A 143286-nucleotide genomic window follows, 5' to 3' on the forward strand; every position below is an offset into this window, starting at 1 on the left:
TTTCTCTCTTCTTCACCCATTTTCTGACCTCTACCCTGAGAGGATAATTAAAAGGAAAGAAAAATCTCTGTTTTATTGTAAACATCTTCCACCATTTTTGTGCCTGAAGCTGACTTTATTTATTTATTTTTTTAGGCTATGAAGAGACTTTGATGAACCGACTCTGAAATTTGCCTTACACCATAAAAAAGGAGCTTCCAAATGTTCATATAGAGCCAGTGTCTTAAAATTAAAAAAAAAAAATCAGACTCTATGAAGACAACATTGGGGAAACTCCAAAATCTTTTCTGAATGGTTATGACCCCAAAGTGAATTCCATATTCTCCCTTCACTGGACATTTGTTGATCATTTTACTTTGCAGGCACCAGCACCGATCATACAGCTCTCTCCTTCCCCTCCACCTCACGTCCCTGTCCTCAAACCTGATTGTTGAATCAGACACATTAAAGCGATTAAAGCGACACACAGAATTGTGGGGTTGGGATGTCGGCACAGCAAGAAAAACATGTAATGTTGGGGGCCTTGGAGCGGGGCACAGAGTTGGTTAACATGTTCCACTCCTAGTGGAATGATCTCAGGTGTGATCTGGGGATGGGGGTGGGGGGTGTTGGGATCGAGCCCCTGGTCAGCTCAGCGCTCAGCCTGCTTTAAGACTCTCCCTCTCCCCCTCCCCTCTGTGCTCTCGCTCTCTCTCTGAAAATGAATTTATTTTTTAAAGTTATTTATTTATTTATTTATTTATCCATAAGAGACACCGAGAGAGGCAGAGAGAGAAGCAGGTCCATGCAGGGAGCCTGATGCGGGACTGGATCCCAGGACTCTAGGGTCACGCCCTGGGCCTAAAGGCAGACGCTTAACTGCTGAGCCACCCCCGGGCGCCCCTCTAAAAATAAATCTTAAAAATCTTTTTAAAAGAATGTAATATTGGAAAACAGAGTGTCCGGAACCCACAAGCTCAGTCCTAACGAGGCTGCTGCCTCCTAACTTGCGAGTAGTTCATTAGAGAGCACATGTGACGTCAGATCTATTTAGAAGAGGCGTTTCTTGGGGTCGCTTTTCAGATGGGCCACAAGGCCCCCAACTGGATTCATGACAGCTCGGCCCACCCCGGGTAAACCCCCCCTCCCCTCCCCATCTCCGAGCACTGACGGGGTCCGGCCACCCGGAGCAGTCAATAAAGCAAGGAACTTGGGTTAGGACCGCATCCTTTTCAACTCTGATGCAATTGCCAGGGCCTGGAAGCGTGCAGGCAGCGCGGGCGCCTTTCCGCGGCTCAACAGGTAGTATTTTGTAAGCGCTTCCCCCTTACCTCTCCCCCCTCGCCCCCACCCCAAGCTCCGGCCTCACGAGAGTCCCCGTTTCAGGGAAGACGTTGCTGGCTGGGGGTGGGCTGGGGGTGGGGTGGGATCCTGGAGAAAACCCGAGCCAGCCGGGCAGCCGCGCCTGCGGGCGAGGGGATGCGCACGGTCGCGGCGCGCACAGAACAAAAGCCAGGAGGGGCTGCGAGCGCCGGGCCCCAGCCCCCGCCCCCGCCCCCGCCCGCCCGCCGCGCCTCCGGGGGAGCAGAGGTGTGAACGGCGAGCGGCGGCCGCAGGCGCCCCGGCCCTACCCCGCCCCCCCCGCCGCCGCCGCCACTATTGTTGCAGCGGAGACCCGGCTGCGCGCGAGCCCGACGGACGCCCCGCCGCCTCCCCATCCTGCCTTCCCGCCCGGGCCGCGGGGCCCTACTGTGTGCCAGGCCCCGGGCTGCGCACCCAGCCCCTGAGCCCAGCGCCGGCTCCGGGAGCCCTCCCCCGCCCTCCCCGCCCTCCCCTCCCCCTGCCCCCGGCGGGCGCGGCTGCGGGCGCATCGCCTCGCCGAAAGGTCCAGAAAGCCCGAGCCCGGGATCCGGGCGGGAGGCGCCGCGGGAGGCAGCCCGACCCGGGCGGCCCGGGCGCGCGCATCCCCGAGGCCGCGCGGGGCCCCCCGTCTGGCGCTCAGGTGACTCCGCCGCGCGCCCCGCCGCCCCCTCCCCGGGGCCCTCCCCTCGCCGGCGGGGGTCGAGCGCGGCCGCGGCGCGCGGCGAAGGAGGGGCTACGAGGGATTTGAAAGTGCTCGGGCCGCCGAGTGCAGCTCGCATCTGTTCCCGCCGCCCGCGCCCGGATTGAATTTCTGCAAATTCAAACTGAATGGGGCTTTCTTCTGCTGCCTTCCAGAGGGCGCCTGCAGCCCGCCGCGCGCTGCCCCCGGAGCGCCGCTAGGACGCGCGAGCCGGCCCCGAGCTCCGGGACCCGGCGACCCCGGGGATCCCCGGCGACCCCGGCGACCCCGGCGACCCCGGCGACCCGCGCCCGCGAGCCGGCCGACTGTCAGCAGCCGCCGGACGGGACCCGTTGGGGCCCCCGGGCGACCCTCCGAAGAAGAACTTCTTGGGGGCGGGTCCCCGGAGCCCGGCCGCCCGCTATTGTCTGCGCGGCGCTCGGCGGCGGCGGGGGGCGCGGGCCCAGGGCGGCGGCTGCGGGGCTGCGGGGCTGCGGGGCTGCGGGGCTGCGGGGCTGCGGGCGAGCGCGATGCCGGCGGCGGCGGGGGACGGGCTGCTGGGCGAGCCGGCGGCGCCGGGGGGCGGCGGCGGCGGCGGCGGCGGCGGCGGCGGCGGCGGCGGCGGCGCGGAGGACGCGGCCAGGCCGGCGGCGGCCTGCGAGGGAAGTTTCCTGCCGGCCTGGGTGAGCGGCGTGTCCCGCGAGCGGCTCCGCGACTTCCAGCACCACAAGCGGGTGGGCAACTACCTCATCGGCAGCAGGAAGCTGGGCGAGGGCTCCTTCGCCAAGGTGCGCGAGGGGCTGCACGTGCTGACCGGAGAGAAGGTGAGCCGCCCGGGCCGCGGGGAGCACTGCGCGGGGAGTCCGGCCGCGCCTGCCCGAGCTCGCGGCTGCAGACAGGGGCCGAGCCCCCCTTCCCCGGGGGGCGGCGGGGGACCCGCGGAGCCGCCCGCAGCCTTCCTGCTCCCCCGAGGGCGCCGCCTGGTGGACACCAGCGCGGGGGGAGGGGGATGATGGATGATGGGGAGGCTCGGTTCCTGCGCCCCCCCCCCAGGGGCCCCCTAGATCCGTGGAGGAGCTGGAGCCAGGCCCTTGCGTGGAGGGTGCCAGCCCTTGGGGAGCCTTAGGTTCCCCTCCTGGGCTCCGAGACCCCGGGGACCTCTTCCACCTGTAGGCTGGGGCAGCTAGGGCAGCTTTTGGTGCTCAGATGAGGTCCCCTCCCGCCCCTGCTTTCTGATCTGACCCACCCCTCTTTCCCCAACCACTTCCATCTCCGTCCCTCCATCCCTCCATCCCTCCTCCATTCTCTTCAAGCCACTGAGTAGGAGCTGCTGTAAGGACCCTCTTCGTGGAGGGGGGGGGGCGCTACAGAACTACACACTGATATCCCCAGGCTTAGGGGGGTCTGGAGGTGCCTTCCGATCTTTCCGGGAGAGCCCCCAGAGCCCCCAGAGGGGCACCCTCCCGCAACTTGTGAGAAGTTGGATGGTTGTGACCCTTGCCAGGGTTTGCTAAGGTAGATCTAAGTTGTAGCTTGGATCTGTGAGAAGAAAGCCAGGAGGTGATGACTGATTTTGGAGCTGAGTGGCCCAGATGCTGGGTCACCCCAAGTAGTGAGGCTGCCCAAGCTTGCCACAAGCTCATGGTCATCTGAGACTCAAGGCTCTCCCTCCTCCCCAGCGCCCTCCTCTCCCCTGCTCCCCCTGCAAGGCTTGGAGTCTCTCAGCCCATGGCCAGAGAGTATCCCCTTCTGCTGGCTCACTGATCAGGGAAGCATCCACATATGGGGGCAGGAGGCTGTAGGTTCCTACTTCCCCTTCTGCCCACTGACCTGGGATCCTCTGCCCAGCCTGGGATGCCTGGCGATGCCATACTGTGGACCTTCGAAGCCAGGGTGAACTGCCCTGCACCCGTGTCCCCAGCCTCACCTACCTTTGGTTACCCCCTCCTGTGTCCTGAAGCTCCTTGCATTTCACCCTTCTCATTTGTTCTCTGTTCCTACCGCTGCTCTGGGCAGGGGAAGGGGGGGGGTACCTTGGTGGGGTAGCTGCGGTTACAGTGAGTAGTTTAAAAAGTGCCTTTTTCTTGAATTTCCACGTAAAAAGGGAGTGTGCAGAATGCACTCCTCGAAATCGGGTACCTCTTCAAGGAAAAACACTCCTAACCTCCTCCTAGTCCAAAGGGATCACAGCAGACTTTCCTCCTTTGGTTTGCAGTCGGGCTGGCCCACGGACAGGCGGCCAGGGTGCGCGGTTGCCCAGGCCCCCCTGGCTAACCACAGCGCACTCACGTCCCCATCCCCGGGGACATTCCTCTTGGCACGGGTGGGAGAACTTTGTTTTCCTTTGAAACATATAGGACTTAGTCTGGTTGTGTGTGTTCCTGCTTGAAACTTAGCAAAAAGAGACGAGACTTTAAACTGACAGCATGTGGCCAACATTAGGAGCACGTCCATCTCGCCTGGCCCTGCCGCTCTGCCTCCCCTGGCTTCTCTCCACTTTCCCATGCTGTGTTCTGCCTCCGGCTCCTCACCGGTGCATTTTTGCTCCATAACATAAGGCTGTTGGCCTTGGCTGAACTGGGCGAGGATGCACTGAGAGCTCCTGACTTATCTTTTTTTTTTTTAATATTTTATTTATTTTAGAGGGAGAGAGAGTGCATGTGAGCTGGGAGGGGAGGAGGAGAAGGAGAAGGAGGGTGAGAATCTCAGGCAGACTCCCCGCTGAGTGGAGCTGACCTGGGACTCGAACCCCGGACCCTGAGATCATGACCTGAGCCGAAAGCAAGAGTTGGACACTCAACCAGCTGAGCCACCCAGGCGCCCCTTGTCTTATCTGTCTTTCCTTTTTATGTTTTTAAACAGCTGTGGTATCAGTATTCAACTCGAAAGACACATTAGTGGAACAGAATATTCATTTATTATTTGAGAGAAAGAGAGAGAGAGAGAGAAAACGTGTGCACTCGAGAGAGCACAAGCCAGGGGAGCTGCAGAGGGAGAGGGAGAAGCAGACTCCCTGCCGGCAGGGAACTGACTTGGGGCTCCATCCCAGGACCCTGAGATCATGACCTGTGCCAAAATCAAGAGTCCGACGCTCAACCAACCGAGCCGCCCAGGCACCCCCGTCTTATCTTTCTTAAATGATGAGTCTCACCATCAAAGATAAGTCAGGAGCTCTCAGTGCATCTTCAGCAAGTGGGGAAGAGACCATTAATTGGAAGTGAAATAGTCATTCTAGACTAATTGATTGGCTCTAGTTATTGAGGGCGGTTCCTGGGGTTGGGGAGAAGGTGGGGAGATTTTTCTGACTGTTCTCCAGCTATGAGAATCAGTGCTTCAGGGAGTACAAGCATCACCAGAAATCTGGATTTTAGTTCCCTTAATTGCCAGCTTTAAGGAAACAATGGGTGTCATTCGTGGCTTTTATCTCCCAAATCCGACACCTTTAAAGCTTAACTAATAGATTAGGGTTTTGGCAGATCGTGGAGACTAAAATGTGCGTGTGCGCGCCTGCATGTGCATGCACACGCATGCATGACTTGGGGAAGGATTACTGAGTTCCTGAGTCCCCATCCACACTGGAGTTCTGGATATTGTCTTACTAAAGCCAAACAAAGGTGAAGTGAACCTCCTGCTATGTTCAGACTTGCCCTCTTTTTACAAGGGGACCTAGTAAGAGGGTTTTCAGGCTGGCGAAGGGGTAGGGGTACTTATGTGAACCTAGCAAGGGGAAACCTCGAGGTGACAGTACCCTAGGGGGAGGGAAATGAGTTGACCCTCCCAGTGGGTGATGAAAATGGCCCTGTTAAGCCTCTCACCCCAATACTGCCCTCGTTTTGGGGGCGCATACTTTGGTTAGAGCACTTCACTTTTATCCTTCCCTTTATTTTTAAAAGGAGATAGATCATAGTGGGAGAGACATTAAGTCATGAACACTGTAGTAAATGGATGCATGGCCCCATGCCATCCCCCGCGGCAGGACCGGGGCAGCTTGTGATGGTGAATCAGTTCTTGAAAAAGCTCAAAGGTGGGATGGAGAAAGGGAAGGAAGAAGGGGTACCTACGTTTGGCCAGCTTCACAGTTACAGTTTCAAACTATACACTGTGTTTTGGGTGTTTTGTGCCAAACTCTATAGAGTACTGTTGGTTTAGGACACTTAGGGTGTGTATGTGTGTGTGTGTGTGTGTGTGTGTGTGTGTGTGTGGCGTTTCGACTCGGTGCACATTTCCAAAAAGATTTGGGCAATATCCTCCGTGGTTTGCTGGGAATTACTGTCTGAGATGATAGAAAACCACTTTCTCCTGACTTTCATTTCAGGCTTCAATCCTATCTCATCAAGTAGCTTCCTTTGGCCACCGCTGTCTGCTGGGCAGGGCAGTATTTCGCCTGCCTTTCCTGTGAAGTTGTTTGTTTGAAAGTTATTTGCATCTAGATGGCCCTGTTACTGCTTGAAAAGAAAGAATGGGTTTGGGTGACACCTACTTTTGCCCTCCTTTAGCTTTGAGTGAACGTCATCTCTGTTAATATGGCTTTGAAAATAAAGACTCCTAACTCTGGGAAACGAACTAGGGGTGGTGGAAGGGGAGGAGGGCGGAGTGGGGGTGAATGGGTGTCGGGCACTGAGGGGGGCACTTGACGGGATGAGCACTGGGTGTTATTCTGTATGTTGGTAAATTGAACACCAATAAAAAATAAATTTATTTAAAAAAAAGAAAAAGAAAATAAATAATTCTCTTGGTCATGTGAGACTCTTAACCGGTACGTTCTTAGGGCAGAGTGTCTGTGACTACTGGAGGCTGATAATTGGAGGAGGAAAAGTGACCACAAAATCAGATTTTGCGTAGTATTCTCTGTGGCTTTGAAACCAAGTCCCCCCCCCCCATGGGGGGGTGCGGGGTGGGAGTGGTAATTGAGTGATGACTTTGGTTTTTTTTTTTTTTTTAAGATTTTCTTTATTTGTTCATTTTCTTTTTTTTTTTTTTTAAGATTTTTCTTTATTTTATTTATTTGTCACAGAGAGAGAGGGAGAGGGAGAAGCAGGCTCTCTGCAGGGAGCCCGATATGGGACTTGATCCCAGGACCCTGGGGTCACGACCTGAGCCGAAGGCAGCTGCTCAACCACTGAGCCACCCAGGCGTCCCCAAGTGATGACTTTGAAAGACCTAAGAGGTTGTGTCTGCTGCCCCTGAAATTCATCCTGATACCTATGAAACGCCTCATTTTGACATACAATAGGTTATTATTGTATGTTTTTAAATAAACTTGATAAAGTTGGAAAAGCTTATGGAGAAAAGCAGGGTATATATCTATCTCAGGTAGGGAGCTGGTTTCATAGGCAAAGCTGCAAAAAGGGGACCCTGGCTGATGCCACAAAGTACCTCCTTTTGTGATTAAACCTTTCTAAGATACAAAGTTGGATACATGAATGATTGGTTAAGATGTTTAAGTATCTTGTTCTAACCCTTGCTTAAAAAAAATAATAAGCCTGTTTATCACTTTTGTTGGAGCTATTCTGCAGCTAAAAATAAGGGTTGCCTGCTTAGTAAGTTGCCAATAATTATGCTGGGAGCATGACGGTGCCAGATACCTGGAGTAAAGGAGTTACTAAAAATACAGTTTACTATGTTTTGCAGAACAGGAAATATGACTAATTTTAGAGATGGCCTTTTGGCAGATCTGTTTTTAGCAAGTATTTCTGAAACAAACAGGTGCTAAATCCTGTATTTTTTATTATTATTTTTTATTTTCTGAAGTGCTAGAAATGTAGGGGTAATAGCTCCGAGGAACAAGCAATGCTTAGAGAACTGGAAACTCCTATTAATCCGCAGCAGGGATTTCTTGGCAAGGAGGAGGCGTTCGGCAAAGGCACCTGCTCAGCGTGGCGCGTGTGGCGAGGCAGTGCCTATAATTTCCGAGATTGCATGCCGCCGTTGCGGGCACATTTCTTTTTGAACTTGCTGCCCCATCTCATCTTTTTGAAGTCCGTGTGAATGATGGAAATTGGCACTTAGGGCTTAGTTCTTAGGGTTCATTGATGCGCGGGGCCGTGGACTTCAAAGGGAGCTTGGAATGGGCCTAACAGCGCTGGAGCCCTACAGCCCTACATTTTCTCTGTAGGGGTGGAGTCCCCATATGGGGGGGTGGATGATGACGGCGGTCTGGAGTGAAGCCTGGCAGTCAGCCCTCCCCACCGTTACCTTCCAGAAGGTGGGGGCCAGTGGCAGCTGCATCTGCCCAGAATGACCAGCAGCCCCGGTGTCGTCCTCTGTGACAAGGTGGCTTGGCCACGGTCTCATTTGCCCTGGGACGCACACCCTCTCTGAGCATCCGTGGTAACCCAGTGACCGGCTCTCTTGGCTCATTGAAACCCATAGATAAATCCATGAGCCCGATTTTTAGCAAACTGACCAGAGCTCTTCCTCTGCTCACCGGGGGACCCCCGGCCACTTCTGAGTGCCCACCTGAATTGAATTCCAGGCGCTCGCTTCGGATGGGGTGCGGCCGGCTGGTGAGATGACCAGGGGGAGGGAGGTGAACCCCCGGGGGGCTGAATGGGACCAGAGGAAGCTGATCACCTGTACAAAGGCAGGGAGGGCTGCTACCTCTCCTTTATCACAAGTGCCAGCTCTTGCAGGTGTAGTGTGTTTTGTGGGTTTTTTTTGGGGGGGGCCCTCTGTGCATTTTCTCACTTCGTGCTAGCAATGCCCCTGGGCAGGTGAGAACCAACTGGCGGGGGTCCTTACCTGTATTGATGAAGTAGAGGGAGCGCCCTGAGTAGGTTTTCCCTGCAACCTTCACTTCTCTACTGTTAGGGCAGCGTAACAAATAATCCCGAAGCTGGTGGCTTACATTTATTCTTTCACAGTTCTGAAGGCCAGGAGTCCCAAATCCAGGTGTCAGCAGGGCCGTGCTCCCTCTGGAGGCTCTAGGGGAGGACCCGTCCTTGCTGCTTCTAGTTTCTGCCACTTACTAGCAATCCTTGCCATTCCTTGGCTGGTGGCTCTGCCACTCTGGTCTCTGCCTCCGTCTTCACGTGGCCTTCCTCCTCCTGGGTGCCACCTGTGTCTCCGAATCTGCCTCTCCGTATAAGAACACTGATAACTGGATTTAGAGGGTTGACCCTAATCCAGTAGGACCTCGTCTTGATTACATATGCAAAGATGCCGTTTCCAAGAGGGTGCCATTCACAAGTACCAGGGGGTAGGACTCAAACGTGTCTTTTGGTGGGACGCAGCTCAGCTCACAGCGCCCCCAAAGACTGTTAGGATTGTGTTGCAGGCGATTCCCTGGGAAGCAGGCGTTGAGCAGGAGAAGGATATGGTCTCAGGGCTATCCTCATAGCAGTACTTGGGAGGGGAGGGGTGAGGAGGGGCACGGCAGGAAGGGCAGGGGGAGATGTTGGGCTCCAGTGCAGTCTCAGCGACGCCCCTGCCCATGCCGTGGAGCCAAGATGGTCCTACATGGGGGTCCCAAGTTGGAATGAGGGGACTGGGCCTCTGCATGGACCCATCATTGGATGGGGGCTGCCCTGGGAAGGGGGCATGACCTTGGGCACTTGCTGAGGGCAGTTCCTGGGGGGGCTCACAGCTGAGAGCCAGCAACAGCAGGGAGGAAGCTCCTTAGCCCTAAATGGGAAGCTGGGCAGCAGCCCAGTGTCCGCAGCTTACTGGCTTACTGGGTGGGGGGTGGGGGGGCATGGGGCCAGGGCCCGACTGGGAGGGAGTCTTAGTCTGAGTCCATAAAGGAAGTGGGTAGCTTCCCGCCCCACCTTGCTGACCCAGCTGTCATCATCCCTCTCAGCCTGGCACGAGGGAGCATCGGCGAGGTCTACACTCCAAACACTCCGTGTCCTGGGAAATATTCTTGCCTCGTGTTTCTCTTCGGTTGGAATCCCTGGGCGCTCTTGTTGACCAGCGTGCCCAGTTCAGAGACAGTGGGAGGGACCCTCCCTCCCCGATCCCCTCCTGGGTTGTGGGAAGAGTTGTCGAAGCAGCTGTGGGAAACCGGATTATAGCCGATGAGAGTTCATGATTCCGGCCATACCAGCGGACAGAAGACTACCTGGGTCAGAGCCGTTTCTTAACACCTTCTTACCGCCTCACCGTGCTGGCTCTGCCCTCCTTACCTCTCTGCCCTTCCTAATTACTGGGTTCTTTTTGGTTTTTAATCATATTTGTGTGTTTTAAGATTCATCTGGTTCAGTTTTGGCGTAGTTCATACAGACACATGTTCTTCAGTTCGAAAGTTTCAAGAGGGTAGGTAGTGAGAGGTCATTCTGCCTCTTACCTGTGTGCCTTTCTGTCCCCAGAGGCAACCCTGATTCCAGATTCCTGTGTGTCCTTCCAGGGATGCTCTCTGTGCATTCAGGTGTTCATATACATTTGTAAATGTAGAGGTGTGGCAAAGTATGCTTCTACACCTATGTGCTGTTGGTGTCTTGATTTTTCTCACTTAGTAATAATATGTGTTGCACATCCTTCCTGCAAACTACTATAGGATTGCCTCATTATTTTTTTTAAGATTTTATTTATTTATTTGAGAAAGAGAGAAAAGGGGAGAAAGAAAATACACGAAGTGGGGGGGGGGGTGGGAATGGCAGAGAGAAAGGGAGAAGCAGACTCCTTGCTGTGCAGGGAGCCTGACAAGGGTGAGGTGGGGGGCGGGAGAGGGCTTGATCCCAGGACCCCGACATCATGACCTGAGCCGAAGGCAGATGCTTAACTAACTGAGCCACCCAGGCGCCCCAGCTCATTATTTTTAATTACTGCATTTTATTCATCGGATAGAGCTAACATATTTGCTGTATCATTCCTTGTTGGTTAAGTCAAAGGACATTAGTTAAAGAATTAAGGACGATTAAAGAGGGGACATTTAGGTTGTATGGAATTTTTTGTCCTTCTCAAAGGCTGCGGCAGTAAACATCTGTGCCCGTTGGTTATTTTGTAAATGTTTCGAGTATATCGGAGGGATTGGTTGCTAGTCTTAGGTGAAAGGATATGACCGTTTCAACCATCGAAAAATATTGCCAAATTGCCTTCCATAGAGGTTATCCCCATTTCTGCACACAGTAACCTGCTGTGGGAGTATCTTTCTGTATCTTTGTTCAATACAAACCCTCTTTAAATGTTTTGATCTTTACCAGTCTTGTAGATTAAACATGGTATCTGGTTTTATTCATAGTTCCTCCAATTAACAAGTGAGGATATTTTCACGTTTAACAACAATTTGCATGCCATTTCTGTTCATTGTTCCTGTCTGTTCACCATTCTCCCTTGGGTTTGGGGTCTTTTTCTTATTGATTTCTAGGTGCATTTTATATATTAAGGAAATCAGTCCTCTTTCAGTGATATGTTTGGCAGCCTTGCCCACCTTCTCTTGCTCCATGTTTATTCTTTGTCTTTGTTTCTTGGTGATTCGTGCCATTGCAGAGATTATTTCCCTGGATCCCACTAACTAGAGAGGGACTATAGATGAACTCCGTATGTCCACAAACCCCTGTAAATTGTATGTGGATAATTAAATATTTCTGAGGAGAGTGTCCATTCCATGACTTTCTTTCTAAAAAGAGTTCTTTCCCTCTAGAAAGTTAAGAGCTACTGCTTTGTTGCCCAGCCCTGTCTGCTCTGTGTTGTTGGGATAAGGGTTTGGGTCACCTTGGTGTGCTAGCGCCTGTGCTGATTGAGCAAAAATTGCAGATTACACTTGGATTGGGCAGGCTGACTCTACAACCATCACCTCAGACTGAGCACGGTATTCTGACCTCCTGCTCTTGTTGTGCTTGGATCACGGGCATGGGGCATGATGGTGTATGGATGGATCTTTGGAAAACCTTGATTCTTGCTGGGACAACTCCGAATCCATATCCTGTAATCTCTTCATGGGAAAGGCAATAGATAAAATTTGTCTTCCCCTCCTCACCATCTCTGTTAGTTAGCCGGGGGCATTGTAACGAAGCATCACCAACTGGGTGGCTTAAACAGAAACATATTGCCACACTGTTCTGAGGCTAGAAGTCCAAAATCAAGGTGTCGGTGGGGTTGATTCTTTCTGAGGGCTGTGAGGGAGAATCTGCTCCAGGCCTCTCTCCTTGGCTTACAGATGGCTGTCTTCTCCCTGTGACTCTTACGTCACCTTCCTTGTATGTATATCTGTCTCTGTGTCCACATTTCCTCTTTCTATAAGGACACCAGCCATATTAGAGTAGGGCCCATCCTCATGACCTTACATGAACTTGATTACTTCTGTAAAGACTGTATGTCCAAATAAAGTCACATTTTGAGGTAGTGGGGGTTAGCACTTGCTGTAGTGAGAATGCTTGTACCCGCCCCTTGAATTCATATGTAGATGCCTAAGCCCCAGTGTGATAGTATTTGGGGGTGAGGCCTTTAGGAGGTGATAGGACATGAGGACAGGGCCCCTATGAAGAAGACTAGCAGTCTTATAAAAGAGACCCCAGAAAGCTCCCTTGACTCTTGCAAGAACACAGCAAGAAAATACAGCCCTAGACCCCAAATCTTCCAGTGCCTTGATCTTAGACTTCCAACTTCCAATCTGTGAGAAATAAATTTTTGCTATTTATAAGCCACTCAGTCTATGATATTTTGTTATAGCAGCTTGGATGGATTCGGAGAAGACTTAAACATAAGAATTTTGGGGGAGATGAAATTCAACCTATAATGTCACCTGACCCTATAGTGTATATTTGTGTGTTGATACATTTATTGTCGCCTCATTGGACTATAAGCCCCATGAGGAAGGGATCACCACTCTCTTACTGGTGTCTAGACTAGTACCTGGAACAGAGAGGGTGCTCAGTAAATATTTTTTGAGTGCATCAAAAAATGCTTTGAGGTTTCTAGGACATGAGGGCAGCCTCTGGATGACAGTGTCCAAGTTGGCAGGGACTGGTTCTGCACACACTGTGACTCCACTCCTCATGGCTCATAGGTATGCCTGCGTGTGGGGTGTGTTAGATGGACTTGGTTGTCGAGGTGGCGTTCCTTGGGAAAAATCCTAGCCCCGGAACAGCTGTGCCTTCTGCAGGGATTTGTTACGGATGGCACCTAGGTATCAGAGTGACAGGTGACCAGCTAGAAGCAGAAGACTATTTTGCAATGTCATGGGACTTGCTAATGGACCCTCAGCTCTTTCCTGAGAAAATGTACTAACACTGCAACAGATGGCAAATTTGCTATTTGCAAACATACATTTTTTTGGATGTTTCCCATGGAGATATATGGAGGTTTGGATCTGTCTCTTTGACTATAATTTTTTAATAAGTTTATCAGTCTCCTAAGCCAAATTGCTGCCAAAACATTTGGCAATCCTGCTTGCTTCTCTTGCCTGTTCTCTGAGCCATTTGATTCTTTTTCATCTCCCTGCCACTTTTATCGCGTACTGAGTCCTTGTAGTCTTGCATCCCATCCCATGGCTTTTTGCTAAGGTGTCTGGCTTCCTTTCTGCCTCTGCTTAGGTCCTCTTGTTCGATGAAGCTCCACTCTCGGTCACTTCTGCCCTTTGCCTGGGGATCTGTGAATAGAACACGGGAGAGTGGACAGCAGTGATGGGTACCCACTGGGCACAGAGCGGGCTGGTGAGGGACAAAGGAGGCAGGCGCTGTAGCATCTGCCCTCAGGGAGTCTTGCTATTTCTGTGTAGGGGTGGTAGGATGAAATTAGACTCCCGGCGAACCCTTTGTCTACTAGAGCAACACAGGGATTTCATGAGGTCCCGAATCACCAAAAACCTGCAGGAAAGAAATGAATGCTTGCTCTTTGCTTCCGCCACCAGAGGTAACACTGAAAACAATAATCATCATGCACATTTATAGACCTCATACCACCTGCTAGGCTATGTCCTAGGTCCCAGGTCCTAGCTTGCTGCATAAAATAATTTCTTCCTTACAGTGGCCTTTTGTGGTAGGCACTGTTGTGCTCATTTTGCCGAGTCACCAGCCATGCTGTTGTGCCCAGGACTCTCTCAAGTTAAGCAGTGAAAATCCCACATTTTGGGAAACCCCTCAGAGAATGGCAAAACCAGATTCACCCTAGAAAACATTTCGTCAGAGTGTCTGGAATCCTTCTGAGGGCTTTCAAATAAAAGTTCTAGTGAGCAGCTAATCAGGTCATGAGTCAGCAATGCATAAACCAAAGCCCAAAGTCCTAGGCATACCTGGGGAGCTTGTTGTGGGTGACAACCTCCACATGTGATCGCGGGTAGTGAAGGGTGCTTTCCCCACCCTTTGGCTCCACTGTGCCAGGTTCGCAGTGCACTCTGAGTCTTGAAAGTGTGGACAGCAGATGTGGTCAGCCACGTCTTACGAGTTCACTATGAGATGAGGAGCTTGAGATTTGCGCGTGCGCTCGTGTGCACATACCACACACATATAAATGTATACATGTATATACATATACACAAATGTGTGTATCTCTATCAAATAGAAATCTTATAATAGGTAAATAATAATATATGTTTAATATATAATTAATATATATTTAATTATATATACACGTAAACACAAATATGTGTATCTTTATCAAATAGAAATCTTATAATAAATAATAATATATATTTTATTATATATATATACACAAATGTATATCTATCAAATAGAAATCTTATAATAGATAAATAATAATATATATTTATATATAATATATATTTAATTATACATATAAACACAAATGTGTGTATGTCTATCAAATAGAAATCTTATAATAGATAAATAATATATATTTAATATGTAATTAATATATATTTAATTATATATCTACGCACAAATGTGTGTATCTATCAAATAGAAATCTTAGAATACTATGATAAATGTAAATATCAATGCATAACTTTTTGGCAGCAGATTTTCTTAATGAAGGAGCGGTGAGTACTGGTAGGCACGTTGAGTAGCTCTGGTTAGCAATTGTCTTACTTTTGGTACCTTCTTTTGCGCTGGAGGGAGACACATCTCTAAGGGAGGAGAGATGTATTTGACTCAAATGTTGGAGCTGCAGGTAAGGCCATGTGTTGAGGGAGCCGCCCGCACAGTCCCTTAGAGTCCTGTTCAACCATCCTCCTACGAGAACGAACACAGATTATTTATTAAAAACTCAACAAAACACTCAGTGCTTTCACCTTACTTATGATGCAGACTGTCTGGAGCTCGGCCAGCTCTTCCAAGCTCCCCTTGGGCCGGCTGAGAAGGGGCATTAGAGACAAAGGGAATGAGAAAGTGCCCAGGTGAAGAAGAGGCATCAGGGAAGAAAGCTGGCTGTGGAGTGTGGGCTCAGAATATTCTAGCATTTTATCTGAACCTTACTTTGGTGAAACCAAGTGGATAAAGATAAGTGTTTATCACTTATGTAATCTGGTTTTCAGTTGGAATTACTGCTGCTCTGATTAGAAGTCTAGCTTTCTAAGTGCATTCTTTATTCCAGGGTAAAAATTTAATTAGAGAAAGTAGTCTCTGACTCAGTTCTCGGTTGAACATTTATATTTAGTAATACTAATAAAAAAACTTGTTTTGAAAACACTTCTCCAGGTTTGTAAAGTGTCATTCCCACAGGATGACATTTTATTCTATTAAAAACTAACATTTGTGAGCAGTAGTTGCAATTTCAAGCCCAATTTGAGGTAATGAAACTTGCATTTCCCTCTGGAGGGAATGGCTATATGACTGTTGTACTCTCACCTAATTCATTACTCTGAGATGCTCTTTTCCTAGATCAAGAATGAGCTTGCTTTTTTTTTTTTTTTTTTTTTTTAAATCATAGAAGGCCATTAAATGAAAGCGCCTGAGAGTGTGTGGAGTAACAAATCGTTTCTTTCCAATAATCAGACTTAGAATAATGTCTTCCAGATTTCAAAGGGGCATATTTATTTAAAAACAAATACAAATCATTTAATATAAATGAGTTTTTCATATGACCAACTATAAATATTTTAAAAATAATTTTTAAAAGGATTTTCAGAGGTGCCTGGATGGCACAGTTGGTTAGGCATCTGACTCTCAGTTTCTGCTCAGGTTATGATATCAGGGTTGTGAGATCGAGTCTCGAGCTGAGCTTTTGCACTCAGTGCGGAGTCTGCTTGGGATTCTTTCTCTCTCCCTCTGTCCCTCCCCAGCTCACACACACACATTCATACGTGCTATCTCTCTCTCTCTCTCAATACATAAATAAATAAAATCTTTAAAAATAAGTAAATAAAAGCATTTTTGACCAGGCATTTAAGTGTTTTAAAATTCTTTGAACCAGGCCAGTTACAGGTGTGTTCCAGAATATTTGAGGTTATTATTCAATTGGGAATAATTGTTCCCGGCTAATAATTGTTCATTGTCATGCCTTTTTTCTTGCATAGCTACTTACGTACACTCTCTTCATCATTAACTTTGCCACTTGCCACCACACTTCATACTTCATAATCACACTTCATTGTCTACTCCCCTTTTGTTTTAGGTACCTTAAAATAGTTGTCCTTTTTTTTCTTTTTGAATAATTAAACATGAATTTTTTTTCTGTGGTTCCTTGTGAAAAATAAACAGAAGCACGAAGAGGAGAAATCACCTGCTGTCGCACAAACTGGCAATAATCACTATGAACATTTTTAGGTGTTTGAGCTCGGTACATGTGATACAAAGACATATACACATATACAAATACAGATACATATACACACAGTTGGTTTTTTCCCCTTTGAATTCATATGTTATGAAGTTGAGATTCCAATGTTCTTACTAGTTTTTTCCCCACTTCAATATATAGAGAGCATTTTCCCATAATGTTAAATATTCTTTTAAAATTTGATTTGTGAAAAAAATAAAATAAAATTTGATTTGTGATAAATAGCATTCATTATTTAGAATTACTGTAATTTTACAAACTAGTTCCCAACTCTTGGCCATTGAGCTTATTTTTAACATGCCCTTACATAAATAATATTGCTCTTACTATCCTTATATGTATACACATTGGGGAAGCCATTCTTTATGATAAATGCTTAGAAGGCTTTTGACATATTGCCAAATTGCACTTTGAAAAGATTATGCCAAGAGATACAACGTATGGAAGTGACTTTTTTTTTAAGATTTTTATTTATTCATGAGACACACAGAGAGAGAGAGAGAGAGAGAGAGAGAGAGAGGCAGAGACACAGGCAGAGGGACAAGCAGGCTCCATGGAGGGAGCCTGACCTAGGACTCGATCCTGGGTCTCCAGGATCAGGCCCTGGGCTGAAGGCAGTGCTAAACCGCTGAGCCACCCGGGCTGCCTGGAAGTGACTTTTAAAAAGTGCATTTTGGTAGTTACTAGCGGTAAGGATAATTTGTGTCCTTGATTGAAAAAATGTTTCTTCTATTAACTATTGTTAATGATATTTCTCCTGTTTGCCTTATTGATTTGTACAAACTTTTTACATGTTAAGGATATTAGCACAGGCATTAGGGGCTGACAGTCATGGGTTCCTATCACCTTTGTGCTTCTTAGTAGCTATGTTATCTTGGATAAAGTATTCAAGTCCTCCAAACTTTAGTTTCTGTGTCTGTAAAATGATGATACCTCATGGGTATTCAATGGGGATTTGATATTTTATATACACACACACACACACACACATAGATGATGGACATACATACACATGTATGTGATGTACAGGTAGATTATGTATATATAATTTACATATATACAATGTAGGTATATATTTTATATATGTATATCTGCGTAAAGCACATATTTATCCTGAAAATATATTCAATACTGTGTCAGTGTACAAATGGCAGGTGGTTATTCTCTTCTGTTAGACTTTCACGTTTATACTTAACCATTAAAGGTATGTGTGAATGAGGATTTTTCAGATTGAGAAATAGATACTGAGTTTATCATGGGTCTTGGAGTTTTATTTTAGGCATAAAGGAAAGTGAGGAAGAAGATTAGGGCTGCACCTCTCAGCCCCACAGTCAACACCTCCCTGAGGACCTGCATTCCCAGAATCCCTACTTTCCTTCTCTCTGCCTCTGCCTGGAGCTTCCAGCAGCTTCCGTGGCTCACAGGGAATATTCCTCTGTCCACTCTCTTCTCTGCCTCATGGCTTCATACTGTTGGTGGCTTCTTTGCTGACTGGTTTTTACTTTGAGCTCTTTCTAAGTACTAATGGTTCCCTTACATTTCTTGGATTGGTGACAAAGTGCTAGGAAGGTATGATCATTGAATCCTTATTGGCCTTACCTTCTGGTCACCTTCTTGGCACAGAGCATCCTTAAACAGTAGAAAGTTATTGTAATGGTGAAGAAAGAGGATATCTAGAGATAATTCCCCACCGAGTTACCAGATCGGTATAGTGGGAAAAAATTTATTGGACAACTTAATTCCCCATGTTTTGGTTTGGTAGCCAACTTTTTATTCAACACTCAGCAAAACATTTTACTATCTATAGGGGTTATGAGGTCCTCTACATTTGTGGTTTTGGAGGTATGATGCTGTTTTTGTTGACTGGCCCTCTGCTAGAAGTCCCCATTGCCACTGTGATCTAAGACCTCTTTAGATTCCAGGATTGGGTTGAGAATTTTGTCTTGGACTATTATCGTCAAAATTTCTGTGTTTCCGGCTCCTACAGTGTCCCCCAAGACCCCCTTCCACCCAAAGGTTACTTTATTCATGTACCTTTTCAGCTACATTTGGCTGCTAGTTTTGTTCAGGACGTGAGAATACACTACTGATTGTTTTTTGCTGCCTTTGGGACAGGAATACTTCTTGAATTAGGGCTAATTTTGGAGTTTATGTATTAAATGTCGAATTTTGAAGAAAGCATGTCTAAGATCTCTTTGTTATGGAAGAGAAGGTCATGTAAGGCTTAGGGGAAGGGAAGAGGGAAAGCACAAAAAAAATGATGACTTCTTGCCTTTCAAAATCATTCCCTCTACACCCATGGAAAACCTTTCTCATTTTCTGAACATCTTTTTTTTTTTTTTTTTTAATATTTATTTCCTAATCTAAAGCCATTTGCTAGGCGTACTGTGAGGTCAGAATGGTTACTGCTAGTGAAATTTCCCAGTTGTAAATGGTTTTTTAAAAAAGTTGTCTTGGGGTGTCTGGGAGGCTGTTAGTTAAGTGTTCAATTCATGGTATTGACTCAGGTTATGATCTCAAGGTCCTAGGATGAAGCCCCCCATCAGGCTCCATGCTCAGAGTGGAGTCTGCTTGAGATGCTCTCTCTCTCTCTATCCCTCCCCCATGCCCTCTTTCTCTCTCTCTTACAAATAAATAAATCTTTAACAAAATAAATAAGTAAATCGTTATCTTGGGGCACCTGGGTAGCTCAGTCAGGTGTCTGTTTCTTGATTTTGACTCAGGTCATGATCTCAGATCATGAGATCGAGCCCTGCATGGACCTCTGTGCTGGGCATGGAGGCTGTTTCAGATTCTCTCTCTCCTTCCCCTTCTGCACCCACCCCCCACTCTTGCTGTCTCTAAAATAAATAAGTAAATAAATAAAATCTTTTTAAAAAGCGTTACCTTTAGTTGGCCATTGGAAATTATCATGTCTTTTCAAACATTTATCGATCACCTTTATGCAGAGCTGCTGGTAACCTGTATGGGCTTTTGTACAAATCAGAAAAAGGTATCACTAGGCAGACCATTTAGAAAAAGGCATCCCCTCTGGGTAGACAGTTGGAAAAAAGGGGCTCCTCTGAGTGGCTGCAGCTCTGTGGTGTGATTTGGTGAGTATTTGGGGGGAAAATATACCCTTTCCTGCAGAGCACCTAGGATGGCAAGCCAAGTGAGGCCTGGGTTTCTGTCCCAAAGGGCCCCCTGCAATGGATGATTTTGTGTAAGGCACCGAAGGCACAAGAATCCGATCTGCCCTCAAAGAAAGTGGGTCTCAGAGTCAGAATTAAGCTGTGAACCACAAACAGAACTTATGGCATTACGGTGGAAATTTCTCCTTAAAGAGTGACAGAGCGGATGCCTGGGTGGCTCAGCAGTTCAGCACCTGCCTTTGGCCTAGGGCGTGATGCTGGAGTCCTGGGATCGAGTCCCATGTCGGGCACCTGGCATGGAGCCTGCTTCTCCCTCTGCCTGCTCTCTCTTTCTCTCTCTCTCTATGTCTATCATGAATAATAAATAAAAATCTTTTTTTTTTTTTTTTTTAAAGAGCGACAGATTCTGTGTTCTAGGGTTTTAGGGGATCTCAAGTAAGACTCTGCAGACTTAGTCCTGGTTCTTGTCTGGAAAAGCCCCTTTGTTGCTTTGCTGTCGAAGAGAAAGATATGCAAGATGAGAAATAAATTCAGGTCTGTTTGTGTCACTCACTGCCCAGGAGACACAAGACATTCTCCAGCATATGTAACAGTTAGGATCTTGGGGGAAATGCCCTTTTCTGGAGCCTCAAGACCTGTGATCCCTCTGTCTCCTGAGTCATCATTCACCCTGATGGAGGGGCCCAAGGCTGAGACTTCCTGTGCATTGAGAGCTGCAACAGCTGTTCGACTCTGTAAGCTCAAAGAGAGAAATCCCCCCAATATGCGGATCACACATCAATCCCCTCTTCCCAGTTCCTTCCTTGGATGGGTAAATAGTGTGACAGTTTAATAAGGGGTCAGTGACCATTACTTGCAAGTGGAGAGAATCAAAAGCAAGGGTTAGAAAAGAGGTGTGTCTTTTCTTTTTTCTTTTTTTATTCCCTGGGAAAGGACTGTGATGGTTTTGGGTTTCTCTGTGTGTAATCTGAGAGACTCATCCATCTTGACGTGACAGAGGAAAATTTCGGCATTAGGAAAGTAACTTCTGATTTATCACCAACAGCTGGGTGGGCCATGCCTCATTGGTGCACAGGCATAAGCAACCTTTTAAATATTGTTGCTCAGTGTGGCTCCTGCCTCCGAAAGGGCTCGTGAGCTGGTGCCTGGTGTTTTGCAGTGCTTGTCAAGCCACTGTTGTCCTGAGCTTCTTCACGTGGTGGTAGCTCATGTCTTGCGTCTGTATAGGTGTTGGATTAGGTTGAATCGAGTCCCCCCACATGCCTATGTTGGAGTCCTAACCCCCAGGTGCTCAGAATGTGACTGTATTTGGCGATGAGGCCTTTGAAGAGGTGATTATGGTAAAATGAGGTCAGGTGGGTGGGCCTAATCCCATCTGAATAATAATAATAATAATAATAATAATAATAATAATAATAATCCCATCTGGTGTCTGAATAAGAAGAGATTAGGACACAGACCCAGAGGGAAGACTCTGTGAGGACATGGAGAAGCCAAGATGGCTTGGCCATCCATGAGCCGAGGATAGAGGTCTCCGAAGAAACCAACCCTGCCGACACCTCGATCTTAGACTTCCAGCCTCTACAACTTTCAGAACCTAAATTCTGTTGTTTAAGATCCTGGTCTGTGGCATTTTGTCATGGTGGCTCCAGCAAACACACACAGTGTTTATATAATCCATATTTGCTAGGTGTCCTGAGAGCTAGGGCCAACCTCCGGAATCATGCTAGTAGGCAACCTCGCCGTAGTGAATTGCATTGTATCCAGGTAGTATGATACCTGGAAACGACCCCCTCTCTCAGTAAGGAAATTAATATTGCTGATTGAATTCCTGATCTGTTTTTGGTGAGTGATGCTGCCTGCCGTTTCCTGTAGGAATAGTTCAATCCATGCATCCATCAATCAACCAACCAGCCAACCAACCCTCTGAAAATACTCAATGCCAATAGTAGTTCTATATTTCTGGTATAGTTATTTCTATAGCATTCAGAAGAATAAAGTGTTTTAAATTTCTGCTAGAATTTTTTTTTTTGAGAGAGAGAGAGTGTGTGTGTGTGTGTGCTCACACGTGTGTGTGAGTGCAGCAAAGAGGGCAGAGGAGAAGGCAAGAGAGAGAATCCCAAGTAGGCTCCATGCTTAGCTCGGAGCCTCACACGGGGCTTGATCTCACAACCCCAAGATCATGACCTGAGCTGAAATCAGGAGTCAGGTGCTTAGCTGACTGAGTCACCCAGGTGCCCCTCTACTAGAATATCTTAAGGGATACACTTAGGTATATGAAATTATGAAGACATCCCACAGAGATACTTAAACTTTGTTTGTGAGATATTGACACATGGGCTTATAGATAATTTGCATATGATTTGTGTGAACCCAAAAGACAGTTCTGTATATCTCTTAAAATGTTTACATTGAAAAAAAAAAATGTTTACATTGAAAATATTGTTATTGCTGATAGCATTTGGTCATGTGTATTAGTTTTCCAAGGGCTGCCATAACAAAATACCACAGCCTGGGTGGATTAGACAACAGAAATTATCTCAAACCAACCAAACTTACTTGGTTCTGGAGACTGGAAGTCTAAAATGAAGATGCAATAGGTTTGATTACCTCTGAGGGCTGCGAGGGAGCGTCTGTTCTAGGTCTTTCTCGTAGCCTCTGGTAGTCTCAGGTATCCTTTGGCTTGCAAATGGTATTTTCCCAGCATCTTCTGTGTGTGTGTGTGTGTGTGTGTGTGTGTGTGTGTGTGTGTGTACACCCGTCTCTGTGGCCAAATATCCCCTTTTTATAAGAACACAGTCCTACTGGATCAGGGCCCACCCTAATGACCTCTTAAATTTATCATCTGCAAAGACCCTATTTCCAAATAAGGCCACATCCATAGGTCCTCAGGAGTTAGAACTTCAGCATCTTTTGGGGAGATACAATTCAATCCATTACATCATGCTAGGATTTTTTTTTTCTCCTTAACCTGTCTCATTCATTCACTAACCCCTAATTGCCTTTGGACCCTCAAAGCAAAAAGCAAGAGACAGGCACAGTCAAGGGGACAGTGAAGGAGGTGGAGCGGTCAGGACCAAAAGATACATTACCCGGACAATGGGAGTCCTTGGGGTTTGGGTGGAGAGCACTGTTTGCTTCCGTGGTGCTCCATCACCCCTGCTCCCTGTGTTCTAACTTCCTGGGACACTGATCTGGCTCCATTTCCTCCTGGGATGCTGGCCACTGTTGGGAGTGCTTGGGGCTCATCCTGGAGTGACAGTTAACTTGGAGAGAGAAACATGGGGGACAGCGTGGAACAGAGAGGTGATGTAGAAATGCAGGTGGTTATGCTAATGTGCTGTCGAGGAGACACCAGACCCTGGATGAAGCCTTGAGAGCCCTGAGCCCTCCAGGTGGGCTGGCTTCCATGGGAAGGCAAAGGGGTGAGCAACACAGAGCTGTATTTCTCAGCCTCATTGTCTGCCTGCCTGGCCTGGTGACTCCCCACCTGGCACATTCACTTTATGGTTTGTGGTTATCAGGACAAGCTTTACATCTCATGGTGTTATTAGGGCAAAGATAGGTGTGTTGAATATAGGTTTTGTGAGCTCGCTCTCCTTCTGGACTCTGGAGGCCTGTCTTGGTCACCCCCACGGAGAAGTCCAGCATTGAACTCCTGGGGGGTGAGACAGAGGCTTCCAGAAGTGTGAAAGGAGGCTGATTGTCAGAAGAGCTTTGTGTGAAGCAATGAATTTGGGAGGTCTGAGAGCAAGGGGAGCGTCTGCCCATCCTGAAAGAGACCGGTCGGAAAGCGAAGCCCTTAATGTCCACGAAGCATCCAGTTGGCATGCCTCGTTAGTTTGTCAGGAGCCTCGTGGGGAATACCATTAGTGAACTTACTCTCTTTGATGGCTTAATGCTACGCACATTTATAATGTATGTTATAGCAGAGACGGTTTTAATGATTGGAAATTGCTCTAAAGTTATCACCGCCTTCCACTGCTCTCTGTAGGTTGGTGAGTAGAAGGGGAGACACTTTCCCCGCACTCGATGCTGCGGGGAAGTGATTTTAAGGCTGGCAGCAATTTCCCTGGTGAACTAACCTTACTGAGATCTTCTGTTTTCACACCCTGTGTTACTTTCTTGGGCTTCCTGCAACAAAATGCCCCACCCCAGGTGGCTCAGAGCAATAGAAGCTCGTGGTCTCACAGCTCAGGAGGCTAGGAGTCCGAACAGGCCCCGCTTCCACCGAAACCGGTGGGGGGATCTCCCAGGCCCTGGTGGTGTGCCAGCAATCTTGGGTGTTCCTTGGCTTGAAATGGCCTCACTCAGCCTCCCTCCCATCTTCCCAAAGCCTTCTCCTTCTCTCTCTCTCTCTCTCTCTCCTTTTTTTTTTTTTTAAGATTTTATTTGAGAGAGAGAGCGTACAAGCAAGGGGAGGGGCAGAGGGAGAGGGAGAAACAGGCACCTGCTCAGTGTGGAGCCCACTTGTCTCTTCTAATTAGGATCCTGGCCTTATTGGACTAGGGACCCCCGTTCCTACTCCTGTCTCACCTCACCTTGCTGTAACTAGTTACACTCAAAATGAGCCTGTTTCCAAGTAAGGTCCGGTTGGGAGGTACGGAGAGTTAGGATCTTTTTGAAGGGACATAATTCATCCCCTAATACATTGCAAACGCAATCCATTGTCTGCTGGCCCTGACCACAGTGCTTCCTTTTTTTTTTTCTAATGTTTTAAAGATTTAATTTATTTATTCATGAGAGACAGAGAGAGGCAGAGACACAGGCAGAGGGAGAAGCTGGCTCCCTGCGAGGAGCCCAATGTGGGACTCGATCCCAGGACCCCGGGATCATCACCTGAGCCGAAGGCAGACGCTCAACCACTGAGCCACCCAGGCTCCCCTCCACGTTGCTTTCTGATTTTACCTCCTACTGACCCATCCCTTGGCCACATGCGGGTTTAGGCTTCTTAATCCTCTGCATCTCCAGTTGCTCATGGCTATAATCCATCCTAACCATGTAGAAATGAACTCTAATCATGCAACGGCCCTGCTTAAAAAAAAAAAAAAAAGTAAAAAAAGCTCTAGACTGGTTGGTTCCCTCTTTCCCTGCAGAGTGAATTCCGGCTTCCAGCCCCTGTGTTCAGGGCTCTCTGCTCAGTCCCCGGGCTCCGTTCTCGTTTCTGTCCCATCACCCCTCGTGTTGATCCAGGCAAGGTGGGTTCTCTGTCCTCTGAGTGTCCTTCTTGGCCACCCCCCCCCAGCTGGGGTGCCTCTGCTCCCTGCCTGCCACCCCCTGCACTGAGAGGTCCACCGAAATGCCCCCTATTCTTCCGTGGGGTCTTCCCTGCTCCGCCCAGCCTGAATGAAGCATTTTCTTCCACCCTCTGTCTCACCTGCTGCATGTCCTTCCCTCGCATGATGTTCCCAGTGACATTTTGGACATTTGTGAGTGTATGTTTGTATGGTTCTTTAGATAGAACCAGGTTTTAAGCATGGAAAAAGAAAAATTCTCATCTGTTTCCATCCTGATGTTTCACAAACAGTGGTCCTTGGGCAGCTCAGTAGAAAAGGGGTCTTCTGGGGCACCTGGGTGGCTCAGTGGTTGAGCATCTGCCTTCGGCTCAGGTCGTGATCCTGGGGTCCCGGGATTGAGTCCCTCATTGGGTTCCCCGCAGGGAGCCTGCTTCTCCCTCTGCCTGTGTCTCTGCCTCTCTCTCTGTGCCTTTCATAAATAAGTAAAAAATAAAATCTTAAAAAAAAAGAAAAGGAACAGAGGTCTTCCTGTGGAAGCTCTGGCTGCCCTGTTAAGGCTTTGTCACGGTCCAAAGGTTCTCTCTGGACAACATCCCTCTGTAGAGCCCTGTGTGAAACCTAAGTTAATCAGTACTCTGGAAATAAGCCTTTATCCCAAGTCAGCTGCCGAGTTTACTATGGTTTATATTTAACTTCCTGATGGATTGGACGCAGAATGGCTGCAAAGAATTTCCCAGGTGTCAGAACGGATGGGATCCAGGTAACCTCAGAGGACTGCGTGTGTTTCCTGGGGCTGGTGTGACAAAGGACCACAGCCCGGGTGGCTTAGAACAACAGAAATGTATTCTGGTGCAGTCCTGGAGGCCAGAAGTCTGAGAGCAAGGTGTTGATTGGGGGGGCTCTCTCTCCGAAAGCTCTAGAACAGATCTGTCCCAGGCTTCTCTCCTAGCTTTCAGTAGCTCCTTGGCTTGTGGCAGCATCACTGTGACCGTCGTCTTCTCCCTACTTGTGTGTCTTTGTGTCTAAATTTGCCCCCTTTAAGGACACCAGTCATATTAGATTGGGCCCTCCCCTCCACTGACCTCATCTTACCTGATTACATTTGCGACAACTCTATTTCCTTTTTAAAAAATGATTTAATTTATTTATTCATGAGGGACACACAGAGAGAGGCAGAGAGGTAGGCAGAGGGAGAAGCAGGCTCCCTGCAAGGGGCCTGATACAGAACTCTATCCCAGAACCCCAGGATCATGCCCTGGGCCAAAGGCAGCTGCCCAACCACTGAGCCACCCAGGTGCCCAGCAACTCTTGTTCCAAAGAAGGTCACATTTTGAGGTACTGGGGGGTTAGGACTTCAACGTGAAATTTTACACAGTTGAACCCATACCAAGTAGTGAGTGCCAGCGTGTCCAACTTGGGTAAGTCACTGAAGCTTGCCAGGTCAGGGGGATAGATCTTCAGAGAAGATGGAGGTGGAAAGAAGGGGATGACTGTTCTGTCCACACTGTTTCCCTCCCGTCCCTGGGGACACAATCCTGGGTCTGCTGTTGATGCTGTGCCAGCTGCTCCTCTCCGTGGAGGCTTCAGGCTGCTGGCAAGAGTGACCCTCTGGCCCTGGGGGATGGGCAGTGGTCAATCCTGCTCTTCTGGTCGGGAGGGATTGTTAGGCCCTCTTGGTAGGAGCTTTTGAGATCTCAGAGATAAGGACCTAACATCAGTCACATCTGCATTTAACTAATGTTTAAACTTGTAGCTCACTTTTCTGTTTACACTCCACTTGCGCTATTGCTTCCTCTGTTAACCGAGTTCTAATCATCGACGTGATTGAACTACTTCCGTGACGCCAAGCACGTCTCATGAGGCAGTGAAATGATGTAGAGATTTGGGAATTATGCTTTTCTAGTGATCAATGTGGAGAGTAAGATAAGTTTTTGTTTCTCTTGGTTACATAGAATTTCCTGATTGAGCTGTTTACTTTAATCAACCGCCCCCTGGGTGGCCCAGCTCGGGCCCCAAACCAGATCACATGGCCCCTCTACAGGGCAAAAGCAGCTTTGCTGTGGGTTGGGAGTCAAATCCAGGCTGTACGATGACCCAGCTGGGCAACTTATGTGCAGATTTCTTAATCTGTGCAAACCAAGAGTTTTCCCTCCTGTATGAAGGAAAAACAATAGGATCCTCTTCATAGGGTTGTGGGAGTTTCAAGGGACAGTGTACGTAATATGTCTTGCAGAGTCTTGCTTGTCAAGTGCTTACTAAATGGGACTAGTCCCAAACTGAGATTTATATGGCTTGGGGACTGCGATCCATACGCGTGCCTTCTTACTTGTTTTCACACTATGCATTTGACAGAGAAACGGCAATTGTCCAAATAGCTCATTAATTTTATGCTTATAGATAACTGAACTATGTAGTTTAGATCACTAAATGGATCTCCAGTGGGTTTGATTATTTATTTAGCTTAAGTTATTCAGACAGTTGTCTATCTTGATTGATTGATTGATCTGGACCTTGGAGACCCAGACCTAATTACAACATGGATTTTTAATATTATTCCTACTATTAGCTAATCTTTTCTTTATATAATGAGAAAAATGTGTTCAGTATAATGAGATTATCACTATTGATCTATTTTAGAAAGCTATGGTAATAATCAAAGTGTCTAGCTTTTTGTTTGTTTTGTTTTTGTTGGAGGAGGAGAGGTGAGCTTTGCAACCAGTATATCTTGTCTCCTATAAAAGGCACTATTAAAACCTTTCCAGCCTGATTTTGACATAACAAAGCTTGATTAATTTTGATGGAAGAAGTAGATAACTGGCACTTGACCCAAATTTGCAGTGGGGACCCAGAAGCACAGGAAATCACAAACAGAATAATATCCCCAATCACAGGAACCCGACTGTGAAAAATAAGAAAAGATATCTCAGAATTTAAAATGTATTTTCAGAGTTAGCGATCACATACTTCTAAGTGGGAAACATCCTTTTGAAGTCGGTATAGTCTGCTCTCTTGAAATGATTCTTTTATTGGATTTGACTGTATAAATATTCATGTTGCTGTGTGTATATATTTTATATTGTTTCATTAGTTACTTTTTTTTTTTGCCATCGGAATAGAAAAAATGTTTGGGAGGTACTAAAAATAATGTTAAATTGAAAATAATTTTAATTCTTCTCCAAATAGATTTATTCTTCCCCCCCTCCCTAAATAACATTTATAGCAGGCAGTTGACTTAATGATGAATAACGTGTGTATATTTTACAAGAATTCTGAGCATTGGGGCACCTGGGTGGCTCAGTGGTTGAGCATCTGCCTTCAGCTCAGGTCATGATCCCAGGGTCCTGGGATCAAGTCCCAATTAGGCTCTCTGTGGGGAGCCTGCTTCTCCCTCTGCCTATGTCTCTGCCTCTCTGTGTGTGTCTTTCATGAATAAATAAATAAAATCTTAAAAAGAAAAGAAAAGGAATTCTGAGCATTGGTGTCCTGGATAAAATCAGAATGATTGTCCCAGTCCGGGAATTGCTAACACTGTGTCACCCTGGGCAAGTCCCAACACCTCTATTAAATACAGTTAACCCCGTCTTATTAATGGAAACAAAACATAACCCCCAATCTTTTCTTAAATGGTGACATTTTCAGTGGGATTGACTAAGAAAAATGGCGATTCACAAATGAAAGGGGTTTTAGAGAAAATAAGAGAAAGGTTTTAAGTAAACTCTTTCTAAAACACACTTGAATTGTATCTAATGGGATGAATGCAATTAAGTCATGACACCATTTAAGGAAACTCAATAGCAGCAGAAAGTACAGCCCCTTTGGGGCTGGGTGTGACTCTCTCAGTTGATACTTGGAGTTACTACAAGAGGCTTGAAGCCCTCTTTAAGGAGGATGGAGCCAAAAACCAGTTCTGTTTTTGCCTAGCACCATCTCGGGTCCCCTCATTCCTATAAGCTAAGCAATTAATCACAGTCCTCTAGTCAAGTATTCAAGTCATGACTATTCAGTACAAAGGATTTTTTTTTTATTTTATTTTATTTTTTTTTATGGTCGAAGATTGAAATTCTGGCAGATTTTTGACATGGATCTGCTTCAGGAAATCTTTTTGGTTCTACTTTTGCTGTTCCTTTCTGTCTCTGATTGCTTTTGCTTTGTTTTTGGCTAAACCTTAAATGGACAAATGCTAAAGAGTAGAAAGCATATATATCTGATGTTTCCCAAACTTCACATTATCACTAAAAGCAGCCAAAAAAGAAAAGCAAAGAAAAGGAGGAAAAAAAAAACAAAAACAAAAAACCCACCATTGCAAATGCAAATAAAAAGATGGTGGCCTCCTTTTCTAGAGATAAGCAGCAAGGGGATGTTCAAAGTTAAGATGTAAAATATACACTTATTTAGAAAAGTTAATGACTTAGAGTAGTATGTATATTGAAACTCATCAGGAGAGAAGACAGGTGACAGATAAAAGGAAATTGAAGCACTGTGATTATTGGAACTGAGTTGACTCAAATCACATTGCCTCTCACTTGGGAGCATTGGTGAGTATCTTCTAGATTAATTGTTTCCTTTCCTTCTTTTTTTTTTTAATTTTATTTATTTATTCATGATAGACACAGAGAGAGAGAGAGAAAGGCAGAGACACGGGCAGAAGGAGAAGCAGGCTCCATGCAGGGAGCCTGACGTGGGACTCGATCCCTAACTCGTTAGGCAGTTTAGGCAGGCGCTAAATGGCTGCGCCACCCAGGGATCCCATTGTTTTCTTTCTTTCTTTTCTTTCTTTCTTTCTTTCTTTCTTTCTTTCTTTCTTTCTTTCTTTCTTTCTTTCTTTCTTTCTTTCTATTTTTTAGGTCTTATTTTTTATTTTATTTTTTTAAAGATTTATTTACCTATTTTAGAGAAAGAGCAAACAAGCATGAGCAGGAGGGGCAGAGGGAGAGGGAGAATCTCAAGCAGTTTCTGTGCCGAGCATGGAACCTGACTGGGGCTCAGTCCCACAACCCTGAGATCATGACCTGAGCTTAAACCAAAAAATACTAAAATTTGTGAGAAGTTTTGGTGGATGTTCCGGGCTCAGTCATCTCCTCCCCAAATTTCATCTGTTGAAGTCCTCACCCCCCAGGAGCTCAGAATGTGGCTCTATTTGGTGTAGGGTCTTTAAAGAGGTAATTACTTTTAAATGAGGTCATTAGGATGGGCCCTCCCCCCAGTCTGCCTGGTGTCCTCCTAAGGGGAAACTAGGACACACACGGGGGCAGAGGGAAGACCATGTCATGCGCAGGTACAAGACAGCCATGTAGAAGCCGAGGAGCAAGGCCTCAGAGGAGACCGACCCTGGTGACCCTTGAATCTCAGACTTCCAGCCTCCAGCACTGTGAGAAAATAAATTCCTGTAGTTTAAGTGGTTGTTTCGACAGCCTTTTTGCAAATGAACACACGGGGAGATACTTATTAAAAATGATGGAAAGAACAGTCTGTATTTAAAGAAAGAAAGAAAAAAAAAGAATCAGGACCTCGAGAGCTCTGCTGGCAGGCCTTCTCCCTGCAGGCCCCCAGCCTGTGCACACGTGTGTGCAAACACGCACACACCTCCCACCGAGTCCCCTTGTTATCTGCTTGTGAATTCCTTGCCCTTCCTAAGGGCCGTTATCTGCTGTCAGTGGAAGCAGAGCATTCAGTATTCCCAGTGAGCGGAAGGGAGGCCGGGAGGATTTATGGTGTCGTTGCAGGAACACAAATTCTGCTTTCATACAGACTTGACATCATCAATGTACACGTATAAATCAGAGCAGGGCCGAAAAAAAGACCTAGCTTTCTCTTTCTGATGAGCACCGGCTCTGGGGCCGGCCCTGACATTTAGTGGGTGATTTAGGCGGAGGGGTGGGCAGCCTGGCGCGCTGGTGGCCCGGGGAGGCCATCTGCGGACGTTTATTGAGGACCTCATGTGAGAAAGGGTCACCAGCAGTCCCGGGGGCAGGAGAGGGAGGCCCGATAAGGATTTCTGTGCTCAGCTAATGCACAGCTAGTATTTCCACTCCCCCTTCCTGGAGCCGCCTCTCCCCCCCCAGCCCCACCCCGGGTCTTTGCCCTCCCCCCGCTCTTCCACCTGGAACAGCCCACCCCTCCAGGGTTCCGGGCCATAGCCCCCTCTCCCCCCTCCGCACTGCCTTTCCTTTTTGCCCCCATTAGCACTATCTGCAGAGATCAATCATACCCTCTCCCGCTGTGTTGTCACTGTGTTTGTTCAGTTGTAACTACAGCTAATGAATGGTTACTGTGTACCGAGCACTTTACGTAATGTCCCCTGGCCTCGTGATTACCCCCCTCAAGATGAACAATCTGAGGGTTCCTGGGTTTGGCTTTTTTCTGGTCCAGGATTTCTCAGTTCTGGGACTCCTACCTTGCGTTTATTCTAGAAGGTGTGAAGTAATAGGGAGACAAACCATGAGAGACTCTTAACTCTGGGAACCAAAGTGAGGGTCGCTGGAGGGGAGCTGGGTGAGGGGATGGGGTAACTGGGTGACGGGCACTGAAGGAGGGTATGTGATGGGACGAGCACTGGGTGTTCTACGCGACTGATGAATTATTGAACTCTACATCTGAAACTAATGATACACTCTGTTGGCTAATTGAATTGAAACTAAACAAATTTAAAAAGGTGTGATTTCATCCTCACTACAAATTTGTGTGATGGGTAATCTCCTATGCAGTTTGTAGATGAGACAATGGGGCATTTCTTCATTCATTCATTCATTCATTCATTCAGACTTTTTCGTGTCCGGGACTCAGAGGGTAAGTGACTTGGTCAGACCCATGGAGCCAGGACAGTGCTGTCCAACACACCGGCCCCTCGCCCCGTGTGGCTATTGAACCCTGCAAACGTACCTGGTCCAAACTGAGATGTGCTCTAAGTGTGAAATACATGTCAGACTTCAGAAAGTATGAAAAAAAATGTAAAATATCTCATTAACAATCACAATAATTCCCAAGATCACTTTGTTCTCTACAGTGAAGAGTCTGTTTTTTGGTTTGTCTCTTTTTTTCTCTTTGTTCGTTTGTTTGGTTTCTTAAATTCCATATGAGTAAGATCATATGGTATTTGTCTTTCTCTGACTGACTTATTCCACTTAACATTACACTCCCTACATTCATCCAGGTCTTTGCAAATGGCAAGATTTCATTTTTTTTTTATGGCTGAATAACATTCACATATGTAATAACATCACATCTTCTTTATCCATTCATCTATCAAGAGACATTTGGGCTGCTTCCCATAATTTGGCTACTGTAAATAACACTGCAATAAACAGGGTGCATACATCCTTTTGAATTAGTGTTTTCGTGGAATTGCTGGATCATGTGGCAGCTCTGTTTTTAACTTTTTGAGGACCCTCCATACTGTTTTCCATAGTGGCTGCTACCAGTTTGCATTTCCACCAACACTGTACATAGGTTCCTTTTTCTCCACATCCTCACCAACACTTGTTGTTTCTTGTTTTTTTGATTTTAGCCATTCTGACAGGTGTGTGGTGCTATCTCATTGTGGTTTTGATTTGCGTTGCCCTGATGATGAGTAATGTTGAGCATCTTCTCATGTATCTGCTGGCCATCCAGATGTCTTCTTTGGAGAAATGTCTGTTCATGTCTTCTGCCCATATTCTAATTGGATTATTTGTCTTTATTTGTTTTTTTTTGTTGTTGTTGTTGTTGTTTTTCCTGGCATTGAGTTGCATCGGTTCTTTCTGTACTTGGGATACTAACCCTTTATCGGGTATGTCGTTTGCAAATATCTTCTCCCATTCAGTATGGAGAAGTCTTTCAGTTTTGCTGGTTATTTCCTTGCTGTGCGGAAGATTGTATTTTGATATAGTCCTAATAGTTTATTTTTGCTTTGGTTTCCTTTGCCGCAGGAGACCTATCTAGAAAAATGTTGCTATGGCTGAGGTCAGAGAAATTACTGCCTGTGCTCTCTTCTAGGACTCTTACGGTTTTTAGGTCTCACATTTAGGTCCTTAGTCCATTTTGAGTTTATTTTTGTGTACAGTGTAGTTAAGTGGTCTAGTTTCATTCTTTGGCATGTAGCTGTCCAGTCTTCTCAGCACCATTTGTTGAAGAGACTGACAGACACTTCAGTTTTGCAAGATGAAAAGTGTTCTAGGGACACCTGGGTGGCTCAGTGGTTAAATGTCTGTCTTTGGCTCAGGTCATGATTCTGGGGTCCTGGGATCGAGTTCCACATCAGACTCCCCATAGGGAGCCCGCTTCTCCCACTGCCTGTGTCTCTAACTCTCTCTCTGTGTCTCTCATGAATAAATAAATAAAATCTTAAAAAAAAGAGTGTTCTGGAAATGGAGGGTGGTGATGGCCACACAACAAATGTGAACATACTTAATAGTGGTTTATTTGATGGTAAGTGTCTTATCAAAAGACATCATAAAAAAGAACAACTAAGACCCTAAGGACCATATGTTTCACTGTGACTATTATGTGAAAATATCTGACCAAAAGCATCTGGGAGCTGGGTCACTGAAAGTTGGTAAGCTGGAAGCTATTCAGAATAAAATATCCCCCACCAAAAAAAAAAAAAAAAAAAGCAGAGGAGGAGGTAAGGGGGGCTGGTTGCCAGATCAAGGAGGATTTTTAAATTTCTCATTAAAGAATCAAGTTTATTTTATTAATTTTTTAAAAGATTTATTTATTCATTCATGAGAGACACAGAGAGAGAGGCAGAGACATAGGCAGAAGGAGAAGCAGGATCCTGGCATGGACCCTGATGCAGGACTCAATCCCAGATCCCAGGATCATGCCCTGAGCCAAAGGCAGCTGCCCAACCGCTGATCCACCCAGGTGTCCCAGAATCGAGTTTATTTTAAAGGATGATCATAACCATCCTTAGAAGGAAAATGTCTAATGCCTCAATGTGAAGACAGGAGAAGTGGGGGAAGACCTGAAGGAGTGCAGGGAATCCCTAAGAAGGCTGGCCAGGACAATAGACACGGCAAGGAAGGAACCTTCTGGTGACTGGTTGCCAGGAGGGGAGGGGGGGAAAAGAGTCAGCTGCCCAGGCACCAGGTGGGGATGATGGTGGCCTCCATGGCAAGAGCACAGAGAATGGTGACAATTATGATTCTGTGAGGCTGGCCAGGGAGGGTTGGGGTTTCGGCTGTCCACGTGGCCAGCGGGGAAGCTGCTCTTCTCAGCAGTTTGACAGTCATGGATGGCCAGGGGAAGTCATGCCTAACCAATGCATTTTGTTTTGGATTCATCAATTTTTTTGCTTTCAGGTGATGTAATTCGAGGCTTCCTGTCCCTTGTCACCAAGTGATATTCTGGGTAATGAAAAACGGGGCCAAAGTGAAAGAGAAATGGAGCAAGAAGGGGCTGCTGAGGGATCAGAGTTGAGGGGTATATGAGACAACTGGACACTGAGTTTTTTAACCTACGTATTTATGGATTCAATATATTTGGCGCTTCAGGAGCCAAGCATGGTGGGGAATAACATGCCTAATTCTACGCAGTGTAAAAACAACAACAAAAACTTGTCATCTGTGGCCAAGCTGGGCCTTTGGCTCTTTTCCAGAACCAAAGAGAAATGATTTTGGCACTCCCTGTTTTAATTCATACTTCACCTCCCCTTAAGATTCCCGAATTGTGGAGAAGTCTGCGCACTGGAATTTGGGATTACTTTTATCCTGCAGATAATAAATAGCATTTTGATGACAACGAGGTGTGCATATTCTAAGGAGACAGGCCTCAATAAAGGATTCCAGTTGCATTGCTATTGCCTTTATGTGCAGCCCCACCGGTGCACCTTGCCATCTGCAAATTCTCCAGTTTGCATTTTTCCTTCTTGCCAGAACCACTTTCTGGTTTCCCACCAGCAGGACGTTTCTAGGGTGTCAGGACGTTGATTTGCTTTCTGAACCGGAGCCGGAGTCTGGGCACAGAGAATCCCAGTGACAGTGGTTCCAGATCTCCAGGGGAGAGGCGTGCCTCTCGAGCCGACTTTTTTTTCCTTCAACCAGAGTTGAGCTCTTTGCCTTTCCCCAGCACTGGGTTCTGCTATCGTTGCCAAATCAGCCCTAATGAGCTCTGTTGTTTAAATTGGGGAAAGAAACTTTTTTCCCCTCATTTACAAGAACACAGATTTTAGCGTGCAGCAGCGGGAGGGTGGCCGGCAGGGAGCCAGGGGTCAGAAGCTGTCGCGCTCCGCTGCAGAAATAGCAGCAATTAATGGACCCCTATAAAAGACAGCGATGTGTGCTTGCTGTCTAGCATCGTCTCTCTGTGAGTTGGAGCAACCTTGAAATTAATTATAAAGCCAGCACAGGATATTTTCTGCTTTCTGTTAAATAAGTATCCGGCACACAGGCGCACGTTCCACTCGGATGCATCTACACATATCGTTTCTTGGGAAGAAGGCGTGAAACCAGTTTATTTTCAGAATTCCCCACTGGGTCATGCTAATCACCACCGTTTCCAGCCCTTTTGCATCATCTCAGGCTCAGGCTGGAGCCTGGAGCCTCAGAGCCCCTGGGCTCTTGTCATTTTCTTCACGGCTGTAGGGACAGTCCCTCCAGCTCACCCCTGCCCCATGCATTTCGTCCCGCATGGTCACCCAGACCTTATTGTTAGAATGAGATTTAGTATTCTAGGCTACTATTACTAAACACTTTTGAAAAGGTTCTGCATTAGTCTGCTAGAGCCACCACGACAAAGTGCCACAGCCAGTTGCCTTAAGCCACAGACATTTATCTTCTTATAGCTTTGGAGGCTGGAGTTCCAAGATCAAGGTGTCAGCAGGTGTGGGTTCTCCAGAGGCCTCTCTGCTTGGCTTGCAGATGGCTGCTGCTTTTTCTCTGTGCTCGTGAACCCCTGGTGTCTCTTCCTCTCCTTGTAAGGATACCTGTCCTATTGGATGAGGGGACACCCCTGTTTTCTGGTTTATGTGTAATTACCTCTTTAAAGGCCTGGTCTCCATATAGTCACATGAAGGGTTAGGTCTCCAACATGTGAATTGGACAGGGAGACACAATTGAGCCTATAACAGATTCTGATACAGTTAATAGAATCTTTTTCTTCCAACTATACTGCTATTCATTCATTCATTCATTCATTCATTCATTCATTCATTCATCATTCATTCATCATTCGAGAAATCCTAGAGTGCTGTATATGTGCCAGAGACTGTTCTGGATGCTGAGAGCACATCAGTGAAGGAGACAGAGGACTGTGCCTTCCCTTCCAGAGCATCCGAGGGTCAGGCAGGTTGTACCCTCACTCAGTGAGCTGTGTAGGCTTTAAGAAGTGACTGGCACTAAGTGGGGAGAACAGGTTGGAGTAAGGGGGTTGTATTAAGTGCCAGGCGGCTGTGGCTGTAAACAGGTGGATCCGGGAAGCCCCTCTGAGAAGTGACATTTCAGCAAAGTCTCGGAGGTGAGGGAGTAAGTCTGTGGCTCCCGCCCCCAGGTGGGAATATACCTGTCACATCTGAGGAACAGTAAGGAGGCACTGGGTGGTGACCTGAGGGAATGAGAGGGAGACCAGAGCGAGATGGAGTCAGGGGGCGAGCTGGCTGCATGATGGGGACCTGTGGGCACCGTGAGCACTTTGACTCTTCCTCTGGGAGAAATGGGGGTTGGTTCTTGTTTTTGGAGAGCTTTTGTGACCCCCCAACCCCCATCAGTTCTCAAGAAGATGACAGTTGGGATCAGACAAGTTTGGGAGGAAGAAAGGCTACCCAGCAGATGGACAGTCCAGAGTCAGGTGTCATGGTGACAGGGACTTAGGGTGGCACAAGGGAGTGGCTGCGGAAGAGTGACAGTTCTTCTGTGCTGGAATGTCAGGGTCTCAGACACATGCTTTAGCACCAGTCATGGCGCTTCTCCAGGGCTCTTCACCCTGGTGACTTCTCCCATACTCAGCCAGATGCTTAGGAAGCAAGAGATGGCTTTATGCAGGAGGATGGCGGATGGTTCCAGTTCACGTGTGATGAGCAGGGGACATCAGCCCACTGCCTTTAGCTTGGCAGCGATTCCAAATTTCTTTCTCTCTCTGACTCACCCAGAGAGGGCCACCAGAGGTACACTTTGTTCAGGGTCCTCTGATCTGCTTTTGTCAGCATTTAGCCTAGGTTGTATGGCTTCTGTCCAGGCTGAAGTGGCATTCCCAGGACATATAGGTGATGGCGGTAGCCATCCGTCCTACCCCCTTCCCTCCTCCTTTCCTTAACTGGCACATGCATCGGCTGTGTCATGGCTCTGGTACATGTTTATTGAGCATCTCTGTCTCTGAGGCTGTGCCAGGCACTGGGCACGCAAGGGCAAGCCACCATTTGAAGTGACAGTGGGGCTAGGGCCATGAAGGGGCTTCTAGAAGAGGGTTCTGGAGAAAGGTGAGAGGGGCCCAGCCGGCCGATCCTGGAGTCTGCAAAGGGGGTCTGGAGGTGGGAGAATGTTGTGCTGGGAGGGAAGGACAGCAAAACACAGGGCGGAGGGACACCTGGGTGGCTCAGTGGTTGAGCATCTGCCTTTGGCTTAGGGCATGATCCCAGGGTCTTGGGATCAAGTCCCACATCAGGCTTCCCACAGGGAGCCTGCTTTTCCCTCTGCCTATGTCTCTGCCTCTCTCTGTGTGTCTCTCATAAAAAAAAAAAAAATCTTAAAAAAAAAACACAGGATGGCATAAGGGATTGGGAGTGGCATGGTGGGGGCAGAGGACATGGGAGCAGCTGGAATTAGGCGGGTCTGGGAAGCCTCTCACAGAAGGTGACATTTCTCCAAGAGGGAGAGTCTGTGTCTCTGCATCATAATCACACACGAGCTGAAACACGTCAAGGCATGTGTGAACCACAACTTAGTGGGAAACTAAAAAGTGGGAAGCATCCCATTTTGCAACTAATGGTCCAAGGGAAGGATTTTGGTCTGCCTGTCTTGTAGCTGAGGATGGGGAGGGCTTGAGTGGTTAGACCTACCCAAGGCAGGAGCAGAGGTGACCAAGAAACCACCATACTGCTGCCTTCTCAGAGGTTTTAAGTGAAGGTGTCCGAGACTGATAAGTGTATGTGGCGGGTGTGACAGCTGGGGAAGTGTGGGTGACCTGAGGCAGCCTGGGGTGGAGAAGTAAGCTGTCCTCTGAGGTCAGAAGGAGTGGGACCTGGCCAGGGAAGAGAGCTCTGTGGGAGGGAATTCCAGGCAGAGGTGGGGTGGGGGGAGCGGGCAGTGCAGAGGGGATGGTGGAGACATCCACAGGCAGTCAGAGCTCAGAAAAGAGGCATGAGCAGACGGGTCGCAGAAGTGAAGGAGCTGGAAGGAGAGGTCAGTGGGTGGCATGGTGGCCCATCGTCTTGTAAGGAGGGAAGAGGCCTGGGGCAGAAGCTTGAGGAGGCTGAGCTGTGGGGAGAAGCACAGTCTGCTCTGACCCCTTGGCTGGGTGGTCCGAGGGCCCCAGACCTGCCCGTGAGGACAACAGGGAGCAGTGGGCATGGAAGCCTGGGAGCCAGGCTTCCTGGCTCCGTGTCTACTCATTCTTCTCGCACAAAACATGCAGCTCCTGACAGCGAACACTTCCTGAGGGCTTCCAGGAATGCTCCTGGTGCTGAACACCCTCCTGGGTGGCCTCGTGTATTTCTCCCAACGTCCCTAGGAGGTAGGCGCTATTATCCCTCCTTGCTTTTTTTTTTTTTTTTTTTTTTTTGAAAGTAAGGAAACTAAGGCTAAGAGAGGCCACCAAGTGGCAGGGACAGGCTCTGGAGTCAAGGCTCCAGGGCTTGGAGCCTGCAGGCCCAAGTGCCAGAGTGTGGAAAACAGGTGAGATCAGGAAAGAAACTGAGGTCTGGCTCCAGCCCTGGGTGAAGGGACACGAGCCCTTGGCTCTTATATTTTCATTCTTCTGCAGGATGAGGGAGTCCATAGAATTGTATGATGCTTAGATGATCTAGTGGTCTGCTTGGGTGACCATAACCACAGACCACAGACTGGGGGCTTCAGCAACAGACACTTATTTTCTAACAGCTCTGGAGGCTGGATGTCCTAAGATCAGGGGCCAGGAGAGATGGTTTCCAGTGAGGCCTCTTTTCTTGTTTGTAGGTGGCCATTCTCTTGCTGTGTCCTCATGTGGTCTTTCCTCTATGCATGCACAGAGGCAGAGGGGGCCAAGCGGGGGAGGAGGGAGGAACAGAGAGAGAGAGAAAGAGAGAAATCTATGTATCTCTCTCTCTCTCTCTCTTTTAATATGAATTACCTCTGGAGATAGCCACTTTGGCTCTTTTTTCTTTTATTTTTAAAAAATATTTATTTATTCACGAGAGACAGAGACAGAGGCAGAGGGAGAAGCAGGCTCCATGCCAGAAGCCTGATGTGGGACTCGATCCCAGGACTCCGAGATCATGCCCTGAGCCAAAGGCAGATGCTCAACCGCTGAGCCACCCAGGCGTCCCTCTTTTTTCTTTTTTAGAGATTTTATTTATTTATTTATGAGAGACCCAGAGAGAGTCAGAGACATAGGCAGAGGGAGAGCCAGGCTCCCTGTGGGGAACCTGATGCAGAACTTGATTCCAGGACCCCGGATCAGGACCTGAGCCAAAGGCAGATGCTCAATCACTGAGCCACCCAGGTGCCCCTCTTCCTCCTCATATGTGGACACCAGTCCTATCAGATTAGGACCCCACCCTTATCTCATTTAATCTTAATCACCTCCTAAAGGCCCTTTTCTCCAAATACAGTCACTTGGGGGGTTGGCTTCAATATACAAATTTTGCAGCAGGAGGACACAGGTCAGTCCATAACAGATGGTAATCTGGAACCACTACAGAGCACCTGGGTTATCCCCCTGAGAGAGCCTGAAGATCCATTTCTCTTTCCTTGTGTGGACTTGGGACATGTGGAAGAGTGTCAGGTGTATTTTAGGTGCTTAATAAATGTTTGCTGAAGAAGATAAGAGTCACTTGAGTTTAGTATACATTATTCATTAAGAAACCAAAGCATTCTGGGGGCACCTGGGGTGCTCAGTCTGTTAAGAGGTCCAACTCTTGATTTCGGCTCAGGTCATGATCTCAAGATCCTGGGATCGATCCCCATGTCAGGCTCTGTGCGTGCTCAGCAAGGAGTCTACTTGAGGGTTCTCTCCCTCTCTTCTCTCTATCCCTGCCCCACTCCTGTGTGCACACACTTTCTTTCTCAAATAAATAAATAAATCTTAAAAAAAAAAAAAAAAGAAACCAAAGCATTCTGGAAGAAAGCTCCTTTTTTGGCTAATTTCCACATAATAAGAAAATTCAGTTGGTCATGGCCTCTTGGACCATGTTTTCTGATTTTAAAGTATGGTATAAAAACGCTATAAAGAAAGCCTGAGGGCAGCCCAGGTGGCTCAGTGGTTTAGTGCCCTCTTCGGCCCAGGGTGTGATCCTGGAGACCCGGGATCGAGTCCCACATCCGGCTCCCTGCATGGAGGCTGCTTCTCCCTCTGCCTCTCTGCCTCTCTCTGTGTCTCTCATGAATAAATAAATAAAATCTTAAAAAAAAAAAAAGAAAGCCTGAACTTTCGAAAACACAGCCCACATTGTAGAATGGGCAAACATGCATGTATGTTTTTGTGATATTAAGAGTAGGTCTTTGGGCAGCATTCTTTTTTTTAGTCACGTGGAAGATCCATTTTACATCTGTCTTTTCATTTTAGAGATTGGACACATCTACAATTCTTGATGTGTTGGAGAGTAATGAATTTTAAAGGCAGTGGAGGGTGATCGAGGATGAAGGGATGCATTTTTAGATCCTGTTAACTCTGATCTTATGTAGACAGTCTCAACTAAGTCAATATTTAAAGATGAGAGACTAGACTGATATTAAACCACTGCCTTGGGATTTATTTTTTTTTTAATTTTTATTTATTTATGATAGTCACAGAGAGAGAGAGAGAGGCAGAGACACAGGCAGAGGGAGAAGCAGGCTCCATGCACCGGGAGCCTGACGTGGGATTCGATCCTGGGTCTCCAGGATCACGCCCTGGGCCAAAGGCAGGCGCTAAACCACTGCGCCACCCAGGGATCCCTGCCTTGGGATTTAAAAGCAACTCCATCCCAGAGAGTTTGGGACGCCGAAATGTGGTCCTGGCTTCTTTTTTCATCTGCAAGGGAAGGAAATGCACATTTTTTTTCCTTGGCTGAACTAAGCTGGAGTGCTTTTTCACCCTCTCCATAGGTTGCTTCAGTGAAAGTAACATGGTAATGATACTAAGAGCATCAATTTGAGGAGCACTTACTATCTGCCAGACGTTGTACTAAGTGCCTTACGCACATTATCTTAGGTACCAGTACGTGCCACTACGGGGTCAGATGCTTTTGTGCATCTCTCCTTCTGAGTATGATTCAGTGTTGGAATTTTTTTTCTCCTAATGCAGGGCATTAAGCATGAATTCCTTTCTGCAACTCATCTTTCTCCTGATGAACTGGGATCCACATGCTTGAGTTCCTCCCCCTTTCCTATGTTGGAGGGAGTGGTGCTCCCCTTTCATGCAGAGCGGACTCCTCCACCTGTTCGTCTTCTTCCTCAGGGTCTTCTTGCCTGCAATCGCCCCTTCTCTCTTGCATTTTTTTTCCTAAAAAAATATTTATTTAATTTAGAGAGAAAGTGCAAGAGCAGAGGGAGAGAGAGAGAGAATCTCAAGCATTGGACTCCATGCTGAGCTTGGAGCTGGACGTGGGGCTCAGTCTTGCGACCCTGAGATCATGACCTGAGCCGAAACCAAGAGTCAGACACTTGCTTGACTGGCTGCACCACCCAGGTGCCCCTCTGTTGTCTCTTTTATTTCCCCACCCCATAGGGGCCACCCAGTCATCTTAGATATGTTCATTATTTTGGCTTTGGAGGATTTCCTTTCCTTTCTTAGGAGTTTAGCTATTTGCATTTGCTGGTCTTCCCCATCACTGGTAGGCATTTTTTTTCTTTTTTTTCTTTTGGTGGTGTAGGGTGAGGTGGGGAGGATGGCAGGACTTGCCAGGTTGTGAGAAATGCAATTTTTTTTTTAAGAAATGCAATTTTTTAATTAATGAGAGAAGTTGGTGAATAATGTGTTTCAACTGTGGTATCCTGGAGCCAGGTTGTTCTCTCTCTCTCATCTAATTTTCCACCACCACCCTGAGACCCGGCGACTCCTCTTGGAAACCTAAGGGCAGTTTTTGAAAACGGATTCCTTTGTAAGATTTCGGGAGATTTTGCAACTTGAATCTGTTGAAGAGCTGGAGTTGTCTGATTCACCTTTCACGAAAAATTGCTCCTCTCGATGTGCTCAGGATGACATGCAGGCTTCCTTACTCCCTTGACACCCCCGTCCTCGCCCTCCCCAAACACACTCATCCAGTTGGGTCCTTAGATTTGGTCTTCAGCGCGTCTGCACACGTTTAATTTTTACCTTTTAAAACTCTCCTGACTCGAGCACTTTCTCTTTTCTGCTAGAGACCCATCATCATGCCGAGCCTCAACTGGATAGAATCAGCGTTAGATCTTACTCTGCCTGCAAATCTCTGATTACTGTCAAATTAAATTAGGTGCCTCCCTTTGCTGATCATTGACTGCTTTTTCCTTAATTTCCCTGCTCAGTGTTTCCCATTTCGGTTGTTACAGATGAAGCTGCTGTAATCAAGAACGGCATTCCATTTTCAGTATTATCAAGGCAGAGTTGATAAGGGGTAGGGGGTGAATTAAAAAGCCTGGGAACGGGGTGGCGCGTGGAAACGGGAGAGGGGGGATGGTGAGGTGACTTGGGGGCTCCGGGTCTTCACCGGGGGGCTCTCAGAACCAGGAGGACTTGGGAACCAAGATCCCCAGTGACCGGGGGGCACATCTGGTGGGCTAGTTTCCCGGGGCTGCTGTAACAGCACCACATGCTCAGTGGCTTATGGCAACAGAAATGGATTCTTTTGCAGTTCCTAAAAATTTTTTGATCTCCGGAGGCCCGGAGTCCAAAATCAATGTCATTGGACCAACATCAGGGCGTAGATAGGGCCGTGCTGCCTCCGATGGCTCTGGTGGCTGCAGTGCGCCCTGGCTCGTGGGCCGTCGCTGTCATCTCCTTTCCACACCCTGCTCCTCTGAATATTTGCGCAAGATCTTCCCCCCCTGTCGGCCTCTATTTTATAAAGACACTTGTGCTGACATTTGGAGCCCACTCAGATGGTCCCGGTTCATCTCATCTCAAAATCCTTCACTTTAAAAAAAAAAAAAAAAAAATCCTTCACTTTTTTTTTTCCCCCCGAATAAGGCCACATTCACATGTTCCAGGGAGTAGGATTATTGAAAGTCTTTGGGTGGCCGTTATTATATAACCTACTACAGGCAGTTGAAGAGCTAAATAAATGATCCTAGTAATTGTTGTGTGCTCTGTTGCAAAAGGCAGATTGTATTACTGCCGGGCTTTCAAACTATTGTTTGTTCATAGACTTTTAAGAATTTAGTTGCCAAAGGGTGTAATTTTTAAAACATTGCAACATAGACTCAAAGACAGAATCTAATTGTACTTTTCAGCATCTCTCCTCCCCACCCCCGCAAGACAATGGATATATCCATATACGTGTGTGCACACACATGCCTGCCTATATGTGTGTATATGTGGGCGTGGATGTCTGTATGTCTATGGGTGTGTATGTGTGTGCATGTGTGTACGTGTGTGTATGTATATATATATTTATGTATATATATTTTTTCTTTTTTTTGGGTCATGAATGAGTACAGTTTTTAAACCTTGTTGAGGCCAAACTATAGCCAGAGTCTCACTTTAACTTTTGTAGGGAGACAGCATTAGCCTCAGGTTGACTGGGGCTACATACCAGCCCCCAGCTTGTCTGGTCTATTGGCTGATTATCTCCTCCTAGTCATGTCTGTGGATTAATGATCTGAAAATCCCCCACTATAATGGGTGAAGGAGGGGCGCCTGGGGCTCAGTAGTTGAGCATCTGCATTGGGCTCAGGGCATGATCCCAGGGTCCTGGGATTGAGTTCCGTATCAGGCTCCCCGCAGTGGGACTGCTTCTCCCTCTGCTTATGTCTCTGCCTCTCTCTGTGTCTCTCATTAATAAATAAATAAAATCGTAAAAAAAAAAAAAAAGAAGGAATTGACATGATGTTGGTGGCTGGTCATTTAGTAAAAGGAGAGAAGCCGTAGACGGGCAATAACAGTGGTGTGTTTTAGGGCCTGGTGAGCAGAGAAGTGAATGCCACTGAAGGGAAGGGGTGCAGTTTTGGCTGGAAAGGACAATCTTCACCCCCCCCCTTCCCTATCTTTATACAAAGCTGGAGGGTCTGTGCATGTGACATGTTGATTGTAGGGGCAGTGACCCAGGAGGGGTGTCCTGTGGATAGTTAAATTATAACCTAGAGCAGCAACCTTCTGGATCCTGATTTAGGGCCAAGAGCTAACCTATACCATAACTCAGCAAGAGAAGGGAAGGAGAACACTGGGGGCCACAGAGCCTGGTGCAGGGCAGAGAAAGGGTGGAAGGAGAGGGCATTGCATCCCCCAGGTCCCCAACCATGCCCTTGAACTGAAGATGGGAACAGATTTAGCTCTTTCAGAAGTGGAGGCCCCCAGGGAACCCAGCCCCTGGATGGATAATGGCTTGGCCTGAGAGGGAGCCCTTGGCTGGAGTGGAACTTGGCATTTCAGGCTGTGGAAAACCAAGTTGGACACGGACTCTTCACTGAGCCTTCCTGATGACCATTCAAGTCTGCTTGATTTCACTCTCTGGCTTAATAATTGGATCTGGAAAAAAAAATTAATTGGATCTGGTTCCTGATGTTACATTTTTTCCCTCTTTTACCCCCTTGCTGCTATTTTAGGTAAGGTTTTTTTTTTTTTTTTTTCCTCCTGGGACAGAGAAGTAGCTACGCATTTTCCTAGAGTTCTTGGGATTCGTTAGGGAATACCCTCTGCTTGCAGTGCTTGACAACAGCCGTGTTCTTGGTGTCTTCTCAGGTGGCCATAAAAGTCATTGACAAGAAGAGAGCCAAAAAGGACACCTATGTCACCAAGAACCTTCGGCGAGAGGGGCAGATTCAGCAAATGATCCGCCACCCCAACATCACCCAGCTCCTTGATATCTTGGAGACGGAAAATAGCTATTACCTGGTCATGGAGCTGTGTCCTGGGGGCAACCTGATGCACAAGATCTATGAGAAGAAGCGGCTGGAGGAATCTGAAGCCCGCAGATACATCAGGCAGCTCATCTCTGCGGTGGAGCACCTGCACCGGGCTGGGGTGGTCCACAGGTAAGGGCCATGCCGTGCCGATGACCCTGTGCTGACTATCCCGACGGCACAGCGCTTCAGTGTGCTCTGAGCAAGGCTCAGGTGTTGCAGCGTGCTTTATGATTCCTCTGCGTGCTTATTTTTGTGAACTGACAGCACCATTGTGGGTGACGGAAGCCAGAGTGCCTAGGTTTGCCTCCTGGCTCTCCCCTTTCCTAGTTGTGTGACCCTGGGCAAGTTAGTTAACCACTCTGAACCTCAGTCTCTTCTTCTATAAAACGGGAATGATGATGATACTTCCCTCATGGTTGGTGTAAGGGTTAATTTGGAGAATGCTATCAGTTAATATATGAAAAGTGCTTGGAACATTGCTTGGTATACATAATAAGGGTCATGTTACTGGTTGGCTGCTGTTCTTATTTGCAAAGCGTAATGAGACCAGGGGCTCAGGAGCCTGAAAGAAGACTCAATGTTAAGATGGCATGAGATGGTTTTTCAGCGAGTGCTAAGGGATGGTGCTTCCGCTGTATTTGCTTTATATGCAGTAGTTGCTCAGTAGCTGTTTTATTCAACTGAATTGAATCCCCATTTAAATTGTGAACTTGTTCCTGCAAGGCAGGGGTGTTTCCCCCAAGCCAGATGCCAATCCTTATGAAAATCAAACTTTTTCTTGAACAGGCTGTTCCTTCCTGAGGAGGAGCTCCACAAGAAAAGGGAGTGGAAATAGCATCCTTAGAGATGGTTGCCATTGGTGGTGATACCTATTTTTAGTATTAAAATAAAATGAAATGAAATGTATTAAAATGAAAAGGAAAAGAAAAAATATTTTAAAAGTGGCCCCCTTTTCCTCCCAAGGAAATGTGGATTTCACCAATAAATGCATAGTCCTTCTTTCTTGAAATTATGATCAATAATTACTCTGGGTTGTTGAGAAAAGTTAGGGGTCATGGTTTATAGATTGTCCTTTTTAAAAAGCAAGATCAAGGGCACCGGAGTGGCTCAGTAGTTGAGCATCTGCCTTCGGCTCAGGTCATGATCTTTGGGTCCTGGGATCAAGTCTTGCATTGGGCTCCCTGCAGGGAGCCTGCTTCTCCCTCCACCTGTGTCTATGCCTCTCTCTCTCTCTCTCTCCCTCTCTCTCTCTCTCTGTGGTCATTCATGAATAAATAAGTAAAATCTTAAAAAAAAGCAAGATCAAGTCATGAAATGTGTTGTGTGCATGTGTGTGTGTATACACCTATATATACACACACATGCATGCGTACGTTTAATATTTTTTGTGTTGAGGTGCAATTCACATACCTTGAAAGTCACCACCATAAAGCGCACAGTTCAGACCCTTTTAACTTGTTGACAAAGCTGTGCAACCGCAGCCACTATCTGATTTTAGAATATTTTCATCCCTCCAAAGAAGAAGCCCTGTACCCATCAGCAGTCACTCTCTCTTCTCCCTTCCTCCCAGCCCCTGGCAACCACTAACTCTATCCTCTGTCCATGGATTTGCCTGTTCTGGACATTTTCCATCAAAGGAAAAGAACAGTGTGTGGTCTTTTATGATAGGCTTCTTTTACTTAGCATCATGTTTTCAAGACCCTTCCCTGGCGTGCCATCTATCAGTACTTCTCCTTTTTATGGCTGAAGCCTAGTCCATGGTAGGGAGACCACATTTTGTCTTTCCATTCATCAGTTGATAGACATTCAGGCCGTTTGCATGTTTTTTGGCCACTACGAACAATGCGGCTGTGAACCTTCACATACAAGTTACGGTGTGAACGTGTGTCCTCTCTTTGTTTGCAGCATTCTACTTTCAGGAGTGGAACTGCCAGGTCATATGGCAGCTCGATGTTCGACCTTTAGAGTAGACGTAATATCAGCTTCTTGTGTTTGAAAGCCATTCGTATTCTGGCCGATGAAGAAAGCATCTCTAGGCCTTTCATTAACAGGATTTATGGGCTTTCGAGGTGAAGAGGGTCTTTCCCTGCTGATGGGATTGGATGCTCTTCCCCTTGGTGCTTGAGCCTAGGGGACCCCATGGCGGGGGGAGGCCTCCTGGCTTGGGGCTGCTCCGGGGTCAGCCTTGGTGGGGCACTTTGCAGGTGGATCATTTCCTCACCAAGGTGAGAGAGTCTCTTCGTGGACATATTTTTAGTTACACACGTCATCATGAAATCACGGTTCATTGGAACTCTTTGAGTTTAGATCAGCAAAGAAGGGAACATTCAGAAATTTTAAGTGAATAACACTATTTTTGGCTCTTTCCAACAATACCCTTCTGAAGCCTGCCGTGTCACGGTTCTGCCATTATTAGGAAAACGACGGTCGTGAGTGAGCCTGGTTCTATCTTGGTTTATTACGATGACAAAGGCAGAAACCTCACGAATGAATCAGCCAGGATAACGGACTCCGCTGGTCACAGCAGAGGCTAGAAGCGGGGGCAGGGCTTTCTGTGGGGCTCGCTGGGGGGGGCGGTGTCACACGGGGTGTTATGTGACAAGGGTTTCGTGCTGTCAGAAACCAGATGAGTGCCCAGCGTCGCAGGCCTCCGAGGACAAGAAAGGGAAAACCAGTGAGGGCTGTGCATGGCTCGCTGGTCTCTCCCGCAGGAAACTCTCAGCAACCCTTTTAAAGTAATTTTAACAAATTCCAATCCCTCTCAGTGCAATTACTGTCAGAATGTCAAAGGAAGGAATTTAATAATGTTTTGATAGCAAAGACGGTGTGCTTTTCTCCCTCTGATCCCCGGCTTTCTACTTCCCCCTCTGTCCTTGGAAAGATATTCATAAGCCCCAAATGGCAGAGGCTCAGATCTTTTAAAGTTAGGGGAGACTGGAGACATAGGTGCTGTTTAGGAGGAGTTCTTCGTTTTTCTCTCTAGAACTCGTGTTAACGGGCGCCAGTGCACACAGACAGGAGGTGCTTTAGGTGGTGGAGACATCACATGAAAGTGTTTGTGCAGAAGAGACTCGTGGGTGACTTGAGCTGGATGTCTTGACTCTCCCAGAAGCTATTAACACCAATTTTTAGCATATGTGACGCAGCTCATAGCTGGTATACTCTACTGTAGACCCTCTCCATGATGGAGATTTCTCTTCTATGCTGTGAAGATGGAATGAATTTCATGATTATCTTGCTGTTAGATTTTTCAAATGAGTAAGAGAGTACAGTATCTCGGAGGTGGCCCGGAGTCGCTGGTGGGAAGATTTCTGAGCAAATAGATTGGATCATCCAAAAGGACTTAGGATGAATTCGGGTGGCTGTGCATAGACAATGACTTAAAGCGCTTTTGGTTATGTGTGTCAGAGGATGCTCTAAATGCGCAGTTGCTGATTAGGCCGATACTATATCCTCATGTTCTCATCAACTTAATGTTGGCAAAGCCCTCATTTCCCGTGACACGAAATCTAAATATTTAATTATCTACTCAGAACTACTGAAATATCATTGAAAGGCAGCAAATCTCGAAAAATCATGTAAATACTGTGAGTGGAAAAAGAATAAAGGAACCCAAAGCTCTATATAGTAGACTCCCTTAACTGGCAGAGAAGCTCATTTTAAACTGGACCTGCCAGGGCCTTCGTCGTGTCTTTTGCTGTAACCGGGCTGGGGCTAACTTTTACAAAAGGAGAGTACGGTCTCGTGTCTTCATTACCCCATGTTAGGATTGCCTGAGATGCTCCACATTTAAGATATAGCAAGTCCTTTTTTTTGTTTTTTTTTTCTCTCTCAAACATGCTCACCCAGCACGATACCAAAACCTGATGATTTGCCCATTGTATATGGAGCGTTGACTCTTGACATCAATCAACGAAAAGTGTGATTATACCAAGAGGCTAATTTGAGATTCATCTTGTTCATTCAAAATAACAAAGTCCAATCAAACTGTACAGACAAAACATAACAGGGTAACACAATACCGCTGTCCCTAAGCAGGAAGAGACAAGCCGTGGGGCCTGCGGGACCAGGACAGAGAGACACATGATCAAAGGGAGTGCGAGCCTGTGTTTGGATGTACGTCAGCGTTGCCGCTCCCAAGGCCATGACCTTACTCATTCATCAATATTGGGAAAGGGCCCTCTCTGCTCAAGAGGAATGCAGTTGGAAGAGAAGGGATGTTTCTTTGTTCTCTTGGGCCTGACAAGAAGCACTTGTAGGTTATTAAGTTCTTTTAACTTTTAGGTTTTCTTGGAGTGGGGCGGGGGGAGGCAGATGAGAAGAGGGTAACCTCTGCTCACAGTCGGGAACTAGTTGGGATCCCAGGGCCTTCTGCTAAGAGAGAGTACGTATCGAAGGTGCTGGTTATATCTATCAAAGGTGTTGTGTTTAAGTTGGGTTTAACAAATATGATTGGAAATAAGGAGATTTCACCAAGCTCGAACGCAGCAGCTTTGTGGAGCGCGATGTCCAGTGGTCAGCGGTGTTGATTGTGCAGCCAGACCACCTGCACCCAGACGCTGGCTCTACCACTTAAAAGCTGCACTGGGCAAATCCCTCCGGCTCTTGTGCCTCCCTACACAATAAGGATAATGGATTATCCACTTCACGTGCTTGTGAGGATTGAAGGAGCCAATTCACGTAAAGTGTCAAAACTGAGAGAGTACCGAGTACGTGTTTGCTATCATTAGTACTGATCCCACCTCATTCATTCTGTACGTGGGAAACAGGCTCAGCGTTCTGTGTGCTCGAGGCCTCACAGATGTCCTGGGCTTGTATTCATCTTGCTCATCCTTCAGGTCCTCGCTCTAAACTAGGCTTTGCTTTCCAAACCCTTTTCGAACGATGACTTACTTTGCTTGTTATCTATTTTCTGCACGGGCCATCAGCTAGCTCAGCCTCGAGCCCAGGAGGCACACAGCAAGACTTTGTTGAATGAAAGAAAGGAAGTTGAATGAATACAGCTAGTGTCAGAGTTAGCACTGGGATGGAAGCTTCCTGGTGGCCAGTTCCCTGTTCATTCTGGAATATTCCACGTTGTCCCTGGAATTTCAAGGGAGTTCCTGCATTGACTTAGTACCAATTTGTTTACTTTCAGGTCACAATCGGTAGAGTGGCATCTTTCTAGTGACTGAGCAGCTCTCTCATTTTACAAATGGTTCGTTTCTGGAGTGCTGGAGGATCTCAATAAAAGGTTTCGTTTTGAATAAATAAATCAGGTGCATGCTTAACGAATTGTTCTTGTGTTTTATCAAAATGCCCATATCGCAAGTAAATCAGCGATTAAAAAATATCATTTGCTTTTAATACAGTGCTTTTGAAGATAAACTTAACCCAAAAAACCCCTCTCATTTTCCTGCAAAATGCTGATGACCTTGGGGAGTTATGTGCTTTTCTTGGATGCTTTATTCTTAGCTTATTGCTAAAATCCATCTCCACCGGCACAAACTTCTCCAGACCTAATCCTGTATGAGTTTGCTCTGGCCACCCCCTGGGCTCCTTCTCTCTGACCTCTCATTTAAGGGCTAATGGCCCCCGATGCTGTTTGCTTATCACCCAATTAATCACCCTTTCAAGTCTTCCCTGGGCTCTCCAGTGCACTTGGTCTTAGCACCTCTATTATCCCCAGCTCCAGCCTCTCACCCCTTCTCTGCTAGCGGTGAGGTAGCCTCCTGGATAGCCTCCCAGTGGCCACCAAACACTTGAGCACATTTTCCTACTTCCTCCTGCTTAGGGCCCTAGCCAGGTGGCCACTCTTTGGAATGCAGTTTTTCAGACCAGAATCAGGCACTCGATGTTTAAGTGAGTTGTTCTAGGCCACGAGCTTGTCATTCAGTGAGCTTGTCTGTCTTTGTCACTGGTCTCCAGGTCTTGCCCTGAACTGTGCTCAGCACCTCTGCCCCAGGTCCTCCCCCCTCTTTCATGGGTCACACCATCCGCTCTCCGCTGCCGTCAACCCTGGCGGCACCTTGCGCTCAGTTCCTCCTTCCATCTTCCGTCACCACCCAAGTGGCACCCACTCCAGGGGCCCTTTGTCTAGGCCTGAGGTTTGTTAGGGATCTGACCTTTTGACCTTCCCTACGGGACTGGGCCAGGCCTGGGGAGGCCAAGGAGAACCTCTTCCTTTACTCCCATCCTAGTGTTTTGGGTGTGTGTGCACGTGCGTTCATGTGTGCACATGCTTGCCTATATGCACACATACATGGCGCACCCCCCCCACACATGCACACACATACACATGCTTGCACGCAAACATGCCCCCTTATATACACACATGCACACATGTACACATGTACCCACACATGCTCACCCCCCACATATACACATACATGCCACGCCTGCCCACATACACACATGCATCCATGCATACACACACTCAGAAACACATGCACATACACATGCACTCAGGAACACATGCCCACTCACTCATACACACACACGCCCGCCTATATACACACATGTACCTATGCACACAGTCATCCATACGTGTCCCCCCACATATATACACACATGCCACGCCCTCCCACATTCACACATGCATGCACACACTTTTGTACCCATGCATGCACCTGTGCATACACACACACATGCACAAACATACGGCCACACACACACTTCAGCTCCGCACTTCCCCACTACTACTCCTGGCTGCCTGTGCTCGGAAGAGGCCCAGCTGCTGCTTCTCCTCCCCTCCCCCACTGAGCACCAGGGCCCAGTATGTTTGTTATGGCAACGGGGTCCTCCCTGACACACACCCCTCTGTCTGGGAGGGCTGTGACTGGAGTTCTTGGTGGCTAGCCTCCAAACCTTAGAGATTATCATCATTCAAGAAATACAAGGAGAGTTTGGGTGAGTGGGTGGGTGCAGGGGGAGTGTGAGGGGTGTGCTTGAGAGCCTGTGGGTGAACCTTTAATGGTTAAGTCCTGTTGGAGCTTGTTCTTTTGAAATAAACTAGAACAAAGGGCTGGTAATTAGGGCTTTCCCCGTGGGCCCTCTCAGTCGCTGGAGAAACATCCACCAACCTCTCCCAGTCTCCTTCTTCCCGAAGCACAGTGCACCTGGAGACCCAAGGTCAGATCTGCAGTGCGCTGTGATGAGAGACCCTTGGGCGTTTCTCCCAGAACTGCCCAGTTTCCAGAGAAAGGTCTGTGCCTGCACCTCGGGAGGCCTCTTCTGGGCTTGGCTCCCTCTTTTGTTCCCAAGACACATGGTAATTTCCTTTAGTAAGTTCCCAAGACACATGCACCCCACCCCAGGGCTGTCTAGGTAACCCCATCCTCTGATGCCCCCTTATATTAGGGCATGCCAGTTCCCTCTCTTGCTTGTCCTGTCTCCTCTTTGAAGCTCCTTTGGCCAAGGGAAAAAAGCTGTTTCTCCACATCTAGGGGCCTTTTTCTTTCCTTTTTTTTCCCCTCTGAGTTATAAGTTTACTCTGAACTTCCAGTTTGCCTGCCACAAGGAGAAGCTCCTCACACTGCAGGACTGTGGGAAGAGCCTCCTACTTCTCTCTCCCCTCCACAAAGTGATTAATCCGATCAGAGAACATTACTGTGAAATTGAGCATTGCCTCCATCATCAAGTGCGAACCAGTCAGCTGTCCAGAACCTTCCTTCCTAGGTGGCCAATCTGACACTTAACAGAACCAAATATTTTGTTCTCTGGGATGGAGCTAGTACAGTGCTTTTCACATGGACCGCAGGGAGGTGTTCTGGATAACAGAGTATTTTCTTTTAAAGATAAGCCGTAATACGCTAATGCTAAAACCTTATGAATAGATTCATCCCTCTTTTATTATCCAGAAAGATGTCTCCCAATTTTGTGGCCTCTTGGGAATATTCGTGGCCTCTTTGACCATTGTCGAACAGCTGGGCTGGGTCTGAGTGGCCCATGGTGCTGAATGGGACTCATCCTTAATTTCAGGTGGTAAGGATGCTCCCTCCGGGGGGAACATCCGGGATGAGGCACTTGATTGTAGCTGTAACATTCCTAGGACCCACCTTCCAGGAATGGGAAAATATCCAAAAGCTACTTTTAAAGAATTAATAGGCTTTATTTTTTAGTGCAGTTTTAGGGTTACAGAAAAATGTGCTGAAACTGTAAGCGTCCCCACATGGGATGCCTTCCCATCCCCCTTCCATACTGTTTTTCCCTATTAATACCTTGTGATCGTGCAGTACATTTGTTATAATTGATGGGCCAATACTGATACACTATTATTAACTAAGGTCCATAGTTTACATGAGGGTTCGCTCTGTGGTGTACAGTTCTGTGGATTTGGACAAATGCATGATGTCAGTATCATAAAAAATAATTTCACCACCCATAAAAAATATGCCCCACCTATTCATCCTCCTCCTCCTTGAGGCAACTAGGGATCTTTTTATTGTCTCCATAGTTTAGTCTTTTCCAGAGGATATATGGTTGTTGCAATCACACAGTATGTGGCCTCTTCAGACTGGCTTCTTTCACTCAGAAACACACATATGGGTTCCTTCTTGGCTTTTCACAACTTGATAGGTCATTTCTTCTTGTTGCTGAATAACATTCCGTTGTCTGGGTGGACCACAGTTTATCTGTTCACCTACTGATGGATGGGTGGGTCGCTTCCAAGTTCTGGAAATTATGAATAAAGCTGCTGTGAACATTTATGTCTACAAGTTCTTGACTCTTTTGAGTAAATACCTAGGTGAAATGTACTTTTAAAAATAGGATCTTAAAGGCCCTTTTCCTGAAGAGTCAGAAGGAAAAACCTCTCCCCCTCATTCTAGAACTATTTCAAAAGACAAGGCAAGAGATAGAAATAGATGAAGCCAAAAGCAGTTGAATGTTCCTTTGTTTTGGGTGCATTAGGTGGTCTCATCTCCTGGACAGAGACAAATGGAGCTCACCTTTAACGAGTCATGGAATCTCTAGGTAGTGACATGGGTTATTGCTGAAATCTTTTAGAAACATTGGCGAAAGGGTCATACATGGCCAGACAACGGGTTAACAGGTTTGTTCTGAGTATTCACCCTGGGGGCTGGAGTAGGGTTACTATGGGATGCGGTGGGTGAAAATGAAAACCCATTTTATTTTTCTCATTTCGCCTAATTATTACCTTTTATTCATTCCACCCCTGGTTTTATGACATTTTCCCGCTTTCAAAAGTGGGCATTTTTTTTTTTTGTCTTTTGCATTTTTTTCTTATTTTTAGTCTTTCATTTATATCATTCTTCTAATCATTATGGTTGTTCTCTTAGGCTTTTGTCATCCCAGAAATATCCAGCTTGGCTTTATAATTCTTGGCAATTGCTTTCTGATCCTTCACCTCTTTAAAGTGTTTTTCTCCGTAGTGTATGTTCTGAACCAAATTTCACCTTCAATACCTTAGTGTGGCTTCCATTCTTTCCAGGGGAGGAGGTTTAATTTTGCAAGAAACAAACTGTGGCCTTCCTTTAGATTTAAATAGCACTGCTGCTTTATAATCAGTTTTCACAGGATCACAGTTTGGGCTAATGCTGGCCCACTGTTTTGTGTGTGCTTTGCAGTATTTTTTTTTTTTTTTTGGAATTACCGTATATGTTCGAATATAAGGTCAGATCAGATCATGTCCTAGCTCTCCTCCAAAGAGAGAATGTGTCTCATTTCCAACAACAGAGTACTAGCTGGAAAAGACACATTCACCTGGACTCACTTATGACTTTGGAAGCTCTAGAAATCTGAAGAAATGGACAGAAAGGGGAGGCCAGGACATTTTACATAGCTTTTTTTTTTTTTTTTAAGATTTTATTTGTTTTCTCATGAGAGACACAGAAAGAGAGGCAGAGACATAGGCAGGGGGAGAAGCAGGCTCCCTACAGGGAGCCCGATGTGGGACTCGATCCCGGGACCCGAGATCACAACCTGAGCCAAAGCAGATGCTCAACCACTGAGCCACCCAGGTGTCCCTTTACGCAGCTTTAATAATAACTTCTAGCTGTGAAGGTTTGGGAGACAACTCTTAAAAACAATCCACTGAGTGGTTAATCTACAGAGATTTTAAATGGGTGCTTGTTATTTCATTAGCGTGTGGTAAGATTACCAGCAAGTGATTCAAAAAGTGCTTTTTGACAAACATCTGGTCAACTTTAAGATTGTGCTGCCCTGGTGACGCCACACGTAGACGTCATCCCGCTCACATCCTGGCTGTGACGGATTTCAATGAAATTGTTTCACGAAATGTGAAGGTGTGGGGTTAATATTTCTAAAGTTGACATTATATGGCATATGCTCTTAAAGGTGATGGTGCAGCTTCCTAGATAGACATTTGATAATTCCATTGCATTTTTGAAAATTATGTATTTGTGTTTTCCAAAAACCCTTTGCTGAGGGGGAAATGAGAATCCTCCCATTGGAAAAATGAGGGGGAGATTACCTTATTTTTGGGATTACCCTGCATTTGGACATAGATGATACCTTTTAAAGGCTGACATAGTTTTTATATCATCTGTGTGTTGTTTCAACTGGATCCAGGTGAAAGGATCCAGTTCTTCCCCCCATTGGTGGGGGCATGTGCGTTGGGGAATATTCATATTCTCTAGCTGCAAGTTTCAGTTCAGACCTCCCTTCTCATCCAAGTGCCCATCCCTAAGGCTCCCAGCCACCTTCCAATTTTGAAAGACATTGGACACTTCCGAGAGCTCACTTTTTTCTACACTTGACTTCTTTCCATCCTGAAATGCTTCCTTTTCATGTTCCCGTGACAACAGTGTCCCTGACTCCCGTCTCCCCTCCCATCTTCTCCCTGAGCAATATCCTGTCTTTTTTTTTTTTTTTATAGGTGATGTCTATTTTTTTGGTATTTTTTTTGGTATTTTTTTAATTGGAGTTCAATTTGCCAGCATATAGTAGTATAACACCCAGTGCTCATCTCCTGTCCTTTTAAGACTCAGCAACCGCACCCCCCTCCCAGTACTGAGGTTGAAAATTGGTGGTTTGCAGGCCACGTCTTGCCTGCGAGGTTGGCCCATGCGGTGTGGTTGTTACTGTTTTAAATGTGAATGTGTTGCTAGCATTTAAAACTTGGATAAAATCCAGATTTCTAGCTTCTCTTGGAGAAGAGGAGGAGCTGGTGGTGCCGTGACCGAGCTGGGAGCAACTGTCCCCGTTAAATGGGACACTGCTCTCCCGTTTACCAAAAGTCCTAGCAACTGCTCCCTTTTGTCTCACGACTTGGAAGTACTGCTGTCCATTGCCATTTTTGCTTATGATCACACTATTCTGTTCCTTTCAGTAGGGCTAGGAGGAAAAAAGATTTCTTGTGACTGTGCCTCTCTGTTCAAAATGGGAAAAATGAAAAACTGGACCAAGAATGCTGTGTGTTTCAGAACCATGGAATAAAACTTGGTGTGTTTGTAAGAGAAGCATGTTCTTAACATCCAATCCTCAAGGTGTATCTGAGTTGACAGGCTACAGCTTAAAGATGCTTATACTGTATTCATCGACTTTGATGGTTTTGATGACCAAATGTATACTTCTTTTTTATTTTTTAAGATTTTATTTATTTATTCATGAGGGACACAGAGAGAGGCAGAGACATAGGCAGAGGGAGAAGCAGGCTCCCTGCAGGGACCCCGATGCGGGACTTGATCCCAGGACTCCGGGATCACCACCTGAACCAAAGGCAGATGCTCCACCACTGAGCCACCCAAGCATCCCCCCAAATGTGTATTTCTGCCCATGTGGCTTTTTTTTCTTCTGAAATCCCAAACTATCTCTCTGGTAATGTAGATTCATGTGTGTTTACTGAGTACCTGGGATGTGCAAAGGTCCTGAGGGTACAGTGGTAAGCAAGGCCAACATATTTCCTGCCCGCTTACAGTCCGCGAGCACAGATGCCAAAGTCACCTCCCATCCAGCATGAGCCTGTGCATTTTTTCCTTCTGCTCTTCAAGTCACCTCTGTGTCAATGATCAGAGTCCCCCACAGACTAACGATCTTCATTCCATCCACACACTGAATTCCTTTTGGGGATGTAACATTAATATTTACTCGGGTGTAATACCAGGCATTAGGACCTGACCTCTTTGGAGGTGGTTTTCTGCCCACCGTGGTACCTGCTTGCTTAAGTAGATTTTCACTTGCCAACTTGTGGATGACACTTGGGCTCCATGCATGGAGTTTGAAAGACTGGCAAATTATGTCACCTCTCACTTTTTTTTTTAGCTGTTTCCTCGAAACTGTTCCTCACGCTGGTTGGTGGCTCACCAGCTCACAAACGTGTGGCCACATTTGTATTTCCCCACCTGTTCAGGCAGCGCCTGTTTCGAATAATTCTTTCACCCTCTCCCAACCCCGTTTATTTAAACTCCAGGTCTCAGCTTTGATCCCACGCCTTCCGGAAACTTCTCACGATGTGTTTTGCCCTCAGTGCTCTCTGCTTTTCTGAAATGCTTTGGCTTTTTCAGTCTGCAGCAATTAATGATATCATCTTTATAAATATTTACTTATCGATTGTGTGAGTTTTGGCAGAAAGCTTTTTGGGTTGGTTCAAAGTGGCTCTCAAACAGTTTGATTGCCTTCAGAAGCAAAATGTTGATTCCACGATTTCAAATGCCTCTCTGTAATGTTCTGTGGTTTTGTTTATTTCAGGGACTTGAAGATAGAAAATTTGCTACTAGATGAAGACAATAATATCAAGCTGATTGGTATGACTTTTTTTTTTAAAGCAAGATTATCCTTTAAGTGTTGTGTTATCAATTCTGTTATTTATTGCTGGATTATTGACTTTGAAAATTATTCATGGTCTATTTCTAATCCCAGACAATACTCTAGATCACCTCCTTTTACAACACTCCAATACTTAATAATGGTTTTGAAAATAAGAATTAATTTTAATAGTAAACATAATCAGGAAGGTAGAAAAACTGTAAAGTGACCATAAAATGAATTCCACAGCTATAAATAAGTATTTGTTGGTTATTGGTTCTTTGGATTATTCAAAATTCAGCTTTGCAAAAATTGCAAAAAAAGATGGACCTAAATTTTTATAGAGGCTATTTTTATTTGGATTAACCATAAAACTTCTTTTTTAAAAAAGATTTTATTTATTTACCCGTGAGAGACACAGAGAGAGAGCAGAGACATAGGCAGAGGGAGAAGCAGGCTCCCTGTAGGGAGCCCGATGTGAGACTTGATCCCAGGACCCCAGGATCACGACCTGAGCCAAAGGCAGACATTCAACCACTGAGCCACCGAGGTGCCCCTAACCATAAAATTTCATAAAAATAGTGGAAAATAGTTCAGTTCAGAAGTAATACTTTAAGCTTAGCCATGGCTTAATTCACTTTTCAATGACTATGGGGTACCCATGTAAAAGGGAACCCAACTAACCTTCCAGGTTTTTTTTATTTTTGTTTTTTTAAGATTTTATTTATTTATTCATGAGACACACACACACACACACACACAGAGAGAGAGAGAGAGAGAGAGGCAGAGACACAGGCAGAGGGAGATGCAGGCCCCCATGCAGGGAGCCTGTTGTGGGACTTGATCCCAGGTCTCCAGGATCACGCCCCAGGCTGAGGGCAGCGCTAAACCACTGAGCCACCAGGGCTGCCCCTAACCTTCCGTTTTTATTATAATCTTTATTGAAGCCCCATCGTACAATGGTGGTTGTGCAGAGGGAAGTCCCCACAGAGAGATAATTTAGAAGGAAGGTAATCAGAAGGAGGTTCCAGGATAAAGTGAGTCATAATTGGTTCATAATTCAAAGGCCATAAGCGAGTTCACTCCATGACTCACTTTCTAGAAGAATTCCATTTTTGTTTGCCTATACGATTGCTCTTGGCTAAAGTCTCATGGCATCATTTTTACACCTAGATGTTAGCACCATCGTTGCTTCCTCTCTTTTTTTTCTTTTTTTCCCACCTCAGGTGCAAGCAATTTCTTCCCTCTCAATGGCTTGAAAAAGGCTTTATATTAGGAGAAAAGGGAACGATCAATAGAACGTCGTGAATTTAACTCTTGTACCCAAGCAGGAAATTTTGTTTGGCAAATACTAAAAGCCATCTCTAGGTTCTGAAACATATCATTCAAATAACGAATTAGATTCTTTGGCTCCCCAAACCAGACGCCTTGGCTGGCTGATTAAGCACCGTGGACAGGTGTTAATGACTGAACATAACGATCCTTAGAAAACTAATAAGAGGAAACATGTTTTTATCCACCCCCCAAAGATTTTAAGGATTATATTTCTTAAAATGGACAAGTCAAAGAATTTTCTTCCTTCCTCCCTTCCTCCCTTCCTCCCTTCCTCCCTTTTCCTTCCTTCCTTCCTTTCTTTCTTTCTTTCTTCCTTTCTTTCTTTCTTTCTTTCTTTCTTTCTTTCTTTCTTTCTTTCTTTCTTTCTTTCTAAAAATATTTTACTTATTTTTTTCATGAGAGACACAGAGAGAGAAACAGAGACACAGACAGAGGGAGAAGCAGCTTCCCAAGGGGAGCCTGATGTGGGACTCAGTCCCAGGACCCCGGGATCATGACCCCAGCTGATGGCAGATACTCAACCACTGAGCCATCCAGGCGTCCCAAGAATTTTCTTTTTTATCATCGCTATTGCATCTCAGTTATCCTGAGAACCAAACACAGAAGCATTTAAGACAAGATAGATGTTGAAATGCCTGCAGGATGTCTTTCTGGTCCTGGTTTCCGGGATCCGTGTCATTAAACAAAGGCCCATCATGGTGGGAGGGGGGGCGAGGAAAGGAGATTTATTTAGGTTCTCTGGCAGCGCTGACCTGGAACTTGTCTTCAGAAAATGTGGAGGGGTCAGAGACAGAGTTGCCCTAATGGCAGCGGATGATAAGAAAACAGGCCACGTGAAGGCCAAATGTCTGTTATAGTAAAAGTTAAAATAATTCACTTCCATCTTGCACCGTTCAGAGGCTGAAGCAGGTCACCAGAGGGAAGTTTCCGTGTCCTAACTGGGCACTGCTCCTATAGCCTCTCTCCTTTCCTCTTCCCTCCCCTCCCCTCTGGGCTTGCTCTCTCTTTCTCCCCCCAGTGATAGCCCTAGACGATCATGTATAAAAACTAGAAATGTACTGGGACGCCTGGGTGGCTCAGTGGTTGAGCATCTGCCTTCAGCTCAGGTCATGATCCTGGGGGTCTTGGGATCAAGTCCTGCATCAGGCTGGCCACAGGCAGCCGGCTTCTCCCTCTGCCTATGTCTCTGCCTCTCTTTGTGTGTCTCTCATGAACAAATAAATAAAATCTGTTTTTTTTTTTAAAGGACAGCTCTTTTTATTGGTTAGAAATTTGCTCTAAGATTCTAGAAGAACCAATTTCTGTGAACAGTGGATGCATTTGTAACTAGCTCACAGATTGCCCAACAAACCCTCCCAGAGGGGACCCATGCAAATAAGAGGAAGTTATGATATATTTCAGTGGGAGCCCACAGTTCCCCTTGAGGAGGGTGGGAGGAGGTTCTTTGGATTCAGAAGCCTCAGACTCATCTCTGCTCAGTCTCTGCTCAGTGTGGCAGTTGCTGGCTTGGCACGCAAGCTGGGACATCGGTGGGTTCTGTCGGAAGCGAGGTGTCAAAGACCACAGATTCTAAGACTGCTGGAGAGGAGGCTCTGATCGTTGGCTTTCCCATTATTTAAACTTCTTATGTGGTTCCCAGTCCCTGTGACCAGCATCAACCAAAAGGCCTATCGTACATCTGTACTCAAAAGAGACATTATAGTACCAGAGCAGACAACTGGGAATCGCCTTGTGTTTACCTGTACCCGCTTTTCCTCATTTTTTCCCAATGGGTCAGTCACAAAGATAGTGGTGGGCCCTGGAGGGAGAGAAGGCCTGGGGTCTTGTGCGTTTTCTTGCCCCTGGATCGGGCCATTTGGATCCCAATGTCTTTTTGCAACCTGAAAGCTCTTCAAACCTTTGCTTCAAAGGAATTACCTAGTTATTTTTCCAAGATGGATTATAGCTATTTCCATTTCTTCTTATAATAGTTTTCCTTCTTTGAAATAATTTGATTTCAAATAAATTGACTTAAGCCATGTCCGCCATGTTTCAAATAAACTAGAGTTAACTGCGAGTAAGATCTGATTTAATCAAGATCCCCCCCCTCCCTTTAAGAAAAAGCAATCTGATGTCTGATAGTTTAGAAGGTTTTGCAGTTCAGTTTTCCATAGGAGCGTTCCCTGGGGCGTTTTTGCAAGATTCATTTTGCAGCTCTTGGAAAACTTAATGATAGTGGGTTTATGTATTTACCAACTCTAATTGAGGCAGACCTGGGTGACACACGGGCAGGTGGACTTCACTGTAGTTTCAGGGTTCTAATTATAGCCACACGTATAATATTTTAATAATTACCCTTTTAAGTGTGGAGAAGACCAGTTGTTTTTCTCTAGTATATTTTAAATGAAACCCTTCTGGCTAGGTCGACATTAAGTCATTTAAAATGCAGATTTTCTCTCCTCCCCTCACCAGATCATCTGCTAATTTATCTTCTTGAAACTGTGCTTAAGATAAGGCAAGGCACTGTGTTCTCAAGCTTGCCTGGGAGCAGAGGGAGGGTAAGGCGGGTGGTGGGAGGGGGGTTGGGGGTGACCCAGTTGCTTATCTCGCCCTGCCCTCTTGGTGTCCAGCAGTTCTTTACAGACCCCCGTTGGGGAGTGGAGGGAGTGACCTGAATGAGGCAATGCTTTGCTGTTAATGGAACCCCACTGAGATTAGACACAGAGTCTCTTGATTTAATGTCAGAAATCTAGAGAGAAATTTTACAGAACTCCTAGGGAGATCAGACCTTTAACATGACTGTTTGTAAAGCTTCCCTTAAAATGTTGCCCCCAACAATGTAATCTTTATTCCATGGTCCTCTTTTTTTTTTTAAAAAGATGTTATTTATTTATTCATGAGAGACAGAGAGAGAGAGAAAGAGAGGCAGAGACACAGGCAGAGGGAAAAGCAGGCTCATGCAGGGAGCCCAACGTGGGACTCGATCCCGGGTCTCCAGGATCAGGCCCTGGACTGAAGGCGGCGCTAAACCGCTGACCACCTGGGCTGCCCCCGTGGTCCTCTATGTATTTGTTGTTTTATTAAAATTCCTTTAGGATGATTTGCAGACCCAAAGCATTTAAGCAACTGTCCAGTTTCAAACATGCTATGATTTTTCCTCTTAGAAAAATATTCGCCCTTTTCCTTTTTTCCTGTGTCATTGATACTACAGAGGTCTGAGAGGTCTGAGAACAGGGGTCCTCAGGTCCTTGGCACAGAGATCTTGTCTTGAGATGGGAGGCCAAGGGCCCCGTGGCTCCTGTAGGGACTTTCTTGAACAGGTTATATGGGACCTACTGGTATGGACTGGGTGGGGGGCAAGGAATTGGGGGCCGGGTGGAGGTGGGGGTGCAAGAGTAGAGAGCAAAGGGATGTTATGAGAAAAAAACATGGAATCATAAAAGACAAAGGAAGAGTGAAATGTGTCCACATGCAGCCTCCCCGGGTGGTTTGCCAATCCCTGGGGTAGGTTCTGGTTCTTCATCTCTAAGCCCAGAGCTTTGAAGAGTTTTCTGAGCTCTGCTTGGCAGGGGTTCTATTTGGGAACACCCCATCTCCAGACACAGTCCCCACAGCAACTGTAGGGAGAATTTCTAGTGGTGCATCCTGACCACTAGAGTGTGAGTCACTTTATGGACTTCTAGTCACTTCATACCCTGTCCCATGTTCCTCTTTTCCTGAGTTTTTTTTATAGCAATCATGTGCTTGCAGGTGGAGGCACGTTAGTGAAGGAGAAAACCCAGTAGTGAAATTAGGTCTAAATCCTGCCAGTTGAGAAAGTACAAGGGTTTGGTTCAAGCCAGTCTCTGGCCACTGAGAGCCCTGTGAGCAGAATGTCCTGTTTGGGAGACTAGAACCTAATATTCACATTGAAGTTCAAAGGAGAAGCCACAATCTTCCTTCTGGAATCAGCAAAGATTGAGGAAAGACGTCAGATGAGGACAGAACACTGACAGCTCTGATTACCCTCCAGTCGCAGCGGCCTTAGGATCAAAGGAGTAAGCACGACACAGCAGGTGTACTGCGCCCAGCACAGCTTTGGATGCACTGGGCTCTTCTTTACTTTTCCCATTTGGCTCCATCATCCAAGAGCAAGGCAACGCTAGGAGGTCGCTTAGTTCAGTTCTCATTGCCATCTTCCTGGCGGTAGCTTTCCAGCAACGTTCAGCATCGTCTAAATCATTGGGTGTATAGTTTTCCCTCTTCCAATCCCCATATTTCCCCACATGCATCAGGAGCATTTTTAAGAGACTTGCACGAAATGAAAACATTGAGCCAAAAAAGTCAAGTCCAAATGGTGGGATCGCGTGTCACCCCGGGTGACGCCAACCCCAGCCAGAGAAAACGAACCTTCCTTCAGCTTTTCCCCCCACGTGGCCACTTGAAAGTCAGTTTGCTGACTGCAAGGCCTCTGCTCCTTCTCCCTTCCTGCCTTAGTCCTAGAAAGCGAAGCCTCTCTTTTTCCTGGATGACTCATTTCCAAGGTTTGATGAAAATAATGTTTTGGTTCAACATACTTTTAGCTCTAGCTGGATTTTATAGCGAGGCCTGATATAAAATGTTTCCAGGCTTGAGATCCATATCCAGAGGTTATGGTCTGCAGCTGCTGGTGCTCCTCTGGGATGCTAAATGATGTGTTAGCATGAGAGAACGTTTCCTTTCCTGCTGCCCCCTGGTTTTTGTGTTTTTTTTTTTTTTCCTTCTTCTTTTTCACAGTTTCCTAATCCAGAGCCGGCTTTGTCTTCCCCCCTTTGCAGACTTTGGTTTGAGCAACTGTGCAAGGATCCTGGGCCACTCCGACCCGTTCAGCACGCAGTGTGGCAGCCCGGCCTACGCCGCGCCCGAACTTCTTGCCAGGAAGAAATATGGCCCCAAAATCGATGTCTGGTCCATGTGAGTTATGGAACTTATAAAAGGGAACACTCCCTCCTGTTGTGTCCGCTCTCCCTTTCTGATGAAATAACCTTGGAGTATTTGATGAGGAGGTGTTATATTACAGGCTCTGGGATAGATATTCGATGATTCTTTGGGGACCCGGCTTTCCACTGCTGTTCCTTCTGGAACAGCTGATCCCTTCTCCCCAGACCACCAGAGAGGCTTGTACCAAAATTCATTCCGTTGCTGGGGAGACAAGAAAACAAAGTCCTGAACTCACAGAACTCATGTTCTAGTTTCATGAGTCATTCCTGTGGTTGTCCTGCTGAAAATTGTCCCATGGCTTTGCATCCTCGTCAGAAGAAAGCAGCTCCTGCCTGGCCCACGCTCCCACCTCTCCGCCATCTACTCCATGTGTTGCTCACAATTCCTCAGGCACGTTGGCCTCTGTTGCATCTTTCCCACCTTTGGGCTTTGCACCTGCTATTTCCATTGTCTGGGATGGCATTTCCTGGCTCTTCAGGTGGCCTGTCCCTGCCCACATTCCAGCTTGAATGCAGTGTCACCACTGTAGAGACCATCTCTGAGTTTCCTGTCACCCTCACACATCCCTCTCTAGCACCCATGGAGGCCTGGCATTTTAGTGTTCGTTAATCCATTTATTGTCCAAGTCCCCAGTTGGGAAGGATGCTGAGTGAGGATGGGACCTTTCAGGTCTGCTTTGCTAGTGTCTCGCATAGCACAGGTCTCCAGGGGCAAACTCAGGACACACTGAAGGGATGAGTCATGGGTGGTAAGCAGGGCTGCTGAGTCTGTCTCCCTAAGGTCCCCCCGGTGGGTGGGTCCCTCAGTGTCATGTGTGAATGGTGCGGGGAGGGTCCTGGATTCTGGGGTTGGGACCAAGTTCCTCACCAATGGGAAACGGGCTGTAGAAAGTGATTGGGCTGCTGATTAGGATGGAAGCTGGGGATGAGAGCGGCGAATTTGAACCAAGAGTGTGGTGATCCAGTACATTTCTAGAATTCTCCGATGTCTCTCCTTCCTCGCTACGCTTCCTTTATCTAGTTTGGAGAAAGGCTAATGTTTGCTGCTGCTTGGTGTACGGCAGGCACCACGGGACTTCATTTTCATGGTAACCCAGTGAAACCGTTACACTCCGTATCCCCATTGTATGGAAGAAAAAACCCGTTGCAAGAGACATTAATAAAATTTCTTAAGGTCACGGGGCTACTGAGTGGTGGAGCTGGGATTTGAACCAGGCCGACTCCAAGGGTCTGAAGAGAAAGGCCTGACTCTTGAACATGGCCCCATCGCCTCATTGGGAGCCATCCTCCTCCCTCTGCTTCTCTCCCCATCTGACTCCACATCTGTGTCTCCTGTCCCTTGCACGCACTGTGCCTTCAGCCGGGGCTCTTGCTCTTGTTCCCATACTCCTTCTCTTTCCCTCTTCTTTTCTGGGATGCCACTTCCCCAGGGCAGCCCTCCCTGCCTCTCGCAAGCTGGCTCTGAGCCTCTGTGTCTCATCTGTTTCCTGCTCCCCTGGTGCTCCCCTGTGGTCACAGCTCACCTACCGGAAACCCTGCACTGCAGGCCGATGGGGCGGGACACCTGGCATGGAGCCTGGGAGAGAGGAAGGAGGGAAGGGGTGGGGAGGGACAGGCATTTCATCCCGGTGAACAGAAGCTACGGGGTCAGGGGCTTTAGTTGACTGAGGAAACGAACAGAGCAATGGGACCTAGGGCCAGCGTCGAGAAGTGAAGGGAGTCCAGGTTCTAGTCGGAAGTGAGGGGAACCTGGAGCCCAGCATGAGATTCAGGGGACAACAGAATTCCCTGGACTTGGACAACAGAATTCCCTGGACTTGGGTGCCGCTGGTCACAAGTTAGTGGGGCGTCAGCTCTTGTTCCTGGGCAGGCCGAGTGCTCAGAGCTAATTGCCCCTTTGATCCTCAGGACAGCCAGTGCAGCTTTCTCGTGCCCATTTTACAGACAGGAGGGAGGCCCGGGGGTAAGTGTGTAAGCAGTGGAGGTACATTTTGCACTCAGGGCTCTTCACACAGAAGCCTGAGCTCCCCATTACTTTCTTGACCTCTCAGGAGGAGGCTGTAAATGGAGAGTGTGTGCTGTGACCCCCTGGGGTAAGGCTTGGGGGCTGCTGGAGTGGGTGGGAGTGGTAGCAGGAAGCCCTAGCAGAGGAAGCCTTCTCCTCCAGGTACCCTGGGTTGTTTGAGCATTGCTGATTCACAAATTCTTCATCCTGTGCCCAGAAGGGCCTCAGAATCCTTCTTAACACAGCCATCAGGAATCGCTGCCCATGGATCAGAGTCGATACTTGAGGTGAAATCCATTCTTGGTCTCTTTCAATGCTTAAGAACTCTCACACGTGTCGGGCATATGATCTGCCCCTGGTAAATATTGATTAACGGATGAATATGAATGTTTGAGTCTATAATCACCTTCTCTCCAAAACAGTTAGGGAACTCAGTTATGCTAAAGGGAGAGCTATATGAGGAACAATTTTTGCACACACACAAAAATAAAAAGGCTATGGAGAATAGGCAGCCTGAAAGGCCAAGAGGTTCAGGGGCGTGATGTGACTGGTGGAGTGGGAGGCGTAATGACCACGGGGAAGAGAAGCCGGCGGTTGGAGGGCAGGTGACGACTTACTCCTCCGGCCCTGCTTTCCCAGGGACTCTGCTCTCTCAGGGACAGAGTAAGTGTCATCACAAGTTGTCATGGTAACGGGGCTCAGCCTATGAAGGGGGGGACCTTTTCACTCCATGACTGGCAAAGCAGGCAGCTCCTTAGAGTCTAGAAGTGTGGGTAGAAGGAAGGAGCCTTACAGATTGTCAAAGCTGCAAGAGAGCTCCTGGACCTGTATCACCTGCGTGGAACATCTCGTCCCCTCGTGCTGACTGTGGGATGGGAATAAATCACTTCTCCCGTCTGGGGACATCCAAGGAGGGTAATGAAAAGCACCAGCTGCAAAAGGCAGTGTCATCTGTGGGGCAGGTATAAGTTCAGACTTTGCCTGAGTCCCTTGCCTCAGTCCCTTGACTGCCAAATCCCTTGACTTGGGAAAGAAATCCGCATTTAGCGACCACAGGTGCTTGATTGTTCAGTTTCGGGACTCAGGGATAACAGCAGAGGGGCCTGGTCTCCTGACACCTATTGTGTCACCATCCATCAACCAGAAGCAGTGACTCTACTCGGAAGTAATGGTGGCATCAAAGGAGGGAAGGTGGAGGGAAGCTGCAAGAGAGATGAAGGTGACCCCAAAACACTCACTTCCCTCCTCCGCCCTGGCTTCTGTCGTGGTTGGGCTGTCTGGAGCAGCTGGACATTTCTTTGCTCACCTCTCCACATAGTTGCCTGTTCCCCACCCCCACCCCCAAGAAGGTGATGTGCAGCTTAAAGCCTTCTGAAAAGCTCTAATCAGGCCTCATTCTTATCCTGGTGCCCTCGAGTAGTATATGGGAAAGTCTTTGATAAATAGTAACACACTATACAGACTGTGGTCTTTCCGTTGATTGTGGCATAGCTCTGGGGGCTGACGGAGGATCTCTGGGTAGACCAGAAACTCTAGCCGCACAAGTCTGGGATCCAGTGCCCTGTGGTGTGGAGCTGAGGTGGAGATTCTCACTCTCATTAAGCCACGGAGTACCATGTTTTATTCTAAGAAATGAGGTTTCCCTGGAGCAAGTCTGGGTGACCTGACCCTAGAACATTCTTGACGAGATGAGGCCACATGACCCATGCCTGATTCACAGGGATGGCATAAATTAGGCCCCTTTTAGAAGCTGTTGCTAAAGCTTAAAAAGAATAAAAAGAAGCCATGTGAGCAGCATACAGCTTACCAACTATCCGTTTCTTCGGCAAATATCTGTTGAGCCAGGTGCTGTGCCGAATTACGAGGGTGAGTAAAGTAGCCTTGGTGGGTCCCTGCTCCTACAAAGATCGCTATTCACGCTCACACACCTCTGACTGAGTGACAAGCATTGTTCCAGGGGCTTTGCAAGTATTAACTCATCTCATCTGCCTCACAGTCCTTCAAGGGAATGCTCTGTTATCCCACTTTATAGACAGGGAAACTGAGGCCCGAATAGTTCTCAGCCCTTGCCCAAGGTGGCACTGCTAGTAGCTACACAGCCAGGATTTAACCAAGCTGGCTTGACTCTAGAGTTTGCCTTAAATTGTCAATCTCTTCTGCTTCTACTACAATGGTGTGCTTCCTTTTGTGGGGTTTACAGTCTCAGGGGGCAGACAGGCAGTTTTATTTAAAAGCTATAAGCTGGGTGTGGGAACCGCTGTGGAGGAAGTGGGTGGGATGCAGTGAATGAGGACGGTGGTGGCCTCCAGAGGAGGAAACCTCAAAGCCAAATCCTTGGGATGAGTAGAACCAAACTCTGGGAAGAGAGAGGTGTCAGGGAGGAAGGCCCGAGACGCAGGGAACAGGATGTGGGAAGGCCAGGGGCGGGTGGGTGGGGGAGTGTGGGAAGGGGTTTGGGTTTCACCCTAAAGGTCGTGAGAAGCCACTGGAAAATTATAAGCAGGAGGGTAACAACGTGTCATGGATGGAATTGTGTTCTCCTCCCAAAAGATATGCAGGAGTCCCAGTGTCTCAGAATGTGACATTATTTGGAGAGAAGATCTTGACAGGGTAATTCGGTGAAAACATCGTAAAATCCAGTATGACAGATATCTTTATAAAGGAGGGAAGTTTAGACACAGAGAGATGAAGGGAGAACGCCACGTGGGGCTGAAGGCGGTGATCATAGTGCTGCATCTCCGTGCTAAGAAGAAACACCAGATGGCCAGCAACCACCAGAAGCTCTGGGAGCAGCATGGAACAGGTATCTCGGTCACGGCCCTCAGAAAGAACCAACCCCTGCCAACTCTCTTGGACTCTGAGCCTCCAGAACGGTGAGAAAATCAGTTTCTGTTGTTTAAGCTCTGAAATCTGGGGAAAGGTCAAAAGTAAACTGATGAGTAACAACTCAACTGCTCCAGATCCCAAGAGCTGTCCTCCTTCCCAGCAAGTATGAAATGCTTCCTGCACTGAATCAAGGTCACTAACAGATGAACGAAGTAGACTCACAGAATTCTTGCTCATCCCTTAGCCAGCAGGAGCGGGAGCCTCCATCAGCCACCCAGCAGAAAGCACTCCATGGTTCAATTATAAATCCAAATTCTCAGTCATCGCTGCTACCTGTAGGTAATAAGTTTCTGGCTGCATGAAAACCACAAGATAGTCCGGATTTCATTCACACGATGGCGGAAGAGTTCCCGGGAGTAAAAGAGGGCAAGCTGTGGTGTGTAAACACTTTCCAAGAAGCATCTGTGTCACATTTGCTAACCTTTCAAAGCAGACTGCATGGCCAACCCGGAATCAAGGAGAGAGAGGTCATCAGATTGCACCCAGTAGTGGGGCGAGTGGGAAAGAATTTGTGGACTTTGGGTTTTTGTTTTGTTTTGTTTATAATCCACCACACTTATCTGCTGCTGTGGATAGAACTGTATCCGCCCCCCCCCCCAAATCCATATATTGAAGCCCTACTTCCCCAGTGTGGCGGAATTGGAAGGTGGAGACTTTGTGAGGTCATGAGGGTGGAGGTACCCATAATGGGATAAGAGTCCTTTTAAGGAGAGACCCCACAGAGTTTGCTTGGTCTCTAACAGTGAGGACAAAGCAAGAAGGTGGCTCTCTGCAAGCCAGGAAGAGAGCTCACCACAACCTGGCCATGCTGGCACCCTGATCTCAGACTCTGGGTTCCAGAACTCTGAGAAAATAAATGTCTGCTGGTTGAGCCACCCCATCTGTGGTATTTTGTCACGGAGGTCTGAGCCGACGAAGACCCCTACTTACCTCACGAGTGTTGCCTGCAAACAATTACAGCCTGTCAGAAGGTACAACACAGAACAAATAGAGCTGCATAGCTGGCTCAGATCAAGAAGGCATCAGAGGAGAATTTAATCTGCTTCTGAGGCATTAAGTGGAATTTGCCAGGTGGGAGCGAGAAGAAGATTTCCAGGCAGAGGGAACAGCATATGCAGAGGCTCGAACCTATGAAAACCTGATTACTATCATTCTTGATCCTGGAGAAAATGAAAAACTTCAGAACCTTCTGGAAGAGATTAATTCTCCACTGCTTCGGGGTGTTGTGTCTGAGATACTGGTTAGGTTCCTGTTTGGTGCCCACGACTTCGCTGGCAGAATTGGAAATGGAAAACCCAAAGAGAATTTAATTTAAAAGGCCATTTAAGAGAGTGAAAATGGAACCAATTTTCTTTCTGGGTCAGACACTGTTATTATAAAACATCCCTTTTTATCGTTCTGAAACAACAGAATGAAGAAGAATTCACTTCTCAAATCAAAAGCAAACTTCTGCCTCTGGAGGTTTGGACCTTGACGGATGGCTGGGGCCTTTCTCCAAGACTTCTGGGACTGACGTGGAAAGAAAACCAGCTTGTCACTCACGGAAACCTCTGGAAGGAGAGCTCTTTCGACAAATGGGGCCCCCGGGACCCTCCTCTTCTAGTGAATCAGGCATTAACAATGTCAGTGGGATGGTGTATGCTGTCTTGGGGCTTTTCCCACTATTTTCTTCATTTTCATATATGAATATCTTTCAAATCATTCACGTCTTACCTTTAATCGAGATGCCTGGAATATCTTGATCTCCAGTGAACTTTGAGATTTCAGGCACGAAATCAAAAATGTTCATTCCGTGGTAGTGAACTGCTTTTATGGTTAACTGACTTTTCCTCAGAGTGGCATATATGCTAATTAAAAAAAAAACACTAATGCAGATGTACTTTTTAAATGAAAAGAATACTAATTAACTTTATTTTCAGAGTATTGCAGTGCTCTTTTGAGAACTTTGGTGAATCTCTAAGAGGAAGGAAAATGGGAATCAGGAGATCTATCCCCAAAGCATTGGAAATGCTGTATTGTTTCAACCAAAGCTGCTCTTTGCTCCCCTGGGAGTGCACGGGGTGGGCGAAACATTTATGTGAAGACCTAGTGCCTAGTGGAAGGTCGTGTACAACACACCCAGACCACCACCCCAGTCTCACTGAATCTCTTTTCACTTAGTGGGAAAAATCTCTCCCCTTTGCTGTCCCTTTGGGTAGACAAGTTGGCTGAGGGGACCCAGGGGACCCATCTTGTTTCCAGCCCTGCTCAGGCATTCAGGCCTTAGATTCTGTTTTGTAAAAAGTACTACCAGACACCACCAGCTGCCAGTGGTCAAATGTGAAAGGATAGCATTTTCTCTCCATTTATACCCCCTCAAAATGACAGGAGAAGGAGGTGGAAACTGGAGCCCTGTGGCTTCTTTTGGGTAGCTTAGGGCTTTTGACTTTAAACAGAGAAATTCCTTTAGCTTCTGAGATTTTTCAGTTATAAAATCTAAGACTTGTGTGTGTGTGTAGTTAGCTTGTGCATTTAAAGTAGAAGAGGGGAAGGAGGAAAGGAAAAGGAAGAAAAAAGGCTGAAAATCCACAAGATAGTAATTTCTCGTGGAACACAGACCATTTTAAGGAGTAGCCATGAAGTTTGAGATTCTCCAAGTGGACAGATCTCTTCCCAGTCTACTTTCAAGACTTAAAATCAGAAGTTGGACTGAAAGTTGATACTAAAAGATGGAAAGATGTTGCTTTTAGGCAGAGAGGGTTTTTAAACATTTTTCACAGGCAATTCTTTTCTTGAAGAATCACACAGAAGCTGGGTGTGTCAGCTGAAGGTTCTCACAGCTTCGCTTTGGTGTAAACTGGGCAGTTCCTGAGGATGCTGCCCATTGGCCCTGTGAGAACAGTAGCCAGATGTTCCCAACACGGGCCAGCGCAGCTCTGTCCATTACCTTGTCTCTTGTGTCCTGCTAAAGCTGCTGGCCAACTTCTCCAGGGTGGTCTGACTCCTTGTCTTTCCTCTCTTGGATGATAAGTGACACTCCAGCTTTCCCACCAGGGAGTATTTCATTATCTGATGGGACATGGGGACCACCTTTGGGCTTCCTGACTGAATCCCAAAGATTCCACATTTATATTTCATGGGGCCCCATCCCCTCATCCTTCTGTTTTTCTTCATTGTCACTTTACCTTTTTCTTCTGATGCCAGCATATTCCACACTGGCCAGTTACCTTTGGATTTTCTGTCACCCAGTAATGACTCAGCCTTCTTTCTTTCTGTTTGGAAAAACTCACATATCGTATTTGTTTGAGACTTTCATTCTGGTCTCTCATCCCTTTTTTTTCTCAATTTATGATTTGGGGCACCTGGATGGCTCAGTCGGTTAAGTGTCCGACTCTTGGTTTTGGCCCAGGTCGTGGTCGCAGGATTGTGAGATTGAGCCCTGAATTGGGCTCTGTGCTCTGTGTGGAGTCTGCTTCAGGGTCTCTCTCCCTTCTCCTCTGCCCTTCCGTGCTTACACTCTCTCTCTCTCTCTCAAATAAATAAATTTAAAAATCTTAAACAAAAAAAAAAGATTTGTGATTTTTTTTGGAAAGATTTTATTTATTTATTCATGAGAGAGGCAGAGACATAGGCAGAGGAAGAAGCAGGCTCCTTGGGGGAGGGGGGAGCCTGATGCAGGACCCGATCCCAGGGCCCCAGGATCATGACCTGAGCCAAAGGCAGACACTCTACCACTGAGCCACCCAGGTGCCCCACTATTTGTGATTCTTGGGATTCCCATGTCTGCCATGGAGAAGTTAGAAAGCCCCTGGACCATATTTCAAAAGACACATCAGGAAATTCTGTACATGTCTTGGGACTCCTACTAATTCTATGGGATTACAGAGGTTTATAAACTGCATTCCACATTTTTCCCTTGGTATCCTCACATACTTCTGAAATGTCAAAGGGATAAGATTTCTCTTTATCCCGATATTAAACATGTATGAAAAGCCTGGGGGAAAGGAATGAAGATGCTCAATCTGGTTTCCTTTGTAAAATTTCCTGGGACTGCATGACTCTCCACGTAGATTTCCATCATTATCTGGCAACAGGATACAAATATAATTGTAGCTTTGTATCTGTTGTTTTTAAAACCTTACCGATGAAGCAGTAGATAGATTCACATCTATCAGGCACTGAATCTGTGCCAGGCCCAGCGTCCAGTACTTTCTGTGGCTTGGTTCATTTGACCCTTATCCAACGTACTCTTGTTACCCATGTTTTGTAGAGGAGCGACCCTGGGTGAGACAGCGGGGTCCCCTTTAGGGACTTATGACTGTTTTCAATGATAACTTTGATGATAAACTTCCCCAAGTGAAATGAAATTCTGGAGTCAGTTTGGTAAAATAATCAGTTATAAAAACCACTTGCTTCGCCCTGGTTGGACTACTTTGTGCAAGTTCACCAGCACAGTCTTTAAAACAGGCATCTTTTACCTTTATCTGTGGCCCCAGCCAGATAATGGAGAATGATACTCAGTGGCCAGAGTATCATCTTTCGAAGCCACTTGGTGGCAAGGAGATGTCTCAACGACACCTCGAAGACAGAGACTTTTCGTAAAGGTTTTAGAGTTGGCCCCCTGGCATCATATTACATATTACATTCACTGAACTCCTTCATTTGGATTTCCCTCCGTTACTGTCATGGCCTATCTCCTCTAGCATTTGGCACTATTTTATGCAACAACCCCCCCCACCCCGTGACAAGAAGCTCCATGTCCCCTAAAGATAAGGGGAAATATAAAAGGTCATAGGGCAGTATTCTTCAAACTGGAGTGTTGAACACTCTTCTTGTCAAGGAAGAACATTCTTGGTAACCCCTGGTGTTGACTTTCGTTACTTTGATTTAAATTTTGCTTAATGTACACGAATGTAAAATTAAACTCCTTTTATTTATGGCTCAGTACAACTAAAAACCCAAAACTAATGTACAAGTTAAATATAACCGAGACTAAAAGAATCCCCAAATATTCAAATGAATAGCATTAGTTAGGTGCCATGGCTACTGATTGGTGAGAGCTGAATTGCTCAAAAGATCTGGGCGTTACTTCTCCTTGCTGGGCACAGGCTCTCTGAGCTGGTTGGCTCATTGCCATGGGCTCGATCAGTTCTCCCCCCCCCACCCCGTTTTCACCCCTCCAGCGCTTTCAAATCTGACTTTGCATCCGAAGCACGTGGAGGGCTTGTGTAAACCCAGTTTGCGGAGACCCACCCCTAGAGCTTCTGATTCCTTGAGTCTGGAGTGGGGACCAAGAATTTGCAAATCCAACATTTCCAGGTGATGCTGTTGCTCTACTGAGCACCAGACTTTGGTGCTGCACCTTTCTCATTACCTGTGACAATAAAAGTGATCTATTCTGGCAAAGGTTGTGTGTTGGTGAGCACCAAAGCAGAAGCAAGCACCAAAATCCAGTGTGTACTTGGTTATGTGGCCGAAACCCAGTATGCACTTGGTTATGGGGTGACTGTCCAATGGCCCTGGTTGCGGTTTCCAGGATGCTTAAGTATATCACCAAAAGAAAATCAAAGCTTGGAATTGCTGAATCCCCGAGGATGTGTCCTATGTATCTCAGTTTGAGAAACAAGTATAGGTTGGGTATTAGACAATATTTACCTGTGGGGGGGGGATGATATTATATAGGTACCAGCCTCTTCAGTTTTAGGTATGAATGAATGTTAGACCAAGACAAAGGTGCCCAGAAGTGAGCAGAGAAGAGAGGACAGATCTCATTGTACCACCAAAGAGGAGAAGAGAGAGACTGTGGCTTAGTACTTGGGGGGCCTCCTTCGTGCCTGGGCTTGTCCTGAATGGAATGAACTGCACTGGGGAAGTTGGAAACACGTGTCTTGAAAATTGTTCAGGGGCTCCCAACAGTAACTTTCTGGATATTCTGGGAGGGTTTCCTATTATAAAAGCCACGTGTCCAAGACCCCTTTGAATGAAGAAATTCTATGATTGGGGGGTGGAGGGGTTCCTTAGTTTTCTCTCTGATTGGTCTCCAAGAATCCTCCGAGCCAGGATGTTTAGCATTGCATGGTAGGTTTCCAAGCGTGTTACCAGCCCTAGTACCCCATCCCACCGCCCCTCCTGGCTTCCTCAGTTCTATCACTCTTTCAGGTTTACAAAGTGACACATCTCCTTCCCATACCTATTCCTTACTAGCCTTTCTCTCTGTGGCCCGCCATCCCTCCCACTCAGGCTTCAGTGGCAACATGCCAATATACTGCCCTGAGCTCCTGCTTCCTGTCCTGAGCCCCTTAAATCCACCTGATACCAGATGACTGCTCCCCAAATTGTTTGGCCTTGGAACTTGTATTCAACCAACATCTGTTGTTGTCCTGGGGAGCGTGTTCCATCAAACACACAGGGAAGTGCTCCTGTAGATTCTGTGTATGTGTATGTCTGGCTCATTCTGGTCTCCGTATCTTGTCTTCCCAACTTGTCATCCCCATCCCTAAGGTGTGGAAGCTCGGGTGCATATACTCAACCTTCCTGGCAGAGGCCACCTGCCTTCAGGCACTTAGTATAAACTGAGTACTTGAAAGGATTGTGCTTAGACATTACCTGTTGACTGTCCCCTACAATCGAAGATGGCAGGGCTCCATCTGGTTCATCCCTACCCAGCCCCTGCCTGGGGTGGAGAGCCAGCCAGCAAGTGTTTGTGGACTGAATGTTTATGTATCTGTGGCCATAACTGCACTGTGAGTTACAGAGGAGGAACGGGGTCTTAGAGTTATGGCTGCAATTTGAGAATGATTTCTGGCTGGAGCACGGGGGCTCTGTACCTGTCGTGATCTGGAGCACTGTAAATCAGAGGCGCCTCCGTGGAATTGGGCCCCAAGGGTCTTCATTTCAATCAGTCTCATTGGATTTGTTTTGACTGGAAATCCTATTGCCTGTTTTTAAAACATATTCCCTCGGGCACTTTTGAACACTTGAGACCTCTTGGCAGGCAGGCATTTCATCCCCATCAGGAAATCTCATCAAAATGATATTAGGTTTGCACATTCAGGAAAATAAAAGTCCTCCAAGAAGCTGTTGCCGTCTGCTAGATTGGCTTTGGATATAAGCAGTTAAGCCCATTCAGAAGGTATTCCGACCACGTCTGGGCCACGGGGCCAGGGTGCTGGGATCTTACAATGAACAATGATAGAGAAACTAAGAGTGGGGAGGAGACGCCTCTCCCCATTCCCACCCTGGAGAATTCTATAGTTACAGGCCCAAACAGAATTCAAGGGAAGAGCAACAGGCCCATTTTGGGGGTGAGACTCTTGTTTCAAAGGACTTACAAGTAACCAGAGCTGCTGGCTAGGCTGTGGCTTGCCCTCCTATGCAAGTGCAGGGTCTTGCCCTATATATGTTTTTGGTCTGGCCTCCTCCATGCTCCACCTTGTCAGCCATACTTGGAAAACCACATAATGGCAAGACTACTTTTATTCCAGGCTCCCAGCCTGCTGCTGGTATTCTTCACATAATTTGGTCTGGACTTCCTTCCAGAAGGAAGGACATGGTTTCCCTTCCTTAGGGGGTAGCCCTTGAAGTTCCATAGACTTCTTTGATCTCCACAGTCCATTGTCCAAGTCTTTACAGACAAGCTCTTACTCATGCTTTTCACTTTTGCTCCTCCAGTACGTCACCGAGTTTTCCAGAAAGAAGGCCTCTTGAGGTCAGCATGAAAGCAACAGGGCTAAAGCTGTGCCAAGCCTGTGCCCTATTTGTCTTCCTCTCCCGGGAGCCTCATTTTGGTCTCATACTTTGGTGTCTCTCTTTTCAGAGGCGTGAACATGTATGCTATGTTGACTGGGACCCTGCCTTTCACTGTGGAGCCTTTTAGCCTGAGGGCTTTGTACCAGAAGATGGTGGACAAGGAAATGAATCCCCTCCCCACCCAGCTCTCCACAGGTAATGCACCCTCGCCTCTCTGGATTCCAGGTTCCAGGACTTGTGTGCTTACCAGGTTTGGTCCATCCATGAAGCAGTATTTGCTTTGCAGAAATGGTGTTAGACCTTTTTATGGGATTAAACCCTGACTCAGAGGTGGTTGAGTTTCCCATGGCTAAGCAACCGTTCATCTCACCTTGATCTTTTCCTTCTCTGTTATAACTCTGAACCCCTAACTTCCTCCTTCCTCCTTCTGCACAAAACACACGCATTAAAGGCTCTTGGAGAAATGATTGCAGTCTTGATTGTTTTAATGCTTACACTATTCTAATGTTGACTTTGAAAAAAGCATTTATAATCACAGTTCTGTTGTGCTTTCCTTAGTCAATTCAGTGTAAAGAAATATTACTTTCATTCGAGTTTGGTCTGTAATTTGTTTTGCTCTTTGAGCTTTTGAGCCTGTTCAAAAGCTTTTAAGTGTATGTAGTTTCACTTACTTGATTAGACTGAATCATCAGGTGTGTTTGGCAAGTGTTCTCAAACTTCAGGAGGTTCACATTTCGGTAAACAGGTCACATTAAGATTTGGTTTCAGATCCAGTAAATTAGCACAATTTGTTCTTTTGTTTGGATTACAATTCACTTCAAGTTCCTGGCTTCAGGTTGGCCCTGGTGATCATTTAATTGGCTCCTTAGAATAAACTCAGCTTCCCTGAGATAAGGCATGTGACCAAGAAAAAAAAAAAGTATTCATTTAATTTCAACTTACAATACATGATTTAAAATATAGAATTTTTATTTTACTACTGTTACATATTTTTCCCCCCTCTGGAGTTTATAAAGCATCCATGAAGCTAACCTTGAATTTATGCTTGTCAAATGGAATTCAAGCTGAAATGCATTCTCGTACGCAATGATCTAATTTGGTCTGTACTTTCACCTTTGCTAGGGAGGATAGAATCTCCTGCCTGGAGAAGGCAGACAGGGCTCATTTTGAATCCCAGTAGGACCCTGAGGAGCTGGAGAAAGGCTTCTCATTCTTTTAGTCAGGATAGGCCAGGCTATGCTACAATAACAAATAGCCCCCAAATCTTAGCAGCTTAAGACAACAAAGACTTATTTCTCATTCATGCCACCTGTCTGTGGAGAATTGGATCAAGGGTTGGAGGATTCTGACCATCCTCGTCAGTCAGGGTCCCGGATTGATGGAGGAGACACCATTTCAAACATACCTGGTCCATGTGGATGAAAAGAGAAGTCTAGAACATCTCTCGTTAGCAATTAAGTCTCCCACCAATGTTCTGTTCATAAGTCCTGACTTTCTGAAGCGTGTCACCTGGCTTCACCCAACTAAAGAGGCTGGGGAAACACAGCCCTACTGTGTGTCTAAAAGGCAGAAAACCAGAAATATCTGTTGAACAGCATGAATGTGAGCCACCGGCTGTGGGAGGAGGAGCAGGCAGTTCGATCTGTGGTAGTCCCTGGGGTGGGTTGCACAGCAGGTCAGGGGCAGGTAGATTAGTAGCCCAAGAAGTCAGTCTCATAACTTCAGAACTGATATTGTTTTGGGGTGCCTGGGTGGTGCAGTTGGTTAAGCATCCAACTCTTGGTTTTGGCTCAGGTCATAATCTCAGGGTCCTGGGATTGAGCTTCACGTCGGGCTCTGCACTCAGTGTAGAGGCTGCTTGAGATTCTCTCCCCCTCTCCCTCTGCCCCTCCTGCTTGTGCTATCTCTCTGTCTCTGTCTCTCTCTCCCCCTCTAAGATAAATAAATAAATCTTGAAAAAGAAAAGAATCAACATTCTTTTAACCCCTGGTCTATGACTGTTTTCTGATAGTGAAAATTAAATTTACCTTAAATAAGTAAAAACTCTACCCCGAAGGTGTTTAAAAAAATAGTCCAGAAGAAATTCCAAAGAAGATATATTAGAAATGTTCTGAGCGATTTTAGCACCACTGGAGTTGGCTCCTGCTCTGAGCAGACAGCTTTGACTTTGGCCTTAAGCTGTGTGTGCTTTTTAAAGATCTTCACATTCCTAAGGGACTTGGTTGTCTTGACTTGTCAAGCATGAACAAGCAAGAATTGCGCTTCTTTCTTCTTCTTTTTTTTTAAGATTTTATTTATTTATTTAGAGAGAGAGTGTGTGCACAAGTGGAGGGGGAGGGACAGAGGGAGAAGGACAAGCAGACTCCCCACTGAGCACGGAGCCCTACTCGGGGCTCCATCTCACAACCCCAAGATGATGACCAGAACCTAAACCAAGTTAGTTGCTCAACCTACCGAGCCACCCAGGTGCTCCAAGAATTGCATTTTTAGATTTGGTTTTCCAATTAAGGAATCTGGACCCCTCCCCTAAACTTTTTTTAAAAACTTTTTAAACTATTGGGATGTGTAGGTATTTCTCCTATTTCTCCTCAACTGGAGCTTTGTGCCAGGTATCAAGCGTAGTGTTTGCACAGTATAGACGCTCAGGGGATCTAGGTTGCTGATTTGAGTGGTCAACGCGTGTGGCTCTGGAAGGCAGCCCATGGATCCGCCCAGCTGCTCGGGGACAGGAGCTGAGCTGATGCACTGGGGCCCAGAGCTGCTAGCTGGCTGCTGGAGCAGTGCAGGTCACCTTATCTTGTTTACACAGTGAATGACCTCTGTTTTGGAGATGAGCCCCTGGCCTCCTGGCAGCCCCCTGTTTCTCCAATTTAAAATACCCTGCCAGGTTTACCTCTTTTTTCCAACCAGCCTGGCCCACCCTCATTTAGGAGACCGTGTGGTGCTATCTTATTTAGAATCCAGAAATACTCATTCACCAGCGACAGGAGTAGCTGAATGTCCATGTGCAAGTGCAAGTGCTTTTCACATTATCATTTGCTCTCCCCAGAACCCTGCAAGATAAGTACTCTTGGTCCTAATTTATCAGTGAGGATGCTAAGTCTCAATGAGCTTATGTAGCGTCTCTGTTTTTGAATTTCTGTCTGCTTGGCTCCCAAACCTGGATTTTCCTACTATACAGGGCTGTCTCTCTCCCTTTTTAAATTTTTTTGGTATGAGGTGCTTCCCCTTCTGCACCCCCGATTTGGGGAAAATTATCTATTGCTTTTATGTTCTGGGTAATGTTAAAATTGAGATGTCCAAATCGAAAATATACCAGTTTCATTAAGTGTCTCACCAACACATCTTTCATTTAAAGATTCTCTCACTCATATTTGTGACACTTTCTACACATCAGCTGTATAAGAGTACTCCTTTTGGGGTGACTGGTGGTTCAGTAGTTGAGCATCTGCCTTTGGCTCGGGTTGTGATCCTGGGGTCCTGGGATGGAGTCCTGCATCAGGCTCCCACTGGGGAGCTTGGTTTTCCCTCTGCCTATGTCTCTTCCTCCTCTTTGTGTCTCTCATGAGTAAACAGATGAAATCTTAAAAACAAGAAAAAAATAGTACTCTTTTTTAGATTAAGTTGGGAGGATTTTTGCTGAGTTGAAAAGATAAAAAAAGTCACTGCCCTTGTGACTCCTTTGTGCATGCTTTCGAAGAATTGTCCCTCATCTCTATCATGTAGTTTGAAAACTTAAGCTTTTGGGGCCTTTCCAATTCTTGCTTCGAGACAGTCTCTTTCTGCTTGTTGGCACTTGCATATCACAGAGTTGGAAATGCCTTTCATGGCTTACACATTTTTCCGACAGTTTATCTTTACATCTCTACATCTCAGGGATGGTACTTCTACTGCCAAACAGTCACTTCTGATCAAGAGCGTTTTGCACCATGAAGTCATGGAAGTGAAGCCGAAGGCTGGGTGTTGGCATTGGCAAGGGTTGAGCCAGCACCAATTAAGATTTCTGAGAAGGTTCAACTGTCAAATAATTGTTGCTGCTTTTGCGTAGGAGGTGATGAGGAAAGAGCCTTGGTTGGGGATGGGACTCCACTTGCATCTATCTGATGGACTGTATTACTGTGAAAAGTCAAATGGCTATGTCTGTGTCCAGTAGCCCTCTCCCTAGCTAGGCACAGTGTCATGGGGCTCACACAAGCGAGTGCAGATAGTAGAGAGCACACTCCTCGTGGAGGAAAGAAGGTTTTGCACTACAGAAGTGTGTGTGCATGTGATGTGGAACACAGAGAGGGAGCTGTCAGTGTGGGTCATCCTTTCCTTGTGCCCTCAATGGAAGCTACAGCTTAGAAGAGTGGAGAGTTGTAAGTGGCCATGCCCATCATGGCTTTCCAAGACCTTGGAGAATTTGAATCTCTTGTGCTCATGAAACATAGGGATCTTCAAGACCCTAAGACAAACTTCAGAGAACTCTAACGACATTTTCAAAGTCCTTTTTGGATGGTAATGCAGTGTTTGTGATGTCCAAAGAAATAAAATTCATCAGTAGAGATCAGAACTAAAATTACTTGAGCTCATCAGCAATTTGTGAAGATGCCGAGTGCGTGGTTCTGAAAATAGAACAAAAACGCACATCCAGTCTGTTCTTAGCTCTTCTGGTTAATCATGTTCTGAAAAGGCCTGGCAGTAGCCTGGGTTGTATGGGTCCTTTGAGGGTAAGCGACAGAGATGTCTCAGAAACATCTTGAACTCACAGCCTCCACATTTTAATGGATTAAGCTCACATCTTTCTGATTTGACCAATAGGTGGTCCTGATTAGGCATCCAGATGGCTCTTGCAATGTAAGGGAGTTGAGAGAAGGGAGATAGAGTTTCCAGAAAGAGGAACTTCTTTATTTCGAGATCGGTTTGCTTTTCAGACCATTGAAGAATATTTTAGGGAAGTTTTATTTGGAGACCCAGCTATAAAACTTAGAGTATTAATTAAATGTACCTCATGACTGCTCTGGTGTCTGCACATCTATTTTTACCCACTCCATTCTCAATGAGAAATGACCTTCTGGTGACCACATCAACTGGATCAGAACCCACTAGAGAAGTTACCTGGTGGCATGACCAAGTAGAAGTTGTTTCTTTGGGGTTGATTCTGGCATCACCACAGCCCCTCTTTTGATGGCTTGATTTCCACCCTGCGGAAAACACCCACCATTCTACCAGAACAGTATTGAATGACAACTAAAGTCTGTGAGAAAGTGACTTTTCTTTGAGAGTCTCTCTTCGAGAGATTATGTTAGAAAACTGAAAGATAGTGGGGGACTGCATTCGTGCTTTCCCCTGGGGGGAAAAAAAAGAGAAAAGAAAAGAAAACTGAAAGATAGCTTTGGAGAGAAGGATAGAAAATTTTGAAAACCAAAAATTAGGATTATGTTCTAGAGTCTGTTCCTTAGTATATTGGAAATTGGATATCATGGACAAAGCTACATAAAAAGATTTTTTTATAGCGCAAAGATGATAGGACTGTGCTCCATAAGAGAAGGAGCATAGAATAAAAGGAAAATCGTAGTCTCATAACTCAAGCAAGACAGACCATCTTCATTTTTTTTTTTTTAGACCATCTTCATTTTGAAGTAATCCCTAGCATTCTTGGTCCATATGTGTTCATGCATATTCTCCTGCTAGCAGTTTTGAGCCTGTGTCCTTCCTATGCATTATAAACATGTTTTTCCATGGGATGCAAAGATCTATTTAGAGATGAACCGGCTTCCTATCCTCACTCCCTGGGTGGACAGCAGGCCCTTTGTTAAATATTCATTTAACGAAAGGAGACCCAGGGCATTTGAAAAAATCATTTTTTGCCTCAGATGAAAAGGAAAGGGGGCTGTCGGGATTTTCTTATTTGTCAGCTGCTTCTCATATTCTTTCCTTACATACCAGGCTCAGCCTAGCTGATGTGACCACTGTGAACTTCAGTGGGCTGCAAAACAAAGACAAACTTGAGTGGCATACATTCCGCACAAGCAGCCCCTTCATCTTAAGGGAGAGCACAACAGGAAAGGGCCCATCACGTAGACACAGGTGTATAGTGTGGCACTTACTGGAACCTTGTATACAGACTAGGAATTTAAAACTTGGGTGGCTGTTACAGAGTTTACTGACACTCTCCCTGAAACTGGCTCTCTGATGGGCCTGGCTACATGGGCATGGGCTCCGGCTGGTTGGGGTGCTGTGTTGTCAGTAGCCCACAGGGTCTGAAGACTAAGCAGATGGCCATGCACAATGGCTTTAAAAGAAAGGATCGGGGGTGCCTGGGCGGCTCAGCAAGTTAAGTGTCTGATTCGTGTTTCAGCTCAGGTCATGATCTCAGTGTCGTGCGATGGAGCCCCGAGTCAGGCTCCGTAATGGGTGTAGAGTCTGCCTAAGATTCTCTCTCTTCCTTTCCCTCTGCCCCCTCTATCCTCTCCCCTACTCTAAAAAACAAAACAAAACAAAAACTGGAAAGAAAGCAGGGCCTCCCTTAGTCTCTTGAGACTCTGTGTGTCACGTGGTGAGCTGCAAGTTAGAGGGTATAATTCTGAAGGCGTTCACCCTCTGGTTCCTTTCTGAGTACTTCCTCAAAAATTCACCTTGAGGACAAGCATTTTCTCTTTACTTTCTTTTATCCTCCAAGCCTGGAGCTAGAACATCTCTTTGGCTCGCATTTAGAGATGCGCTGCAAGCTAAGACCACAGGTTGTACTGGGAAGTGCAGGGCATGGGGAGACCCAAATTGGTTCTTGCTTTACCATGTACCAGTTTCATCCCTTGGACAAATATCTTAAACTCTTTGGACTTGAGGCACCCAGAGATCCAGGGAATAGATCAATGCTGGCAGTGACTCAGGAGAGGTAGTGGACCTGCCTCGAGTCTCGGTGGCATGTGCATTCAGCCTATAACATGAGTATGTTTGCCCACTGTCTTCACAGGCGCCATCAACTTCCTGCGCTCTCTCCTGGAACCAGATCCTGTGAAGAGGCCCAATATTCAGCAAGCATTGGCGAATCGCTGGCTTAATGAGAATTATACGGGCAAAGTGCCGTGTAATGTCACCTATCCCAACAGGTAATCAAATACACACAGAGGGACCCCTTCTGAGGCCAGATGGGACCGTCATATGAGCCCTGAATACTTCTGGACAGGAAGCTGTAGGGGATTCAAGGAAAAGCTGTGTGTTTTCTTGGCTGCCCATCCCCCACTCCAAGCCCACACATCCACAGACAAGCCCACCTCGGTGCCCAAGGGGAAGTGTGGGTAGGGCCATCCCAGGTGGTTGTGCAGAGTATGTCCTGCACCCGGGAGAGGGTGGATGGAAGGTGAAGTCCATCCCACATTCCCTCATCACACTCATCCCGGGGACTTGCATCTTCACAGTCTGGCACCTCTTTCTAATTCACACAAAGGGACCATTTAGTCTAGTCTAGTCTAGACTAGCTGTGGCCTGAATGAGTGTGTATGTGTGTCTGAGTGTGTCTGTGCCTATAGCTGGTTGTGTTTGAGTGTGTGTGAGATCCATTCCTGAGCTCTCCTGCCAACATCAGGCCGCATCCAGTAGAATGGACCCGCTCCCCTCTCAGACCACCCCTTGGACTCCTCTTCTGCTGCTTCTCTGCTCTGATGTTTGGTTCAGCCCCAAGTCCCCTGCCCTAGAATGTTGGGGGCACGAAGAAAAGGCAGTAGAAGGAGACAGTTGCTTCAGGCCATGTTTCCCTGTGGGCTTCCGGTGAGGGCTTCACCTCAGGAGCTTCCAAGAGGAGAATGCTTCGAGCAAGCATTGCCACAGAGTGGAAACACTGAGGGGCACCTGCTGGTGGCCCACATGTCTCCATTGCTGCTGTACTGACTGCAGATTGGAAAACAAACATCAGAACACATTTCCTTGTACTCTCTTCCTACCCATTTGACATATTGTTAACCGACCCGAGTGAAGGAATGAGGATCCTCACCAGGCCTGGGACCCATACTCTAGGTCCCAGGCCTGCTCACTCTAGTCTGAAGCTCAGATGAGAACAGGGACCACTGGTGAAGGGGGAACAGATATTTTCAAAATGTCCAGGAAGGCCTGGAAACATCCACCAAGCCTTAGGAAAGCTGTCGCACCGAGTTCTCCAAAGACGATAGGCAGGCAGGGCTCTGTGTTGGGGAGAAAGTTCTAGAAGAACTCCAAAGGCCACAGGTGGAGTCTGCATCCATGCTTCTGAGCCAGATTTACACTCCCCATGGCCATAGGTCAGGTGGTTTCACTCGGTTGCCGTCTAGAATTCTAGCATTTGACTCTTGAGAGGTAATTTAAACAAAGTCCAGGTTACTTAGGTTACCAAGGGAACCTGGAAATAGACTGCGGGTTTCCAACACTGGCTCTGCTTGGCCCGTGTCTGAAACAGACACCAGAAATATTACCTCGACGTGAGATGGAAAGCAAAGACGAGAAGCCATGCCTCATTACCGATGCTCCTGAAGGCTGGGAGCACACAGGTACGCTTTCTGCTAAAGGAGGGGCGACTGGAGGCAGACACATGAGTCATTAAGCTAATGTAATCACTGCCTAAATGAGCATAATCAATCCACTCAACGTGGCAGCTGTTCAAAGGAAGCGGAGCTGGTATTGGAAGTACACTCTCCCCCTCCTGGTGGGCCGCATCCTCACTCACGAAGAGGCGCCTCGTGCTGTAGCTTTTCCACAGGTGGTAGGCAGGCATTTGTAGATTGAAACTTCAATTCGGGGAGCCCCTCCTGGTTTGGCCAGGTCGGCAATTTTTGCATTTGGACATGGTCAGAAAGCCGAAAGGCTGCACGTGAACCAGTTGGGTTGTGAAACTGGTTAAGATCCTGTTTATTAAAGAAAACAACCGCTTACTGTCTTCTGTTACACAAGGCCCACTGCTCACTTTGTTCCAGAGGCAAATCAACGTTCCGTTGTAAAGTACGGAAGCCGGAGATCTAAACTCTTGCGGGAGCCTTTATTTTGAAAAATGTGTAGGGCAAAAAAAAAAAAAAAAATTAATTAATAATAATAATAAGTAAATAAAGTGCTTTTGATCGTTATTTTTCTGGCATCACTGGCTCACAGATAAATGCAGTAAGAACATGTGATCAGGGAGAGAATATAGGCTGTATTATATTTTATAGCTTCCCAACATACCTAGCCTCAGATTCAGTGATTTTAGATGTTAAAATGTTTTGCTTTGGGGAAAGAGTGAGAATACAGGGCTTATGTTTTAGATCGCTCTTCTGTAAAGCCTTCTGTTAAGTCATTTGGGCTTCCAAGTTATCTCCAAAAGGCAAGAGGAAAATATCTTTAAAAGTCAACCTTTTATAATAAAAGTTCAGGCCAGTCAATCAGCAGTTTGCTGTGCACCCGGCTGGCCTCCCTGTGCTGGGAGCAGATATTTTTAGGGAGGCGACCTTGGCTGCCTTCTTCCTTCAGCACCCTGGTGGGGGCTGGACAGTCTCCCCCATCCAGTTAGCTCTGGAGGTGGGTGGGAGGGAAAGAAGGTGATGGGTAACACAGGGTGGGATTAAGCCATAGTAGTGTAACAAGGGATTTAATGCGAATTTACTTAGAATTACACCAAGTGTTCTGGAACATTTTCCTAGTGTCTCTATCAGTCCAAACGTGGGGAGATAGCAAGAATTAAATAACTGGTATTGCAGAATTCCAAAGGTACAGGTCGCTTATTGCAAATGTTAAATTGTACCTCAATCAATAGAGTCGACAGTGCCTTTTGGCAGAGCTCTCCTGTTTCTGAAGACAGTGGATATGAAGGGCAGAGATGGGGTGCCTGCCCCTGCTGACCACCCCCGTCTCCCCTCCACCTCCCAGCCCCACCCTGGTGGCACCCCTCTCCTGGATGGCTCTCCCCTCCCTGGGGTGGAGGGCAGGCTGCTGAGGGTGGCCTTGGGTTGACTGACAGGGGGTGGCTCACACAGCCATAATCTGATTGGCCAGGTATGAGGCCGTGAGGCTGTGGTCTGATTGGCCAAGGACGGAGCACAGGGCAGTGGTCTGATTGGCCAGGGGACAGGGCCACGCCTGCACACTTCCTGGGTAGTTTCCAAAATCTAGTCTTCTGCTTTAGTTAAGTGCTTTGCAAACTTCAAGTATTTGTATTCTTTTTTAATAGACGTTATTTTTACCATTAGTCATTCCAACCCCCTTCCCATCCATTATTTAAAATTAGTGATTTTGTGGCAAACAGAGGGGGGCGGGGAGGCAGATTTTGTGGTTCCTTGGGCGTGTTTTCTTTGGATGGCACTTACCCATATCTAAGGAGGGAGTGCTGCCATAGTTTATACCAATGGGTGGTGGAAGAGGGTCTGCAGACCTAGGTCTGCTTTTGCTGCCCTTTCCAACTGGCCCATGACTCTGGCAAGCCAACTTACCCTTTTGTATCATTATGAAGCTATTCTGTGTGGTTTCCCAGGGTGTTATGGTCTGAGGTCCCATAACAAAAATGTCCTTGGACCCTTGGTGCAGTGTTGGCGGGCTACAGAGCTCTAGGGCTAGATGTCCTTGCCTTGCCTTCTGCTCAGAGTGCCCTATTTATAGCTCCCTGAAGGGATTTAGAATGTTCTATTTGGTGATGAAGCCCCTACTACCATCACACACACACACTATACTCCTCAGCCTGCTTTCTTGTTCTCCATAGCCTTCCTCGTGTCTATTTATATGAGAGCTGCTGAGTGTAGACGTCTAGCATCTAGACCCTGAGCCAGGCTACCAGGGTTTGCATTCAGAGGCTGCTCCTTCCTGCCTGTGTAACCTAGAGCAAGTCACTTTAAGCTGTGGGCCTCAGTTTCTTCCATCTGTAACATAGGGATAATAGTAGTTCCTACTCATAAGATTGTCCTGAAGACTAAATGAATTTACTTCCTCTGTTCCCCACTGGAATGTAGTCTCCACGAGACAGGGACTTGTGGAAGGAATGATTAAATGAATGAGTGGATGAGTGGATACATGAATGGCAGGCATGTATTTCTTCCTAAGGAGTTTATCTTCATAATACTCCTGTGAAGAAGCTTTGATCTATCCTCTGAGAGCACCCCACTTTATAGCCAAGCCCCTAATTCCCTCTTTATGAACGTGGGATCGCACGCTGTTTCTTTAAACACAGTCTGGGTTGGCCCCTAAATGTGCTCCATTCCCAGCCCAACTTACACCCAACTCAAGTGTAGGTTCTACCCATGTCCAATAAACACATTTTTAGAAAAGAATGCCAGATTGTAAAGAAATTTGAGGGTCATTGGGGGAAATTTGAATATAATCTAGATATTAGAGAATCCTAAGAAATTATTTAAAAATTATTAAATTATTGGGTGTGTGGACAGTATTGGGATTCTGCAGGAGATGTCCTTGGATCTTAAAGGTGCACACTGGGCTGTGTAAGAAAGGTCATGATGTCTGTGATTTAAAATACTTGAGCACTAAATAAGCTAACAAATAAATAAATAAATGAAGAAAATAGGGCCACTGTGTTAACAGTGGTGGATTCCAGTGTTGGGTGCACAAAGGGTACTTACACTATTCTCACTACTTTTCTGTGTGTGTGAAATCGTTCCTAATAGCAAGTCAAGTGAATGAATGGATGGATGGATGGATGGATGGATGGATGGATGGATGGGTAGATGGATGGGTGGATGGATGGATGGATGGATGGGTAGATGGATGGGTGGATGGATGGATGGATGGATGGATGGATGGATGATGGGTAGATGGATGGGTGGATGGATGGATGGATGGATGGATGGGTGGATGGGTGGATGGGTGGATGGATGGACACTTTTTCCATAGGGGCCCTGGTTGGTGGTGGTGGAGAGGGGGTACTTTGTGCCTCCATGTTTGTGAGCATCCCTGAGGGGGCCCCAGAGCCTCTCAGTGGAGATGGAGAGGTGACAGGTTCTCGCTGTCCTGTGCAGGATTTCCCTGGAGGACCTGAGCCCGAGTGTGGTGCTTCACATGACGGAGAAGCTGGGCTATAAGAACAGTGACGTGATCAACACTGTGCTCTCCAACCGTGCCTGCCACATCCTTGCCATCTACTTCCTCTTAAACAAGAAACTCGAGCGCTATTTGTCAGGGGTGAGTGGGGCCCTAGTGGCAGTTTTGCTCTGCTCGCTGTGGAAAAAGGAGCTCTTACACCTAGAGTATTTCTCACTTGCTGACACTTGATCTGAGCTGTTAATTTAAATTAGTGGGAGGCTGAGTTTCTGAATGTGGGATAAAATAGTAGCCAAACCTGCTTCTCAGGTAGCTAGTGCTTTTTATCTGAGGTGTTTTTCAAATATCCTCCCACAGAGTGAAGCCCTGGGCAGCTCTATGAGAGACTCAAGCCACTTTTCCCTTCAGTTTCTCTGTTGCCTTTTCTGTCTACCTCTTAGCTCCTTGGGTTCCCATGGTAAAGGTGTTGGGGACTTCTGTGGTCATAAATGTTGGGGGGCAGTGCCTCTCGGGCGATTTCATCCCTGAAGCCTGATTTATGAGGAGGCCATTATTTATCTTTACTTCTCTGGAAAGTAAAAATGAAATGGTGCTTTACTGGCTTGACCCCTGGTGCCTGCAGTCCGGGCATCAGAGGGTACAGGTGTCCTGTGCCACAGATGAGGTACAGCTGGGAGTCCTGCAAGCCGGGGGTGGGTTAGTGGTTCCCTCATGCCCGGGTCACCTTTGTCCTCTGCCACAGGCAGTTCATATATGCCTGGGGAAGGGATTTCTGTGCTTCGGTATCTAGCTGTGACTAAATCATCTCTCTCCACTTAAAAATGATTCTGTGTAGAAAACTTGATCAAAAGCAGTATGGTTCTCTATACCACTCCTGTTTCTCCTACTCGGAGTAGTGGAGACTGGCCAGTTCTAACAGGAAGTCCACTGGGTAGAGAAATTCAGAATTGTCAAGGTGCCTGTTGGAGATTTGATTGCAAATCCACTGTCATGAAGGGTGACCCTCACCCTATGTGTGTATATGGCGCCTTGAGATCTGATGATGTGGGGCTATCACTGTTAGGAAGAAATTCATTTATTTTTTATTAATTTTTAAAAATTTTTGCTTATTTATTCATGAGAGACAGACAGAGAGAGGCAGAGACACAGGCAGAGGGAGAAGCAGGCTCCCTGTAGGAAGCCTGATGCGGGACTCGATCCCAGGACCCCGGGATCACGGCCTGAGCCAAAGGCAGGGGCGCTCCACCACTGAGCCACCCAGGTGCCCCTAGGAAGACATTTAGAAAACAGAACATGAAGAACTTATAGAGTTTTGTTCAGTGCTTTTTAACTTTTTTTTCAGTGTAATTTAAAGTCATGTGATAGCCAACGCAGTGTTTCACAAAATTCCACTAAACAATAGGCTTAGAAGCCTTTTGTGAGGCTTTTGTGTTAGAGCTAAAGATGGAAATCCACCTACAATTGGGGAAATGCTATTCTCCCTGCTGTGGCAGAAATGATCACACAATAACGCCCAGAAGACGAGATGGTCCGAGGGCATCTCTTTAGTAAATTGATTTGGGAGATGTGTAGAAAACATTGCTGAATAGAAGAAGTAGCTCATCGGGAGGTTTGTTAAATAGTTGGATGAGCGTGCAGATGTTTCTAAGCTGACTCAGCTTAGGGAATTTGCTGGATTTTGCTCCAACAGTTGAAATTATCCACAGAAGTACTTTTTGGGTGAATCGCCAAAGGAAAGATGTACACCAGGAGAAACATTCTCAACAAGTAGAAGGAACTTGAGAAGACTTCTCAAGTAGAAGGCTTTTAAAAATAAGAACAGTGTTTTTTTATGGGATAAAATGTGCCCTGTATAAGCAGTGATGGGATGACACTTCCGATAGGGACAAATATGCAGCTTTGACACTAGATGTTAGAGATGGTGTCACAGTTACAGGAAAGCTACTGCAAGAGAGAAGTTGGGGCCAGAAAGACAGGACCTTTGATGTGGTTTTTTTTTTTTTTAATATTTATTGATTTATTTGAGAAAGAGTGTGCATGTACATGAGTGCCTCGGGGAAGGGCAGAGGGAAAGAGAGTCAAGTAGATTCCAAGCTGAGTATGCAGCCTGATGCAGGGCTCGACCTCACAATTCTGAAATCAGGACCTAAGCCGAAAACAAGAGTTGGACACTTAACCGACTGTGCCACCCAGGTGCCCTAACACATTGTATTTTTTATATCATTTTATTATGTGATAGGAGTCAGAAAATCTCTTGTGCTGTGTCCAGGTTCTCTATTCTCTTGCAACGATGAACTTAAAAGATATTGGGCTCAAAGCTGCTTCCCATTTCCCCCTTTTTTTTTTTAAGATTTTATTTATTTATTTGAAAGAGAGAGAGAGTACAGTGGGAGGGGCCAAGGGAGAGGGAGAAGCAGGTTCCCTACTAAGTGGGGACCCTGACACTGGGCTCCATCCCAAGACCCCGGGAATCATGACCTGAGCCAAAGGCAGATAGATAACCAACTGAGCCACCCAGGCACCACCCATTTCTTTTTAATAAGAAGACCTCATGCCTCATGTTTCTTGTTTATTGTATCCCTTTAAATTCCTATTTGATCTATGTTTTATAATGTGTGTCGTATGTTAGTACAGTGGCGTATGCTTCTAGCTATAAATATGCATGTACTGTAGGTGCCTTCCTATACCTTTTTCACTTATATGGGATTCAAGGTCACACCATTTGGGGACCACTGTGGTAGAAGTTAGTAGTGAAGAATATAAATAGCTGTCAAGTAAAAGGGAACAAAAGAGGATCAACATGCTGATTTTTTTTTTCGAATGAAGTCTGTTGTTCAAATTAGTTTTAAAATTAGTTTTAAAAAAAGTGTCTCCATGAAGCTGACTATAAAATTCACAATTCCATATTTAAAGGATGAAATTGCTACTTTCCTAAATAAGCTAGCCTATTTCAACATTGTTTTGGCAGAACTTCTTTGGATGCCGATCGATTTATTTTTAAGTAATCTCTACACACAACATGGGGCTTGAAATCACAACCCTGAGATCAAGAGTTGCATGTTCTACCAACTGAACCAGTGAGGCACCCCAAGGGACTTTATTATTTTTTAAAGGATTCATTTATTTTTAGACAGAGAGAGAGAGAAAGAGAGAAAACGCAGGGGCACGTGAGCAGGGGGAGGGGCAGAGGGAGAAGGAGAGAGAATCCCAAGCAGACTCCATACTGAGCGTGGAACCCGGCATGGAGCTTGACCTCCTGACCTTGAGATCAAGACCTGAGCCAAAACCAAGAGCCTGATGCTCAACTGACTGAGCCACTCAGGCACCCTGGGACTTTCAGTTTTAAAATATTTTCTTTCCTCTGTCCACCTCCACATCTACAGATACAAACTTTGGTTACTCACACTCTTCCTAAACAATCCCTGATGCTCTTAGGCTGTGTCTTGTTTGTCATTGTTTCTTGCCATCTGCTTGTTCTGCTCTTCCGCTCTGCCCAGCATCGGGGTGGCATGCAAGTGTGGCAAAGCTCGCCTTGGCTTTGTTTACTGAGCATGTTCCCTGGAAACTCAGCGAGTGTAGTTCTCGCTGGACAATGTTTTTACTTTATTGTGTCTGTCTTGCACTTAACCCTTCAATCATGGGGCGTACCTGGTCTGAGAACCAATGCCTAGGCGAGGGGCTGCTTTTAACTCGAGTGAATTGATCCCTGCAAACAGCTGCAGCTGGTCTGCTCCGTAATTTCCACACATCGCTGATTTAATTGCACAGTACGCACTGTCCTAACTATTAATCTCATCAACCAATTACCTAGCAACCCATGCGTAATTTTAAAACCAAAACTAGTGAATGAAAAAGTAAAATACATATCTTAATTATTTGCCATTTCTCCCTTTTGTCTCCCAGTTCTCATTTCTTCTTCCTAAAACCAAGAAGTGTGGATTTTGTGTGGGAGCCTTTAAGGCCACTCCGTGAATATCTGTTGGTTGGTAAATTAATTAGTCATTTAATTTGCCCGTCTCCAGACAGGATCGCACCTTAGTCATGCACCTACATCTCTTAGATAACAGTTTTCCATCATCTTTAAACTGTATTATGAATGTGCTGTGACTCACTGGGTGGGCAGGCAGACGAGGGCTGTTTTTCAATAAGCCAATAAGCAAGATCTATATCCTGTTTAGCAGGTCAATAAAATAAGTTATTCTTTCTAGCTCACATAATTGGTTTCTGCTTTCACATCTTAGAGTAGACTTCATTGCACGGATGAAAAAAACTGAGACCAGCAAGGAGTGGCGACGTGCCCAGGACTAACTGGCCCTGTCCTGCCAGAGCCAGTAACAGAAGTCAGCTGCCTGGCCCTGGGTCTGGGGCTCTCCCAGAGGCCCACATCCTGCCTGCAGGCCACCCTCGGACGAGGCTTTGCATCACAATTAACTGGCTTGCCAACCACTTTGGGCACTTTCTCAGCCAAGTGCTGGTTTGAAAATTAATGACTGCTTAGTGGATGTTTCTATTTCCTGTGAGTTAAGCCCTGCTTTTTTCCCCTTCTTCTCCTCTGACATCCAGAAATCTGACATCCAGGACAGCGTTTGCTACAAGACCCAGCTCTACCAGATAGAAAAGTGCAGGCCCACCAAGGAGCCCTATGAGGTGAGTGACCCCCCAGAGCAAAAGCCAGGTTTGCTTAGGAAGAGTGGATTTCCATTTTGAGAGCAGAATGGAAAGGAAACCAATGATTGTGGGACAAAAGACAAATACTTACTTGCTTAAATGAGTCCCCCCCAGAATGGTTTACAGTCAAGCCACTATCAGTTTGATTCTGGTTCTCAGCTGTGGCCATGCATTAGAATCATAGGGGAGCATTTTTTTTAAAAGATTTTATTTATTTATTCATGAGACACAGAGAGGGGGGGGGGGGCAAAGACACAGACAGAGGGAAAAGCAGGCTCCATGCAGGAGCCCGATGTGGGACTCAATCCCGGGACTCCAGGATCACGTCCTGGGCTGAGGGCAGGCACTAAACCACGGAGCCACCCAGGGATCTCCACCTAGGAGCATTTAAACATCTGAATGCCCAGACTGCACCTCAGACCACTTCCCCTGAATCTCATGTCTCAGGGCAGGGGAGCTGAAGGGCGGAGGGGCAGTGGCGGGGAGGGGTGTCAGTATTTTTAAAGCTCCCTGGCTGATTCCATTGAGTGGCCAAGGTTGGAAACCATTGTCAGGGCTTCAAAAGATAAAAGGGAGATGCTCAAAAATATGCATGAGTGTAACACTTGGCACCAGAAGGAGACAGTAAAATGAAGGACAGGGAAAGGTTTTGGGGGAAAGCAAGCTTTTCCAGGCACCTGTTCCTGGCAACTTGATGCTACATAGTGCATAACTAAGAGAAAATACCAAGATTCTTTGATTTCAGAGTAAAAACTGGTATCATGTGGCAAGTGGTACCAAATATGTGCTTGTGAAGAGACTGTGCCTGGGAAAGCCGGATCCCGGGCGAGGGGCACAGGGTGAGGGTGCCCCCCCACCCACCCTTCCAGGACTCCTCACTCAGCACTTAGATGCAGCTCCTTTGCCTTCTCCCCAATTTTCCCGGGAATCTGCTTGATTTCCCCTCCAGAGCCTCTGCCGCGTGTCCCCGGAATGGTTCCATTTGATCAAAAGAGGAGCCTTCCTCCGTGCCCTGCATGAGGCCTGCCCGCTTCCCGCTTCCATTTACGGATCAGTTTACATCCTGATTGCACGAGCAGGGCCTGACCCCAGGGAAGGCAGTTCTTCCCGGGTTTTTCTTGAGCAAAGGCTGAGTGAGGCCATGGATGGTGACTGAGCATCGTGCCAGGCTCCTCGACAGCGACGGGGAGCACCGGGGCATGGCCCAGGCCAGTCCAGTGACACAGGTGACAGGAGAGCCGAGCTACCAGGCACCATGTGTAGATGTGACGGGAGCCAGGGGAAGGCCAGGCCTGAGCATCGAGGTAGGGCAGGATGAGTGGCACGGCTGTCGCATCTGGGCACAGCCAAGGGACGGTGAGATTGAAGGCGATGGAGAGGAGGAGCCCCCTGCACCCCAGCCAAGGAAACCAGCAGGGATGACAGGGGCGGCCTGGGAGCGTGCAGGAGACACTGCAGGGAGTGGCGGCAGGGAGACCATGGGAAAGGTCACGTCTAAAATGGTCAGTGGTGTCGGCTGAGCAGTTAGCTGTCCTGGGGGTCTAACAGGGACCGGCTCGTGGGAGTGGCAAAAGCAAAAAGAGATTGCATGGGTTTCAGAAGAGGAAGAAGGGAAGTGAAGACAGTGAGCGTAGACCTTTCTGTTGGTGGCTCTGACAGTGAAGAGCAGGAGAGGCCATGCCATGGCCCCTCCTGGAAGGATGCCGGGGTTGGGGAGGATCGAGGGCAGGGAAATTGGGGGGAACTCCAGGGATGGCTGGGGCTGGGGGTGGGGGCTTAGCCTTGACCCCAGGCTGGAGGCCTCCTTCCTCTGAACCAGGCTGCAGCACCAGCATGATGAGGATGGGGATAAGCTGGGGGGGTGGGGGGTGGCAGTGCATCAAGGCTGAGCTGCAAGCCCATGCATGGCTTTCAGGCTGAGGGCAGGAGGGTCCCCTGAGCTCCAGAGCCCTCCGGCTAATTGCTCACTGTGTGAACGAGGGTCTCTAATCCGGCGTGCCCAGAAACCCCCCGGCCCCCAGTGTCTGTCTCTAAATGGCATCCCTACCCCTCAGTACAGAGCAGAAATCCAGGAGTTACTCTTCCTCACCCCTGGAGCAGGTTATGCCGGCTTGACTCCTAAACCTCTCAAACCCTGTCCGGCCCCTCCATCCCTATCCATCCCAGGCCTGGATGTCTGCTACAGCTCTAACTGGTTGCCCCCCCCTCCCCCCATGAATGCCTGGCTCTCACCTCTCCATATGCCAGCCGGAGCTGAGCCGTCCACACTCAGATGGGATCCCATCGCTTCCCTGCTCCAAACCTTCGAAGGCTTCCTTAACCTGGAAGGCAAAGTTGGTACCATGGCCACCGGATTAGACTGGCATCTGCTTGCCTCTCCAGCCTTGTCCCCCGGACCCCACATGCAGCCCAGCTTCTAGCTGTATGCTCAGTCCCACGGGGCCTCCAGACTTATGTGCTCTCTTGGCTGCCAGCACTGTGCACACCCTGTCCCCTCTTCCAGAATGTTCCACTCACCTCTCTTTGCTGAGTGATATCTTCTACCTTCAGATTCCAAGGCAGGGTCAGTTCCTCCTGGATCCCTGCCATTCTCTGTGCTCAACCTTTGGTCCCGGCTCTCCACAGGCCATCATGCCCCATTCTGCATCCTAGAGCTTGTCCCATTTGCACGTTTTGTTTGCACGGGAGTGTCTGACCCACACCTCTCTCCCACTCTGGACCCTGATTTCCAGAAGAGCAGAGGCCTCATCCCTTTTGCTCCTCACGATATCCCTAGAATCTGCATGATGCCTGGCACGTGGTAGGTGCTCAGCAAATATTTGCCAAATGAACACATGAAAGAATCAAATGGACCTTGACCTGGGTCTCCAGGTAGAATTGGGACCATAAGGGGAGAAGGTGGAATGATCCAGGTGGGACACCTCGCTTGACTGATGCCAGGGTGAGTGCACACCTGCAGCCTAGCACCCATGTCCCATCATCGTTACCAGGTGTCCGTGCCCTAAGGCAGGCAGGGACATCTCCTGGTCACTTGCTCGGAGGTTGTCGCCTCAGCTGGGGTACAGAGGATGTAGGATTCACCATAAGACTCCCTTGCTTCTTGGTCTGCATCTGGCTTTTCTTTTTTTTTTAAGATTTTATTTATTTATTGGACAGAGAGAGAGAGAGAGAGATTGAGCACACAAGCAGGAGGAGCAGGTGAGGGAGAGAGAGAAGCAGACTCTCACTGAGCAGGAAGTTCAATGGTGGGGGGCTCCATCCCAGGACCCTGGGATCATGACCTGAGCCATAGGTAGACCTGTAACTAACTGAGCCACCCAGGTGCCCCTGCATTTGACTCAAGCAACTCAAGTAACAGCACCCACAGATGCACCAAGTGGCCTCTGAGCCACTTTGCTGATGCCTGTGTCCGTGGTTGCCTTGTGATTGTTTGAGAGCGTCTGTGATGGAAAGGGGCCCCCCCCTTTTTTTTCACCCAGATCATTTTTCTCGGGTGATTATCTCATTTGGCCTGAAAACACACGGCAAGCGTCTTAAACATTTGTTGAAATATTTAACAGTTAGGGTTTAAACAGGAACACTAATGGGAAAAGAGCATTTCAATTTTCTATGATCCATTTGTTTTCTCCAAACGGTAGTGGTACTTGGACTAATTAAATTACAGGCCATTACTAGATTATCCAACCCGCCTCTGTTGGAACCCGGGGAATGGAGTGGGGCCAGTTAGAAAAAGTGTTCGGAGGATCTGAAAGGGCCCAGAGTTTCTAGGTAAAAGCCCACTCAGAGCCTTTGTGGGCTTCTTTGCAGTTGCCATCAGCTGGTCCAGGAGAAGACACCAGGAGGTGGATGGGCTTCAGGTCGCACACAAGCTGGCCAGGGAGGTGGCTCCATGACGTGTCCCTGCCCCGGGAGGGAGTGTGGCCCCTTCTTTCTTAGTCCCAGTTCTTTTTCTCCTAGGAGACAAAGAGCTGAATTAAGTTGAAAAAACTTCCCCCTTGGGATCACAGTGCTGTTCTTGTATGACTTCACTAACTTCCTTGAAAAGGTGGCAAATATGTCTGTAAAAGTGGGACACATGTCTCATCTAAGAACATCTCGAGCATGTGCTCCGGGGATTCCTTTCCCTGAAAAAAAAATAAAATAAAATAAAATAAAAAATAAAATAAATAAAATAAAATAAAATAAAATAAATAAATAAATAAAAAATAAAAATAAAAATAAAAATAAAAATAGGCCCTGGAGGATAGTGGGGTGGAGGAGGGGCAGTCATCATTTTCCCACTGGCTTATTAAATAAAACCCCATAGAACCAGAGGCTGTTTTTGTTAAAATCTTTGGAAAATAAAAAAAAAAAGGTGAATGTCCAGAGCAATGCAAAATCGAGCTCAGAGGGCTTCTCTGTAGAGCAGAGTCACGTGGCAGCCTTGGAAGAGTGTCGTGCAGGGGCCTGGCAGGGGGATCGGATCAGCCTGCCGGGGCTGCCGTCCCATCACACAGCGTCACACCGAGGGTGGCTCACCCGGCCGTGATTCACCATCTCTCAGTTCCAGAGGCCAGAAGTCCGAGATCAAGCCTGGTTCCCTTCCAGGGCTGTGAGGGGAGAACCTGTCCTGTGCCACCTGGCTACTAGGGGCTGCAGGGATCTTTGGGGTCCCCCACTTTGGGCTTCCTCGGCTTATAGCACTGTCCTGATCTTCTCTGTGTGTGCATCTCTGCGCCAGTTTCCCCCTTTTTTTATGAGAATACCAGTCCCATTGCATTGGGGCTGGACGACCTCTGTAAAGGTGACTGCCCGACAGGCCCCCTCCTCAAGGGCAAAGGACAGTGTGCTTTCCCACGCCCTCCCCGCCCCCCCAAGCCTCAAAGTGGACACGATCGGCCTGTCCTAACCCTGTCTTCCACGAAGGTCACATTGTGAGGTCCTGGGGGTTATGAATTCGGGGGGAATGCAATTCAACCCATCCCAGGGGCAATAACTTTAAAGGTAAGATATTAAAATGTTCGCTTGGCGTCTGTGTCAAACCTAGGCAACTTGTAAAAATAAAGTTTGGAATCAGATCAGACCATCTGTGCTGTTGGAAATCAGAATGGTAGTTACCTTTGGGGACTGGGAGAGGACAGGGGTGGGGGTGGGAGGGATTTCCAGGTGCTGCCAGTTGGGTTCTGTATCTTGATCTGGGTGCTGCTTTCAGGCATGTTTTGGTTCTTGGAGAAAATGCACTGATTGAACCGCTTCCTCACCAGTAGAGCATTCCCTCGTTATGTGTCTTAGATTTTAATAAAAACTTACCTAGAAAAGCTATTCAGTGCATGAATTAGAACACCTGCTGCCGACGTGCATGATGGTTTAGGAGTTTGGTTTCTTGCCTCTAAACATTGAAACCAATCATTCTCAATCAGAGCTGCAAGTGATAGGGGATAGAGTTTCGGGGATAAACAGCAGGTACAGCTTCTTAAATTGTTGTAAATGTTGCTTTTCATAGGCCTCCCTGGACACCTGGACAAGAGACCTTGAATTCCATGCTGTGCAGGTAAGAGCTTGGGGGGTTATGATGGATTAGTCTGAGTTCTCCAGGGAGAACCAACAAACTGTGTGTGTGCATGTGTCTCATGCTTGGATACCCAGGGAAGAGTGGATGTACCAGCTCAGTCCCAAGGCCTTCTGGAAGCAGAATTCCTTCTTCCTCAGAACACTTCTTTTTCTCTTGTGGCCTTCAACTGATTACATGAGGCCCACCCATATTGTGGAGGGTCATCCTCTTTACTCAAAGCCACATCTTAAAAAAAATACCCTCACAACAACATCTAGATTGCTGTTGGATCAAACACTGGGCACCATGGCCTAGTCACGTTGACACTTGAAATTCACATCTCTGCTCAGGGCTCTGGATTCTACAGGCCCCCCCTCCCGCCCCGCCCCACTCAGTCCTGAATTAGAATGCAGGATCCAAAATGAGTGGGTTTATCAGAATCCCCTCAGATCAGTCTGGTGCTTTCTATGTTTAGTTGACCATTTTTTTATTGTCTTGCCTTTCTGCGTTCGTGCATCTACCTGTATGAGAAGTGAGCCTTGCAGCAGTCCAGAGCTTCAGGGGCCTCACTTAGGAACCGAGCCCTCTTTTTCTCAACTCTGTTGTGTTTTTCCTGTGACAGATTCAGTTCTCTGTGACTTTCCCAAAGCCACCAGCAAGCACCATCCGGGCCCCTGGGCCATCCCAGGTGTTCCCTGTCCACACCCGGCTCTGATGTTCCAAATGATCAGATGAGGTTAGCTCATCCTCACAGGGACACCAGGCCTTCAGAAGAGGCCATGCTGAGCTGGACTCGATAGTTCTACAAAGAAAACAACTTCAGCTCACCTCCAGACCCCAGGCTCTTCTGCTAAGCATTCTGCTCTGTGGTCAGCTTCCACCATGTGAGGGGCAGGGCAACTCTCCAGGGCAACAGTTCTCCCAGCAGCCTGGGGTGGTGAAGAGGTGTGGCTGCACCTGTGCTTTTCAGATCATGAAGCAGATAAGATGTGAGGCTCGTTTTTAATCCTTGAAGAGCATACTTGTGGTTGTAGATCGGAAGACACTTCTCTCAAGAGGAAGTGACTTGCTGAAGGTCACCCTGCTGCACCCGAGGACCAAAACTAGGGAGAAAGGGGGAGGAGTCCCACTCTGGAACCCAGGAGGCTGGAGTCCCAGAGACGAGTCTGAAGGGACCGGCCCTGGGGCTCAGCTCTCAGAGGCTGAGGACCTGCTTTTCCTCCTCCCACTCCCTGGCTGTCGGGCCTCTAGACCTCGCCCTCCAGGAGCCCAGTGCACCATTGCTCACTAGCTCTCTTCTGTCACACAGTCCTGACACTGAAAGAGCTTTGGGTAGACAGTCCAGTCCACATCTTCAAAGTGCCCAGCTTTGCAAATGACCATGCACACGTGCAGTGGGTGGAAAGTGGTTTAAAGGAAACCAGAAGCTGTTTCGTGGGGGGCTTGCTTGTGGGGCCTCATGGGGTCCCCTCTCTGATCTGCCTTGGGGAGTTTGGGGTGGGGGGCTGCGGTGGGTGTGGAGAGCGTGTGAGAATCAGAAGAAAGTCAAAGAGGCCGTGCAGGCAGCAGCATTGCTGGGAGGAGAGCGTGGGAGTGGGTGTAGGCATGCCGAAGGGGGAGCAGAGTGAGTCCCTCTGCAGATCTGTTTCTGTTACATAAAGCAGTGTAGCATCCTGCTCCCCGGAAGATCTCTTGTGGAGAAAATAGGGTGTGCAAATGGAAAGGTATACTTGGATGGTTGGCTGCATTTGGTCACCTGTGCTCAGGGGGCACTGAGACTGGCTGGGGGTACACAAACAGTTTCTCGTGTGGGCTGTTGACCCATCCACACGGACTGATCCAGCAGTTCTCCTCGGCCTGGATCTGTTGGGTGGTGAATTCTTGGTATCCCCCTAAGAAACGGGTCACCGTGAAATCACTCATTCTTTTGGGCTGGAGAAGGACGTTCTGCCAACAAAGGGGGCTTTGGGAGAAAACACCAGGGTGCAGGATTCTAGAATTAAGTTCTGCAAGGTGGCCCTAGCAGGTGTCCTCATTCCATTCCTCCCATCCTTCTACCGCTACAGTGGCTTTCTGTTTGATGCCAAATATCCCTTTGTCAGTTACCAGGAGAGATTTCTAGAGCCATCCTTGGGCTCTTTCTACAGAAAATTCATGCCTGGCACACCTCTCAGTGCTACTGCACTCTAGTTAGGTGGCAATACTGACCCCCAGAAACTTGCTTCGGGATCCTTTGGCTTTTGAGAACCTAGAGAGTTGAGGAGGAGCCAAGATGAAGCCGTGAAGCCAGGCATTCCCCTAAAGAGTAGGGATCACAGAACACCCCAAAGGAAGCAGATCTCATCATTCTAGAAAACAGTCCTGAAAAGGAGGGAACTGCGATTTTGTCTTTTCTTCCAAAGACCGTTTTTTACAGTGTTTCATAGAAGTGCATTCGATTGTCTTTGTGCTGTTTAAAGTATAAACAGTAGAACTCGTGACTTTTCTCATAAAAACGGAGGGAGAAAGAACAGCACGAGAGGAGGAGATTTTTGCCAGACTTTTCAGGACGAGGTTGGCACATGCCCTCTGATGCTTGGGGCACGGGGAGTGTGAACGCTCACTCCCGTTGGCCTTAGGGGAGCAAAGTTAGGCTGTTGGCATCTTCAGGGAAACAGGGAGAAGGAAATAGTGGAAGATCGTGGCCTTGACCGAGATGGGCTGGAGCAGACGTCCCGGTCCCCCTCCTTAGCGTCCTGCATAATGACCTGGAGTGCAGGCCTCCTCTTGGGATCCCCGATGCCGACCTGGAGCCCTGGGGCCACAGCCTGGTCCCTGTCCCCCGCCAGCCCCAGTGTGGCTGCCTTGCTCTTGCCCGGCCCTGCCCCAGGCTTCCAGAAGGTGTGCGGAGGCAAGGGTGGAGAACACCCACTTTGTGGGAATCTGCGTTTTCACCCAGCTCCTGGGTGAATTATTTAACCGCTCCTGGCTGTTCCCTGGTCTTGTGAGAGAAGATGCCAGGTCTTGTTTTGTCGTGGGCCATGCTCTCAGGAGTAACCCCCGGCACCCCAAGTCCCCCCCCCAAAAATCTCTGAGGACGCAGGGGAAGGAGTTTGCAGAGCTGTTTCTCCTTTCTTCCCCCTTAGCCCTCCACTGGGAACAGACTTGCAGCCCTAAGGAGCTGCGGCCCTCACGGTGACCACCCCCTGCCCTGGCCTGGCACCCCCACTTGCAATTCTTCCCTGCCATCTTCTCCCACCCGCCAGCTGGGTGTAATGAACCCCAATCCATAAAAGCTTTGAAAATCCTCATTGGAAAGGGCTGTTAGAGCACCAGCAGAGGCTTCCTTAAGAAGCTTTTCAAGAGCATCAATGAAAAATGGATGAGCTCTCTTGAATTGCAAATGTTCTTAACATTTAAGGCAAACCTGTGAAACTGTCTTTTTTTTTCCCCCTCACTGGTGGTGGGGTCAGGAATTCAGTCACCTCTGTGAAACAGTAAACATCAAACACTCTTTAGGGCTAGAGAAGGAACGTCTGAGCTGAAGCACCCTTCCCAGAAGCTCGAACTTCATTCTCATTCAGTTTGGTTTTCACTGGCTTTTTTTTTTTTTTTTTTCTGACATTTCAGTAACTATTTATTAAGCCTTCTCTTTGTGCCTGGCTTTATGCCAGAGGCTGTGGGGTTGAAACTACATAAAACAGTAAAATTCACTCCTGTCAAAGGGATTATAATACAGTTCAGTAAAAGCAAGACTTAGAGCAAAAATGGCCAAGTCGTGCCACTTTTAAGCGTATTGGCGAGGGCTCGCGTGACCAAGGATGCAGAAGGGTCAGAAACACCCAGGATGGCTCAGGGCCCTCTGGGCTTGCTGTCTACCTCCTTGGCTTGACTGAACGCACAGGAGTAGACGTGAAGATGGAAGTGGTTCCATTTCATTTGCAAAGTTGCCTTTGCGAAACCACTGCTGTGGGCAAAATCTTAGGCCTCTGCTTTAAAGATTTTTTTTTTAATTTATTCATGAGAGACAGAGAGAGGCAAAAACATAGGCAGAGGGAGAAGCAGGCTCCCTCTGGGGAGCCCGGTGCTGGACTCCATCCCAGGACTCTGGGATCACACCCTGAGCCGAAGGCAAACACTCAATTGCTGAGCCACCCAGGCGCCCCAGGTCCCTGCTTTAAATAAGACCATAGATTTCTAGAAGTCCGCATGCACTTTGCCTTTGTTCCTTCAGCTTGTTCTGGACCAGTTGACCTCCTAGGGGTGAGCTCGCCCTTGCTGGAGCACCTGGGAACAGTGCCGTGCAGGGAGCTGGGGATGATGGAAGCCTGCCTGTGGCCCAGGGAGAGGGAGGTGCGTCCCTGGAGCATCCACCGGGCCTTAGCTGTCCTGTTGTTTGACACGCAGTTGAGAACAGAGATTTGAGAGGCTGGGCTTTCTCAGATCTACTTGGACGACTCTTCAAAGGGGAGCCACATTGTGTATTTTTGCGTGTGTCTGAGTACGTATGTTTACTTTGACTTGAAGGATGAAAAGCCCAAAGAACAAGAGAAAAGAGGAGATTTGCTTCATCGGCCGTTTTCCAAGAAGTTGGACAAGAACCTGCCCTCACACAAACAGCCCTCTCCCTCTCTCATCACACAAATTCAGAACACCAAAGCTCTGCTGAAGGACCGGAAGGCCCCCAAGTCTGGCTTCCCCGACAAAGGTGGGTCAGAAACACCCAGGATGGCTCAGGGCCCTCTGGGCTTGCTGTCTACCTCCTTGGCTTGACTGAATGCACAGGAGTAGACATGAAGATGGAAGTGGTTGCATTTCATTTGCAAAGTTGCCTTGGCTACCATCTAGGCCGCTGGTGTTGGGCTGCTCAGTCACTGTGTGTCCTTGGGTGGCTGTCTGGGCCCCTGGGGCACACACGATTCCTGTGCCCGTGGGAAAGCTGTGAGCATGCCCAAGGGAACCCAAGGACAGTCAAGGTCCAGACGGTGTGCTATCAGCCAGCTGGGCAAGCGGGGTTTGGGAAAGCAGAGGCAGGGCGCACTATATTGTGGGAGCAGAGACAGGGTATGTGGTATTGTGGGAGCAGAGATTGGGGCACAGATTATTTCAGGGATAGAGATTAGGATGCAGGAGTAGAGACCGGGGTGCATAGTATTATGGAACAAGGGGCAGGTGTTGAGTTTTTTTTTTTTTTTTTAAGGTTTTATTTACTTAAAAAAAAAAAAGGTTTTATTTACTTATTCATGAGAGACACAGAGGCAGAGATACAGGTATAGGGAGAAGTAGGCTCCCCGCAGGGAGCCTGATGCAAGACTCGATCCCAGGACCCCCGGATCACAACCTGCACCAAAGGCAGATGCTCAACCACTGAGCCACCCAGGCTCCCCTGTCCCTCTTTTATTCAAAGACTCATTGGCAGGGTCCAGAATTTTAAGCAACCAAAGGAGAACAGGTGTTAAGGTGGCGCCATGGGCAGGTTAGAACTTGGGAGGCCTCTTGTCACTGGCCTCAGGGGCTTGCTGTCCCCTCTGTCCTAGAGGGAGCATGTGGTTCCCTGTGGAGGCCTCCGGACGTGGGGTGCTTTGCTTCGTGGTGTCCTCTGGCCTCCCCAGCAAAGGTCCCTCTGGGTCAGGAGGCCACAGCGGCCAGGGGAGGGCCGTTCACACTGTTTCTGTGGCTTTCACGATTTTCTTTGCTTTCTCGGACGCAGATGCCTTCGGCTGCCGCAATATTTTCCGCAAAGCCTCAGATTCCAATTGTGTGGCTTCGTCTTCCATGGAGTTCATCCCCGTCCCACCCCCCAGGACCCCCAGGATTGTCAAGAGACCAGAGCCCCCCGTGCAGGGCCCTGGGGGTGCTGGCGTCCCGCCCAAGGAAGACCCCCTGGTGCTGGATATGGTGCGCTCCTTCGAGTCCGTGGATCGCGAGGACCACACTGAACCGCCGTCCCCGTCTCATCACTACAGGATCCTAGGCTCGCCGGGGGGCCTGGCCCGTGGGAATCCCGGGGAGCGGACGCTCTCCCCGGCCCTGCTGCCTGGAAGCCTGTCCCCTCTGCAGACCCCTCTGCATCCCACTCTGGTCTCCTTTGCTCATGAGGAGAAGAACAGCCCCCCAAAGGAGGAGGGCATGTGTCCCCCACCTCCAGCTCCCAGCAGCGGCGGCACGCAGCCCCTGGGGAGCCCGAATTGCGTGAAAAGCCGGGGCCGGTTCCCCATGATGGGCATCGGACAGATGTTGCGGAAGCGACAGCAGAGCCTGCAGCCCCCCGCAGACCGGCCCCTGGAGGCCAGCATGCCCCCGCTGCAGCCCATGGCCCCCGTGAGCCTCTCCTTCGACGTGCCCGACGGGGTCAAAGGCCAGTGCTAACCTGGGCCACTGGCAGGATTCTGGGGATTTCGGAAGAAAGCGATGACCAGAGTTCCACGCACGATTTGGGGTGTGAAGATCGGAAGGCCTCGTGGGAGCCTCCTTTGAGGTCTCCTCCCCTCCTGCCGTGCCCTGTCCCGACTGTGAACAGCTGAAACCCGCAGACCCAAAGCCTGCACAACCCGGCCTTGCGCAGGGACCCCGGAGATGCTGCGCTTTCCCAGGAGGGCTGGCTACAGGTGCAGTCTCAATCGTTCATGTCCTCCATCCGCCTGCCTCCCCCTGCCCGGGGCCCGCTGCTGGGTGGAAACCGTGCATCAGCCCCTGGGCTCCTCACATCACGGCCTGTTGCAAGATCTTTCCTCACTTTTTGCTCTGTGTGTGCCTCTCAGGACTGTGGCTTCTCAGCAGTCGGCCAGTCACACGGTGGCTCCTCCTGCAGGCCACGCAACCTTTCCTCTCGCAGGGGTGAATCCCTGCAGGCCCGAGGAGCCAGTGACTCAACTGCCAGGGCTCAGGCACGTCAGAGGAGGACAGGCCGCAGCCTCCGCCAGCGGCACCAGCCCCTCTGCGCAGGCAGGGGCAGCCGGGCAGACACGGAGCCAGACCACGGGCAGCCCAATGAAAGGAAAAGGCCAAAGGGGACATGCGTTTGCCATCTTCTTATTTTGGTTGAAACTTGCTAAGCGTTGAGTTATCTTTTCCAAAGATGATTTTTTCCCCCTTTATGTGATGTCAGAGCGAAGTAGCATAATTTAGAAACCCCTGGATGGGGAGATGAGAAGCGATCCTACCAAACTCCTGTTTTTTCGAGAAGATAGGCATGGAGGGCCTCAGACCCCCCCCACCCCCCCACCCCCGTGATGTTTTCAGTGGCTGGCGGCCTGCCGTGGGCGCTGGCCCCTGCGTTTCTCCCGCCCTATCAACGCAGCCTCATCCTTCTGGAAGGCATGGGACATGCTTACAGTTGGTTCTTTAGGAAGAGAGAAAATGCCAAGGTTGGATGTGGGTGCATTCGGAAGGCACCGTTCATTACCTCTGCCCAGCGCAGTTTTCACGCTGCCAAGGAAACAAGTGTGGTTTAGCGCTGAACTAGTTTGCTATAAGCTGCGAGCAGCCTCGCTGGGCGGCGAGCACATTCGGATGCGGCACCGCGGCTTCTCGGAGGAAGGCAGCGTCCCTCCAACGTGCTCTGAGTCCACGTTCTGTTTTCACACCTTTTGCCAAGGCTCGAACCAAAGATGCGTCTCCGGTTCTGTGTCTGCGCCATCCCGTGTGCACATTTTGCAGATCCCAGTGTTGTGTGACCGTGGCTAGCAAGGGGCCTGCTGGGGCCGTCTCCGCGTGGGGCCTGGGCCCTGGCGCTGGGCGGGGGCCGCTCAGTCAGGAGCAAAATTGGAACAAAAAGATCACAGCAGCATGGGTTAGAGAGCGGTTAGCTCAGGAGACAGGTCACTCAGCGGCTTGGGGTCTTCAGCTCCTTGACGAGTGCAGGCATGAGCAGAACCCACAGCTGTGATCACCCCCAGGCGAGGCCTCCGCCCCCTGATTCCGAAACAGGCCGTGGCCGTGGGGAGTGGCAAAGCCTGCCTTCATTTCCACTGGCAGCCCACCCGGGCCAGAGAGCCGTGGGGTGGTTCTTCATCTTGTCTCATTTCGCAATGTTGACCTCCGTCGGCCCCACACGTTTCTGACTGAGCAAGGAAACGGTGGATACTTGGCTGACCCTGGAAGCCACCCAGAGGCCCAGTCCTGGCTGACCCTTGACGAGACCCGGAGCTGCTGCTTCCCCCTTATTGGGGTCATCCCGGCTCTGGGGCCTGTTGGGAAGGAGTCAGGCTCCAGGTTGTCGGTGTTCCTCCTTTGTGTGGCTCCAGACCGGGTTCCAGAACTTTCCATCGAAAATGGAGCTTGCTAAGCAGAAAGAAGAAACGCCTCTGAAAAAAACCTCTCCAAGTGACGTGAAGCGTGTGGTTTTGGATCAGTGAAGGAACCTTTTTTGAACATGGTTGCTAGCTGCAGGTGTCCCGCTCTGCAGGTTTGCAGGCTGTGTCCTTGTGCCTTGTGAACATCTATCCCTTTATGTCTCTTTCTTGTATTGTACCTTCCTTGAGAACATGAGTGTCTTCCTGTATCGCGGATTAGCTCATCGGGCATGTTTTCTGTTCCTCGATTCCAGCTGTCATACGACTAACCGTGTCACCATCGGTAACTTGAACTGTGAACTCAGGTTTATTCCAGACCCAGTGAGAGGTGAGGGGGGAGTGAGGAAAGGGGAGGGTCAACTGTAGTTTTTTGTATGTGAGCACCTGACAAATCTATGAAACCGAGTGAAAGAAGAAATGTTAAATTCTTTATTATTTTATTATATTTATATGGGAAACTTGACCGTCCCTTTGGTAAGTACAGAGTATGTTGTCTGTTTGACCTGTGACTGTCTCTCATTAGCCTGTGCCCATGACCTCAGTCAGCCTGTAGTTACGGACGGAAATGACTGACCTGTCACCGTGTAAAGTCCAGGAGGAAAAGTCGACTGTAATTGTGCGATTTGGTCATAAGTAAGGACTGTATTTATGTCACCATTATTAAATTTATGTACTTTTGTAATGACTGTGAAATACACTTTTCCCTCTCTCTGACTGCTTCGTTTATTTGCATCGGATAAATCTTAATCCACTGAGTGCTTTGCAGTAGTTGGGCTGCCCTCTAGGTAAAGTCCTTGGCCCCACCGCTGACCGGATACAAGTGGGAATTGGGGCACAGGACATTTGAGGGCATCATCTGGTCCTGTATCACCGCTTCATTTTACTTGCAGCAGGTGTACGATCTACAGAATTCTTACCTGACCAACGTACAGCAACCGGCGGTTCAAGACAAATGAGCATTTTTTTCTCCTTTAGCGGGTTCAGGATCTTTCTTGGAGGCTCTGAAAATGGCACATGAAGAATGACAGTCTGTGAACATTGCCTCTAGCTTTTGTCCTTGCATTAAGGATGGGTGAGGGATGGAGGAAGAAGGGTGGTGAGGTGGGATGGGAGGGTTGGATTGTTCCAGTTCTGGCTTCATTCATCACAGTTTGCAAAAAGCTTTTCGTATAGACCACCTTGCCTAAAGCCTTGTGTTCCCTGTATGGTGTGGCTCAGAGGATGGCATGGTGGAAGTGCACACGAAGCACCCTGAAGTTTGATGGGGTTGGGGTGCCACAATGAGTACCTGGTTTTGGTGATGCTATCTTCTCTTAGGGGTCAGAACATTCTAGAACAGAAAGGGACCTGAGATTATGTGCTTCAACCCCAATCCTCTTGAAGAAGAGAAAACGGGGTCCTGGATGGTTTAAGAGCTCCCCAGAGTCCCTAAGTGAGCTGGTCCCAGAGCTGGTCTGGGATACCGAGCTCCTCCCTGAGCACACAGAACTCAGAGTGTGACCGTCATGAACAGAGTGGAGAGTCAACAGCAGATCAAGCTGTCCTTGCAACAGGTATCTCTGAGGCCCTCACATAGACCGGGTCTTTGCAGTATCAGGTCATTATCAGAATTGCATGGCTTCTTAAGATTCTGTGCATAATGCCCTTTCCACCACCCACCACCGACTCTTGAGGCTGGAGAAAGACTTTCTTTCTCAACAGATCTTCCAAGTGAGGAGCAACCCCTGGCTGGAAGTCTTTGTTATCTGCATTAGCTGTTAAAAGGCCGTTGGGTTTTACTAGATTAAATCAATAAAACATTTTCTAAGTAGCCGTGTCATAAAATGAAGCGAATTCAGAAAGAGCGCAAGACTGATATTTTTAGGGGGGGGTCCGGAAGCCTCTCGGTTATTATAGTTGTTTTCTATGTAGGACCCTCTATGTGCTACAGGCACAGTGAGAATAATTCAGAGCAGTACTGGGAGCTGGTTCAATTTAATGTCATCACTTCTCAATGAAAGGAGCATATTTCCTGAGTAGTAAATGAGTGCATTATTTGTGGCAGCTTTTTCGTCAAGGGAGCTTTTCAGACATCTGGTTCCAAAGATGAATGGGGTATATATTTGAACTTCTTTTCTGTCGACCTGTTTTTGTGACACACACTTATCTCCGAGATCAGATGTCTGTGGCACCAAGGGACTGGGGTGGGGCCAGGATGGGGAGTATTTCAACCTTTGCGATCCCCTTCCACGGTATATCTACTTCTGAGCTGGTGTGTGGATGAGGCATTTGGGGCAACCAGCTCCGGCAGCATAGAGGAGCTTGGTGTGTAGCGAACCCAGGGGTCAGCTGGAACTTTAATGGTGTAAAAACCAAACAATGTCATGTCTCAGAGAAGACAATGCCAGGAAATGCATTACTCTCAGGTGGAAGGAAGAAATGGGTCCGGCTTCAGGGCCCGAGCTAGTTACACAACATATTCCCGGCTCAGAAGATGACCCATTAGCTATTTTAAAAGGAAAGTCTTTGGCTGGTATTATAAACCCTCAGGAATAACGTCTTCTTTATAGGCCTTGTTACCAGAGCCAGCTGGAAAGGACAGGATGTGAGCCTGGAACAAGGCTTCTTGCCCAAAGTTAGGTGGTGAATTCGTGGCACGTGTGAGAGGAGAACGCCTCTGTGACTCTTTCATCAGTGTTCACTTCTCTGGCAACCCAACCTGTTGGGTTTATTTCTCACACAAATTTTGATGCAGTTTGGCCGACTCCAGAGCAGCCGTCTTCCATGTGGTGACTCAAGGATCCAGGCTGCCTTGCCCTCGTGGCTCCATCCACTCAACATGGTTCTGTGGCTGCTGTGGCAGAGGAAGGGTGAGCTGGAGGGCTTTCCCCTACCCTTGAGTGTTTGAGGGCTAAAATGAGGCGTTCCTGTGAGCAAGAGGCTAAGAAATATGGGGCCTTGTAGGGATATTTGGGGTACAGTTCCTGTTTCTGCCCCAGGGAAGGTAAGGATGCCTACATTTAATAGGCCCCTGAAACTGGACTGGCCTTCTCCGTAGTTACACAGCTATGGCACCTCTTAGTATGTACGGATTATTGGTTTTAAATAAAGGGATAAGCATTGTTGCTTATTAATGTTTCATTTAATTTAAGGGGGAAGTGCTATGGGCTGGATTGTACCCCCCCAAAATTCATATATTAAAGCCTTAACTCCCAGGACTTCAGTATATGGTTGTCTTTGGAGATAAGGGCCTTTAAAGAGGGGAGTTAAAATAACTCCACTGTTAGGGTGGGACCTAGTCCAGTCTGACTGGTGACCTTATAAGACGAAAAAATTTGGACACTTAGAGGGACACTAGACAGAGGAAAGACCATGTGAGACCATGAACCAAGGAGAAAGTCCTCAGGAGAAACCAAACCTGCCAACACCTTGATCCTGGACTTCCAGCCTTTAGAACTAAAAAGAAAGAAATTTCTGCTAAGCTGCCCAGTCTGTGGCACTTTGTTATGGCAGCCCTAGAAGACCAACACAGTGAGGAGGCCAGATAGGAATATTTACACATTCCACAAATCTGACAATTTTGTCCCATTTGCTGCATCCCACTTATATTTTCTTACAACTAAATCACAGAATATCCTTTTTTTTAGTAGTAGTATTTTTTATTCTGCAGTGAAATCTCACCTTTCCAAGTGTTCCCTGTTGCTCAGCCCTATGGCAGTTGTTTTCAAGAATATGTCTTCCTTTAATCCAGAGACGTACAAACTTTTTCTGTAAAGGGCCAGGTAGTAAATATTTTATGCTTAGGGGCCGACCATGTAGTCTGTCATATATTCTTTGTGTTTGCAGTTTTGGGGTTGTTTTCTCTACAACCCTTTACACATGTGGAAATGATTCTTACCTGGTGGGCACATAAAAACAGGCCACTGCAGACGGGGCCCTGAGGCCTCAGGTTGTAACCTTCCTGAGGACCCTGGAAAGTGGTCCTGTTGCCACCGACAACGTGAGTGTAGGTAGTTTGGCTCACACAAGCAGGACTTCAGCCACACGCTACAGGTGTTCATTTTAGGAACTTGCCACTTGTAAAAAAAAAAAAAAAGAAAGCTCCTCCTGTGATATCTGGGCTCGTAGGTGCTCAGAAGGAGTCCTCATTAATAGCAATGAACCAGCGAAGGGTCCAGGGGCTAGGATTTAACCTAAGGAAATTTGGAGGTGAGGAGAGACTCTGGCCTTTCTCTTTGCTGCCCTTTCCTGTATCACTTTAGGTAGATCTCCAGAGTTGGTTGCCATCAACAGGCATGGCAGTGCTTCAGGAAAGCTGTCCCTGTCACAAGTCTGCCACTGCCATGGAGTCCACACCCTCAGATTCATTCCTGCCTTCATCTGCACAGGAGCATGGCTATGGGGTGCAAATCATTTTCCATTCAAGCCATGTCCCCTTTCTCTCTGTGAATGGCCTCTCAAAAATGGGTTCTTATTGCTTATAAAGAAAGAGCTTCCTGAAAGTCTTAGGGAACAAGCCTAAATCTAGAGCAGATGTGACGCTGGATGATGCCTCATAGACGAATCATTGCCATTACTCACACCTGAATGATGCGGTGTCATGCCAGGCTGGACAAGTGTCCCCTTTACTGAAAGATGAATCGTGTCATCTGAATCAGCTCCAAAGAGCCCATTTAGAGTCCTTCCCACCCATGACCACTTCAATTATATGAACCATTCTCACTTCCAGAACATTCGGGCCCGAGTCACAGAATCACGGGGACTTTGGGGGTCACCCAGTCCTAAGCTTGGTCCCCTGGTATTTGGGGCAGTCCTTGAAGAACACCAAGAAACATAGGTTCTTAGAATAAGCACAAAACAACTTCATGGAGCAGAGTTTTTTATAACTCACTGCTAATTTAAATTTTATTATAATTTTTTTTTACTTACAACTAACATGCGTCATGTATTCAGCTACAATATCAGTGTGAGTCTTGTGAGTCCAACCCTCATTGTCCTCTCTGCTTTGGATAGTTCAGGGAATAATTTTTATTTTTTATTTATTTTTATATTTTTTAAAGATTTTATTTATTTATTCATGAGAGACACATGGGGGGGGGGCAGAGACACAGGCAGAGGGGGAAGCAGGCTCCATGTAGGGAGCCCGACGTGGGACTTGATCCCGGGACTCCAGGATCATGCCCTGAGCCGAAAGCAGCACTAAACCACTGAGCCACTGGGCTGCCACAAGGGAATAATTTTAAAGGCAGAAGTCAGTGCCAACCTTCCTCATTTACATTGATTTACATGAGGTATTTGACACCAAAATGGAGAAATGATACATTGAAGAAGTCACAATTTGGCAGTGGCAATGTCTGCCTCCATGGTCAGTTTTCTTTCCACTATCCCTGGCAAAGACCCCAGAGTAAAAGGAAGGCTGAGGCTGTTTAGGGATGTCATGATTTTGGGTCTACTTGCTCCCCTTTCAGATTTTTGGGCCACATAATGGATATGTGATGATAATAGAAAGAAGGAAACTGATTTGTGAGGAGTGTTTGAAGGGAGAGGGTACGTATAAGTGCTCTCTCCACCTTCCCAAGCCTCATTTGTCTTGCCTGCCTTTGAGTACTCCTAGGTATACATGTTGTAGCACTGACTATAATACTTGTTAACACATTGCTCTGTCCTCAGGGCTCTGGGACACTGTCTCACTCATCTTTGTATCTATAACCAGTGATCTAAACACATGGATGAATGGATTAATAGTGAATAGGTGGGTGGATGGGTGAGTGGATAATGGATGGATGGATGGATGGGTAGGTGGATGGATGGTAGATGGATGGTGGTAGATGAGTGGATGGATGGGTGGGTGGGGAGATAAAGGGATGAGTGAGTGGATGGGAGATGGATAGCGGTGGATGAGTGGGTGGTTGGATTGGATGGGTGAATGATAAATAGTGGATGGATAGGTGGGTGGGTGGCTGGGTGGCTGGGGAGATGAATGGACGGGGGTGTGGATGGTAGATGGATAGTGGTAGATGAGCGGGTGGTTGGATGGATGGGTGACTGGGTGGGTGGGAAGATGAATGGATGGGTGAGTGGTTGAATGGATAGGTGGGTGGATTAAATGATGAATGAATAGGATTGAGAGTAAATGCTAAGAGTGGTTAAATGACTTAGATTAGTGGATGGCTGAAGGGCACTTAAGGACAAGGGAAATAATTCCAAGAATAAGCCCTCAAATACTTTTTAAACATAAAAATGAAGAGCCTGGGAAATAAATAGGGCACAAACTTTGGATACCAATATCCTTCACAGAGGGCAGCCAAAGCACTACGTCCTCCTATTCTAAATCCATTCACCACCTGGGAAACAAGTAATCATGGACCTTAGTGGTGCAGCGAAGCCATTGTCCTCATCTGTTAAATGCATGTACGTCCATGTGACTGTTTTCCTTTGGTGACCTTAGAGAGATTTGGCAAGAACATGAGGCAACAATGTGAGATGTGGGGCCAATTCCTTGGCCCACCAACTCTACTCACACAGTTGTTTACTGGGGCAGTACACTGAGGCCCAGACTCTACTCTGTAGCCTAATGCTGACTCTGAACTACCGGTATCCTCACTCACATCTTGTCGCCCCAAGCTTCCAGCCTCATTGTGCACAAACCATCTACAAGCTACACACAGATAATGCATTTTTACGAGGCAGGTTATGTGGCTGATTGGGATGACATTCAAACACCTCTGTCTCCCCCCAGCTAACCTCCATTCTTGTGGGCTGAATTGTGCTCTCCCAAACTCCATATATCAAAGTCTGAACCCATGTACTGCAGGATGTGAATGTATTTGGACATAGGGCCTTTGAAAGTATGATTAAGTCAAAAAAGAGGCTGCTGGGAGGGTGGACCCTAACCCAATTCCATGGTATCCTTTTAAGAAGGGGAGATTTGATTACAATGAGAGATACCAGGGATGCAAGAAGACAGGGGAACGATCATGCAAGGACAGCGAGAAGGCTGCCATCTGCAAACCCAAGAGAGAGTCCCCCAAATCTGCCCGCACTTTGATCTTCAGCCTGCAGAACAGTGAGAAAATAAAATTCTGTTGCTTAAGCCACCAAGGCTATGCTATTTTGTCATGGCTGCCACAGCAAACTAACATATCCACAAATCGCAGGTGTGGAAATAACGAAGACCAGCTGATGAGAACAAACAGAGGCAATTTTTCAGAGCTTGCTGTAGCAAAGAGGTCAGAACCATCACTTGTGTTCGACAGAGACTCAGCGGCAGGCAGAGAAGGAAAGCTTTACAGTGGAATAAAGGGAAGGTTTCAGGGGTGCCCTGCTGGGCGACTGTTGTCATGGAGAAGCTGGAAGTAGGCTAACTAGAAGGGGGGTCCTAGGGTGATGGGTTCGGGGAGCATATTTGGTGTCTCTGATTGGTTCTGAGTTGGAAGCAGGGGCAAACCTAGGGAAGTTGGCAGGCGACTAACCTGCCAACCAAGTCCTAACCATTTGGGCTGATTGGTGTAGAGGGTGTGGTCTGGCTCAGGTTACTGCAGAGGCTGTGGGTCAGAGCTCAGCTGTTGTATCCATTCTAGCCATTGTCCATTTGTCCATTCTGTATCTTGCAGGGAAGTAGGATGGCTTCTCACCCCATTTATCAGGCCGTATTAGTTTCTTAGGACTGCACCACAAACTTGGTGACTTCAAACAACAGAAACTAACTCCCTCCCAGTTCTGGAGAAGGAAGTTTGAAATCAAGGTGTAGCAGGGCGATGCTCTCTCTGGAGCTCTGTGGGAGGATCCTTCCTTGCTTCTTCCAGCTTCTGGTGGTTCTAGGCAGGGCTTGGCGTTCTTCAGCTCCGGTGGCCAATCTCCTTCGATGTCTGCTCTGTCTTCACATGACACTCTTCCCTGAAGGTCTTCACATGGCTGCTTATATAAAGGTACCAGTCGTTGAATTTAGAGCCATCTTAAATGACCTCATCTCAATTAATTACATCTGCAAAACTCTTACTGCCAAATTAGGGCACATTTTGAGCTTCCAGGTGGACGTGAGTTTTGGAGGAGTCACTATTCAGCACACTCTACTGGTTAAGGGCCTCGTCCTGCTGTCACCAGGGCCGGAAGCCTGGCAAATCTTGGACTTGGCATTAGGCCTTGGGCACCACAGGGGAGTCAACTCTGCAATGTCTTGAGATGTTCAGAATAGAGGATTTAGGATGTGATGTTTTGGGTGGAAACTTTGGGATGCTTAGAGGCAGAGAGGAGAGGAATCCACCCCTGACCACATGAAGTGACTGGCATGCCCGTCCCAAAGGAGTAGACACTGAAGCAGGTAGATTTCTGGTGTCCTCTTGACATAGACTTTCACAGAGGGACAGCTGGAGGGGTTGGGGAGGGGAGTGGGGCATCCAATTTGGGAATGCTGTGCCCAGGGGTTTATGGAATCTTGATGTGACCTGTGAGTCCTCACAAAACCCAGTTCAACTCTATCAAGTCATCAACTCTATCTTTGGAACAGAGTATTCTCTGGAGCTTTAGGCATGTTTCTCAAGCTCCAGAGAAGGCCCATATTAACCAAGGATATTCAAAACAAATGATCTCATGCCCCAGACCAGTTTCTCCCATGCTCCCTGTCACAGTAAAGGACATCCCAGACTCTATCCTGAAGCCCCAACCTGAGAATCATCCTGGACCACACTCTCCCCTCACCTCCCACATCTAGTACATCCCCAAAGCACCTGTTGCTACCATCCTCCGAAGATGGAGGGCTTGCAAGGGCCATCAGTACAAACTCCACGTGGGAGGCATAAAACCCACTCTTTTTCCACTCTTGCCATTTAGCATGGTACTAAACCCAGAACCATCTGCAAAATAGGAATTTGGGGGTAATAGGGTAAATGAGATTAATTAGTTAATCTATAAAGACACCTAGCCCACGCTGATACAAAGTACATGCAATGGAAGCATTAATTATCGTGTGTGGTTTTGCATAAAAATCTGGTCAACTCTCTTTTGCGAGCATGAACAATTTGTTGAAGAAGCAAATGAGCACATTCTTCACTTTTGCTTTTGAAATGGGTGTTCCTTCTAAATCTTAGGGACGTTGAAGCTTCCTACCACAAACATTGACGCTTTGCTTCTGGATCGTAATAGAAACACCATGTTCAGTGATCAGTTACTATTTTTCTCAAAAACGTGTGCTTTTTTTTTTTTTCCCCCAAACATCCCTCCATCTCCCCAACCCCTGAACAATGAGAGCAAATGCCAAGGCTTTTTAGTTTTAAGTTCATCATTCAGAATCCTTGGCAAGTTTTCACAGAAATTCCTCTGGTGGTCAAGTTCTCTTCCAAGTGAATGTAACACGTCAGCCAGCACGCTCACGATTAATTGTCCCACATGCTGACCTTTCAGTGTTTCCACTGCTCTTGTGAGTGACAAGGCCACTCCTTTGTGCTCCATCACTGAACCGGCTCCCGCCTTCCTTAAGCCTCTCTTCTTTCCCATCTGTTCTTGGCTTCTCCAAATGTTTCTTTTTAATACGTCAGATGTCTAGCTTGCCCATTGTTTTGCCTTATACAAACTTGGAGAGCCTTCGCCCTTAAAACTACAACCATTCACTCGGGCATGAAGCAACAGGCACGTCTTCTTCAACCGTCTGGCCTAGACCTGCCTGCCTGGTGTGGGGGGTCTTGCCGCCACCAGACGTAGATGGGTTGGAGCAAGTTCCTTTTAAGATTAGTCATTGACTTCCATTGGCCTCACAGGCCACTACTTTGGGCTCACAGAAATCCACTTCAGTGGACAGATAGTCATGGTGCAGAGTTCAAATGTTTACCCTGCCCGGGGTAATTAATTTTACCCGTCAACTTGACTGGCTGTGGAGTGCTAGTCAGATTAAATGTTTAATCTGTCTGTCTGTGAGCATGTTCTCAGATGAGATTTGAATTCCCAAATGGGAGGACACAGTAAGTAGAATTTCTTCCCCAGTGTAGACGGACATCACCCAATTCCTTGCAGGCCTGAATAGAACAAAATGCAGAGGAAGGAGAAATTCTCCCCTTTACTCCTGCTTCACTGATTGAGCTGGGACGTCTCATCTCATCCTCTGTGGCCTTTGAACTGGAATTTACACCAAATGCTCCCCTGGTTCTCATGTCTTTGAACTTGGAGTAAATGATAACACCGGCTTTCCCGAGCCTCTGCAAATGGCAGATTGTGGGGTTCTGCAGCCTTGATCATCACATGAGCCAATTCCTCTTGATAAATGTTTCTCTCTCGTGGACGCATATATGACATATAGGGGTAATATGTATGTACATTGGTTCTATTGGTTCTGTTCCTCCGGAAAACCCCATCAAATACACTGGCCTAAGAGGGCCATGTGCTGTCTGGCTAGGAGGCACCCCCCAAATTCCCCACAAAGCTTTATTCTGTAGAGCCCAGAAACGACAATGAGCCACCCCTTGTCTTGACCCAACACCATTCCAACTTGTATCTGCTCTCTCTTTTTCCCTTCTCATCCCAACATAGCCACACTCACTAAAGATGTCTTCACGGGGCACCTGGATGGCTCAGTTGGTTAAGTGTCAACTCTTGATTTTGGCTCAGGTTATGACCCCGGGGTTGTGGGATCCAGCCCCAGGGAAAAGCCTGCTTAGGATTCTCTCTCTCTCCTGCCTCCTCTGCCCCTCCACCCCCCTCAAAAAAAAATAGATGTCCTCACATTTGCTGCACTGTCTCCTCATGTTCCATCCACCGTGCACCACCACATTCTGGCATCTTCTTCCACTGCCTCCCTGAAATTGTTCTCCAGCACCATTAGGACTTTTCTCATTGTCAAACACATAAGATTTGTTTTTCTTTTTGTCCCCCCTGCATCCTCCCAGGACCTGAAACTGAGAGCCACCAGCTAGTCAGCCACGTGCTCCTGAAGCTGCTGCAGCACTGGAACAGAGCCTGTTAGCTGCAGCCAGACTGACAGGCTTAGAGTGGACATCTCTCATTTTTTTTCCCTGGACTACCTCTGCTACAGACTGAGTTCTGCTCCCCTTCCCCAATTCCCAAGTTAAAGCTCTAACTGCCAACATGACTGTATTTGGAAATAGGGTCTTTAAGGAGGTACTTAAGGCTAGATGAGGTCATAAGGGTGGGCCCTACTGGAATAGAACTGGTGGGCCTGTAAGAAGAAGGGGATACACCAGGGATGCTCACACACAGAGGAAAGGCCACATGGAGAGACAGTGAGGAGACAGCCACCTACCAGGAGAGATGGAGCCTGCCCACACCTTGATCTGGAGCTTCCAGCCTCCAGAACCGGGAGAAAAGCAGTATTTGTTGTCCAAACCCATCCCATGGTATTTTGTTATGTCAGCCCAAGCTGACACTTTCCTTCCAGAAACTGTCTCTTACCCCAGCTCCCTGATTCTCCTCTTCTCTATCTGACTCTTCCCTCTCTGTCTCCCTTTGGATTTCTTCTTCCCTCACCTGCTTTCTAAATAATGGTGTTTCCCCTCCTGTCCCCAGCCATCCCGCCCTCTCTCACTGTCTTGGCTCCTACCTGCTGGCCAAAGTTGTCGCCATCTGTATCTCCCTGACCTTCAAAAGTGGGTGTCCATTTCCGGGGGGATGTCTGTCAGAGACTCCATAGGCACCTCAACGTCTGCACCTACAAAGCCAGACTTACCAGGTTTCCCCTCTTGATCTGCTCTCACTCCTCTGTTCTGTTTCCTTTGGCCCTGAGACACCTCCATCCCCCCACCCCACCCCCTGGCCAGAATCCTGGCTGTCGTACTTGATTCCTGTGCTTCAGCTCCCACTTCAGGATCGTGCCTTTTCCACACTTCACTGGGGCCACTTCCCTTCAGAGGCTTCTATACCGACCCTGATCGTCTCTGATCAAGTCCGTTGTAACAAGCATCTAGTTTGTTCGAAATCCACCCTGCGTCTACCTGGCCCCCGCTCTTCCTGATAATAGCAGGCTCTGACCACGTGAATCCTTGGCTCCAGGCCCTCCCCTGGCTTCCTGGGAGCCAGTGGCTAAAATCCCTACCCCTTAGCCAGAATGCAGGGCTCTGGGCAGCCTGGGCCCTGCCCACCCCCAAACTTGCTTCTCACTGTTTCTTGCCTTTGACTTTATGCTTTGGCCATGCCCAACGGCTCGAATTTTCCCCTGCACATTTGCCATCTTCTCTGCTGGGCTCCCCTTCCTGCCTGTTTTGTAAGACGGTGTCAGAGGCGCTTTTCCCACGAGAAATCATTATCCTTAACTTCTGGGACTGGGTTGGCTTCCCACGGCCACCGTGACAAATCCCCACACACTTAATGGCTCAACCACACAAGTTTATCCTCTTGCATCAGTGGAGATCAGAAGTCTGAAATGGATCTTATGGGGCTAGAATCAAGGTGTTGTCAGGGCTGGTCTGTCTGGGAGGCTCTGAAGGGCAAATCTGTCTCCCTGCCTCTTCAGCTTCTAGAGGCTGCCTACATTCCTGGGCTAATGGCCCCTACAGAGCACATCACACCCATCCTCACTTCCATCATCATATACCTCTTTTTTCTAACTCAAGCTCTCATCCCCGCATCTTGGAAGGCCTTTTGCGATTAGATGGAGCCCATCTGAATAATCCATGATAACCTCCCCCATAGCAAGACCTTTAATTCAATCATATCTATGATCGAAAGTTCTTTTGCCATAAAAAATAGCACTTACAGGCTCTGGGGAGTAGGACGTGGCTATCTTTTGCAAGGATATTACTCGGTTGACCACGATGCTCCTCTCTGATTCTCCCATAACTGGTTATATATACATATTCTGATCACTTATTATCTTAGTTTATAATTATCTATTTCTGCATCCTTCTCTCCCCTTCTACCTCCAACTGTATACTCTTCCCCAAGCGTAGGAACCCTATCTTTCTCATCTTGTATTCCCAGTATCCACTGTGCCTGGAGCATAGGAAGTGCTCAGCAAACGTTTGTTGAGTGATCAAATAGGGACATTATTGTAGTTTTCCGATCCAACTTTTGGCTGGACTTGATGTGTGCAGAGATCATCCAAGAATGTAGCTAATTCAGAGAAGAAAGGGCGCAGCAAGCTGTTGGGAATACCCCTGCCCCCAGAGGAGCAACATGTACCATTTTCAAGGATCTGCATGCAGGTCAGGGGTGCACAGGCAGGGAGGCCCCTTGGAAACGGGGTGAGGAAGGCTCGCTGAGGGTCCCTCCTCCCCACGCAGAGGAGGTTTGAGGTTTGAAGATGTTAGTATTGTTGGGTTTTTACTGTTGCCAAACCACACAGAGCTGGAGCTTGTGATTCCATTTGAACTCACCAGCCACCCTCCCCGCAGTGGCGAGTGGGCTGTACGTTTCCTTCATTCTGGGCTGAGCCACAAGCTGTGGGTTTGGAGCCACCATCCAATCCTGGCACGGGTGGGAGATGCACCCCGATCTAGGGCTGTGCCCACTCACTTTGCTGACCTTGGAAATGCAAGGCTGTATAACTGTCTCTTTGGAACCCATTGTCCTTCTGCCCTTCAGGTTCCCAGCGTGGCTAGCATCTTGGGTCCCAAAGGTCATCAGGTCCTGTGTCCCTGCTCCAGGCTGTAGTGAGAGAGGTGGGTCTTCTGGATGGGTTAGGAGCCAGTTTGTCAAGACATCAACCAGATCTGAAAGTAACAGGGCAAAAGATGACAGGCTGGTACCTTTCGGGTACGAATGGGAAAGCAGCTACTTCTGATGCCAGTCTAGAAAGGAGAGCTTGAACCAGCAGTGATTGAATCCAGAGGCAGAGCCTACACTTAGGGGCCTGAGAATGGGCCCATCGGGAAAGCAGCAGGCCCGGCAGTGCCAGGAAGGCCAGTGTATTTGTTTGCCACCAGCAGGAGGTTTAGGCATCAGAAACATCTGGTATTCCAGTTCTGGAAGCTCCAGGTCCAACATCAAGGCTTTGGCAGGTTTAGCTCCTTCTGAGGGCTGCGAAGAGGACTTCGTTCCAGGCCTATCTCTGGTCTCTGGTAGCCTTGGCTTGCTTGCTCCTTGGCTTGTAGGCTGTCTTCTTCCTGTGTCTACATGTCTTCTTCCCTCTGTGCATGTCTGCCTCTATATGCCCCCTTCTCATGCAGACACCAGTTACATGGCTCTAGGGCCGCCGTCATGACCTCCTCTTAACGTCACCATCTCTAAGACAGCTTGTCTCCAAGTAAGGTCACATGCTAGGTACTGGGGGTTAGGATTCCAGTGTATCTTTTTGGAGGTGGGGGAAGGACACACAATTTAACCCATAACAGCCTGTCAACTAGGCGGTGAGAATTTTTGCTCAGATTTTCTCAAGAAAACTTTTCTCTGCACCTTGTGCTGCGGGTTGCAATGGAGGAAGGGGTGGAGGAGGCTGATGGAGGACACTGGAGCCTTTGTGTCCCTACGTCGTGACTGAGCTTCATCAAAAAGCTTCCCGATTGCCACTGACAAGACCCTAGCCTGTTGGTGGCAATGACATTCTTTCCCCATTCAGAATACAGCATCCCGCCACTAGCCTCGGCTGACAACTATTTCCTTTTTAGCAGCTGGTCTGTCTTGTTTTCATCTCCCTGCTGATTACAGGGATGGTGGTCATAATTCCTTCAACAAAAATTTACTTGCTACTATAAATATAGATTTGCAAATCTATAAATATTTGTTTATAAATAAATTTTGCAAGTGGCTGGAGATCTTAAAATAAGACTCAGCTTCGGCTTTTGGATATCAAAAGAGACTCAGGTTTCTATGTTTAACTAAAAAAGTGTCAGAGGACTTTCTAAAAGTAGGGTTTCTTTCCCCCCCAGTTGGAATAACACTGCTGCATCTTAGCAAGTTTAGAACATTTAAAAAAGGAAAAAAATGTCTCCCCCAAATCCCATGATCTAAAAACAACATTTGGTATATACTCGGAATTTTTTTCTCATGCATCTATAAAGACTTTTTTTTTTTTACCCTTTAAATGGTTTATAGTTTAACTTTTTATTTTGAAATAGCTCTAGACTCATATAAGTTGCAAAACTAGCATAAAGAGTCGCCGTTCCCCGTTTGCCTGGTTTCCCCAGAGATATTCTCTTTTGCATTGTTTAAACTTGTGGAAAAATATACATCACATAAAATGTACTAGTTCAACTGTTTTTAAGTGTATAGTTCAGTGGCATAAGCGCATTCACATTGTTGTGCACCCATCACTACCATCCACCTCCAGAACTTTTTTTAAAGATTTTATTTATTTATTCATGAGAGACACAACAGAGAGAGAGGTGGAGACAGAGGCAGAGGGAGAAGCAGGCTCCCTGCGGGGAGGCCACTGCGGGACTCAATCCCAGGACCCCGGGATCACGACCTGAGCTGAAGGCAGATGCTCAACCACTGAGCCACTCAGGTGTCCCATCCAGAACTTTTTTCATTTTGCAAACACTGACTCCCATTTCCTCCCCCCGCAACCCCTGGCACCCACCCTTCTACCTTCTGTCCCCGAGTTTGACTCCTGTAAGTGCAAGCAGACAGTATTTCTCCTGTGGTGACTTGCTTCTTTCACGTACCACGATGCCCTGAAGCTTATTCCATGTCATAGCAGGTGACAGAATTTCTTTCCTTTTTAAGGCTGAATCATAGTCCTTGGTGTGGACAATATACCACATTGTCTTCACCCATTCATTTGTCCACACACACTTGAGTTGCTCCCGTCTCTTGACTATCGTGAAGGAAGCTCCTATGCACATGAGTGTGCAAAAACACCTCTTCAAGATTCTACTGTCACTGCCTCCGGATATACACCCAGAAGTGGAATTGCTGAATCATATGGCAACTTCACATTTAGTCTTTTGAGGAATCGCCATACTGTTTTCCTTGGTGGCTGCACCACTTCACGTTCTCCCCACCAACACCCAGGGGTTTCGAGTTCTCCACATCCTCACCAACACTTGCTGTGTTTGTTTTTTGTTTTTAAAGATCTTATTTATTTATTCATGAGAGACACAGAGACAGAGGCAGAGACCCAGGCAGAGGGAGAAGCAGGCTCCCTGCGGGAAGACTGTGGCGGGACTCAATCCCAGGACCTTGGGATCATGACCTGAGCCAAAGGCAGACGCTCAACCACTGGGCCACCCAGGGTCCCTGTTTGTTTGTGCTTTGATGACAGCCATCCTAATGACTGTGCCCAGTGATAAGATCTTATGTAACCACAGTACCATTATCGAGACTATATGAGTCTTTAAGACTTTTTCTTTTCTTTTTAAGTCATATGCAATCTTTGTTGCCACTGGTTTCATTTGCTTGATAAAATACGAATACCTAACAAAAGCAGTAACTAAAACCTCTCCTTACATATTGTTTTATTTGGCAGCTTCCCTGTCTGCCCCAGGGCCTCGGCTTCCCTGTCCTGAGTGGGCCCTCCAGGAGGCTGGGGCAGCCTACTGGTGCTCGCTGCCAGGCCAGCAGGTCACTGGGTCCCTTGTGTCCTGGGTGACCTGCCGAGGGGATGCCGAGTGGGAGAACGGACGCTTCCTGGCGTGCACTTGGCTCCTGTTCAGCTCTTCGGAGCAGTAAACCACCAGCCTTGGAAATATCCCGGTAGGAGGTCCAGCGGGAACTCTGATTCCTAACATGTGTTCTTGAGGCTCAGGAAAGAAAACAACAGTTTGGGGTTGGCTTAGGTTTGCACGAGGTTCACACTGACAATAGCTGATGGTGGAGATGGAGTTCTTTTTTTTTAATTTTTTAATTTTAATTTTAATTTTTTTTGGTATATTTTTTTACTGGAGTTCGACCTGCCAACATATAGTATAACACCCAGTGCCCATCCCATCAAATGCCCCCCTCAGTGCCCATCACCCAGTCACCCCAACCCCCCGCCCACCTCCCCTTCCACTACTCCTTGTTCGTTTCCCAGAATTAGGAGTCTCTCATGTTTTGTCACCCTCTCTGATTTTTCCCACTCAGTTTCAGAGACAGAAGTCTGCAGGAGGGAGACTGGCCTGGGTCTTGGGAAGCCGGGGTGGGTGGACCTCGGGATCTCAGCAGTGGTCTTCGCTGTCTCCGACACTAAAATGCAGGATCCTTGGCTGCCCAGGATCCTTACAACCAGGCCCTGGAACCCATAATCACGGCTCCCCTCCCACCACCACCTCCACCACCACCACCAGCCGCCCTCCCCCAGCTCCATAAAAAAGTACCACAAACTAGAGGCTTAAAACAAACATTTATTCTCCTAAGTTCAGAGGCCAGAAGTCTAAAATCAAGATGCCCCAAACCAAAACTCTCCAGTCTTGGGCAAATCACTTCATCTCCCTGTAGGTCACTTTGTTCATCTATAAAATATAGGAGCTGCTCTTTCCAGCACTCCAGGGATTTCATTTATCCGTTCTGTGCGAGCATCCCCCCAGCTTTGTTTCTTTCTTTCTTTTTTAATTCTTTTTTAAATATATATATATTATATATTATAATACATTTTATATATTATATTAGATTATATTTATTTATATATTATGTATTATATTATATTTTATATATATATATATATTTTTTTATTGGAGTTTAATTTGCCAACAGATAGCTTTGTTTCTACCTGCTTGTACCTGTGACCCTCAGAGGCCCACGACTGGGTCTGCAGGGGCCTGGCGAGGAAGTTCCAGGACTGTGTGTCCCCTGGGGAGCCTGTCACCCAGTGCTGACCCGTAATCCTTGGAGATAATGCTAGGTAGGGGTGCTGGCCCTCCCATGGTGGGAGGCGGGCTGGCACTATATACCCTTGCAGCTTTCCAGGAAGGGTAAGGGAGGGTGTGCAGACCCCTAGGTAGGGTGATGACGGTGTCTGGGTTTGCCCAGGACTGGCCCAGCTTTTGCTCTATCATATCTATCATATTAGTCTGTTTGGGCCGCCGGAACAAATTACTGCAGATGGGGAGGCTTGTACAAGATACTTCTCTTCTTGCGGTCCAGCCTGGAAGTCCAAGATCAAGGCACTGTCAGGGTCGTTTCTGCTGAGGCCTCCTTTGCTGGCTCGTAGACGGCCGACTCTGGCTGTCCCTGTGCCCTCATATGGCCTTTACTCTGTGCAAGTGCAGACAGAGAGATCTCTGGAGTCTCTTCCTATAAGTGACACCTGTTCTTCTTTTTTGTTGTTTTTATTATTTATTTTTATTTTTTATTTTTATTTGCATTTATTCTATGCAGAATTTACTCCCGGGCCGTAAGTTTTTGTTTCTTCAGTTTCTTCTGGGATATCTTTTTCTTCTGTGCAACCTCCTCTTCTGGTTCAGGAACAATCTGCTCTTTTTCAGTAAGAATCATCTCGATGTGGCAGGGAGAGCTCATGTATGGGTTAATCCGGCCATGAGCCCTGTGGGTTCTATGTCGCATCTTGGGGGCTTTGTTCACCTGGATGTGCTCAGTGACCAGAGAATCTACATCTAAACCCTTAAGTTCAGCATTACTCTCTGCATTTTTAAGCATGTGCAGTAAAAATTCAGCACTCTTCTTGGGCCACCGACCCTATGTCCAGCCCCACTGTTTGGCCTGTGCACAGCTACCAACTCCACCATTGTAGCGACAGAGTGGCACACACTGTTTCTGCAAAGTTACATCTTTCAGATACTTGGTGGCTTTTAGGATATGCATACCCCTGATGGCCTGGGCCATTTCACGCATGTTCTTAAAGTGAACACAAAGATTTGAACCTCTTGACTTGCATGATTTTGTAGGGTTTTCTGGGTCCGGCAAGTAGCAAACCATCTCCAGAGGTCACCTCAGGCCCCTCTGGGGAAAAGACACCTGTTCTTCTTATACTGGGCCTCAGTCTTATGATCTCAGGTAAGATCATAAAGATCTTAAGATGGTAAGATGACCTCAGGTAAGATCTTTATTTACCTGTGCCTAGGCTTCCAAATACAGTCACATCGGGGCTTGAGGCTTCAACTTGAGAATTTGGGGAAGACAGTTCAGTCCCTAACATCTCCCCATGAAGACTGGTCACAAATACATTAGCAAAACACACAAGCCTAAAGGAGCCTTTCTGGGCAATAATCCTGCCTCTGGCCTCCAGCTGATGCCTCGGTGCTTGTGTGGATAATGGGACCCTTGCCTTGGCTGCCACAGATGGACCTGGCATGCTTGCAGAGAGGATGGGGGTTTCCAGGGCCCCCCACTCATTCCCCCCAGGCTGATCTTTCCCTTTGGCTGCTGACTCAACTGCACTGAGTCTGAGCCAGGAGTGTGAGTGGCAGGGGGGTCCTGGGCACTGCCCCCCCTTCTACATGGCTGGTGGGGAGGTTCCCGCAGGAGTTCACGTTGGCAAAGGGCAGGTAAACTGTGAATGAAGCAGCCTCTCAGACATCCTAATCTGCTGCTGGAACAGCCAGGATGCTCTGGCACCCAGCCTGCTCCCAGCCATGTGGTGCCAAGCAGCCCCTGGGCTGACGCAAAAGGGAATTAAAAACAACAACAAAAAACAACCAGGAAATTCAAAACCTGAGTCTGTGGTCCTCCCTGCTGCCCACTTGTTAGTTTCGAAGGTTGAGGCAAAATGTACCACTACTGAAGCTAGAACAGTTAATAAAAGAAGCCCCAAGTAGGAGGTTCGGCCAGCATTTCTGTTTCTCGAAGTCCTGCTATTTGATTAGAATATTTTGGTGAACTTTCCTATTGATCACAAAGGTGGTGGTCAGTGAGAAGCCCTACTCGATCTTCCTACGTTAATCCTGGAAAGTGCTTCCAGAATCCCTCATGATCACAATACACGAATTCTCCGGTCTTCACATTGTGGGGAATGTTGCAGAACTTTCCAAGGGATGGGCCAGATCCCTCACATACTGCATCCTTGACATTTTTTGTAGAGCTGTCACTTTCGGAGGTAGGATGTGGCTAAACCAAAGCACAAGGGAAATGCCTTTTGGCAGCTCTGCAGTACTAGAAGCTTCAGGTTCGCTTCTGAACTGATAACCTCTTTCCTAGCGCGTAGGAGGAGATGGAAGGAAGAGGAGAGGAAATTCCTTCTGGCGTATGGAATAAAAATCTGTCTTCAACAAGTGAAGGCTGGAAGGAACATGTGGACATTCCATCTCGTATATTGCTATTCGTAGATGATGCTAGGTAGTTTCAGCTTTATTTCATGGGCACGCCAGCCAGAAAGCTCTTCACTGTACCTCCAAACCTCAATTTTCTCTGGACAGGGAAGGAGGAGGAACTGCTAACAAAAAAGTAACTGGGTCTTGATAGCTTATGATTTCTACTGCCCACGCTCCAGTGGACGGGGGAGGGAGCAGGGCAGGGCTGAGGGTCGGGGGAGAGTCCAAGGGAGAAAGAAAGAGAAGGCTCTGGGCATATGAGGATGGGATAATTTCCTCCTGAGAAATTCAATGCTAGTTGTCAGATCTGATTTCTCCAAATGAAATCTCTGCACGAACAATGGCAAAGAAAAAAAAGACTGTCATCTCACAAGACTACCTTGAGTTACGATTTCAATAAATCCTGGATACCATGCTTTTATTAAATCCCCCAATACTTGCAACTTCTGTTGATAGAATAGTGTTATTTCACTATCATGGGGTGGGAGTGGGAACCTCACTTCTAAAATCAGAATCATTTACATCTTAAGGCATACCAGGGAGTTATTGAAGGTCTCCAGACTTGGAAAGAGCTGAGACTGTCTCCCTCAGTTATTTCAAACTCTCCGAAGGAATCGTGTTGTTTTAAATTCCTATTTCTGGAGTTACTAGTGCTGTTGAGCGTCTTACATTTATTAGTCACTTACATTTCTCCCAGAGCCTTTGGCCACATCTATTTCGCTAACTCTCTCCTAGAACAAATTTTAGATTTATTGGGGGTTATTAAGGAAAAGACGTGTGGTGGAGGATGGTGTGGGGAGGAGCAGAAGGAAGGGAGGGTGGGAGGAAGGTTCTCGAACCCAATCCCCAGCCCTGGCAACCCATCCCTTTCCTTTCTCCTGGGCTAGATTCCCTCTACTTCGTTCCCACTGTTTTCCCCAAGGCCAAGTGCAGTCTCTTTGGGGAGGTCTCTCTTCTCCTAAGATCATTTATTCTCTCAAGCCTTTTCTTCTCAATCATTTCACTTGGAGAGAGAGGAACTTTAGTCTGGGATGCTGAACCCCTCTCCAGTGCAACTCCTCTGAGGACAAGCCATAGATGTTCATGGTGACCCTGTCTTATTTTAAAAAGTAAAATACTCATATTCTAATTGGTATGAAGCAAAATAAATACCCAAATCCTGGCTTCGTGATTTTTCCCTCCCGTGTGCAAATCGCTAAGGCCAAGAGCTGCCTGATTCACCATTGGCATGAACATCCAGGCTCCTCCCCTGGGCTGGGAGGGATCAGATGCTGCTGCCACCAGGGCCTCCAGAGCACTGCCCACGTCTTCCTCCTTTCTTCCTTAAAGGTTGGTGAAATGCTGAGCTCTGTGCTGAACTTTATCTTGTCATAGTTTGTAGCACTTAATCTCTGCTGCCACGTGGGGAAATTACCTTGGTCTTGTGGACACTGCCCTGGAAACCATTCCAGTGGTCTCTGGGCAGAGAATGCGCAGATCAAATTAAGATGCTTGCCTCTTGTGGTTTGCTGGTTTGTTAAATCAGTCCAAAACACACAGCAAGAAGCAGGGGGAGAAGCACGGGGTAGTCACCGCAGTTGGGATGTTGTGCAGGTGCAGTGGAAAGGCCATCCCCCTGAATCCCGGTTGCATGACCTGTCCTGTCTCTCTGCGGCCTGTGTCAACCTTCTGCCACAATGGCTTGGTGTCAAGGTTGAGCAGGGGTTCAGCAGGGGGAGTCCGTGTACACTTGTTCTATTGGAGGGATGCAGGGGCTGTTATGCCTGGCCACTGCTATAATTTGCCAACAGCTATGGGTTTTATCTGCATTTCTTGGATGGTACATAAGGGATTCAGACTGGGACATATTGAGTGTCACAGATGGGTGGCCGATATAAGGATGACAAAACCATCTGCTTAGAGGTGGCATGACCCATACCCATTGACTTGGTCTTTCCAAAACCAAGTAGCACTCTAGCCGTTCTCTTTCTCCTCCTCCTCCTCCCCCTTCTTGTAAATCACATACATCTCTTACAAGTTACTAACTTCTTATCTACACTTAACATTCCTTATGAATTCTGCTTATGTCTCAAAGACTACGTGCTTGCTCATTCTCTGTATTTCACCTTATTAATTTCATCCAATCCATTTGTTTTCCTGTCCTCGATAGCAGAGTATAATATCCTCAAATGATAGTACCAATTCATGTTATGTCTGCTCATGACCTGTACCTTGGCTGATGAATTCCCAAGATTACAAAAAGAAAAAAGTGAATCAGATCTGTCTTATACTTAAAACACCTAGGTATCATCTACAAGGAAGTTTTGGGAGAGGGATACAAAACTCCCGTTCTCACCAGTCCCCATCCACATCACTGGTGGACTGCAGGGACTTATTTGGATTAGAGTATGGAGGTGGCATCTGATCAAGAAAAGACAACTGGGCTGGGAATTGAGTCTGTCCAGATTGGTGAGGCCCAGTGAAGAGAAGTGGATGGGAGGTGTGATGTGGTTCCTTTGAAGGGAGAGAGAAATCTCATCTTCTGTGTGGTGGAGAATTCAGCTCTGCCCGATGAGAGGTCTGGTCTTTGTCCTGAGCTCCTGGGAGGAGATGTCTAAGCCCTTGGGACATCTTGCCTGGCAGGAGAGTGTTTGTTTGCCTGGAGGTTTGCAGCTACAGTAATGTGATTTAGGGTGGGGGCTTCAGGTTACTTGGGATCAGATCCCTTCCAGAGGGATACTGAGGTTAACCAGGTAGGAGGTCAACCTGATAGAGGGACCTGAAGGAGCCCTGATAGAGACTCTGGACTCCAAGGTTTGGAGGGTTTTCCTGGTTGGCAGTGCTCTTTGCAGATTGTCACACATGTCTGCTGCGAGGGTGAGGCTGTCCTGACTCCACCAGGAGAGGGCAATTGTAAGCTCCGAATTTGGAGCATTCCCGAACTCCACCCTGTGCTCCTCTTCTCATGGCTGATTTTAAACTGTACCCTTACCCTGCAATAAACTGTAACCATAAGTATAAAGCTTTCAGTGAGATCTATGAGTCTTTCTAGTGAATTATTGAACCTCACGGTGGGGACTATGCCCTGACCCTGAACTTTGCATTGCCATTGAAACCCAAAATACTGCATAACTCAAAGTGTTTATTTGCCGGGCCAAGGGATAGACAGGATGGTTGTGGGTCACTGTGGCTGGTGTTTCCAGGATCCCATAAAATATGGTTTGAAAACATGTTCACATAAAATGGAAGATTTATAGATGCTGAGGGAGCCTCTTATTTTTCTGATTTAGAATTTCTTGACATAGTGTGATATGTATGTATGATTGTGTGTGTGCACACATACACGAGTGCACAAGAGGAGAATTCTCTGCTCTGTTGCTGCAGAAACACAGTGATCATAAAGCTGCACACATGGGGTAGTAGCATTGCACCTACGTATATCATATTTGAACTGCAGGAAATCAAAGACATGGAGAAAATCTTGAAAAGATTTCATGGGGGATGGGGAACCCCTTGCCTATAGAGGAAAAGGGATAATGATCACATTGGATTTCTTTTCAGAAACCGTGCAAGCAAGAAAGAAGATAGTGGAGTGACGTATTTATAGTGTTGAAAGAAAAAACCCCAACAACCGAGAATTCTGTACTCTGCAAAATTATTCTTTGAAAGCCAAGGGGAGACAAAGACTTTCTCAGACAAACAAAAACCAAGAGAACTTGTTATCGCTAGACCTGTCTTGCAAGAATTGTTCAAAGACTTTCTTTGGAGGGAAGGAAAATGATAGAGGTGAGGAACCCAGATTTACTTGATAAAGGAAGAGCATTAGAAAAGGAATAAATGAGGGGCACCTGGGTGACTCAGTGGTTGAACATCTGCCTTTGGCTCAGGTCGTGATCCCAGGGTACTGAGATCGAGTCCCATATCAGGGACTCCCCTGAAGGGAGCCTGCTTCTCCCTCTACCTGTGTCTCTGCCTCTCTGTGTCTCTCATGAATAAGTGAATAAAATTTTTAAAAAAGAAAAAGAATAAATGAAGGTCGAATAAAATATTTTATTTTTCTTATTCTTGATTGAGCTAACAGAGAACAGTCTGTTCCAAATAATCATAACAACAATGCATTATGTGATTATAGCTTACTGGATAAGTGATCCGACCATAGCAGTGTAAAGAGATGGGAAGGGAGACGAGGTGAATACCCTGTTAAGAGATGTTTGTACTGCCCGTCAGAAGGTAGAATGTTGTTGGAAGACCCCTTCCTGGATCACTGGTGAACAAATGTTGCAAACTCAAAGACAACTACTAAAAAAAAAATCATTAAAGGCGTGTAACTGATATGCTGAGAGAGGAGACAAAATGGAATCATATAAAATGTCAACTAAAACCAGAGAAGGCAAAAAAAAGAAACAAAAGGCAACGAACGGAAAGCAGTAACAGGATAGACATGAGTCCAAATGTATCACTGATCGCTTTAAACGTCAACAGTACAGGAATTCAAAGACAGAGACTGTTGGAGGGAATCAAAACACAACACCCAGCGATATGCTGCCTGCAACAGACCTACTTTAAACACATAATCAGATGAAAAGTGAAGGGAGGGAGAAAGATATGTCATGTCAACGTGGAATGAAAGCGAGAGTAACTATACTGGTACCAAGGCAGGGAACCTCTGTACCTTGAACCCTGGCACCCCTAGGGAGCCCCAGACTGGCTTTGGCTGACAGTTCTCTTGTTTCCCTCTTGGGTAGAGGGACAGGGGACAAGTGGCTCATGACAGAGTCTCAGGGGATAGACAAGGAGGCTCTGAGCCTGGGTCTGCTGGACAATTCCTATTGACTTCTTATGAGTTGTTAGGATTGGATTCTTGGTCTCTTAGGGGATACCTTTCAGTCCTGGGTCCCTGCCTACCCACAGTGACCACACACAAGGAGAAAGGGAACCTCACAGAAGGAAGATCCCAGGAACTTTGTGGATAGCGCCAGAGTTCCTAAAGCAGAAGGACAATTTAAACCAGATACTGAGACTCATCCAGGGGAAGGATCTCCACCATTCTGCCCTGACTTCTCTTGTGCTCATAAAGGGACATGGTCTGGCCCTGCTTTGACCCCATAGGTTTGCAGGAAGGCCACAGGGGCCTAGAATGGTGAGCTCCAGGCTGGGATCGGCCCCTCCAGCCTCCCCCAGTGCTTTCTACTTCAGAGCAGTTAGGGGGGAGCTATTCTCTAGAATGTGGCTGGCCTCCCCTCTCCCAGCCCAGCTGATCTTCTCTGTTTGCCAGACACCTGTTACCTTAGAGATGGAACTCTCCATAGGGTTCTGAGTGGTCAGCTGTGGCCCACGGGCTGGCACTCGGAGGCAGAGCGTGGAGCCCTACGCAGCCATGGAGGGCCCACCTTTGGCCCCTGGATTCTCTTTCCAGTTCATCCTGGAGCTCATGTCGCATGTACTTCTGGTGATTTCTGGAAGCTGGGGACGTAGCCCAAGTGTCCCTGTGTTTCCCTGGGGCGATGCTGCTATGTACTGAGGTGCTGGTTTTCCTAGAGAAGAGACGACTCACTCTAAGAAGTGTGAAGGCGCTGGGCAAAAGGTGTTCTTCCCATGGTAAAGCCCGTGGAGGAGGCAGTGAGAACACTGGACAGATGACACCAGCCAATGATGCCCTCAGGCCGCCCGGGGTGGAGGCCAGTCCTCCCACATTGTAAACCTGCTCGTCAGCAATGAATGCAAACCTGAGCAGGCTCTCACTTCGGGACACTGTCAACTTTCTGAAAAAGGCACAGATGGGCCAGCCTCCTAAACTTTCCCAAGTCACTGGTGAAAAAAACCCATCTTAAGGGTATCAGAGAAGGATGGAGAACAACTTTGGAAAGAAAGTAATGGATCATTTGAGTAAAAACACTCATTTTCCAGAAAAGTCCAGAACTGCTTAACCAAGAAATTTCAACATAGAAGTAGAGAGGTCAGGAAAAGGAGGGGGAAGAAAGGCTGGAGCCGTGGAAGGCAGGCGTGGAGCCGCCCCGAAAGATCCAGCCAGCCAGTCCCAGCCCAGGGCAGGCCCCGGGCTGCAGGCCGCCCCTCGCCTGACCTCCCTGCAGATCATCGGGGTGCCGGGACCTAGGGAGTCCAGCAAAAGTGGGGAGCAGGACACAGCGATCACCCCGCCCATCGGGCACAAGGGTGTCACTGATGATGCTGGGATCAGTGTGTCCCTTCAGAGCTCTGACCAGGAACATCAAGAACTAGCCAGACAAGCGTGGGAAGAAAAGCGAAGGGAATGAAGAGCTTAGACGACAAATAAAAAGTCTCCAAACTGAGGAAGCATCTTTGCAGCGTGAAAATTCACAGCTTGAAAGGAAGATTCAGCGGCTAAAGCTGCAGCTTCAAATTCTGCCTGAATTACACCAAGAACACATCCTGCAACTTCAGAGAAAACTGGCGGAGGAGGAAATGCGGCACCTGCACCCGAGAGGAACCTGGCCAGCCTGTGGCGAGGCACGAGCTGCACGTGTCAGATCCGCAGCCTCTGCGGGAGGACGCCAAAGTCGCACGCAAGGAGTTGGGGAGAAGCACCTGCCACTGTCGCCAGAGGGCCTCTTCATGAGAAAAGCGGTCCAGAAGGCTGGGTGGCAGCTGTACTGACCCAGAGGGAGCTCAAGGAGCTAAGAAGTGATCGCAACGGGCACCTGCTCGCTGGCCGACGTTGAATCCAAGCAGCACTGAGTCTGCCCCCTGGACAGGTGCACGCGGTGAGGCCTCTGGGCCCCCCGAGCTTACATCCTCGCCAGGGCCAGGGCAGGGCAGGGAAAGGAAGGGGGTGTGGAAGAGGAGGAGGAGGAGGAGGGAGATGATGGGGGATGAAAGCTCTCAAGGCCAGCTTTGGCCTGTAGCTGGCTGGCTCCTACTACCCAAAGGTGGACAGCAAGAGGAACGAGGGGAAGAACAAGGTGTAATTATAATTTCTTTTTAAAAATTTTGGCCTCCTCAGCAATTAATATTGCTTTCAGATCTTTTAGGATTTTTTTTTTTTTTTTTTTGAGGGATGGGGAACGGATGTCTGAGCTTTTCAGGGCTTCCCTAAAGTTTTTTAGAAGAAAATTTTCATTGATATCCAACATACACACATGAAAATTTCAATCACACACATAACATCATAAATATACACTTCAGTCAATCGTCACAAATGACCACACTGGTGTAACCACAGCCATGTCAAGGAATGGAAATCTATCAGGATCTGAGGCTTCCTCCCAATTGCCGTGTCCTTTCTTCTACCCTGAATTCTAACCTGGCAAGTTGCTGTTTAAATATGATAGATCTGCCTTATTTCGAGGCTGGCTTCTGTCCCTTACCTTGTGTTCCTGGTTGTAGCTGTGACACGTTCATTCATTGTTACTTGGTGTCCTGTTGTATGAGTGTGTCACACTTTCCGTAATAATGCAGCTATTTTATCTTGTTGTCTTGTTTATCTTTGGATAAACATACGGACAGGCACACCTGTAGGAGGTGCTGCCAAGGTTTTCCCAAGTGGAGTTATAGCTTCCACCACCGAGATACTGCTCCACATCTTTGCCCCCAAATGGTAGCGTCAGTCTCTTTCACTTTAGTTTTTCTGATGGGTGCATGTGGGTTTTCTTATGGCTTTAGTTTGCATTTCTCTGCAGACTAATGAGACTGAGCGCCTTCTAATTTATTTTCACTGATTTTATTTTTTGACACAATTAAAAATCTTCTGGCTGTGGACTCAGCAAGGCCTGACCCATGGCAGATCCATGAAGTACAGAAATTTAAGATCTAAATTCGTTTCCCAAAGTGTTCCCGGCGTCTGTATTATTTGCCATATCGAATTATCACAAACTTTTATCTATCCATTTCTCTCTCTCTCTCTCTCTATCCTCTAAACTGCTCATTAGGAGAGCCTCTTTTCCGAGGCGACTATTCAAACTTCTTAACCATTATTTTCCTTTGAGCTGTCTTTTTGTTGTTGTTTAATTAGAGAATTTCTTTATATAGTCTGGATATACATCTTTTGTCAGGTGAGTAGAATGCAGATGTCTTATCCCTTTCTATGGCTTCCTGTTTCACTCTTTTTTTTATTCATTCATTTGAGAGAGAGAGAGAAAGAAAGAGAGACAGAGAGAGACAGAGAGAGAGAACGAGTAGGAGGAGGGGCAGAGGGAGAGGGAGAAGCAGACACCCCACTGAGCAGGGAGCCTGATGCAGGGCTTGATCCCAGGACCCTAAGATCATGGCCTGAACCCAGGACAGATCCTTAACCAACTGAGCCCCCCAGGCAGGCCCCCACCACCAACACTCCATTCTTCTAACAGTGTCTTTTGATGAATACAAGTTCTTGATTTGGGTGAAATCTAGTAAATCAGTATTTTCCACCATGGTCATTATTTTATGTGTCTTTAAGAAATCTTGGCTCACGCCTGTGTCATTAAGACATTCCTCTGTTGTATTTCTAGAATCCCTATGGTTTTGTTGTTCTCATTTAGAGCCACAGCTGGTCTAGAATTGATTTCTATGTAGGATGTGAGGTGGCTGGCAAGAGAAATATTTTTCCTTATAGTCAACTGGCTTAGAACCGCTTACCAAAAAGCTGCTACTTCCCCTGTTCTACAGCACGAATCTCTCATTGTGTAACAAAAACAAAGGTGTTCCTGTACATGTGGCTCTGCACCTGGATGTCCTATTCTCTTCCCTTGGTCTGTTCGTCTCATCTCTTTGCCAGGAACACACCACCTTAATGACGGTAGCTATATAATAAATCTTGATTTCCAGGTACCGTAAGTGCTTCCGCTCTCTTGTTTTTCAGGATTGTCCTGGCTATTCTTGAACTTTTGAACTTCCATACACATTTTAGAATCAGCTTACCAGTTTTCACAAATATCTGCCTGGATCTTGATTGGGGCTACATCGAATATACATTGCAATTATATCAATCAATTTGGGAAAGAAGTGGTATTTTTTATTTACATCATTGAACCTTCCAATCCGTAAACAAAACATACACCTTCATTTATTTAAATCTTCTTTAATTTTTCCTCATATTTAAAATTTTTTATGTAGAAGTCTTGCATGTCCTTTGTTATATTTATTCTGTGTATTTAATAGATTTGACCCTGTTGTAAATGAAATAGCTTAAATTTTTTATTTTCTAATTATGTATTATTGGTATATAGAAATATTATTAATTTTTGCTTTTTTAATATTGATCTTGCATTCAATAAAATCTAGATTCATTTCCAAAAATACTTATCATTTAGCTTCTGATTAGTTTTCTGTGGCCGCCACAGCAAATGACCAAATTAGGAATCTTAAAGCAACACAGATAGTCTGCAGTGGGCCATGCTCCCTCTGCAGGCTCTGGAGGAAAGTCCTGCCTGGCCTTTTTCAGCCTCTGGTGGTTTCCAGTGCTCTTTGGCTCCTGGCAACATAAATTCCAACCTCTGCCTCCATTTCCAAGTGGCTTTTCTTTCTGCAAATTAAATATCCTTCTCCTTTCTATTATCTTATAATTGGATTTAAGGCCCACCCTAGATCCAGAATGATCTCATCTCAAGATCCTCAGCTTGTTTACATCTGCAAAGACCCTACTTCTAAATAAGGTCTCACCCCTTAGTACCGAGAATTAGGACTTGGACCTATCTTTCTGGGAGATACAATTCAGAACATTGCAGCTTCCAAGCAAATACAAATATTCAATATCTTCTTTGCCCCAAGTGAAGTTCTGCACCTTGCTCTTCTTCACTTTGCAATGTATCTTGAAAATTGTTCAAAAAAAAAAAAAAAGGAAAGAAAAGAAAAGAAAATTGTTCCATATGAGCCTCTTCAAGGGTCTTCTCACTATCTCTAAGCCTGCAGAACTCTCTGTTGGGGAAGATGCCACTATTTACAGGACACATCCTCTATTGCTGGACATTTGGAAAGACTAGAGCTTTGTTTTTTTTTTTGTTGTTTTTTTTTTTTTAAGATTTTATTTGTTTATTCATGAGAGTCACAGAGAGAGGCAGAGACATAGGCAGAGGGAGAAGCAGACTCCCTGGGGGGAGCCTGGTGCGGGACTCAATCCCAGGACCCCAGGATCACAACCTGAGCCAAAGGCAGATGCTCAACCACTGAGCCACCCAGGTGCCGGACCAGAGCTTTAGAGCCCATTCAGTCTCGTCCTAGCAAGTGACCCTCTCTTGGGTAGGTGATTGCAGTCTGTGGCCTCAGACTCCTCCTCCGTAAGACACGCAGTTGGAGAGATGGTCACAGCCTGCTTTCCAGCTGTCAGGGTCTATGACCCCCTAGTCCCTCCTCCTGTGTGCTCTCAAGTAGGGGTTCTGAGGGAAACTTAGAGAGAAGACATTCCTTGCTTCCTGCCCGGGCACAAAATGATGGTGGTTTGCACATGTAGGAAGGAAATATGGGAGAAGGAGGAGAAGTGTCCTGACTCAGGCAGAGGAAGCTTTCCTAATCAAGTCCAGATGGCTGAGTGCTCATGGCCCATCCGCCGTGTCAAACCCAAGGGCTTGGGCTGTTGGGTGCAGTAAGGTTGCCAGTGCTAGATGGCCTTTGCTGGCGGCACTGCCTCTTCTTAGAAGCACCAGCAGGACCAAAAGGTCCAGGCCATTTTTCAATGTCTCGCCTTTGTTTCATGATCCTCTTGGTGACCTCCATGACCTATCCAGGTTTGGGTTTCCAAAACAGAAAACAGGTGCTTGATGTCTTCAGTCCAATGAATGTTTTTCTAAAACTCCTTCCAAGCCACTTGTCTCAGACAGCACCTGGCTGCCGTTAGCAGTGTGGCACTGGTGGCTCTGAGGTGCTCAGAAGCCCTGCTGCAGAGATTGTGTGTCATAATATTATTCTTTAGCATGGATTAATTATAGTAATTTTTCTCAGCTCGCAGCAGCTAGCAAATTCCCCGTGACATGCAAGGATCCAGGTTGCTGGGACTGTGCATCTTGTGTTTATTGACTTCTCACCTACCTTGGATGACCTGGCCTCTGGTGAGAGGCTGCTGTTTTTATTCCTTTAGGTCATCTTGGTCTGGGTTTCTGCAGAGGCCTGTCACCACACTGTAAGCTAGTCTGCCCTCCCCCATGGCAGAGTGAGTAAATTCCAGAGCTTTAACAGGGGGGTCTATGGGCCTGGGATGTGGCAACGCATGTCCCAAATTTTCTCCAACTTAGCCTTCTCACCAAGCAATGATTCCTGTGTATTGGTGAGAGCAAAGTTTTCGGATGCCAGAACCAACAGCTAAGGGTTGGTGGGGCCGGGCGGGGCGGGGGGGAGTTCTTCATGGCAGAGGGGAGGTAGAAGGATGTAGAGTTAGGTAGTTCGATACTCTGGCTCCGGCTGTACCAGGCATGTTCTTGATCTTGGGCTCTACCTTCACAGACACTGAGCCTCAGTTTACCCATTTATGTCTTCAACCAGGTGCTGGGGTGACAGAGAGGAATCAGGCACAAACCCAGGCTCTTAAGGAGCTTACAATCTAAGATGAGAGACAAGCAGGAAAACAAGGGTTTAAAGGTATCTTAGGGGTTTTGATGGAAGTAAGTAGGGATGACCATGAGGACACAGTGGAGGAAAAACTCACATGTCCCCGTGGAGGAGACACGTGGAGGAGAGAGAGAGATGCACAAGACAGACTACACCTGATGTTGAAAGGTGAGTGGGCATTTGCTCAGTGGGAACAGAGGAGGGAAACACCTGCCAAACTTAGGAAACCAAAAATGGCTTAGCATGGCTAGAGTGTGGGGAGCAAGAGGTGCTATGGGGAGGAAGGAGGGCTGAGTCAGGGAGGACCTTGTGTGCTCTTCCAGGGAGTTCGTGCTGTCCTCCCAGATCCCTGGTTCTCAACCAGGGGCAATCTTGCAATATCTGAATATATTTTTGATTGTCACCACCAGGGAGGCAGGGAGGCTACTGGCATTTAATAGGTAGAGGCCAGAGATGCTGTTGAGCATCCTAAATGTACAGGACAGCTCCCCCTGCAACAGAATTATCCAGCCTCAAATACCAATAGTTGAGAAATCTACTCCCATGGTAACTGGAGCTGTTGGAGGGTTTTAAAAGCTGGAGATTGGCCCCCACAGCTTTTTTTCTCAAGAAGATCACTTTAGGAGCACAATGGCAGGTCTAAGTCAGGGAATACTGGAGGAAGGAAGATTGTTTCAGGCAAGAGATGTGATGTCCTAAAGCTAGGAGTTGACAAACTGTGGCCCGTGGTCCACATGTGGCTTGCTATCTGGTTTTATAAGGCCAGAAAGGTAAGCATGGATTTTACATTTTCTAATGGTTGAGAAAGATATATATCATGACATTATACAAAATTCAAATTTCAGAGTCTATGAATAGCTCATGGAAACAGAGCCACATTTATTTATTTCCACATTATGTAGCCTTTGACCTACACTGATGGAGTTGACTGATTGTGACACAGACCACATGGCCCACAAAGCCTACCATGTTTACAATTTGGCCTTTTATAGAAAAAGCTTTTCAACTCCTGACTTTAACCAAGCCAGTAAGGTGGAGGTGGTGGAAAGATATGGGCCCAGACAGAAAAAAGTAGAGTTGATGGGCTTGGCCACAAGTTGAATATGAGATGAGGAAAAGAGATCATTTTCAGGTTGAGAATTTTGGTGAAAGAGAAAAAGGATCCAGGAGAAGACAATTACATAATTGTGAGACATCATGGTTGGACAGACAGGGCTGGAGCTTAAGAAAGAGAGAGGGGCTGGTGATGAAGATTCACAAGTCATCAGCTTGTGGAGCATCGATGAAGCCAGCAGGTGAATTAGCCTAGAACAATGGCCTTGGCCCTGTATGGGTCATATGACTCTTGGGGGATCTACTGAAAGCTTTGGTCCTCTGTCCAGAAAAAGAATACACTCAAAAAGATCTTCATATGGACCTCGGTTCTAGAACCATGGACATCATGAGGTCCTGGACTCAAGATCAAGAATCTCTGGCCTGCCCTCGAGAGCAAAAAGAGAGTCAAGCCTTGTGAGGGCACATAAACATTTAAGATGTGGGCAGAGAAAAAGGAGTCTGCTAAGGAGGCTGGTCAGAACGACTAGAAGAAAACTTAGATGCTTAGGGACAAAGCCAAGGGGGAAAATGTCCGAGGAAGGATAGATGGAAGGATCAAAGTGTTCTGTGCTCATAGAGAAGTTTAGGTTCATGGTTGAAGAGCATCTCATGGAGGCTTGGTGGTTGTGGTCATGGGTGAGCTTTGCCTGGACATCCGAAAGGAAGATGGGGTGAGGGGAGGGCTGGAGCATGAGTGGGAGGTGAGGAAGAGTGGACAGTGAATGCAGGCCTTTCTGCAAGGGCTTGGGTGAGAAAAGAGGACAATTATGGCAGTGGACAGTTGGTGTGTGGTGCTGCTCCTGTCTTAATCCCAGATGGACTTGAGTTTTATATTTTGGCAATGAACCAGCAGACAGAGCGGTTGAAAATGCTCAAGACAGCAGAGAAATCTTAGAAGCAAGATTCTGGTCCTTTGGGAGGTGGTGTGGGTTGTAGGTGGGAGTGGTAGGGGGTTGGGAGAGTGTGCTGCTGACTCCCCAGGTTCCCATGCTCCCCTGCACCCACTAGGCAATACCTCAGCCGCCCACCATGGCCAGAGTGACTTCGGCTGAAGGTCTACAGTGTCCTGCCATCCTTCCCACACACCTGGGATAAATGCTGATCTGGCTGGAAAAAAAATTTGAAATTTATATCCAAGGCACCTAGGCTGGTAATTCTCACCAAAGACATCTGGAGCCTGAACAACATTTGAGCCCAAATGCATTGGTTGCCATTAGCTGCTTTTAAGGGAACGATAAGTAGCTGTTGATATTTTAATGATGGTTATTTTATTGAGTGGCCTATACAAATGCAGTCATTTTAAGATGTTTGCACTGATTGAATACACACTATTTCAAATGAGAGGTGTAAATCAGTAGTAAATATATAATGAATCATCCTTTTTGAAAAAAAAAAAAAGATGATTTATTTATTTATTTTGAGAGAGCGAGAGCAAGCAGGGGGAGGGGCAGAGGCAGAGGGAGAGAGGGAGGGAGAGAATCTCCAGCAGACTCCTAGCTGAGTGCAGAGCCTGATGCAGGGCTCGATCTCACAACCCTGAGATCATGACTTGGACTGAAATCAGGAGTCAGAGGCTTAACTGGCAGAGCCCTTCAGGTGCCTGGAACCATCCTTTCACAGGTATTGCTGAGTTTAAGAACTCCTATCTAGGGAAATATAAATTATATTAGTAATTGATTGGTATACCTTTTCAGAGAATTTGTGACAGTTTTCCTATAAGTGCTGAGTGTGGGACACTATTCCTTTGGTGGCTCCCCATCGGATCCTAGTCTTCCCTGCTTTGAATCTGGGCTGGCCTAGGCCTGCTTTAACAAATGTGTGGAAGTGACACTGTGCTAGTTAGGGGTTAGCTCTTTAAAAAAACAAAACAAAAAACAAAAAACAAAAACCTATCAGCTTCTGCTTTGTACTCTAGGGAAGCCAGCTGCCGTGTAAGAAGTCCAGCTGCCCTAAGATGAGATGCTGGGAGGAAGTGCAAACTGTGTGAAGAAGCCACATGGAGGAGAATCAGGGACCCTCTGCCTCTCCCCAGTAACGAGAGCTGAGACCTCAGACATATGACCCAAGTTGAATCATTTCATTAGCTGGTCAAGCTACCAAGCTGACATCATGTGGAGCAGAGACAAGCTCTCCCCACCAAACTCGATCCAAAATTGCCACACCTTGAGCAAATAATACAATGGTGGCTGTTTTAAGCCACTAAATTCGGGGTATATTGTTTTGCAGCAATAGGCAAGAGAGACACGATGCCTTCAAAATATACAGAAAGGGAGAAGTCACATGCATGGAGCGTTTGCAAAGGATCAGCCAACAGAGCCTGATCAGCCGGTCAGCCTGGGTTGAGGAGGAGAGAGATAAAGGTAGATCCTTCCCTTCAACCCAGATGAAAAATAATTCCAAGTAATATTTGTACAACACACTGCAAGAAGTTATAAGACGTGTCGGTATGATTGTATATTCATCAGTTTCTGGTCTACTTTGGCAGGGTCCAGGGTGGGAAGGGAACAGAGAGGCAAATACAACGAATGTTCCCTGCATAACAACCCCGAAGTTCAGATAAGCAAAGAAAATGAAAATTATCCACTATCCCATCACACAGAGATAACATTTTCAAAATATTTGCTAATTTTGATAGGTAAAAGGATATTTTATCGTTGGCTCATGTAATATTTATTTGATTTCCAGCTGTTTTTGCTACTTTCATGTTTGTATTTCTTCTGTGAAACATAAATTTGCATTCCTTGCCCCCCCGTTTATATTCTCCAGGGATTTTTTTGAGGCATGCTAATAATCATAAAAAAGTGGGCTCACACTGTGTGATTGTTAGCTATTGTGTCTCACTCTACACTAGATCATGAGCATCTTTGCATGTCTATCAACGGCATATGGGTTAGGGCCTCATAATAGTGCATCAAATGGATGGTCCATAATTTGACAAATGTCTTATTGCTGGACATTCGAGGCTGGTTCCAGTTTTTCAATTCATTTTATTTTATTTTATTTTATTTTATTTTATTTTTTTTCAGTTTTTCAATTCCATAGTGAATGCTTCAGCGAACATCTGCGTAGCTACATCTTTGTGCACATACGTACTTATTTCCTTACTACAAATGCCAAAAAGTGGACTCGCTAAGTAAACAAGTTGCCTATAGTGAAGCCTTTTTGAGATATAATTTCAAATTACCATGACAACGGGGACCAAAACTGTCCACCTTCCCCAGGGGTATCAGGGGAGAAATCCCCCTGCGTCTATGTGCTCCCAAACTAGACGTGATCTCACTCTTTTTTGGTTTTCAGGAAGGCACTGCTTTTTGAAAATTGTTACTAACATTTGCCTCAAGTACACATATGTTCTGATGCCAAATAGCCAAATGCCAAGTTGCGGGGGGTGGGGGGCAGTGGATAGGGCCAGCTAGCAAATATTTTAGGCTTTACGGTCTAAGAGGTAAAATAGAAGATATTATTTAAGTACTTAGATAAATATTTAAAATGTAAGAACTATTCTTAGCTCATGGCTGC

General features: G+C 47.1%; 1 protein-coding gene, 1 long non-coding RNA gene and 1 pseudogene across 4 annotated transcripts; 1 reads left to right on the plus strand and 2 right to left on the minus strand.

Annotated features, from left to right (window-relative positions):
* Positions 1-1181: 1181 nt before the first annotated feature.
* On the plus strand, positions 1182-107869 carry HUNK (hormonally up-regulated Neu-associated kinase). Of its 3 annotated transcripts, none has more exons than XM_049104530.1 (11): positions 1182-1281; positions 44961-45253; positions 57773-57828; positions 63940-64075; positions 76788-76915; positions 83676-83811; positions 88663-88825; positions 93248-93331; positions 98835-98882; positions 103389-103569; positions 104572-107869. In XM_049104530.1, the coding sequence occupies exons 2-11, from the start codon at positions 45048-45050 to the stop codon at positions 105228-105230; spliced, it is 1797 nt and encodes a 598-aa protein (XP_048960487.1). In that variant the 5' UTR covers positions 1182-1281; positions 44961-45047; the 3' UTR covers positions 105231-107869. The 3 variants fall into 3 exon arrangements, with proteins under 3 accessions (XP_048960487.1, XP_025305543.3, XP_025305544.1); XM_025449758.3 differs by lacking the exon at positions 1182-1281 and adding an exon at positions 2551-2844; XM_025449759.3 differs by lacking the exon at positions 1182-1281 and adding an exon at positions 25642-25761.
* Positions 68309-69632, minus strand: LOC125754109 (uncharacterized). Its single transcript, XR_007407534.1, has 2 exons — positions 69155-69632; positions 68309-69016 (listed from the first exon to the last, which is right to left on the minus strand). It is a non-coding gene; the product is annotated as an uncharacterized LOC125754109 (long non-coding RNA).
* A 17409-nt stretch (positions 107870-125278) lies between the features above and the next one.
* On the minus strand, positions 125279-125869 carry LOC112661720 (60S ribosomal protein L17-like; annotated as a pseudogene).
* Between the last annotated feature and the right edge of the window lie 17417 nt (positions 125870-143286).

The sequence above is a fragment of the Canis lupus genome, chromosome 31, assembly GCF_003254725.2.
Source record: "Canis lupus dingo isolate Sandy chromosome 31, ASM325472v2, whole genome shotgun sequence".
NCBI lineage: Eukaryota > Metazoa > Chordata > Mammalia > Carnivora > Canidae > Canis > Canis lupus.

Excerpts from the sequence above, each read along its gene's own strand:
- HUNK (XM_025449758.3), top strand. The coding sequence starts at position 2,551 with ATGCCGGCGGCGGCGGGGGACGGGCTGCTGGGCGAGCCGGCGGCGCCG. Across the intron at positions 88,826-93,247 it reads TCGAGCGCTATTTGTCAGGG|AAATCTGACATCCAGGACAG; the intron begins GTGAGTGGGGCC and ends TCTGACATCCAG. Across the intron at positions 98,883-103,388 it reads TTGAATTCCATGCTGTGCAG|GATGAAAAGCCCAAAGAACA; the intron begins GTAAGAGCTTGG and ends TTTGACTTGAAG.